Source organism: Scomber scombrus, chromosome 10 (genome assembly GCF_963691925.1).
Source record: "Scomber scombrus chromosome 10, fScoSco1.1, whole genome shotgun sequence".
NCBI lineage: Eukaryota > Metazoa > Chordata > Actinopteri > Scombriformes > Scombridae > Scomber > Scomber scombrus.
In genome coordinates, this window is record NC_084979.1 from 8787868 (window position 1) to 8932046 (window position 144179).

The following is a 144179-nucleotide window of genomic DNA, read 5'->3' on the forward strand; positions in this document are numbered from 1 at the left end:
GGTAAACATAAATGTGATTGGCAGTTTAAACTCCTAGTAAAGTGCACAAAGAGGACTATCAGGAGACCTGTTAGTTATTGAAAGAGTGAATTAACATTTAAATAATAATCTGCAGCCTTCTTTAAAATGCGCTTCTATGACAATGCTGGTTGTTTGATGAGTAATTCCGACTCTCACACATTTCACTTTCCACCTTTTATTAATTAGATTAAAATAAATAATCAATAGATTTGTTATGCTGGCTATATACACACAGTATCTAATGTGTCTCTGCCCCTTGTGTCAGTGTGTGTGTATTTCACACTGGCCGGTATCCAGGTAGAGGTCAGTCAGCAGTGGTGGAGACCAAAGCCATCAGGGTGACTCTGTAAACGTTTGTCTCATCTCCCTTTAAGGTCAGAGGCACACACATCTGCACCACTTCATAGGGCTGAAACACACACACACACACACACACACACACACAAGCATAAATGTACATACAACCAGCCAGTACAACGAACAAACACCTAATGTAACTTTAAATTGCTATTAGAGCTGCTGATATATGATATTTTGTGCCAATATTTTTACTATTTCTACACCAAACTGATGAGGATTCAGTGTTTCCCACATGATTCAGTTCCTATCAGAATGGAAACGGTTGCAAAAGCTGAAACTGACTTTAAACTCACATTTATCAAATGGTGGATTTTTATGTCTTAATTTTATGTATTTTTATTTAATTACTTTACAACATTAAAACACAATGGATACAAAACACTATCTGTTGTAAAGTACACATTTTGTCTGAAGTTATTATTTATTCATGCAAACTTTTGATCTTTTTATTGTATCTTTAGCAAAGGATGTTTTTTTTTTCCTTCAATTCAGTATCAAAAAACAAAGAGCAATCTTTGTTCGATTAATCTCCTCCTCACCTTGTATCCACTCTGTGGAGTCCATGTGAGAGTTATGGTGCATCTGTGTCCGGGCTCCAAGTTGCCTCTGCTTGGCTCCACGCTGAAGCCCTGCTGCTGCAGAGACGCCATGTTATCCCAGTGGAACTCACAAATCTGACAAAAAAATAGAGAAAAGAAGATTTGCTTATTGTTCAGTGATGGATTTGAAGCTTTGGATGCTTCATTTATTCATTTATGCCTCAACACTTTTCATTTTATAACCTATAACTAATTATTCCAATGTCAGTCTAGTTCTGCTAGTAAGACACTTTCCTTCACTGAAATATACAGTATAATATACAGTATAATGATGATATTGAATTTTGTAATATTAACCCTCTTATGATGCATCCCAGTACCCTTGATGAAACTATTTGCAGCAGTTGGTTGTGTAACACCCGTCCCTTAACACCCGTTCCCTTATGAGTGAACATCTCCTCCCTACATTTATTGCACTTGTCAACCAGATCATCTGTAAGGAAGAACTGTTACTTCTGGCTTTAAGCATTATGCATTTTGCTTTTATGGTTTCCTTGATTTCATTACTCATTTTACAATGTTTAGATATTTATTTATTTATTTTTTTACCCCTGTGGGCATGTGCAATATTTTACATATCTTCTCTATTTTGTTTTATGTAAATGATTACCTCTGTACTATGTGTTCTACAGTATTGAGGTTGATTACAGCTGTAGAAGCACAAGTCAAATTTCCCCTCCGGGACAATATAGTACATCTTATCTTATTTTATCTTAAAACCTACTAGTAAACCTACTGCTTTTCTTGTTGTGGATGTTTGCACTGATCACAGTACCTTCTTACTGGGCTGTGCGGAGCGGATGCAGCCCACCTGCAGCTCTCTGACTGCAGGTTTGATGGCTCCTGCGCTGTAGCTGGCCCGCAGAGTCACCAGCACCGGGACGCTGGGCTTTTCCATCACCTCAGATTCTAAATAGAGACAGCTGTTACTACTAATTTAACATAAAGTTGTGTTACAAATGGCAACAGACAAGAGTTTGTATTTGTGGTTGCAGAAATTTCTTCTCTTCCTTTCTTTTATTGATTAAACCCTCTCTTTCTTTTTAGTTAAGGAGCTAAAATCTGCAAAAACACACTGTTCTGACCATTTAACTACTTCCTTCTTTCGACACTCCTAATATGCAGACTTTCCCATCTTGAATTTTGCTGGGTGTTGGAGAGAGGCTTTCAGATTCACGCTAACATCTCTGTTCCTACAGGAGTCTTGTTTCTCTGACACAGTTACAGTGAGGTTCATGGTCTTATCCAGCTGCACAAACGCCTCTTTTATTTAGTCAAATTTACCTTGTCCAAGAGGTGCGCCTATTTTCACATAAAGATTTTACAGTAAAATATTATAACGTACGACCTCAGCATGCTACGATTATAAATGAATACATAACAAACCCCGGCTTTGCTCGCATAAATCATGGGACATGTCCACAAGTTATCTTTACAGCGTCTTCATTTTTTCTGCCTCATTTCCACGTCATATCGGAACCATCAGCATCTTCCAGAGTATGAACGAAGTTGAATCGATTTCCACCGATAATTTCCATAGATAACCAGTGTAGCATTGATGCGTTCCGTACCATTTAATCTAGCACAAGTACATCCTGTGCATCACATGATAGGGTGGTGATACTGAAGAGGAGAAGAAGGCAGGAAGCTACTGTACCTATAAACTGAGATTGACAGGTTATCAGTGGAGGGAGGAGGGATTCAACGGGAACAGTCAGCAGGTCTCCTCCACGCAGATACATGTTATGTGAAGAGGCTGCACCCTTCAGATCAATCACACACACTTTACTCTGTAAGAAAGAGATGGTGCAGGGTTAGAGTTGTTATATCATGCAGCCCAGAGAGAATGAAGGACAAACAAGGTGCAGTAAATACATTAAAAAAAACAGCAAGACACTGGGGGAGAATATGTTGCCTGGACCATGTGATGACTTTTATAACTAAAGATTAAGGCTGAGGTCAGACTGAGTGAAGAAATGTATCCAAAGCTTAAAGTGTGTGTGAGTCTGTGCTTGTGTGACCTTATTCCTGAGCTCTACGATGAGTCTGTCAGAATAGTTGACGGATGGGTGGTCGGGCTGAAAGGTGACAGTGATGTCCTGGCTCTGTCCTGGAGCAATGCTGCCCTCTACTGGCACCACACTGAACACACTCAGCCCACTGTGGTTCTGGGTTCCTGTACAGGATACAAAAGACACACTGCTGATACTGAAATGCTGATTATACTGATTATTTTACTGGGCTCATAAGACATTTGGACACACTATATTAATGAGGCACTCATAAATGATTTCTTTGTGTTAAAACTACTCATCTTGTCCTTCAGTGAGAGCTTGATGCTCTGGTTGAATATTATAAATCAACGCTGTCACTAAATGAGAACAAAAGATGCTCTCAGGGGAAGTTAAAGCTCAGTGGAGATGTGTTCAGACTAGAAATAAAACACATTTACAGCTAGTAAATATTTTAATGCAAGAAACAATTTTTTCCAATTGGAATCCATACATATCATTAATACTTTCTCCTCACAGCCACAGATAAAACAAATATAATAAATGAACTTTCTGCTAGCCATTTACTGGTCTGAAATGGTGACATATTCAACGTACATACATAGAAGAAGCTCTTGTTGGCTCATTCCTGCTTTTGTGTTACTAAAAAATATCTAGCTCTACTATAAAGCAATAGGAACTGAACTGAATCTACAAACACTACCTGCTATAAAATACTGGTTCTTGTTCACAGCTGACATCCCTCAAATGGCAGATATCATCCAAGAGTGTATCTTTTTTAAGTGTGTAGGTTTAATGTTTGAAACAGTAACAGCATAAACTCATTGGGCATGGCAACAAAAATGGTTGTTGATGTATATCAGTAATTTATGAAAGTAGGGCCCTTAAAGTCAATCTGCTGCTCATTACCATTATTTTATTTTATTTTCATTATTTTATTTGATGAAGCTAGAATTAGGAAACTCAGTACATTTTAATGGATTTTACTTAGATTAACCTTATCAGTGTGGTTAAGTAAGAAAAGGAGTGGCTTATGGCTAAGAGCATTATCGATACTCAGTGGATTTTACAGAATTAACCATATGTCTAACACAATTAAATAACAATTACAAAAAGTGCTGATTAGCTGATTAAAAGATGTCACTATGTTTGTAGCATCTTGTACTACAGTATGTCTTTTGGGTATGAGAAAAGCAGTAAGAGATGCTTTGTATTTTCATTGCGACAAATTTAAAGACAAAGGGGCCATCATGCTCTCCCAGAACAGCTTCAATTGTTCTTGGCAGAGAGTCTCCAAGTTTCTGAACTTTGAATTCAGCAATTCCTCGACAGAGTCCTCGTGTCCTGGAGGCATTTGCATTTGTAATAGCAGCTTTGTATCTCTTTACTTTAGGAGCTCTAGCAGTCACAGTTGTCGGGCTCCCTGGGGAATTGTGCAGTATTAATTACAGCTTACCCACAGTAGGCTGGACCCGAGAGTCTGTGTAACTGCCCAGCAGGAAATCCACCTTGTCAGCACCACCCTGAGGTCTGGAAGGAGCGACACTGGACAGCAGCACTCTGAAACCAACTGGTACAGCTGAGCTGTTCTGCAGCTGCAGGCACAACAGGCTTAAAGTCATTACCAAGACTGCCACCACAACACACCCTTTCAGTTCTGGCTTTGACTGTTTTAAGACCAGGACCTGGGTTAGACTTGTATTTTTATGGATAGCAACTTTAGCTGATAATGTTTAAAATATGAAAATGTTAATATTTCTTCAAAGCCAATATGATTGAATCTTGTTCTCCTATTTGACTGACCTTCAGGACCTGTGAGGGGCTCTCTTTCTCCAGCACGCAGCCAAAGTCAAGGAGGCCTCCAGGATGTGAGGAGGTAACATCGGGGACCAGACCCTCCCCACGCAGAGTCACCTCCAATATCATCTTGTTGCTACGCACCTCCAGTGTCTCATAGTGCTACACAACAGTAGAGGTGGTGAGGTAACACTCAATATTTGTTATGAGTTACTGAATTATCTTTCATTGTTTTCAGATTGAGAGGTAGAGTGGATTCATATGGGATGCAATGATCATTTTGGATAATTCTACCTCAGTCTGACAGATGTTGGTGATTTCATAGAGGGAGAAATGTAATTTAGCAGAAAGCTGAGCTTCATGGTAAATTCTAGTCTATTAACCCACCTTTTTCTCCAGAGTTGGACTGAAAGCCAGTATCAGAGTGTGTTTTTCTCCAGGTCTTATACATCTGAGAGCATTGAGAAGGGAAAAGGGGCCATATATGTCCAGCAATGATGACCTCAGCTTGGAAAAGGTCAAAGAAAAGCAGCGGTGAACAGTGAGATCTGAGGTCTGAGGAGTAATACGGACATTGTTGGCAGAAATATCTAAGGGTGATATCTCAAAACCTGCCCAAATGAAACCAAAACTATCTGTGAGCCTGAATACTTCTGAAGGTAAGTGAGAAAATATAGTTTTTATATTATGGGTGAACTGATCCCTTAATATTGACATTTATATATTAAGAAGGCCAACAGACTGCATGCTACTGTATAGTGTTTAGAAGAAAGCCATTTTGACTTTTACATGCTACTTAACAGCACTGCTCCAAGTTCTGAAACTATAAAGGAGAAATGTACATGCTGTATTTTATTTACTGTGAAGAACTTTGGGGAATCACTTAGACAAGTAACATTTTGCAAAGAAAGGATACGTCCAATGGTTCCTTTGAAATGTTCTGAACTGTAAGCCTTTTAATCACTTTCTCTCCTACAAATAAATAGAACACAAAACAACATAATGAATAAATATGTTCAGTCTCATACACAAAAAATGTACATCTGCAGTGTGGGATGAACCATCAAGCCACGTAAACATTTGAAATTACTCACCTACTGGCACCTGACCGAAGTTTATGACATTGTGGCCATTGTTGGATATCACCACTAGAGGGGGCTGTACAGCAGGACAATGCAGCTTCAGGTATAGTGTGTTGAAGGGACTGGAAAGAGGTGGATGCATCCTGATTATTCATCTGTCATTCCCCCACATTATACATCCAAGTTTTGGTAGTTCACAATCACTTTCATACAAATAAAACCATCATTTGAATAGACATATTAAAAATACAAAAAATACTTAAAAAGTAACTGCAAAGAAGACAATGCACTAATGATTGGTTTCAAATTTCTGGTTACCCTAAAAAGCCAAAGGTTTACCATTGAAGAGCTGAATATCAAAGAATCAAACAATGTATTTCTTTTGAAAGACTCCTACTAAAAGCAAAGTTCTATTAGATTTAGAGCCTCTTGATAAAGTTGAACCGATAATTGGAGAAAGATGCCAGGTTACTGAACTAAACTGTTATAGATCACGCTTTCAACAAAAAGTAAAAATGGCTTCCATAGATTCTAATTATTATTTCTTATATACAGTCTATGGTTTCAAATAGAAACTGATGAACCAGCTTTGGGGTTTTGTAAACTTTGGCATCCCATTTGTGATTATCAAAGATTTATTTCAACTCTTTTATATTTTCTACCATTTTCCCAGCAATTTCAGTTATCATTCAATGATGAGTCTCTGTCTTGTACAGAAGCACTGAGTCCAAAAAAAATAATATATTTTTCCATTTGTGAATGTTGTGCTTACAAGAGTGTATTCTTAAATTCTTTGGATTGTGCTCTTTATTTAAATGACCAAAATCTAATTGACACACAGCAAACCATGGGTAAGTAGTAGTGTCCTTTTCTGGGCCTTATAGAGGGTTAATGCAGACTTTGATGAGTTGCGATGTGTTGCTTATATCAACAGCAGACTGAATTTTCTGCATACATTTAAATTGTTTGTGGGCACACTATACACAACACTCTGGCAAAAGAGGCCACATATTAAAAGCTAGCTCATAGACATATATACATATACATATTAAAGACATAATATGACACTAATCTGACATGGCAGAGTGTACAGTGTGTTTTACAGAGATGTATGGAAGCAGACTCAGCGTTACCTCCATGCCGGCTGGGCCTGTCGGTTTTCCTCTGGAGGGTCTCTGTCTGACACGTAGCAGGGAACGGTGTACTCCCTGTAGCACTGGGTGAAGGAGTACAGCAGAGAGGCCTTAGCCTCCTCATACTGCTCTGACCTGTAGGAAAAGACTTTAACAAATCAACAAACTCTTCTCAGACTGAAACCCTTTTCTTTAAAGTTTTACAGCTCGGTTGAGATCAGAAGCTTAGAAGAAATTAAGATACTGATGAAATCGCCTTGTGTTGTGCTTAAGGGTCAAAAATGGTTTGACAGCAGAAAAACCCCTAAATGATCTTTTTTCAACTTGAAATTTGATGACTTTTCCAGAGTGACCCCAGTGTTAGAAAAACAGAAACATTGCCTTTGTTCATGTTTCCATGAAAGCAGCACCAGAGTACACAGATTGTTCAGCACACACATGCACGCACGCACACAAGCACGCATGCACTAGTCTGCCAAAAATGTTGAACACTCTTTGTTCCCTTTCAATTAAATGCATTCAAAACTCCTTTTTGTATATTTCTGCTACTTTCTTAGGCTATGCAAGTGCTATCTCTTGCTATAAAATTAAATTTGACACCTATGCAGTACCTTTAGCAATAATAGTGATGATAATAAACCTCTACTTTAGTAAAAAAACAAAACAATTATGAGAGGCGTGTTGTAATAAAAACAAGTGCTGTCCACTGATTTCATGCAGTCTTTCTGCACTGTTAAGAAAAAAACCCCCAAATATTCTCAAAGTTTGTGATGAATGACAGCTTGTTGTTTCATGCAAAACAGATTTGGGGTTTAAAAATCAATTAAGCTGCTATATTTTAGGGATTTATTGAAGGCGGGTCATTTTTCCCCCTTAGGACAAGGGGAGTATACAGAATATTAAGACTACACAAGCGTTATGGGAGTGGAGTGAATCTACAAGTAAAAGCTTTGAGTGTAATTTATATTTCAGTGTTGTTGGAACTCAGATGTCTGTCCAAGTTATTAATTGGGTTTAGCCTACTTTCTTACTTAGATATGCTTTCAGGGAGGATGTGGAAGAGACTTCCTACAGAATGAATAATTCTCTTTTTGCAGTGCTTCATTCTGATATTTGATAGAATATTTATTTATGAATATTTTTCCTAACTGGAATGTCAGTTCAGCAAACTGGTCATGATTACAAAGCAAGCAGCAACATTGATGATATTAAGAAAAAAACTCATACCCTGGCTGTATGTCATCAGGATCTGGGGATTCAGTTAGTTTTTCGGGTTTGGGGCTGTCTGGTACTTTGTTGTTCTTTGGAATCACAGACGCCTTCTTTCCTTTATTGGTTTCCACTGGGATCTCCTTTTTAATCTTACAACACACACAAACATAAACATGGGTTCATACTCGGGGCATATAACTGTAGTGGCTGCATTCTGTATAAATATCAGTATGGTTATAAAAAATCAGTAATCTGGTGATGTGTTTGTATTCAAAATCCTCGTGGCAGCACAGACTGACCCGCACACTGGCAGGAGATGACTGGAGTTGGTGAGAATACAGTCATACCTCCTGTTCAGCTTGTCTCTCTCTCTCCAACTCCTTCTCACGAAGCAACTTGGCTCGATGGAGGAGACGCAGCGCCTCGTCTTTGATCTCCTGGTCTGACAGTCTGGGTCTGAACATCACCTGGACCAGACATCTCTAGGTCAGAGGAAACAGACATGAAAACATGTCAGGAGTTCCTCATATGAAAAGCACATTTGAAGAGTGAAGCAGTAATACTGGTTAAAATTACATGTTGCACTGTATGGATTTTTTTAGGAGACTTTTTCACACACCCTGCCGATTCTTTAAATTTAAATTACTTTTGGGAAGTCTCCGCTTCTGGGTTTTTCTTATGCATGGACCAATTCAAATTGACTGAGGAAGATAAATCCTCTGTTATACCACCTGACCTCTGTTATACAGTTGAAAGAAAAAATTCAGCACATTTATTGTTACTATAAGCTTATAAGTATGAATCTGAAGCTGATGAAAAATAGGACTTCCAATCCAATGGTCATAACCTCCATCAGTAACTGCAATGACTTTCAAAACACTTGTACTCATATAAATAATCATTTAAAGAACACGTATAAAAATTAAATTCAAAATTACATTTATTCTGTAGCTCACATTAACATTGCTTTGAATAATGGGTAGCAGAAAATAAAAAGCAGTTAATTTCCATCAGGTGTCCAGCAGAGTGCGACATCACACTGTAAAGGCTTTTGTTGTGAGGCAACCGCAGGGATGGCTGCTATTCTGTACAATAGTAGTACGTTGAACTGAGGCTGCAGGAATTTCCTCTGAGATCAGTTGTGATCATTATGTATTTGATTTGAACTGTCATAACAAATTAAATTTACATTTAAATGTAACAAGAGCTTATGTACGCTCCTCCTGAAGTCCAATTCAAACAATTTTGATGAACATTAGAGTTAGAACAAGGATTTAGATTATGATCACATGTAAAATTGTGTCTTAAAATTTATTTAATTATGCTTTTTCTTGTAATTAATTATGGTAACTAAAATGATGTAAGACAAAGGTTTTGGCCATGCGTAAAAAAAATGAGAAACCTCCGGGGATCAGGCTCTAAAGGATTATTACTGAGACAGCAGGGAGTGAGGTGGAGTCACATTATTAGAGTTAAAGAATTCTTCAGCAGGCATTGATCACCAAGTTCTCACAGAGGACCAGATATCCTGAATTTTAGTCTACTGAATGAATATTTTCACATCCTATATTTCCCATAATGTAACCAAAAGCATGAGTGTCATAGTTCAATCAATTGATGGAGATTAAATACCATGACATGTGTTTAAAAGCTCCAGAAAAAGCCAATAAGAGGATCTTAAATCATGCCCTCAGTTTGAAATGAAGGCTTTTTATGTTTTAAATGTGTAGTTGCCATGCTGTTAATAACCCTCATGACATCCCCAGGGTTATTTCCCTCACCATGAGTAATCTGACTGTTATGTGTAAAATCGGTGGAGTGCCACTTAAACATAAGAGGTGTTTTACTCCACCTCTCCGGCCAGCAGGCGTCCTGCCGAAGGACTGATCCTGATGTCTGAATCCTCGGGTGGGGTGAAGCAGAACAGCCTGGGTGCTACCGGAGCCACGGCCTCCCTGACCCCAGGAGTGGCTGATAGTTTGGACTGGTTACTGTCAGTGTGATGGTTGATCAGGTAAAGCAGAGCAGTAGATTGGTCACCAACCGCCGTGGCCCCGAACTGGACCAGAGAATGGGAGAGCTGCAGTGGAGGACGGACACCCACTGCTCGACAAGTAAGGAGGAAAACTCTGAGGACAAAGGAAAATAAATAGTTGAGCTATGTATTCAAAAATATTCTGAGCATACAATTAATAAATCCTCATACATTATATGATCTTTAATTCACACATAATGCACATGTTAACCTGTTAATTCCAGACTTGCAGCTGAGCTGGAAATTGTAATCTTTGGCTTTGCTGGCACTGAAAATAAGATCAATCTCCAGGGTCTCTTGTGGGAGAAGAGTGCCAAACCCATCATTAGGTTGGACCTCAATAAACTGAAATGTGAGGGGAACACAAACAGCAGAAATTACTTAAATTTCCAATGTCAGGGTTGAGCAAAAATAGCACATCTAAAAAATTATGAAATGTCTCAGAGGAAAGGAAGGTGAAGCCAAATTTTCAATGGTGATAGTACTATCTTCATGACTAAATATGAGTCTCTTTCAAAACTGACATCATCAAGAGAGACAGCACAGATAAAAAAAAATATTTTCAGTGACTAATAGTTTCTGCTCTCCAGGCAACTGCAAAGCACAACGTTTAACACAGGAGAAGGTATTCACAGCATTGGAAACTAAAAACAGATAAGCTCTTGTTGCTCAGAAGATTTCTTGTACTTTGTACCTCTGGAACGCCCAAGAAGCCAAAGTCCTGAGGCAGCAGGGACATGTTGGTGAGGTGAAAACTGCTCTTGATAGACTGGTAAATGGAACAGTAGCCGAAGTCCACTTCAGTCCGGTCAAACTGAAGGTCTGAGGAGGTCACAACTGCTTGGACTGTGAAATGGACCGGCTGCACCTGAACACACCAGCATAAAACATCTTCACACTTTCATCAACATCCTCCATCCTTCATACACATTTCCCCTGCTTTCCTTTTGATGTCACCATTTTATCTAGATTCTTTTTATTTAATTCTCACATCATAATAATGTCACCATGTGTCTGTAAAATCAGCGTGGTTTGATTTATATACTACAAAATTGTTCTAGTGGCTCTTCTTAAAACTATTCCGTACTGTTATCGCTTTGAAGTCTTAAATTATATATAAAATATATATCAGTTTATATTTTAAATGATATAATTTCACATTCAGATTTAAGAGAAAAAAAACAGCAACAACATGGACATGGGAGTAGCATTGACTGATGTTTTCTAAAAATAAAATCATTTTCAAATCTGTGGTTTCCCAAAAAGTAATATATGCACTTGAAGTATCAAATTAATCAAATTCATGTTTAGGGAGCGGCCGTTTTAGTCTTCGAGCTTAAATGGAGCAATGCTTTTATGCATATAGTCATCTTTCATCATAGAGCAGCTGAGACGGAAGATGTGTGTGCGCGTGTTAGTGCATCCCAAAACAGAGTGCAGGCTCAAAATTAAATCTCTGCACCAGCCCATGTAAGTGATTATCAGTCAATCTTATGAGCATTTTTTTTTTCTTAAGATGACATCCTCTTGAGTCATGTCAGTGTGCAGCAGATGACCTTGTTTATTGGTCTCTGCCACATTGCTTTCCTGGCTGCTGTGGTGTCTGGTGACCGTACATCAGTGTGCGTGTGTGTGTGTGCATGTTTTAATGCCAGGAGCTCAGGGCCCGGGGCTGAGGGCAACAGCTTTGGTGCTCCACAGGAGCATCCTGGCCCAGTCTTTGGCTCCTTGTCAGAGCTCTGCTTCCCCTGCAATCCTCTCCTCTCCTCCCCTTGTCCTGGTAGAGACAGGCAATAAGGGCTGGACAGGGAGGGAGAGAGAGGTGACAATTTGGCAAGAAAACAGGCCAGATTTAGATACTGAGAAAGAGGACTGGCATCAACGCAACACGAATGTTTAAGCAGCTGCTCTGTATTTTTTAATGAAGGCTGCTGCTGACTAGCTGAAAGAATTCAGTTGCTGTAAGCACTTTATTTCTTTCTTCGAGGGCTTCTGGATTGACTGTTTTCATACAGAAAAATGCACACTGGACCTTGACAAGAGGATACTTTAGATTTTGACAAGAGGATACTTTAGAGAGGTATGATTTGTTTGACAATTAGTTGCATATAGTCTCATTATTAGTGTTTGTTTCACTATACACAACTAAAATAACAACACATCCATAATGCAGATATGTCTGAATTCAATAAATGTAATTCCAATATGTGCTGGTTATGTTGTGATAACCAATATAAATATATGGTAAAAATGTGTACTGTAAGAAAGTTACATTACAATGGAGTTGTAATCACAACATGGTTATAGTTACATCAAGACAACAAAGATCATTTTCAAGGGGCATTTTTATGAGAAACAACCAATCACTGAGTGTAAAATTCAGTTACATGAGTCGCTAATGAAGGTTGAGAGCTAGACATGACACCTTAAGAAAAAAACTGGTAATATGAGATGCAGCTGAAAGGAATTCACTTTCAGATTGTGGATGAATTTTGGATGAATTCAGTAACTATGGTGCCATGGTTTGTTCACAACATGAACAAAGAAGCCTTTTGAACTCGCTGCAGCTCTAATTTGCACCTCTGACTGGCCTCTTCTCCATAGCAACAGCGGCCGAGGTTCACGGGTATCATAACTTTTAGAGCCACCCCCCTTGCCAAACTGACTTGATTCTTTTTTTAAAGTTGAAATAATTAAAACTGGTGCCCATAACAGAAACGTATAGCAATCGTGAGATTATCCAGAAGACTCCTGGGTGTCTAGGTTGAGTGGAGAACATAAAAGATATTATTGAGAGAAAGATAATTAAACTATTAAGGCTATATAAGAGAGAGCATTTTGAGCTTCTGGAGATTTTCAGTTAAACAATGTGGAATAACCTTTATGCTTGGCTTATTAACGCCCATGGAGTAACTGGGCCTTGGGGGTATGAGATAATTTTAGCTTGTTACCAGCAAAATAGGTTACAACCTTCAGTGGCTCTGCTTCTATTGGGGATGAAGTAGGACACACGCCTTGTATTGCAGGATAAGTGTACTGTTTTCAGGATCACAGGGAGGTTTACTACAAACTGGAACTATACGTATGTATAGAGTGTAAAGTATGATACAAACCTGGCCTGCTACTTGTACTGTCATTGGAACATCCAGGACTCCTGTATCTGTGTCAAAAAATGCCTTGGCATCTTTGGATAAGGAGCGTCTGTACAGTGGAAGAACACACACTGTTATGCAAAGTAGCACTTTTGTCAAAAAACAAAAAACGGCTTTGTCCTCACATCACGTTCATGAACAAAGAAGAACAAAGACACCAACAAACACACGACTGAAACAGCGATTTTTGAAGGTTGTTAATTTTTTTTCTTTTTTTAAGTACATCAAATACCAACAGTCAAAAGCCACAAGCCACGTTGAGCTTTTCAGATAAAGACAAACATTCAGACCCTGAAGACCCATTACTTTACTTTAACCCACGATTGTAGGATCAGCTTGCCAGGGAAAGCAGGAGAGAGATGTAGAGTGCGCCTCCACACTACTGTAGGTTGTAGCCATGGTGATGGGAGACGTAAGTATGATTCAAAGAGGCCCAGTAGTCATGCACAGGCTTATGTAAAACTCCATTCCCGCAATATCTCCCAGTGTCAAGAGCTGCTCTCATAATAACATATATGTGTGTGTGTGTGTGTGTGTGTGTTTGTGTGTGTGTGTGTATGTGTGTATGTATGTTCATTATCATGTAAACATTGGTCAAATGTCAAATGTGCCTCCTCAAAATCCTCCACCTCTCACTTTCTCCCTCCTTCTCCAAACATCTTTCTATCTTTTTTTATTCCTCTGCTATTCCTTGCTTTTTTCCTGCTCATTCCCCTCCTATCATCTGTCTTCTCTGTCTTTCCCTCTTACGCTCTTAATGCTGGATGAAGGCTTGAGAGCTAATGCTGTAAATGTCAGTGGTTTTAAGGCTCTCCAGATGTCAGTGTGTTTTTTCAAAGTGCTAGAAGCGAGCCTCGCCTTCGACAAATCTGTCAGCTTCAGGTTCCAGGACAGGTTTGTGTTTCCCGTTTCGTGGGCCTCGTTGCCGCTCGCCACTGCTGTAAACGTGCTGTTCTACTATAACATCCTTTATGACTCAACGCTAGAGGGGTTGCTTCCTCCTATGTCAAAATTAAATTTCTGCATCTCTGCAAGAGGAGTAATAAAAATAAGTATTTTTTTTCCATCCCTTCATAGCTTCACCAATGAACGCAAAGGGTGTATTTAAGGAAGCACTCTTCTTCTGCCTGCTAATAGAATCGCTGCTGGAGAGTCACTCTTGAATTAGCTTGGCAGGGCAGAGTGGAAAAGCCTGGTGGGACGTCGCCAGGCCCATATGCTAGGGAGAAGTTTGCGGATGGATGGGGTTTCAGATTTGTCAGTGTCCTGCCCAGATTCATTTGTGTGTTCTTCCTCTCTGTAGCCAGATTATCTACAGTCTCGTCCAAAACCAATTCTCTTCCATAGTCTTCCATGTTACTTCTGAGATTAGAGGAGGACCTACACACTGAAATAGTTATTCTGAGTTTGTGGTTCTGCTGTAGAGCTGCAGTGGATATCTGTAGTGGATGTCACCTGTCATTACTGTTATAATTGGGTAGCACTTCCTCTATTTGAATAATTTTTAATTATCTGCATGTATCCCCCTAAAAAACATGTGAGCAAGTCTCCAAATACTCAAAAGAGAGAAGAAGAATTTTTAAGCAACATATCTATTAGGAAACGTGGAGAGCTTGAGTGCTACATTTTACCTGATGGGAGCAAAAATAGTACGTTTGAAATAAATACATTCCTCGTCAATATGGACTTCTGTCTGGATTTCACCATTTTAAAAAAAGTGATTATGAAAAGGATTACAAAAAGGATTAAGAGGCTTAGGGATTTTTCAGTATGGGGAAATGGATGGACAAAAATTACAGTAAATGACCACAAACGAAATCATAAAAAATAATGTTTAACCAAGCAGGTTACACTGTTCGCTTATTTCCTAGTAACTGATTGCATCATTAAAGTTGCTGACGCTGAGCAGAGCACTTTGCAGTGAAAGTATTGGTGGAGCTGTTCAGTGTAATCTGTAGCAAGTCTGCAGCAAATCATCCTCGTAATCTCCCTTTTATCAGCCGGAAGTGACAGGGTGGGATACATTGCCCCACTCCTCAGAGATTACAACTAAAACCAGTCATTCAAAGAATCCCGTTCTAATGATCTTGTCGTCAAGCAAAAAATAAGGAAACAAATTTTCATCTGGTCTTGAGAGGTTTTACTTAACCCTGGAGTTACCAAACTAAAGAATTGAATCAGTTATCATGTCCAAACTCCAGGCCCATGAGAGCCAGGTCACATGGCTCGGTAACTTAGCTCACATGCTAATTTACAGACCTTGTTTTCAGTCAAATGCAATATCCATTAAAGCTTTGAATCCAAGACAAAAACATGGTGATTTATAAGAAAACAGAAACTGTACGACAGTATTGCCTGATTCCATCACCACTCACGTCTCTGATTTGCTCAGCTATTTAAACAGATATTGTTTTAATGGCCATTTCTCTTGTTGAAGATTCTGGCCGCAAATCAGAGCATTGTAGGTAGGGTTAAAATGGGAATGTGATTTTCTTACATCTTACATCAACATAGCTACATCAATGAAAAACGGTAATAGAAAAATAGTTACAAAGTGACAGCAAGCATATATAAGACCAAAGCAAGTTTTCACGTTGTTGTAAGTTGACTTACAGCAACAACTACTCTTAAATTATATATTTCTTTGATTTTGAAAAAAAGCTTTAGCTCCGATGGACAGCCACTGCAGCTTCATTGTCAACTGAAATTGAAAATAACTCCTCCTCGCAAACATAAATGGACTAACATGAACATGATGCCAGACAGACTGTGCTGTCAGGGCCCATCTGAAGGCAAATGAGCAGCATTCCTCTTAGCTGAACAGGATCACAAACGTGAACCATTGGCCTTGCAGAGAGGGGATTATGCAGTGTGTGGAACAATACTGTGGAATTATGTGAGGGGAAAGTGTGGGTTGGATGGTGACAAATAAAACTGGAGGAAGACAGGCAGAGAGGGATGAAGGAAAGGAAAGACGGAAAAGGATGTGGGCAGGTTAAGCGCAATCCTTCAGAGCTGGAAGCAAGAATGTGCTCCCGAGGACGGGAGGCAAGAAGCAAACACCTGTGTAAAGAATAAAAGCTATGAGTCATTTTAGAAACCATATTTAATATTGTGTGTGTGTTTGTGTGGATGAGACAGTGAGTGAAAGCAATGCTGCTAATAAGGATTTGGAAATCCAATCATAGACTCTGCCTAAGAAGACTTGGCAGTGCCATTTTAAATGACACACCGCCACTGCATAAAACAAAAGCAAACCTACCAAAAATCAACAGATTGTAAGGCGCGATCCAACCATGACAGAGATGACACATGCAGGAACACAGCTTGCCGATATGCTAGAAACACTCTTATTTGCCGTTCCTAGTACGATTTACATCTCGTTTACATGGTATCACTTTTTTTCCTTATCCAGCAAGATTTTTGGTCCAGTTGGAGGATAGGCCTATTTTTTGGTGCCTCAAGGCATCTTAGAGGATAATTGTAAGCTTATTTTCCTAGCTTTGACCACCATTTCTATTAGTTATGATGACACTGTACTTATAGCCCCAGTTAGTAGGCTACTTCTCTGAAAGACAAATTACTGACCATCGTTTTAAAACACAGAAGGTTGATAATCATTGCTTACTGCTGAGGCTATTTCCATAATCCTCAATGACTTTTCTAACCATCTGGATATTCAATCCCCCTGCACAATAAAAAAGTATATATGTGTCACATGTAGTGACACCATTCTGTATTTATCAAAATTAAAATTACTTTTGTTGTGCAGCTGGAATATTTTTCATCCAAATGGTTCTTTTAGGATTCTGGAAATACAAAAACAGTGCTAAAGTTGGATTATTAGCAATGCTAGTGGTATAGCTACAGGGATAGCCTCTACCAGCAGGTCTTTTTTTTAATTTGATTGAAATATCACATGAATATCAGGTCATGATTTCTGTTTATCCAGTATTTAGGTTTATGACTAAATACCTGCCAAACTAATGACATTCTTATTAGTCTCAGCTGTACTGCTTAAAGCTAATTGGCATATGTTAGCATGCTAACACACTAAAATAGAGATATATAAAGAATATAAGAAAGAATAAAGATAATATATAAGATGATAATCATCCAAAATATCTGATAAAATATGGACACTGACTGTAATTACCACACTCAAATTGGCTATTTGTTCAATCATCACAGAAAATATTAAGTTAACTGCTCTTAGCAACTGCTAAAATTGGCATGACAGATGTGTACATCACATGCTTCTAAATGGATTGGGCAAAATAACAACTCCTCCCACCTGAAAATGGGCTAACACAAATAGAACGTCACTGAATAGTAAAGTGGAACAAAATGGCAATTCAGCTCATCAGGTTACTGCCAGACCTTTTTTTTTTTTAGCGATTCTGTTCCCAGATTTCAGCAGTTAACTTAATGCAAGATTATCATAACTAATAAAACTGATAGCCAAACCTACAGAAGAAGATCTAAGTTGTAACGATCCAGAATGATTCTTTAAGAACAACAGTGTTGTCAATGAGAGCACAGGGAACTGGGTCTGGTGTCTTAGGTTATGTAAGCAGAATCAGGGCCAGCATAGAAGCAGTGGTGAATGTCGGATGCATAGAGGGATGAGAGTTTGAGAATAACAGATAGAGACGGGATAGATGTACAATTAAAGAGGGAAGGGAAGGAGTACAGAGAAAGGGGACTGTTGAGATTGAGAAAAACAACGAAGAAGAACAGTTGAACACAGAGGTGAGAGGCCAAGAAAAAGAGAAGTATGTGTGAGAGAGTGGGAGAAGGCAGCACAAGAGTGAAAGAGAGAGGGAGAGAGATAGAGAGAGAGAGAGAGAGAGAGAGAGAGAACGTGTGATACAGAGGGAGCAGGGAGGGGGTGGAAGCTGTAGCTGTGCTAGTACTCGTCAACGCTGCACCATCTCAGCAGCAGCACGAGTAATGTTGCACTCTAATCCTTGCATTAAAACCTCTGCTGATTCACTAAAGCAGATTACTGACATTTTCCCACTTTCCCCTCCTGCCCTGCCACTGAACGATGACCAGTGTGTGCCCCTAACCTTTGTCATGTGCGAAGAAAACGTCACCCTAACCCATCAATACCTCCTCAGCTATCAATACGCAAAGCTGCTGAACTGTGAAGGTAAAAAAAGAAGGTGGGCAGAAGAATACCAGCACCCACGCTGAGTTTTTACATACTGCACGCCTCTCATATCTGCCCTAGGGGTCCCCTGTCCGCTCTCCTGGCATTCAAACCGCAGTTCAATTCCTGCCTCTCCATCTAAATATAGAGCCTGTATTGTTGTAGAAAGAATTACCATGTGCTTCAAAGTCATTAGAAACCATTATCAGAAGCCTTCATGCCCTACGCTCCGAGTGCAGGTATGTTCAAGCAACTCTTTTATACCCGCTGGCTTTTGACTGGTGACAGATGGTTACCATTTGTATCTCTGTACGACTTCACAGTTGGCTTTTATCAAAATGGAAAGCTATCATATAAACTTTTTAGTATCCTAGTAACACATTTTTCCAGCCAATACTGTCCACTTTTTAGAAATTGGATGGTTATTTGCTCACCTTTGACAATGTGGATGCATTCTGGCTAGCTAGCAAGCTACACGTTTAGCAAATGTGAGGGCTGCTACCTCAAACCCCATATTTCCAAAACTCAGCAATCAATTAGCAGAGTGCAATGTTATTATTAATACAAAAATAAGATCAAGGTTGTAATAAATTAGAATTTTCTTTAAAAGTTGGTGTTTGTTGTAATGGTGTATTGGTTTATTGTGTACTACTAGTACATGTCTACTTTCAAGAGTCCTCAAATCTGATTTTTTTTTCTGTATGAAATATATGCTATGTCACATCATATTTTGTTTGTTTTCACTTTTGTTGAATAAGCAGAGGTTAGGAAGTCACACAACTGCAAGCTTGGCCCAATATACCAGCCTCATTTGGCGGGAACTGTTTGCACTGTCATGGAAGGTTGATAGAATCTTAACAAGCTTACAGTCTAAAATAAGATTATGAATGCTCCAGTGATTCCATTGTCATTGCATCCTCTTCGTGCCCTTCCTTACCTCGGCAGGAACTTGAGTTGGACACTAAAGCTTGATTGAGCCTGGATGAAGCCTGTTTTTGGTAGGATCTCCATGTGTTTCCTCATTTCTGGGCACACCTCGAAGGTCAGCTTCAAGGCTGTGCTGGCACTGTCATGCAAGAGATATGGTTTCATTAGCATAATTTTAACACACAGAGTACATTCCTCTAAGACAGGGGTAATCCAGGACGACTTGTACAGTAATTGAAAGATAATGCACAGGCATTAACACACAGGTATTAAGGTTAGGGAAAGATTATAGTTACGGTTAATAAACTATGGTTATGTAATGGCTATGATAAGTCAAATTAAAATAGGAACACAAAATGTATCTCTGGAATTTGGATGTGCATCATGCTCATCCACCACCCTGACCTCCTTACCTGCAAGAGTAATTTCATGACCTATAATTTTGCGGTTTTAGAAAAGAACTTCTAAGCAAGGTACCTTCCCTTGTAGCTCTGTCATACAACAGAATAACTATACAGTTTATCAGGTGGCATAAAAGACACAAAGATAACAGTAGGAATCAGGTAAGTCTATTCATTTTGTATGACTGCAACAACAAAAGAAATATATAGATATTTCAGGTGCTATGTCCAATGGACATGACAGCATAGACCTTTTACTTCTCGGGGACTCAACAAGGAAAGAAAAAATACCTGAGTGACACCTACAGAAATGGCCTTGTATGGAATGATGTACCCTAAGGCCCCGATCAGACAGAGCTCTTTTTGCAGGCTGCAAAACGCAAGGCACAGACCTCCTATTTGTTGAAGCCTTTAAAAAAGAGCAATTTGCAGCGTCTTTTTTAGAATTGTTCCTAGGCAACTACCGAATCACCACCTGCCTCTCAATTCATCTGATTGGACAATAGGAAAAAAACGCAACTGACGTTGGGTGCTTTTCTGCTCTGAGTTGAAACTTGTTAAACTAGAGATGTTCAGGATTCCCCTGCAAAAATACAAGCAGCAGCAAAAAGCTTCCCTTTCATTGAATACAATTAAAAAGAGCAATGGGGTATATCAGACGATATATCCATATCATTTAGGTGACCCAATTTCTAGGAGCTCCAACAGATGGTTGTGCCTGTGGCTACAAGCCTCGGTTATAGCTGAGGCTTGAGATATAAATGGCTCTTCACCTTGGGAATTCTCAAACACATCCAATCAGAGCCCACACCTACATAAAACAATGACAGTACAAACAACTCTCTGCTTGCTGGGGGGTATATGCGAATACAGTGATGACATTCTTACATCTTCAAAGAAACAAAGGTGAACGATGAGCGAAGCATGGCCAAACAGAGTGAGGGACCCTTCATTTTTCGATCCGGCACTCAAATGAAATGACCCACTTTGAATGGTGAGGTCAACCAGATGGTTGTTACCCCGAGGCAAGGACTCCCAGGGACACTTGGGGGATATTAAGTCGCTATCTTTATTCCAGTCAAACGATAACCTTCAGATCACTCTCAGAGGAATATTCATAGATACATAATCATTTAGCACAATTAGGCATTTTAATTAACGGGGGCATTCAGCTGATCCTGTCCTTTTTTAGTTTAAGTCTATTTCTGAAACACTGTTCAATGATTTAAAGGGGGAGTTTACAGTAACTGACACTGATTATTAAAACAAATGCTGATTTCTGTCATTCAGGGAAACAACTCCTTAAATTTACAGGTGAAATAGATCACTAAGATATCCTTAGAGCTCACATTTTGTCTCTCTTAATTTACCCTGGTGTCAACTCTCATTCATCCACATGCTGTTGGTATAACTACCATTCGAAGTTTCCTGAGAAATACATTTCTATTAATTTTCAAATGTTTTGTCAAAGCAATGTTAGTAATGACACTCATTATATTGATTAAGGTTTAGTGGCAATTGTTTTAGGTCATGTTGCAGAGGTATTTTCTCATGTTCAGTCAACATGCAGAGCTCAATAACTCAAACTGCCCACAGCTACATCAGTGTATCTGCCCTTCTTTGACCAGGCCAGGTGGCTACACTTGCTTTCTCCATATGCACTCCATAGCCTCATGGGATATCAAGCCTTTATGGCAAGGGCATATAAGCAATCGTCCCTATAATGCAGCAACATTCGCTTTATATTTCAAAATAACCAGCTGGGAGAACAGATTTTTCCTTACTGGCTATATTTCTATGTTTCCCAAAATAAAAAAGAAGAACTCTAATGTCAACAACACACTTGCATTGCTTGGGCCAAAAACCACAGGACGCAGGTTGGACTAAGACAACATACAGTAGGTATATTAGAAATACAGTAAACAAAGAAATCAAGGACAGAAGGCTTTGTGAAGGGAAAAAAGCGAGCTGATTGTATTTTTGTGGCCTGAGTTTGGGCAGGAATGTTCAACTTCCCAGCAGGTGCCAGTGAAGGAAGGTTTGAAAGAAGAAAGACTGTTCCCAAGAAAAACTGCCAACTGTGCGCAGAATATTCCAATCACTGGCTCACATGCAAAAGTCAAACACTGCACATTTTAAAGCCTCTTAAAAATTCTTTCAATTAGTAGGAGTGATATTCAAATCACTGGCTTGCAGACAAGAGACATTTTCAATTATGCTTTGTGCTGTTCTCTGAAAAATCTGTCACAAAATAAGGAGGACTTGTGGGATATCTACTCATCTATTCAAAAGAAAAAGTGACAAATTGTAAGATGAAAGCAGCAGCTCTCTTATTGTTTCCTCAAAAAGCCTGCCAGGCTATTTTGTGTTCAAATTACTGTCTTGGAAGCAGAGTGACATATTGCATGGTTTGCCGGTGCAAGCATTAGCATTTTTTTTTTTTTTTAAACTTTAAAAGCCGCCGTTCACACTGATGCTGTCATCGTCATGTTGTCACATGTGCTGGTGTGCCAGCGCACCAGATGGCAGTTGTCACAAATCCCCCACCCCCACACATGCACTCCTTCCCCCACATGATGTGACACAATGACTAGATAGGTGGTGGACCACACGCCTAGAAATTTTACTGCCCCCACTGTATTCTTAACCCCCCCGTGTGCATCATAATGTATCACATCCATAATCAAAAAGGATTCACTCTTATTCTATGACACTGTATGGACCAAAGAGGATTGTGGGGAGGCGAGCTTACTGCATGGTCCCATAGATCATCCTCTGTTTAGGTATATTTATCTTCTAATACATCTCTGAATTTTTTATTATGTCACTTTTGTTGGATATCTCAATACACAGTTTGGCTGTGAGCTTAGTTCGTCGGAGAGTTTTATGTTGGGCGAGCTGAAAAGTAAGCTGGCCCTGTCAATTTTAAGGGATTTCCATGAGCCGTATTTCTGTGAAAATGCCTGTTTTGGCAAAGACTGAGTATGTGAGGGAGTTTTAGTATTGCATTCAGCAGATAAGCCAGCGTGCTACATCAGCAGTCCGTGCCACTTTCCGAACTCTATTCCAAGGATGATTTCAAGCATGACAACAAATAAAATGGAACTATGACATGCTCCACTCACTTCCGCTGTCATCTCATTGGGCTAAGGGATTTACACAGCCTCTTTAATAATAAAACACTAAGTTCATTACAATAACTTCATCAATAAATATTTATCCTATTCAAATAATGCTGTAATAATGGAAGCAATGTAGTTGATTCTAATGATTTAATAACTTCATAATGATTGTTTAAATATAGTGTATTTTTTGCAAACATTTTAAGGATCTCTTTAAAATGTGTGTATTTTATCAATTATTGATGGCTTCTTAAATGGGGGACAAAAGCTGTGAGCCCAATTGGGGAAAAATCCTGATTTCTGGGTAAGTGGTTAAGGTGAGGGTCAGGTAAGTAGAGATTATGGTTAGGGTTAGTGTAAGTCTCCAGGAAATGAATGTAAGTCTATGTGTGTGTTTGTGTGTGTGTGTGTGTGTGTGTGTGTGTGTGTGTGTGTGTGTGTGTGTGTGTGTGTGTGTGTGTGTGTGTGTGTGTGTGTGTGCGCGTGTGTGTGTTTGGACCATCTGTTCTACTGTACATGAAAACAATATTTACCTAAAACTGAGATCAGTTCCAAAATTGATCAAATAAAGTGATTCTTCTGTTGCAGAAGCATGCATGACAGAACCACGCTGTCATTGTTTACACAAATTAATCAGTTATTATGACTCATTTGAACTTAAACGCATTATTTGGTTACTAGGGTGTCTGCATTGCAAAGGCATTTTATTATACAGGTATCTAATTAACTAATATATGACCGTTATTTCTTAGGAAGTACTCTTATGCACAGCTGAGCATAAAAAAAGATTAAGCCTGCAGTGCAGAACTTTTACCTTCAGACCACTGCCAAGCTTTAAGTTTGCTTTTACCCAAACTCTATTAAACTTCTCTTCTATTATGCAACTACTTTATAATTTCCTGGTTCATTCTTAAAAACTCAAATAAATTAGGTGGCACTCACCACGGGTACCAATTCCAATTTATTCACAATCAGTACCAAATTACATAACCTTGTTCAAGAAACTTCCTATAAAGTAACAAAGACATTTTAATTCATTTTAAAGAAATTATTAGGAAACTAAGGGACGGGTAAAATAAAGGGGTACCCTTCTGTGTAAATTGGCCATTAACATATGGACACCTAATGTTTTTAATTACTATATGGCACACCACATACCATCATTTTCAATATGGTATTAAATGACTTCTCGCTTCCCTCCTGTTAAACAAGGCAGTGGGTTAGGACATGTGTTAGTGTAAACCAATTGGACAACATCAAGGGACAGAATTGATTTAATTACAAAGGCTGAGGTGCTGTTTAAATATCTCCGGCGTATTGGTGGATTGAGTTTATTGTTGATGTTTAACATGACATTGAAAATGAGCTAACAAGTTAATTGTTTGTTTGCTTCCACTAATTTACTTTGAGCTTTTGAGACTAAACAATGCATGTCTTATTTGATAAATGTGTTATTTATGAAAATACTGTCAGGATTATACAGAAAATAGGAGCAATATATTACCAGTAGTGCAACATTTGTGTGTCAGTGGCTAGAATCACTATGTTGTCATGTGGTAGCCATGACCCTGTTTCACTTTCACCTTACAGCAGGTCCCTCTCTTGCATATTAGGCTATGGGTTTTTGGTTCAGCAGGGCACAGCACAGACATACCACTCAACCTCTTGGACCCACCTGCTTTGGACCATGATACTGTCTTGATAGAGGCGGTCAAACATGCAGATCTTCAGGTCGATGCTAGGCTGAACCACCCATACAGGGAGGCTGACTGCCACACCTCTCACCATGATGGGTATCTGTTTCAACCAATATATGTTCAATCACAAACTTTTAAAAGAATTAGCTTTATGTGGTATGTATCCATGACATTCACAAGATGATAAATAAGCTGTGTCTTACTGTTTTGCTGGTGACATCGGAGAATTTTATGTAAAAGTCCAGTTTGGATTCTCCTGGAATAGTCGGAGTGAAAACAATCTCCAATTTGATGCTCTCAAAAGGTCCAACCTCTCCTTCTCTCACCTATAGATGGGTAAACATTGGATTTTTAAATATTCAATTTTATAGTTTGCATCTTTAAGAAATATTCTTAGGACAAATGTAAAATGACTAGATAAGCTTCCTGAGCTTCTGTGTTTGAATTTAGAGGGTGATTTAGTGCACACAGGCCATACAGTTCAACTGTTTTTATTCATGGAAGCAAGCCATTGATCCATGTAGGGGGAGTTGAAATCAATCAGAACTTTGAAAACCGTTAAACTATGGGGAAAGGCAGATAGGGTTGTCTGCTCAACTACAAAGCATCAAGGTTGTGTAAACAATAATAAAAAACAAAAGGAAGAAAAAAAATTAATTCAGCAACTGACTCAATACTGTGGGACCATGATAACTTGATGGATAATCCGCTATTTCAGACACCAGCCTTCAACAACACAATGTGAAAGTATCAGTCAAAATGACAATGATCGAGCTGCAGGCGTGCAGGCACATGCAATACACACAGCTGTTGCAGGCACAGAGGGAGAGGGGATGCACCATTAGCCCCCCACTAGAGAGACGTAATGAACCCTGAACAACTCCAGAACTTCACTGGGCCACAAGGCACAAACAGCATCAGTGCTAAAAAACAAGGCAGTCCTTTTACATACAGATCCTAGTCTGTCTGTTTTCAGAGACAAAGCAGTCTTTCTGCTAATCTACAATCCACAGATACATAATCTAATCCATAGATACAGATTTGACCATTTTCATACCAACACACTGCTACTAGCATGGTCAAGCATGGCAATCATCAGTCATCGATCAACATCTTGTCCTTCAGCAAGAATCTCAACAACTACTATTCATGGTTCTGGGAGGATGTTTCCTATGTGATTTTTGTGACTTCTGACATTTTGTCTAGTGCCACCATCAGGTCAAAATGTTCCACTCATGAACACTTTAATCCATATGTAATTTAAAATTGAATGGCCAGATTTGCTTTCAAGATTATGGACCCATCAATATATTTGTTCCTTTCCCAAAACTCCTATAATCTAACAGGCAGTTTACTATGAAATTTAATAAGCAGATTCATGCTAGCAAGAGGGTGAACCCTTTTGATTTCAATGAGCCCATGGAACTTTCTTAACCCTCCTGTTGTCTTTGGGTCAATTTTGACCTGAGAGGACAATCAATCAGTCAATCTTTATTTATACGGCGCCAACTCACAACAAAAGTGATCTCAAGTCACTTTACACATACAGCAGGTCTGGACTGTACTCTTTAATTTAACAAGAAAATGAGGTATAGTTTCTTTAAATGAGGCGTATTGACCATAATTTCCAAAAACTATGTGTAAAACCTGTGGTAATAAGTGAAACCGGGTGAATTTTGACCAGGCAGGACAAAAGTTGCATGGTTGATGGGAACACAACGGGAGGGTTAAGTTAAAATGTTCCTTTTTTTAAGCAAATGTGCATGAAATTTAATGAGCATACACAGTCCGGGGGCATAAACCTTTTAAGTGTAACAGCCCCATGGTTTTTCTCCACCCTTGTACTCTCCCCTTAGGACAAACTCACATATATTTTCACCCTCAAACTATTCAACACTGTTATATTGTAGGTTTAAATAATGAGCATGTTGAAATGGACATTAATGGGACAAAAATGTTAATTTCCACCCATCACAAAACAACAACTCCTAGCAGATGTGATTTAAAACATTCATGTGTAATTGTAAAAGATTCAATTAAATTGTTTATAATTAGAATAATCTAAGCTTAAGGGTTCCCCATAGACAACAATTGTCATATTATTAAGTTGTCAAACTGCACCATATGCAATGAACTTGAGGTACTCTTAAATAACCCTTAAAAAAGCCACTAACTAATGACATGTCTACATTCTGTTATGAGGATTCTTTTTTACAAGCTTCATGAATGTCTAATTCATCTTCATTTTACCGGTTAAACTGAAAGTAATGGTGTTTCTATGAGACATGACTGTGTATTTGCACCAATACTTACATTTCCTAGACTTATGTCAATGGAGACCAATAAGGTCTCATTTATCTGGGCATCCACATCGGAGAACACATAAGCCTCAGGAATCACTCCTGGACCTGTAGCTGAATCCTCTGACACTGCAAACACACACAGAGCAAAAACAGAACATAACTTTTACTGTTGTGTGGACGAGTAGTCAACCTGCCATGAGGAGATACCAAATCACCAGAAACAACACAGGGAAAACACTGTGGATCCTGTATGGGTATCCGTGACATAAAACAACAAATACTGGCACAAATATAAACTACTGTGAGCCTCAGCCCTCAAGAAAGTAACATCAGAAACCTATAAAAATAGCCAAGATCAGACAGTCTTTCCCAACAATGGAAAAAAAAGAGACAGAGCCACTTCAACACAGTATTTTCCAAAGCCAGCAGAGCAGAGGAAAAACACTGAACAGCTTATCAAAGCATCAATGGAAGAAAGTGCTGAGTGCAGCGATGAAGATTAAAGAAAAGATGCCTCCTTGTCACCGGCTGTGTGAGCAAGGTGAACCCTGGGCTTTTTGTGTGTGTGTGTGTGTGTGTGTGTGTGTGTTCATTTATTGTGTTCTCATAACGTCCTTACGTGAACAGAAAGATGAGAAAAATCCTCCACAAAGAAGAGTTTTTATCAGTCATCACTCACCTCAAACGCAACAAACCTGCACTGGCTAATTTGTTTTGTAGGTAACGTAATGCTGCTCAGATGACATTTTTATCAACATGACAGCAAACTATTGGCTGTGTCTGAAAAACTGTCAATGAATATATTTATGAATAATATATGTATGTTTCTGTTAAGGCATCTCAAAACACTGGGTTATGATTACAGAAAGATTGTGGATATTGGTTACCGTAAGTAATAAAAAGGTCACCACTTTTTTTTTCAATACTGTTTCCAATGACTTTCTGTGGTGTAAGGATGAGTCACTTGCTGTATTTGGAACACAACAGTGAAAATACCATATGTGGCAGAGAAAAATATTTGTACACAAACATATTTAGTAGGGAACAGAGTGGCTTTTAGGATGGGTATATGGGCTCAGGGTTGTTCTGCTAACGGCTTCAGGAGGCTTTGAGGCATAAAGTTTATTTTCAAATGTAATTTACACAAAAAAAGGTCTTTCTTTTTAGTTCCAACTGACTGATTTGATGCCAAGTGGGAAGAAAGAAAGAGGCAGTTCTAGGCAGGTTTTGGGATGCAAGTACATATTTGGTCAGGTTCAGGCCTATGCAGAAAAACGGAGAACAGGATTATTTTGTATGTGCCGCTGTCTGTACATGTCCAGTATATAATACCTGCTTCACATGGTGGCTCATTCTCTGATGCCTCAGAGAGCTCCTGACATTCTTGCTTTAGTTGGAGTTCTCCAGTGTCCATGGATGCAGAGCTCTTCTGGTTGTCACATGTTGTATTATTTTCACTGCTTTCCTCCTGTTAACCAAAAAAACACGCACATTAATTTGATTTATTTTTACATTAAATTTAATTCATGACTGTCTTTATGTAAAATGTGATGTAAAATGATACACTCCAGTCCATCACATGCACATATTCATTAAAATGTGTATCATGAGGTTTTATCACTTTCACCTCCATACAATAGTTATAGCACTTTTGGGTTGTGCAGAATATTAGCAGTAGAACATGCATTATTAAGTAAATAAATTCAACTATTTATGATATCAACATTTAATTTATAGCAGTAATCAAATGTACTCCCTCAGACTATCCAAGAAACAGCACCTCTTGAGGTCCATAGTCTCACCTGGCTTGTGTTGGCAGAGACCTGGGATGGCATGTGGACGTGGCTAGTCTCTGGACTGAGACACGCTGAAGTGTCCAGGCTGAAGAGGGTGGCCAGCGCACCCTTGTTGGTCAAGGTGATAGTCCGTGAAATAGTCTGGCCCACCACATGTGTGCCAAAGTCAATAAACTGAGTGTCGACCTCCAGCTAGAGTGAGGATATATTCACACACAGTAATAAGCATCAGCTGTGAAGAGCTGCCAGCTTGAGCACATAGTTTTACATACATTAACACATACATGAATTAAAGAAGATACAGAGTATAACTGGGTTAGATAGTCAGACAGTGTTGTTTTTCTGTGGTAAGATGAACAAGGTGCAGTCTGACTAATTACATTTTTAACCAATAATTATTTTCCCTATATTTATTATTACTACATTATTACCAGTCCAAAACCACAGCAACACACTATTTCCTGTAGGTTGGATACAGCACACTACTTACATCACATTTCTTTATGGTGCACCTGACAGGCACAGAGAAGGGACCCGCTGCTGATGCAAACCGGACCTCTCCCTCCAGGTCCTCATTGATCTGCAGGGATCAGATAGTGGTGTGAAAGAGTGGTGTGAAAGTGTGCAGATGGAGAGCATGGATTTTATTTTCCAGATAAGACTGAGTGATGACTTATAATTAGTAGTAACCTGTATGTACAACCTGTAGGGCTCTTGCACTTCTGAGTTAACTGTCTCTAAAGCAGTATAGGGTGATCATTTTTTTCACAAGGACATATAGGTGTAAAGTCTTTGGATTAGATTATCATCTTATTACTCTGACAGCATGCTACAGGGAATATGTCCCTCTGTGCCTCTTGTTGAGTTGCACAGTTCATAATGGCAATAAGAAGGCCAATTAGTGACATGTATGTATGCAAAAAGATATGCAAAGGCACAGAATTTCTGTAAACTGAGTTTTCCATTGCGTTGTTTTGTGAATGCCATGAGCAATGGGTCATATGAGTTGTAGACTTCTTTTAATGCACATGATGTACAACCAAATATTACATATGTTGATTTCACTTGAAATATGTTTATTGACTTTCTGGCACAGAGTTGGATGATAAGATCAATAACACTCTCATGTCTGTCTGTTACACATAAGACTACAGTTAGCTTAGCTTAACACAGAGACTGGAAAAAGAGGGAAACAAAAATCTATCAATCCAACAGAAGCAAAATCCACCTCCTAAAAAACTCTAAAATTCACTATTCAATATGTTTTATTTTGTTTGTTGAATCTACCAAAATGTTAATTGTTTTGCAGTTATTGACTATTGGACTATTCTTGGCTGGGAGTTGTTGCCTGGCAACCATCTTAGATTCCAGGAAGTTACTGCTCAGAACCAAGAAACAGACTGTGACCTAAATCGCTCCCTATTTATTGTAAAGTACCCCTTATATACCCTCTGCCATTTTTATTTGATTTATCTGTTATATAGTGTCATCAAAAAATCCTCAATGGAATGATAAGAGTAGTTTCCATGGAATGTATGCTCATTATGACTGACATAAGCTCAATTTACTGCTCATTACTGAGTAAACTACAGAGTGTATATTATATATGGAGTATTAAATGAGTGAACAAGGGTGTGATGAGCCAATATCATCCCCTGTTGTATCATGTTTTTCCTGGTGCACACGGCAGACTAAAAAGGAGTCAATGACACTAAAGTTTTTAGAAGTTCTCACAATATCTACTAACTGTAACGTGCACTGTTGACGCCTATGAGTAGGGGTATAGTTACTAACCATAGGTTGGAATACAGCTTGCATGTCACAGGACATCCCAGGTGATAAAAAACCAGGAGACTCAAAGCTGAAACACAAATCACAATCAGTCATGACAAAGATTGCATCACTCAGTGTAAAATATTTAATACAAACATTTTTGATGAGCAACATAATGTAAAGCAGTGTTTGATGGTGTGAAGATGCAAGTCTTTGCATGGTCTTACATGTACTGTATGTGTGCAGTAATAACATAAAACATGAGACTCAAAGAAAACATTTCTAAGAATGTACACATAGGCTTATTCAGTAGAAATATGCTGTTTTTAACAAAAGATGAGCAGCTTCAGATGAAATGCTGAAGTATGATAATTCTCCTGAGAGTAGAGCATGTAGATAAGCAGAGGTCAAAAGTCAACCAGCCGCTCAGTTTGCACGGCTAAGAAGACAAAGAGAATACAGGCTATTGTTTCACGCAGAAAGACTGCAGAGTGGGACAGAATGCTTGATTTCACAGTCAAATCTCATTTTGTTGTGCTACAAACCGTAGCAGAAACCAAAAGTTTATTTCCAGCCGTGAAAAGAAACGTGAAGAGTGTGAGCTATTTTAAAAGCAACATGTGTATCTCGCAGCACATGTTTACGCCAACCGTGATGCTGCCCTGAGGAGCTTGAAAAACTTCTTAGAGACACAAGAGGAAGGGCGATCAATATAAAAATAGCAGGCAGCCAGCCAGGGAAGAAAGGGGGGATTCTCAAAAGTCAATAGATAAACAAAATGTTGGAAACATACAACTCTGAGCCTAATCAGGAAACAGATCGAGAATATAGAAGGATGCCAAACTGTCATTAGGTAATGATTTCATCCTGTTACAAAGTTAGAAAAATTAAAATATGACTGCCATCATGCAGTAACTGATTTTCATGTGTAGACTGTGAGACGTATTTTGTTGACGTTTTAGGTTGAGGGTTGCAAGAGACAAAAGCTGAGTGTTCAGTTTGTTTAAGACAGTTCTTCAAACTCTGTGAAGAGTTAGAGAACGAATACTATGTTTCTACTTCTATTAATATATTATTGAGGAAAACAGTTACATAATAACTGTAAGACTGCATGCAATAATAAAAACATTTAAAGTACAGCCACAAAGTTACCACCTGTTACTATATTAATCATAATTAGCTGCAAAACATGTAATCAATAGACTAGGTTAAACTTTCATTGGATGTTTTAACTGCAGCACAACTGGGTGAGCTCTGAGAAATGTATCGTAAACTACCGAAGCTCAATATTTGTACTCACTTGAAAATAGAAAGTTCACATGGAAAATTACAACATAACTAATAATCTGTGCATACTGCCATCCACTCTAGTGAGGAATGAACCACTAGGTTTGGTTTAAGCCAGTTTTTTGAAGTTGTTGGTCCAGCTGTGAGGTGAAAAAACTTCCTTCCTGTCTGACGCTGCCTTACAGCTCACCACTGTGACCTGGACGAGCATGAAAGGATTCAACCTGGTTTGATCATTCGGGTGGTAATTATAAATGTCACATTGCACTTCGCTATTTATTTATTTATTTATTGGCTAATTCCTTTCCGTATTGGCAGTATTCGCCTTGTCCTTGCCAGAAGATAGGTAGTATGAAAAGACACGTGAAGTAAAATAGAACAGTTCACTTGGGATTAAATGCTGAGTGAGGCAATGTTGGAAAAAGCCTGCTAGAGCTCTATATAAAGTGCTGCAAATGAGGCCATACGGTACAGTATATCCACTGCAGAAGACTCAGTTGATGAAGCGGGGACCTTGCCTGTTATTACTGACTTTGCAGTGTGTTTTATCATATATTCTAGATGCTCCCCATTGGCTCCTCCTACAGTAGATCAATAAGCACTCTCAGTTCATTATTCAGCTCAACAGAGCTAAAACACCCTCACACTCATAACCTCTCTGACAGCAATTCAGACAGTGAAGCATCAAATCTCTGACAATGTGAGTGAATATTACTTGAGTAACGTTGTTCTCTTTACATCTGGTGGCTACAACATAATACTTTTAGGTTTTAGGAATGACTGTATATCTAGCGTCCCAAAGATCAGTTTATCCAAACCTTAGAGATTGTTTTTCTTGTTTGGTACTTGGTAGATAAGAATGATGGTATTCAAGCTACCAAAACCAACATTAGATTTACTGCAAATTCATGAGTTGATTGTTTCTAATTAGAAAGGAACATGAACATATCAGAGGATATAAAGCCCAGCTGCAGTTCTGACTGATGCTTATGTGAAATTATTTCTTTGGTGGACTACCAGAGAAGATAAATAAAACAACGAGCTCAGTTTAGTGCAGCATGGTTTTCAGTCATAAGAATAAACTTTCTTTTGAGAGATTCCAGGCACTCGATATAATATTAAATGCCCCTTTCCAATTTTTTGAGCTAGGTGGTCTCAGTAGGACATGACAGCAATATACTTATGGCTGTCAGGATTCTATCTATTTCACAGTCACAGAGGCTTTCCGGAAAATCAATAGGTTCATAGACCATTTCACTTAGAAAATGGGTCAAACAAGATGAAACTTCTCTTTCAGGTAACAAACTTTGGTTTGTAGACTTACAAAGATTTCTGTAAGCAGTGGTACGGAGGTATAAGAACTACAGAGATAGATTTAGATTTAGAATATAAACTAACTGATGTGGACATTTGTAGACAAGTTTTAAACTCTGTGTGTTAAAGCTGACTAGCTAATTAGCTATCTACTGACATCAGCAATCCAAGACGCTAGGAGGCTAATGTTGGTTGCGTTCAAACTCTGAGGCTCTTTTAGACGTGCTAGTGGCGTGGCTCTAGGGATGGAAATGTCAGTCTGTTGGTCTGTTGTTCCATAACTTTGGTCCAGACTGAACTATTTCAACTACAGGATGGACTGCCATGACATTCTGAACAGACATTCATAGTCTCCAGTGGGTAAATTCTGTACTGTCTCTGGTGATCACCTGACTTTTCCTCAAGCGCCACAATTGGTTGACATTTATGGTCTTGCGTGAAATGAAATTTGGTGTTTCATGTTCCCACATGATGATCTGTTATGACCTTAGAGATCTCCTGACTTGACATTTAGACCCATCATCAGATACAAATTTGAATGTCGCCAACCATCATAGTGTTAACCTCAGCACTGTGAGCATATTAGCATGCTGACACAGTACCACAAACATAGCTGTCTTGTGTTGTGTCTCAGGCTGTTGTCTGGCTGTTGGTCATTGTCACTGTCAATATAATACAATTTAGGAAACCACACAGTATATTAAAAAATAATGTAAAACACAAATGTGTTTGGGATACTTTCGCTTTTTTTCTCAAAAAGAACACAGGGTATGCAAGTTGTACAGCAGATCTTTAGAGACCCAATTCAGGCTAGATTAAAACTATCCATTCTGGTTTGGTCCTGGTAGGGACCTGTTCTATTGGGTCTCAGATCTATGCATCAACATGTCTACTAAGGGTGTGAACTGTTAAGGGTAGGAACGTTTTTGACCTATTGAAATTGAATTTATGCATGTTCAGTTTTCCATGGGTCTGTTGTGTATTGGGTACAAAACGTTTGACAACTGTTTGCTGTAGCAAGAAAAAACATCCAATATAATTTCAGTTGGACTTGAAAGCTCCTTTTTTTTAATGCTCCTCAAACTGTTTTGCACCAAATTTGCAATAACCTCCATAGTCTAGATGCACTGAGACTATGTATCTCATTCTGGCATGATTCGTACCAATTAAACAAACTGTTAGTGTGATTGCACCCTCAGATTTTGTCAAGTGCCATCATTTTTATTACAGTCCTAGGCTTTATCTCACAGCTCAGCTCAGGAGCATGCAGTTCACAGGGGGGTGTCTTCCTCTCAGCTAGTTATTTGCAATACATGCTAGGAAGTGACACTAATTGTAAAAACACAGCTTCTATATGATGGCTTTTCACCAACTCTGACAAGCATGGGATGTTGTGGTTTTTGTCCCAGTAGTGAAAAGATACAGCAGAGCCCATTCTGGCACAAATGCACCTACGCTGGGTGGGGGGTGTAGAGGGATGGGAAGCCATTTTTAGAAATTCAGGGGGCGAACAGGGAACCATGGGCAGGTGTGAAAATACCCAGTGTGTTCCTGGTTCATGTTGCTCTCTCTCTGCTGCTGTGCTAATGTTTATTGCTGGGTTAGCCATGAGGGCTCTGTAGTTGTCACGACTGATTGTAATATTGTAGGCTTTAATGTGTGAATAAGCCGCATGTTTTACACACGACAGACACCACATAGTAGATGGAGGGTGTTAGACAGGTACAATAACGTGGCCTCGCAGAAACAGGTGACTGTCAGCTTGTGTAAAAATATTTATTTTTAAAAATGTACATTTAGTGGACCCCAAACTCTATTATTCCTATACTTTTGTGTCAGTTATCCTGTTGCAGTTATGGTGGTGTTTACAGTTACAGTGTTTAAATAAGTTCAGTAGTAATAGTTGTAAACATGATATTGAATTTATTGTATCCTTATTTTAAGGCAATTATGGGATAGAAAACACAAGGAGAGAAAAGGTAGTTAAAGACAAGAATTGTCCTGTTTTATGTTGTTTTTTAAGCTGGATAAGCTAAAATAGGCCACAATTGCTTCAAATTCTACAATCCTGCTTTTTTCCCTCCTTCCTTTTTTCCTTTTAATGTATTATAACTTTTTTTCTGTATTAGTAATTTGTGTTTTTGTAACTTTTCACATTATTTTCTCTCTAAAAATGATTGCCTACCATCAGGTGAGTTTTGTATTTTGGGAGATAGTCATTCAGCAGCATGTGAAGTAGTATTTTGATCAGGACTAGCCTCAAAAAGCTACTCGTCATACATAAATCCTCTTATTCTGTTGAGGGACTGTGGATGTATCTAGTGATGTAGTATTAATCAATTAAATGAAGGCAACTAACAGAAGGCAGATTTATTCTCTTCATCATTTGGGTCTATTTTAAAATATGCATACATGCAAATAAAATATATATAATCATGAAAAATCTAATGAGATATCGGCTGTGCTGTTGTGACTAACAATCATGAAAGGGGGACACAAGAGAGTGAGTGGGTATAATGTACAGTATACAGTATGTGTGAATTCAAGCGTTTGGTATTAAAGTTCGTGTTTGCTACATGCGAGTTAAGAATAGAGTATTGGAAGGTGATATGTTCAGACAAGTGGTCCAGCACCGAGGCTCCAGAACAGCGCCAGTGGTTTCTGGCGGACTACGCTGTAGCCTGGAAGACTTCGCTCAGTCAGGCAGAAAGAAGCGAAACCAAGAAACCACATCAAGTCACGGGGGAGCTGATGGGAAAGTGATACACAGCGAGTGACCTGGAGAACAATGCATCTCTGCTCGGCCTGTGGGCTGCTGGCAGGCTGAGAGAAAGGAGATAGCAGAAACGTAGACTGACTCACTGAGCTGAGTCTCATAAGAGGAGCTGTGAGCGTGGTGATCCAAGCTGCCGTCCATATGTGGGAGGACAGGCTTTGCTTTCAGGTCCACTCCATCGTCTTTTAAAATGACAAGAAGTGGTTGTATTGAATTCCTGAGTGGTGATAGATGAGCAGATGTGACCACTGTGCTTAGCCAATTTTCTCACGTGACGCTAATCAGCCATCAAATCCGTGCATTCTGACATGCGGAGAGACTCAACTGTCAGTGAGATACACACGGAGAAAAGAATTAATATGTGTTGAGATGTTTTGTTATAAAGTTATTAGATGTGAAATTAAGTTTATGGTTTTGGTTTAAAAGAAAAAAGGGATTATTTTTTATTTTTCTGAAACTAAGCACTATATTTAAGAAGCACAATCAAAAGCTTTCTGTAATGCACTTTATTTTAAAATGGCATCTTTATTTGATATAAGAAAATTATTTTATTTATTTTATTATTTATTTGAATCCCACAAGTTCAGTGTAAATACTAATAAATGAATTCTACTGTATTTATTTGACAGTCTACAATCTACCCACTAGACACAGGTGCTGATGTAACTACAATGCTACTTCAAGGAACTGAAAAATAACACGGACATTATGATGTTCTGGATCTTCACTTAAGGACATTTTCACAAACTGGACCTCAGTGAATTTTAATAGCATACCCCTGCTATAGCTGGTAAAAATGAGATGGAATACTTGGTTTTAATAACCTATGGTACTTGTGTTATATATAAAGCAATCTAGCATTCTATCATACACATTTGATTTGACAAAAAACATTGTAACAAAAGATCTACTTTCTGGCTTTTCCTGATTTTTCATGTTCCACAACTGATGAAAGCTGTCACAACTTTACATCACTTCTTTACACTTCAGATGTTGCATATCCTCACTATGGTATGTTTTAACTGTGGTTCGGCCCCATGTGCAATACACCATAGTCACTACTGTCACCTGTTATTTGACAAACTGCTGACAGAGTAAAAAATCTTACTTGATGGAGATAAAGTCCTTCAGCTGAGCGGAGACCCCGATGAGCTTGCAGTTGTTAGTGGTGTAGCTGATGTTGGTCAGGGTTATTTTCTTCTTATATGTTTTCCCCACTTCAAAGTCCTAAAACAGACCATTTTATGTCAGTCTGTTGCTACGATCAACTGTTGATTAGATTTACATAGCTTGAAACAAGGAAAACACACATTACACTTCATACGTTTTTTAACAGAATCAGTAGAGTAATACCTTGAAATGAATGACTTCAGGTTTACTGATGAAGGGAGGCCCTTTAAACTCTTTTCCACAAACTCTTTTAGATGGTATGTTGGACCTTCTGCTGGCTTCTGCATGTTCCTCCTTATTTACTTCAGTCTGCGTCAACATAGTCTTCTCACTCAGGGGCATCTATAACCACACAGGAAACAACAGCTGGTAAAAATGATTAGAAATAATCACTAAAAGATTGCACAATTGCGTCACTGTAGTATAACACTCTCAAAAATTCACTGACAGATCAATGCTTCTTTATATAGAACAGAGCATTACGTAGAGGAAAGGAGCAGGAAGTATTAGATATTGAATATGAAAACGTAGGATTATGAAATAAATTTAAGATTAAATTGATGCACATCCTAAAGGCTTAGTCTGCTGTAGTTTAAAAAAGGAGACTTTTATTAATCTTAGTATTAACATCTTTTTCTACAAAAGCTTTTATTCTTTTAATAAAAAAGGCCAAAGTTCTAAAATGTTAAATGTAGTCTAAACAAAAGCAGCCACACAAGCACTCTTCCCAAATCTAATACATCTTATCACAATTCAATACCAGCTTTCACTACTTGACAGTTTTGATGAAGGGTGCTACTTCAGACAGCACCAAAATAGCACAGAGGTTCGATATATGGTGGCAGTCGGAACAAGCCGTCACAGAATACATGCGATGCAGTCAGACAGTGTGGAATGAGATCATTTTTCCAACCTTAAAGCTACTAAAGGATAAACAAAAGAGGTCAACTGCATGATAAAAGGTTAAAAAGTGTCTTTCGGGGAGCAGTTTTACATTTGATAGCTTTGTCTTTTTCATGTCTGCTGTGTTTCATTCTCTACTGTAAAGCAATTATTACATTTGTGGAGTGACACTGACATTCCTCCTCCTCTTGGAATCGTCTCATTAAGTTTGTTACATTGCTGTGCTTCATCTATCGTACCAGCCATTAACTGTGCTGAGAAGTAGCCTTTGATAATGGCAGTCTGATCTGTATGTTAGGGGAAGAGGGATCACTTTCACTTGACTTGCCACTTGCTCGGAGCTCTGTCTGTAACGCTGCGCTCGCTCTGAGGCCTCAAAGGCACCAGCACAATGAGAAGTGATGCCTGTCGTCCCACATTTTGTGAGTACAGGGGGGCCGAATGAGACAGAGAGCCAATTTACCTCCACTCCTGCCTCTAGCAACCACTAAGCAAGGCCCTTTATCCATCATTTAAGGTCGAGACACTATAGTCGAACTCTGATGTGATCAATATGATGGTGTTGGATTGATTACATATTGATCATAGAACTGATCAAGACTACACTTGCTGGCTGTGAGAATCACTTAAAGTGATGGGATGATGATGGGAGAGAGATTTATTTGTTTATTTTTTTGTGCTTTTGTCACTGGTTTGAAGTGGGCAGGGCTCATTTGGAAAAGGGTGATGTCACTTACTTGAGTACACCAATCACAGTTTAGAGACATTTGAATTAGAATCTGATGGCAGTTTGTTATTTGGTTGCTGTAAGTCAGATCTGATCAAACCACACCCATACAGTCCTGATGAAGCACATTAATCTTGATAAATAGCACCTAAAGATTTTGTCTTTTACTCTGTTGCTTACTAAGTCACACATATTTAATATACAGCTTTGAGTTTTTTGGGCTTTTGACTACACCACAAATTTAAACAATTAAATATGTGAAGAGAACTGAAAAAAGAGGTCTCCAATGTTCTCAGACTACACCAGACAGTCACTGCTACAGGCACACTAATGTGTATCACATAGAGAGATACAATATAATAACCGGTAAACTCTTTGTAACTAGATTCTTACCTTTAAAATCTGGTTTGATCTGAACTTATATCTGCAGCATGGTGATGATGATGATGAATTGTTGTTGTATCATCATGATATTCATCATTGTTATTATCAGTTGTTAGTAGGTGTATTATTGTTATCCTCATAATAAAGAGTTTTAATAAATGGATTATTTTAGGAAATTATCATTTTGCAGCAGATGAAATGTAAAAGTAGCAGCAGCTGCAGTTAAATGCTTAACTAAACAGATGCAGGTTGTTGTTTTTTTGCTTTTTTTTGGTGGAAAACCACTTGCACTATGCTAACTATAAAAGTCCAGCAGCTGGAAATACAAATAATATCCCACTGCTTAAACTCAATCCAAAAATATAAATCCCAACCTCCAAAACTTGTATTACTCAAGCTCTCCCAAATTCCCTACATCCTGACCTGGGGAGGGTTTAGACAGACATGCTACCTCTCTGATGCACCGTCGTCTCTCTTTACACCTGCCAGTGCTGAGCATCACTGTGAGGATGTGGAGGTTCATGCTACAAACCCTCCAGATACCACCCACCCTACATGCACATGCCCCCACCAACTAGTAGGAATCTCTAGTGCAGGTTTATTGTTTATTATAATACACCAACAAGCCAAAGGTACTACTGCTGGGAATTGAACCTGTGTTTTTTCTCCACTCATGCAACCTCAAACCCCCAACTTTCAACCAGCCTGATTAAATCAGTGAAAGAAAACCCAGATGGATCAGCTTTTGTGCTTACATGAAACCTGTTACGCAACTATTTCAAATCAATGACATATGGACTTTCAGTGGAATTATTCAGAGAACATACTTCAGTGTGCAGGTGGAGAAATCTATTGAAAAATGTGCACTAAGCACATCCATAGAAAAATGATGTTCCTAGTGTGAATGGGACATGATTTATGAGGGTTTAAATTTAGCAGCTTGAAGGGATTTGCTTTTGGCTGGCAGTGATGTTGTTTTAGTGCACCTTGTTGCTCTGGTCCCACAGCCCAGAGAACTCAGGCTCAGCCAGGCTGTCATCCAGGCCTTGGTGGTCCACTTCCTGTTGGATGTTTTCCTCCAGGTCCTCAAGGTCAGAGGAAGCTGACGATGAGCTGCTGATGTCGCTGAACTCTCTTAACTGCTGGACATATGCACACACACACACACATCGGGTCATAATTGCTGAAAATGCACTCAATCTCTTCATAGTCATTTCGCAAATGGCTTCTCAGATGTTATGACCCACTCACAATTGTGGCTCTCTCCTCTGTGGCTGATGGGGGGTTGGGATCCAGGTAGTACAAGAGCTTCTCTCTCGCCCTCCTCTGAGATGAGATCTTGTCAGTAGCTGAGGGTTTAGGCAGCAGTGCCTGCTGCTTAGCTCTCCTCTTTACCAGCTGTTCCTCCTTTAGGATTTTGTCTACAATCTCCACTCTCTTTGACTTCTGCTTCTGCTCAAATTCCCTGAGAAGGGCAAATCAACAACACTGCATTACTGAAATGGGGTCATGTATTCCTCGGCACACAGCGAGAAAAAACACCCACACACTGCTGCATGGAGTGGGAGTGGAGGACATGCATGTGGGAGAGGAGAGGAGAGGAGAGGAGAGGAGAGGAGAGGAGAGGAGAGGAGAGGAGAGGAGAGGAGAGGAGAGGAGAGGAGAGGACGTACTCTTGTTTTCGTTTTATCTCCTCTAGTTGTTTCTGTTGGTACATGTGGCGGATACTGTTGATTCCTTGGGCCTGCAGGGATTCTCTTAGTTGTCTCAGCTGCTGCTCTTTCTTCTGGGTGTTTGCTTTGGCTCTGCTTTGTTGGATCCGTAAGTTCTCCTAAAGAAGCAACACCAGAATGATGAGGCTATATTTGACAACATGCAGCCTTATGAAGAACTGATCACTTGAAGTAGGGGAAATGGATTTTACAGAGCTATTTTCTCCTAAACTTCAGACTATTAATCGCATAGTGTTATCCTCCTAAAACATGCTATGCTTAAAATCTGAATGCACATATACAGTAATAATTTATTACAGTACTTATAATAATGACAATATATCAGCACTAATAACGCATGTTACTGATTCTGACCCACTGAGCATACATGGTTCTTTAATAAAATCTTAATGTATTATTTATATCCTCTAATTGATCATTACAAATAAATGATGACAATGTTCACAACAATGAGGATCATTTTATTCAGTTTCATACATGCCTCTTACTGTACTGTTACACATGTGTATGTTGGTTATGTGCTCACAATGTGCTTATATTGCTTTTATGATGCCTGAGCGCAAATCAAATAAGGCAGCGTTGTATCACTATGTCTTTAAAGCTTTATGAGTATATAATGCATGAATAAATATAGATTCTACATAAAAGGTTGGGCATACTACCGAATGATCATATAATGCACTTGTAGACGTGGGAGCTATAGAAAATGTTAATAATACATGGAGCAAAGGCCTGTGCATCTCATCGTTGCTAAAACAACCATTATTCTGAAGCATCAGTATGGGAGGGGGCTTTGTCTTACTTGGGTGGCTGCAATGTTAGATTTCAGTGATTTGACAGCCTGTATCCTCTTTTCCAGTAACTCCCTGTTCTGCTGCTCCTTCTCAGCTTCTAGCTGATGCATCCTGAATGAAAGGGGGGCAATCATGAAGGGTGTGACTGCTCAAATATAACACAGTGAGAAAAACAGATATGTTAGTAATTCCTGGGATTTTTGCTTTGCTATAATACAGAAAGTTCCAAGGTTAGCAGTGTGCTGAGCAGTGTTCAGGTTAATGACTGTAAGTCAACGTTAACCTTCCGATTAGTCTCTTTCTACAAGAAAATTCACTTTGCCTTTTAGGTGGTAGATGCTGCATGCATTCTGATGTTTAGGTACCAGTGTACAGTTCCAGTCAGATGTTTGAACATATTTTCTCATTGAAAACAATGGGAAGGTGTGTCCGATGTGAGATTGACTAAAACTAAACTATAATGCAGTTCCCACAGTCATCATAATGAAGGAACATGTCACCCTGAGCTACATTGTTGCTTATTGATGTGTTTTTAATTGTCTAACATAGAATGTTTATAGAACAGAAGAATGAACTTTGTCGGACGTTGGGATACACAGACAGTACGTGTTGCATCAGTTATGAATGATTTTGTTTTATTCACGAGGTTTTGAAGTGGACCACATGGTAACTATATTACATTTCTAAAACTCTAGATAGCTAGTGATTTTGAGGAAATATCACAACTAACTTCAATCCCTTCTTTACTGCTCTGTTTTGATCAGCTATTCACTGTCTAGAACAGAACATTGCTTTATGAATTTGAGCTCCTTCAAGTTTCATATCTAGCATGCTTAAAACATTTTTGCCAGTATGAGTGAATGATCAATAGGATGTGTCAACTCTCAAGTGAGTCCTGTGAGATACTCCACATTATTGTACCACTCTCAGCCCTGTTTATTGGCTTAGAAGCTGATTACCTTCTAATGGTCTTTTTCATGTACTTGGCAGCTATCTTGCGATGCGCTGGGCTCTCATCAGTTTTCCTCTGACTTTCAGTTTCCTCTGTCTTCAGCATGGCTGCCTGTTTACTATTAAAACACAATCACATCCATTTATACAAACACAACATATCCCCCTTTACATGGCTACTGATTTCCTTTACAGGCTTCTCATAAGAAGAATAAGTACAATAAAAACCTGCAAATAATACTTTTATAAGGCATTATGTTGCTTCATCACTTCAGTGACGTGTATGATAGTAGAATTTCACTTAAATAAGATGTTACAACTTCTCTTAATTTGTTTATATGCTGAGATTATTAATTCTCAATTTCGTATGCTTAAAAGAGGATTACTGGTCACACAAAACAATTCAGTGTGAATGGATAAGATCCCTACTTCCTGAGATGCTGCTGCTTGAGCTGCAGGTTCTGGCTGGCTTTCCTCTCCTGCTGAAGCCTCGTCGTCGCCTTCTGGGCCTTAAGGATCTGGAAGACCTGCTCCTCCTCGTGCACCTCCTGCCGGAGTGAGGAGAACCTGCCAAGCTCCACTTCCACCTCACTCAGCTCCAGTCTGAGGAGCGAGATAGATGAAATAAGACGCACGTATGAACAAGACTGAGAGTGTGTGTACATAAAACAGTATTCAGACTATTAGGAGAAATCATTTTCCTTTAGATAAACTGGCAATTCCTCAAAGCAGAATGAGGGAGGATTTCTTGCACCTCAGCACACTGAAATGATTTTTCTGATATAAAAAAGTCTAACATAAGAAAAAGAGTTTTTCTTTCATATCTAAATCCTGGACTGGTTGGCTGAGCATTATTTCAACCAACTAAAACCTGAATTTAAAAAAACAGAAACACAAGATAATGCATCACTGAAAGAGAGTAGCAGTTGTTGCTAACAGTTGTTTAGAGATGTTAGCATGCCATTAATGCAAACTCAACATTTTCTGCAGTTGCTTGCTTGGCAGTAAAAGTCCCCTAGTGAAGACAACAGTGTTTATTACTACCACTAAAAACAGCACTGTGTAAAAAAACCCACTTTGCATTACAGCAAAAGCTCAGCCAGGTTCAGAGCCCTTTGTGTTTGCACCTCCACTGTGTCAATTCTACTATCCCATTGAAATAAATGAGGGGGCTTCGAATTTTCACAAAGTGCTACTCCCCTGTCTCCAGACTCACTCTTGTTGCTTCAGCTCGGTGTTGATGTGGGCCTCCATCTCCTCATCGCTCCGCAGCTCCTGACAAAGCCTCTTATGCTGGGCTCGCAAACGAATCACTGCCACACTGACAAATAAAATACACAAAGAGTGGAAACATGTAGGTTGGGCAAAGCAGTAGAAACATCTAATGTTTAGGTATAAAGCACAGAGCAGGCAGCGTTCATTTTAAACTCACCTGTTGTCTGCTGCTTTCTGTCGCTCTATCTCTGTCTCTAAGTTATCTCTCATCTCCAACAAACTTTCAATGTGCTGACGAACAAGTTTAAGCTCTTCTCTGGAAATAAGAAACACCAGAGAAAAGAGACAAGTCAAGTGTCGACACAGAAACATCCAGGATCAAAGCCAATCACAGGGAACATTTTCGAGGCCGTTAAAGTGCAGTGTGCTCAGAACATCAGGCTAATGGATTTCCTTGTGGCCATTGCAACAAAAGGGAGGTAATTCTGTCAGCTAACAAGGCAATCTAATGAAGATATTGGAGTGCTGAGAGTGGACACACACACACCTCAACAACTCTAAATTGTCCAATGTTCTTTTTGCAGTCTAATGGCGTGCAACACAACAATCTGTGACTGGGATAAGAGAGTGTCATGAAAAAGAAAATGATGACACATGGCATGTGACAAAAGCTGCAGATTGGTTAAAAGACTGGTGTGCTAAGGTTCCATTAAACTTATATTTGACGAGAGCGCAGTACAGCTCCACGCTGACCTTTGATGTCTTGTGCTAAAGGAAAATGACAGACACTTTTGCTCGGGACTGCATCACAGTTCATCGGGTGCTTAATGGCTCGTAGTGCAGACAAATAAAAAGAGGGAAGAAAAGTGGAGAGAGAGGACATTATGGGAAATGTTCTCTCTTCGGTTGAAATGATTTCCAGCAAATTGCTGAATCAATTGGTACAGAAATGATTGTCCCTGCGGGAGGAGGGCAAGAGGGGAAAGACCTGTGAAAGTGGAATGATGTTGGGAAAAAAATATTCCCAGAAACTGATAGATTGTAGAAATTACATATTTTCTTAGTAATGTAAAAAAAAACTGTTACTATAAAAAAGCAAAAATACTATTTTTCCACTGTGTCATGTGTTCAGGGTTCAGTGAAGTCTAGAAGGGCACGGGGACCTCTATTTAGGTTAAGGAGCTACTGTAGGTCTTGGGGTCTGTTGTCTGTTGGCTGCAGGGTCCAGACCTGGCTTTCAGCACGTCGTGCTCCTTCTGTTGATAAAAGGAGTCCAGCTGGTCCAGGTTTCGTCTCAGCTTGAACATCCGTGCTGTCTCGGCATAGCTCCTCTTCTTAGCATGGTCGTCCGCAACCGCAAGGTCATCATCACCATCATCATCATCATCATCGTCCTCTCTTGGGCCAGATGCAAAAGACATTTACATTAAACAGACAGTAAAGTTTAATGTATTATGATCTGTGTGTACATACATAAAAAAAATACCATTAGTAGCATAGAGGTGTTTGTACTGAGGTTTATTGTGTAGGAAATATAATGAATTCACTTTGGAAAATATACAGAAAACTGAGCTTTATTATTTCCTATTAAAACCTCATATTCAGAAACACATTTAGTCACACTGATGTGATGTTTTAGATACTGAGAGGGAAATAACATAATTAAGGATTAATACATAGGCATTTTTATTTTGTTGTCCAAGTGGATGTTATTCACAGAAAAGCAAGAAATACTTACTCATACAACTCATCTATCCACTCCAAATCAGGAGGAAGGGCTGATTCTTCATCTTCAGAGTCATTGAAGGATCTACATTCTGTTAAAACTAAGATCAAATAGACAACATGGTGAAATAAACTGAAGAAGGTAGTGTCAGTAGCACTTTGAAAACAAAGGCAGCATCACGATGTATCACTCACCCTCCATGTCCTCATCTGTCCTGGTGTCGACATCAATCTGTCCACACCTGTGTGACGTCACATCAGGTGCACTCCCCCTGTCCTCTGGGTCCATTTCACCTTATTTATAAATAACACAGGTAAATAGTATGAGAAGGCATGACATCTTCTTTAAAAGTTTGAAGCCACTCCTTTAATTCGGCAGACGTGGGGATTCGTTAACAGTACTGAATCTTAACATAACTAATATTTTGACAACAGTTTAATGTTTGTCACACATTGAGGAATTAACTGCCGGTCTCATTTAACAGGTTAAAATTTAATTTTAAAATATTACTTGGTAATTTATATGTATGCCGATTTGAGGAATGGTTGTCAGTGAATTGTAGAACACGTTTAGTCATATTTCTGAGGCGTGTGACTCTAGCAGTAAGCAAGGTAACATTCATTTGGTGGATTTCTTAATGGAGTCTAGCGTCTCGTTTTCTCCACAGCACCTAGATATGCTAAACTAGGGAAGCTACAAGAAGCTAATGCACATTTAAAATGATAACTTCTTTTAACAAACATTATGCCATTACCTCACTCAGCTCAGCTTTACTTCTCTTGGCAAGAAATCTTCTCAAATGTACTTTTCCCCCCCTCACAGGCACAGCCAAAGTTAGTCCGCCATGTTTGTTAGTGTTTCCAAGGAGACGGGACGCAAGGGGCGAAACATGACGTCACTGAGACGTTCAGGGAACACCCAACATACAAGGTACATTAGATAAGAAACATAAGATAAGAGGGATAACTTAACTTATATAAAATAAACATAATAACGTAAATAATAATCGAACATAAAATAAAGTTAAAAAAACAAACATATTCATGATAAATAACAAATCCACTTTTCTATAGTTGCTCTAGAGGTCATCAGATATTTTCAGGGCTTCATAAGGTCTGAGGAGAGACTTTGCGTATTTTTTTTCATTAGTCTGGCACAGAGATGATGATCTTCAATGTCCCTTTTAAAAACTGAAAAAAGAGGATTTAATTTTCCTCCATTTAGATGCATGGATGAGTACCAGGTTGTTCAATATCAAGACCTTCTTGATGTCCTTCATGTTAATACCAAGCACAATATTTACTCTTGTGAGAGGAACAAGTAGTTGGATTTTGTTTGGCAGCCAGTTACATCCTCAAAGGATGTCCCAGAGTATATACAATGGAAACAACAGATGATCTATATTTTCAGTTTCAGTATCACAAAATCTGCAGTGACTATGATTTATATTACATCTTAGCAATTCATTGGATGGATAAATATTATGATTTATTTTGTCTTGGGGCTTACAGGATGAGTCCAGAACAGTACGCAAAGCTATTATTTTTAATTGCTGCACTGATTAAAGGAAAAAAAAGCATTTCACAGTTTTTTATGTTTGTTTGCTTTTTCTTATTTAGTTAAACAGATCTTGTGACATTTCCAGCTTTTGTTACCTTTCAACGTTGCTATAATTTCCTCCCCCAACACGGGTTTATTTCTTTGATCTGCTATCTGTCAAACCAAACTCAGCAGAAAATGTCTCAATTGGTTCAGAAACAATGATAAATCTGTGAGTTATGCAAAATCTATTGTCATGCATGCCTGATACTGTATCTGATTTACACTGGAAAAAGACATTAATTTCTAGTTGATCAGTATTGCACAGTGGGGTTTTTGCTGGAAAGCTTCTCTTTTATTTAGCATAATAAAGCTCTCTTTCAATTCACTGTAATGACGAAGATTAATTTAGGGGAGGAGAGATGAGAGAAGTGAATGAGTTCTATAACATTGAAATCTTGTGATACGGGAATGTTCACTGTAGTATCTCCATGGGAGACTGAATAAATAAATAGTTTGATTGTGTGTGTGTGCGTGTGTGCATGTGTGCGTGTGTGTGTGTGTGTGTGTGTGTGTGTGTGTGTGTGTTGCCGGAGATAAAAAGGCAAATGGAGAGAAGCAAAGGAAACAAATCCAGCAGCTGATATAAAGAATAAATCATCAGGAGAAAAAAAGCAAGATGGAGAAAGAGAATACACAAGGGTGAGAGGAAAAGAAGGAATAAGAAATAGTTTATGTTAGAGACACACAGAGAATACAATCACATGCAGTGCATTGCAGCGTGTACAGTAGCCTGGTATCTTCATGTCACTAGAACTCGCAGTATAAATCCAAGTGGAAGGTCCGGTGGGAGGCAGAGACTCTGGGACGATGTCCGCTCCCCAGGGTGAGGCAGTAGAAAGCAGGGCAGGTTCACTGAACTACTCCCCCGCTACAGCGCCAAACACTTAAAAAGGGAAATAATAAAAAAGCCTGCACATTGTGACCGAATGAAGAATACATTTCTTGTTCTTAATTCTATATATGATTGTTTAATCAGACTGAGAGGAGATTAAAATCCTCACTGAGATTACCCTGTGGATCCATATAATTCTTCTAGAATAAATCCCTTGAAAATTCATAGAATAATTCCCACGGAGATCTTAATATTACTGAAATATATTTATAAACACAGCATGAAATGTGGGGTCACAGTAAAGTGAATACAGTCAGTCAGCTGACAATCAACACAGCATGAGGCAGAAATCAGGTGCACTGCTCAGATTGGATATTTCAAGAGAGAAACATGATGAAAATCCACCATAGAACAAACACAGACAACTGCACTGGCAAACAGCAGTGTTAGAGTTTAGAATTACGTTTAGAATTATGTTAATATAAATAGGTGACCGACTTATTGATGTTTTCTGTACTTAATTAAAATTTTGATTTAGTTCAAAAATGCCCACTTTGTCCACAGTATGGGGATTACATACTGTAGCCTATTTTCCTCAACCTTAATGGGCACTGATGACGTAATCTAAGCCTACGTTTCAAATGGGGGGATGTGAAATTTGACAGGGAGTGTCTAATGGAAGACACTATTTAATTCACTATGGGGACTGTAGCATCCAGTGTATTTGGGGCTTGACCCATATAAGTTCTAAAAGTCAGAATATCTCTATCAGCTGAATCACTTCTGACAATTCTTATGTAAATCTTTCTCTCCAATGACTGTCAGAAAGATACTGAAACACTTGAATATCCCTTTAATCACTTTTGTCATTGGTTTACTGTATATATCTTGTAGTAATGTCCATGGTTCTCAACATGCAATATCTTCCAGTCTTATTATAAGGTAAATGTAAGAATGTTCCTACAATCTCTGGATTTAGTGTGTCTGTGACGCTGAATATAGATTTCAAGTATATCATGGTTTATGTCCCACTGGTATACAGATCCTGTGTGGCATTTAGCTGATTGTTTTTATCTGGTATCAACAATCTTCTTTAATATGACCTAGTGGCCTTACTGTAATTTGTGATATTTTAGTTTATTTCTACTGGGATTCATGTAGAGACTCAATCGCTTTGGTCCCTGACGTAAAGAGCTGCTTGATAACCTCAGTAGGCCACTAACCTGGATGTTAAACATCTGTGCTTTAAAACACAACACAAGTCCATGTGGAGGTGTGGAGCTGACAGTGAAATCACTGATGAGAGTTAGCTGTTAAACTGGGGCAGTCAGCTGTTCCCAGAGGAATGCTTTCATTTTTACTAGGTTTTATCTCACCACCAGTGATCCATAATACTCTAGTCTAACAGTGCTACAGTGTTCTTTTTTTAAATGGGGAAAGCCCCCCCTGCAGACCAACTGGAGGACCTCCTCTGTATACACTTTGGGGCCCCCCACTGCACGGGCCCCTGCTTTTACCACCAGATTGAAAAACAACTTTGAGACATCTAATTACCTAATGGAGATGATTGATGTGTCAAACATTACATAATATGCTCAAGTCCTATGTTCGTGACATGCCTTCCTATCGTCCGCCCAGCCTTCACGTGGCCAGATTGAATCTGAGAGGCCGAGCAACGGAAGGATCGACAGATTAGTCTCTCTCTCTCTCTCTCTCTCTCTCTCTCTCTCTCTCTCTCTCTCTCTCTCTCTCTCTCTCTCTCTCTCTCTCTCTCTCTCTCTCTCCCCTCATCCCTCTCTCTGCTCTGTTGCTGGAGGACAGGCTGCAGCGGCGGTGGATCGACTCGTTGTTGCTTTTACGGACCGGGGAGTTTTCCTTTTTTCCTCGGCGCGCACTCACCTCTCGTGCGCTCTTGGACGCAAATTGGGAAAATTGGGGGAGCCAATCATGGGGTCATCATCACCGCCATCACCATCATCTTCAACAGCATCAGCACCACACTTTAATTTCTTCTCCGCAGCGCCGGATCACGAGGAGAGCGCACTAAAATAAAACTGTGGCTTTGTCGTCGATTTACACTCCGGGGAAACTTTTCTGAAGAAAAATATCGATCATAAAACGGGTGGAATGGAGATCCCAACTTTCCTGCTGTCGAGTCTTGCTCTGCTCTTTTTCGCAGGGGATATTTTCACCAGGTGAGATCAGCCTTGATTTGACTTCTTGCAGGTGTTTTTATAACCATGTGGCTTCATGTAGTGCAAAGCGCTCAAAAATCAAAAGATGTAGCCTATATTAAAAAAAAAAGTTGGATAAGCCAGAAACTCAATGTCAGTGATGAGAAAAGGCAAACAACCACCGGAAATTACAATGTGAGCACAGCATTATGATATCTATAAGCTCTCTATGGATGGTAAATCATGAAGCAGTCAACATTATCACCAAAAATATCTTACTTTTCAAAAACAGACACTTATAAATAACCCTTTTCTTACTAAAATATGAGTCTTTCCTTGCTCTAAATCGCCTCCCACGACTTAACCTTATAATTATGAATGTTTTGTAGGCCTACTGTATGCCTGGAGATGAGTATAAATTGAATTTCCAACACTTCCAAGTCTGCTTTCTCCTCTGTTTTACCTCTGGGCACATGGACTTGATGACATTATTTGCATAATGCATATGCATAGAAGGACGAATGCCAGGTGAGGTGAGTTGGCTTCTCTTCGTGTGGCAGATAATGTCACCTACCTCCAGGCCTGTTCGATAGGGGTCAGATGGTAAAAGACCAGGCCTCTCAGGTCCAGCATTAGCAAGACCGGAACATTTATACAGAGCAGCTAATGAGGAAACCCAGCTTAGAGAGTTTTAGAAAATGTAAATCATCATATTTTATCTTCATTTGGGGAAATTAGTCTTAAAATTCATATTTAACTTAGGACCTAAAGTGATGAAACTGACTTGAAATGATTTTCAAGTTATAACAACACTGCTCCTCTCCAGTGCCATTTAAAGTGATTGTCACTGAAATGTATTCTCTGTGACCTCTGATTGTCAGTATTCTCTGGACTCTAAATGACCTTCTTACACAGATTCCTTTAATACAATACAGCATGCTTCTGTCAGCTGGGTAAACCAGGAATGGCTAAACCAGATGTTAAGTATTAGTGCTTCAACCTTTAATGTGTTTATTTTCTATATAGGCCTGTATGCAGTAGGAATGGCATAATGGTCTTGTCACAAGCATGGAATTGTTAGAATAACCAGCGTCTACTACTGAGTCCCAAACTCCCAGAGCCCCCATGTGCTGGCAAGTGCCACCACTGAAAAGGGCAATGGGTGAAGCTACTTAAGCTTTGGGTTTGAATTTGGGCAAATCACTTCTATTGTCCCTCTTGGCTGTTCACCAGTAGAGGGAGTAATAGCTATTGTAATTGGATTCTTCTGCCTCAAGTCACTGCTGTTATTATTATTTTGTTGTCAGTACAATGCAGAGTGTAGGCTTTTTCTTGCACCTCATTATGTGTCATATCTCTAACTCTCTCTCTCTCTCTCTCTTGCACACACAATCATACATGCACGCACACACACATACATCACTGTGTTGCCTTTGTTGGTAGAAAGTTGCAAACTTCTTCCTTTCCCTCCCCAGAAGAGAACTACTCTGGTTCTCCTTTTAGCTCCTCGTTTATCCACTTCACAAAAGTTTTCATGCCTCGCCACCTTTGGTGTTATGTGAATTTCACAGCTTTTCTTTGCAGGTGAAGTATCACTTACCTTTCACTTCACCAAACAAAATCTGCATGTAAAAGATGGTGTTGGGGCTATTATATCCATTATATATGCAATAAACACTGTAGAAGAGGACAGCAGGACCTCTTAACACTTCAGCTTTTGTTAAGAATAAAGGAACATATCAACACATGATAGATGGATGTGATTATTGCAAATGAAAGCAAAGAATCTCATTGGATGTTTTAACAGTAGTCATAATATGTAATGTACAATGTATAAAAGGCTTAATCAGCAGCAAAGAGGACACAATTTCTGCTCAATTTGGCCATGATGAAAACATACAGTAGATATTAAAGAATTAGGCTATCATGTATTCGTCTAATTGTCACAAAATACCGAAACAGCAATGAATTGATCTAACACGCATTGTTTATTACTGCTTATTCTTCTGTGCCATAGACCTCCATTCTTGTCCAAAAAGTATTTCTACATGCGCCATCCTGATGCCGTAACTACTCACTTACAGCACCAAATGTTCATCCACAGGTGAAAATAGTCCCTAAGAAACGCACTATTTTTTTATTTTTGAGTAGTTTTTGCGAAACACTGGCTGTTGTAGGAAACGACTTGGCCTTACACCTATTTTTATAGATTTATGTCTTCAACGGGAACCAGTGGGCTTAGAGCTGAGCACCACAGACAGAATAAGGATGTGGGAAAGTATTGAGGGTCAGACAAATGCATTTTGAGTGATTTCAGACACAGCCCTGGTCTTTTCATGGGATTTGTTTACAAGTGGAAAAACACAGAATAACACCAACACTAACCCTTTAAACGTCCATGGAGCTTTTCACACAGCAGACAGACACAGGTGTAACTAATGACATTAACAATGTTCCATTTAGGTGCAGTCATTAATGTTATTAATTACACCTGTGTCTTTCCTGCTGTTACATGTCAAAATGTCTGCTGTGGAAAAGGTCTATCTGCTGTACACATCAGGCTGAGCATATGTAGATCTGAACTTTTTTTTGCATAACCAGGTCACTTGTGGCTACATCTTGCGGCCACACTAAATGACAAACACGTTCATATGTAGCTCAGTTGTCATGGAATGAGTTAACAGTTTGATGGTAATCTTGTTGACAACATAAACACTTTCCGCAGCTGCATAAAAATAGAAGTCTGCCGCTGGTTTGCTGGTGCTGAGACTTGAATTGTAGAGCAGTTGCATTAACATATTGACAATATATTTACGGTTGATTTAGTTCTTATCTTTGGTAGATCAGTTGTCAGTGAGGCTGCTTGTCTGGTTAACAAAGGTAAGAACAAGTACACAGGTTTAAATAAAACCTCCGATCAGCATACACACCCACGATATGCAGGTGCTACCAGAGAAAGCTGAACATACTGAGGCTTTTAAAAACAGTGAATTCTGTCTGGTTATGTCACCATGTTTAACATCACCTCAGCATGATGCAGATACAGCCTGCATGATGATGGAGACAGAGAGGATTTGACCTTCTGTGCAGTCTCGTGGTCCAGAGTGGTAGAAGATATTATCACAGGCATCTCGTCTTATCTTATCTTATCTTATAATGTGTAGCATCTCTAAAGCTGAATATGGTGAGATGACACTAAAGAAATCTGGATTAAATGTCACTAAACTAAATGATTAGAATTACGAACAAATGACAAATGGCATTGAAATACTAAATAACCCAATAAGTTGAGTATTTAACATTATAAATTGACAGATCCCATAATGCTCAGTCTTACGCCAAGTATCAAACACTCACAGGAGCAAAAATGGATTACAAACACAGCAAATGCCCCAACAGACCCTTAAAACTTAAATCTACGGGGAATGCTCCAATGTGAATGTTAAAAGTTTGCAATTACAGAAGTTTATGGTAATTTGACTGATTGTAAATGTGTTTGTGAATATGCAGAGATAGATTATGGTGCATATTTCAAAGTAAATTTGCATTTTAACAAATTACGTTGGTTTGTTATTGTGACTTCTTCGTAAAATGTAATAATATACAATACAAAATATAAATGTATTATAGTCTGCTGAGGATAGGATGCAGGATACATTTATTATATAAGGCACAGAGAGTGGGAGGAATGGAGGGTAAGTTGAGAAACTCAGCTTAGTTTTACTGTGCAGCCACCTGGCAGGTTAATCAGGCCCCACATGGGAGTGTTTGAATACTAACAATTTTATCATATTTTACTGTCCAGTCCAGTTATAGAAACTGATTTATCTAACAATATGGACAAAAAAGCTCAGTATGTGTTTCAGATTTTCAGAAAGGCTGATAAAGAGGAAAACTACACGCTGAGGCTTAACAAGAATCTGGGACTTTAGCTCTGTAGACATTTTGTTTATATGTGGGAAGATTATAGTTAAGCAAGATGTGAAACTGTGCCACAGCATTATTTTAATCCCAGTATTTCATGATCTTTCTGGTCTGTCACACTTGTCCCTAAAACCTGCTTCTAAGGTGACACATATCTCCTGGCTAATCTGTGTAAGAGGCTGAGTCAGCAGATAAATCCCTCCTACTGTCCACGTTCCCCAATAACACGGTGATGTGATCATGATCATGGCACTAAAGCCTGCATCCTGCTCTGGCTGCATGGTGAGGGGGGGCAGGCACACTTCAGTGCCTTCACTAAAAGCCTCTGACAATGTATTGAATTTAAGGTGATGCACTGCATGTAAACAGTAAAAGGAGATTATTCCAATCAGATTATTTCTTCTCTGTTAAATGAGCCTACAAACATTTAAATACTGATGATACCATTAAAAGTTGGGCTCACTGTCTTATTGAAGTGAATGGGAAAGTGTGTCTAGACTTTAGACTGGTACTGTGTACAGTAATTGATTCAAACAAGGAGTATAGGTTTTGACCAAAATACAAATAATAGTAGATTTAGGTAAAATATGTATTTACATGACCAGATACCTTAATTATGAAGCACAGCTAATCTTATTAATTGCAGTTTAGGATGATGTAGTTGTTTTTCCGACTTTTTACTGGCTTATTATTACTAACTAAATGTTTTGAAGTTGTTTATCCCCCCTTAAACTATAGTTTGGGCCTTTTTCGGGAGGGAGGGAGGGAGATAGGGGGGAGGTTAGCTGGTTCTGCAGTTTGGCGTGTGGCAACATGACGCTCATACTGTACTTCCAGTGAGAAAAGCTGTTCAAGGACAAATGTCTCTTTATTCAAATTCGGAGAAGCTCTGTTTCTTCAGGCTGTTTTTAAATAACGGAGGTTATTCACTGACCTGAACACAAGCCCCGCAGCATTTTCCACTCTGATAAGGAGAAACCTGCTCGTACAGCTTCTTGACAAGGGGCTCTTTCCTGCGCAGGGTAGAATCCAAGGGTAAAACAATACAGTCATTAAAATCACTAAACAATAAACAAGTTAATAGAGAATGCCTTCTTTTAGAGTCTGAGTCGAATAATCTTCCAGGAAGGACAGGACAGGGTCTCAGGTTTTGTAAAACAAGAAAAGAAAAAAGTGTAAGATGTCCAATAGGCATGAATTCCAGAGTTGAAAAAAAAAAAAAACAGCACCATGCAGAGCAGAATACTGTGTTCATCCCAGCTCTAAAACATAGGCATAAACACAAACAGAGATAGTGAAAAAAAAGAGCCTATAACGCAGACCTATATGAGTAGATAACATCCCGGCCCCTCAGTGGAAGCCATAAAGCGAGCCTGTGAGGCGACAGACTACAAAACAGAGATAGAGGTGGTGTAAGGCAATAAAGGGAGGAAGAGTCTGTTTTGTGTGCTCCTGGTGCACACATCAGGGAGTCATAACAAGGCAGTACTGGTCAGATGAGCTCCAGGCTGTCATTTCTCTCTTTCGCCTTTACTCTGCCTCCAGATCTGTTTCCTCCCTAATGCTGTTGTCCACTCCAACTAGCTCCACCGTAAACCTGGCTGCTGCTGCAAGGCCCACAGAGGCAATAACACAAAAACATGCACTCGTGTGCAAAAACACACACACACACACACACACACACACACACACACACACACACACACACACACATGACACACACACACACACACACACACACACACACACACACACACACACACACACACACACACACACACACACACATACTATCCTGCACGTAAAACATGAACATGAAAAATGCTTCAGGGCCTGTAGCTCTGTGAATGGATTTACAGTGACGTTAAAGTTCCTCTTCATGGACCACTGAAACACACTTCTCCCTAGCTGGGGAGCAGAAGTCTCCTAGAAATTCGGTTTTGCAGCATCCAGTATGTTTTGAGAGAAATGTAACATTTGAAAATGAACACAAAGGCTTAGTTTACATATTGTATCTGAAAAGTCATTACATCGTATTTGCTTGTACCAGCTAAATCATGATACCTGTATTTACATTTGGGCAACTCAAAGCACTTAGTCAATGTTAGAAATACATTGTTAAATTGATTAAATATTAAAAAAGTGAATACTGACTAGAGAGATGGTATATGATGGTATATCCCATCTCACAATCCTGTTGACGCTTTCACACTATTCACCTGATGTGCGGTAATGCGCTAAGAAACAGCAATACACCAAGGAGACTGCTAGCAAACATAAATGTAAACTATTTGTATATTTTAAAGCCTTCTACAAGTTCAGTTTACCATTTTTCTTGAAGTAAAAATTTTACGAGGAGGTACAATCATCTAATTATCAATTGTTTGAACACTAATGATCAGGCCTTGAGCATGCACATAATGTGTTTTGGTTTTAAACAGTCCATGTAAACATAACTTATTTTGTTTACAAAAATACTCCATAGGGTACCTTTAACCTTTCACCTTTATATACCCACAATCCACCACAATATCACCTCCCTATGACCTCTCTGTGGTACCAGAAGTAGCTCTTTCCAGACTGGAACTTCTTTTTTCCCCCACCAGAGAACAGAATCAATACAGCAGGTAATATAATTCAAACCTTAACAACTCAAATTAGTAGTATATAAATGTAATTCCTAGGGGTATAGTGTAGATTTAATCAGAGACCATTCATTCAAACAGCTTGTCTTTATTCAGTTGGTGTTATGTTAGTTAACGTAGATATCTTTATTCAAACTGCCTTTTAATAGAGAGAATTCAGGAGTCCAAGCAGCCACAAATACACATTTTGATATTTTTACTCTTTTTCCTTTTGACCACATAGCACACTGATCATTTATCCATTTCTCATTTCCCCATGCAGTATCCTCTATCTTTCTATTTTACCCTCGTTTTCCAATTGTACTTGTTGCTTTAATGCAATGCTTTAATGAAAATGAGGTTGTGGGTAAGATGGGAAAGCCAGCAGAAGATAAATATGACAGTGAATTTAAAATCCATTTGCAGTTCATTGTCATTCATATCAAGTCACTGGATGTAATGATTAGCAGACAACTATTTGTGAAATATGCTGCTTCTGGGACTCCGTATTTAAGTGTCTAGTGTCAAACATTAGAATACTAATGTAGTCAATAAAAAAAGATCTGTTTGCTGAATGAAGAGCAACCTATTATTCATAATTACTATAAAACAGCACACACACACACACACACACACACACACACACACACACACACACACACACACACACACACACACACACACACACACACACACACACACACACACACACACACACACACACACACACACACACACACACACACAGAATCATACAGGAGTAGCTGCTCACTGATATGTACTCCTTATTTATGTTTTATTATGATTTATCCAATTTTTTTCATTGCTTGTAATGCTGCTCAACCCACATCGATGGCAATAAAACAAATTAAATGGTGAGTCACCCATTGAGGATCAGGGGACTGGCGCTCTATTCATGTTCAGGTAACTAGGAGTGTCACTATATAAAACTAATTAGGCTTGTTAGTGTGTTCACAAAAAGATGCCATACATTTTGAGAGGGGCTAGCGCTCTTTGTCTTTCCAATCCTCCGTCTCCTCTCCCCATCTGTTTAATGTTAGCTCATAAACAGACGGGAGCAGATCCAGGCCTCGGGAAAGACGTTTAACGCAGTGAAATATAGAAGGAAGAAGACGAGCGGCTGGAAATAAACACTCTGAACTGTTTGTCATGGATGGAGGAGTGAGAAAATTGAGGGGTGCAAATGTTTAGTCAATCTCTCTGGAGAGCAATCACATTTTTCAACCCTGTACACGTCTTTTAAACAGCGTACAGTAATATTTCCTATTCCTGTGAGAGCTGCGCGTGAGTTGCTTTTTGGTTTGTTTTTTTTTGCCCGGATTTCTGTGGTCATAAAAATGCTAATTCAAGTCAGGAAATCAACAAATAAACACTTTTACACTTGGCTCAAACAACATCAACTCACAACGGCAGAGAAAATCATTCTCTACAAAGCGGATCTGCTCTTTAGAGAACAGCATGTAATTAAAGCTGTAATCTGTCATATTTTAAATAAATGCCCAATTGCCAGTTGGTTTCAATTCTTAATTTAAAAAAAATCATGTATACAAGGTTTATTCAGTTAATAAAATCATTCACATTACATTTTCACATTCCTCTCCTTGGTCTGTCGGATTAAAAGTGATCATTTTCTCGTGTGTTTAGAATAAATAGAAGACAAGCTGTGCATGAGCAGCAGTAGCCACCAACAGATAAACAGATCGCCTCTATAGAAAGTCAAAGTTCATCAACATACAGTACCACCCACAATGTGACATTAAGGAGATAAAATGTTACTAAAATCTGTAACTTTTCTGTGTATTTCTGTATATTTCGCTCACACCGGAATTACATTTATAATCTTGGCATTGATTTGTGGAAAAGTGCACAGAATTAAAAGTAAGGGATTAGAATACTAAGCATGAAAAATACTATAACGTCACTATAGACCCTTTAATCCAATCACCACAGACGTACAAAACAGGAATCTCCTATAAAATTCTAATTAAATGACAGTTAAATGAAAAGTATGGAGGAACTCGCAGATTTCTCTGTCCCGTCCCTCCGTGTGAGCAGCCCTGTTTGACCTTGGTGTGTTGAAGGAAAAGCTCTTTATTTCCAGATTTAGAAACTGCCAATTAGCGAAGAAATCCAGGAGTCACATAGTGATTAATTAATTCAGTCAGTGCTCCCATTTATTTCAGACATGACAGTGATTGCAGGACTAAAAATACATCTGCGGCTACAAAATGGATTCGCAGAGGAAATGTTAGTGACATGGCAGAAATACATTACTTTGTTGCCACTTGCATAGACAAGCAGTGATCGCAGATATTTATTTGCTGCACGTTATTTCGTTGTGGAAGACAGTTTTCCACCTCTAATGCTTTGCTCTCTAGGAGGAAGATTTTCTTGAAATGTCAGACTTCTTTCAAAGGTCACTGAATTTATTGCTGGTCAATAAAAATGACTTTGATCAAATCTTCATGCGGGCCATTTCCCTGTCAATGCCACCACCAGCCCGTGTGACTGTGAATGTCAGTGAAACCTTTAATTTTATTCTGTTTATTCATCGCACATCAGTCTGCTCTTCCAGCACCGCTTGACAACATTGCCTTTAAAATTGAAACTCCATATCACACTGTGTGTCTGAGATTATGTGTGGAAAAAGCTCTCTTTATTGAACATATTATTGGACATTTTCCTCTCCTGACAGAGCGTAAGAGACTTTTTGTCAGCCTCAAACACATACAGATCCAGACTGCACTGTGTATCTGCAGTGGATGTTGTGTATGTTTATAGGCTCACTGTTTTGGAATGCAAAACTGCCATCTGGTGGTATCTGAGCTGCGCTGCTCTTATTAAATCCTGCTGCACCGAGGCAGGGGCTGTCAGTGTGAGCTCCAGACCCTGCAGCAGTCCCTGATGGTTCCTTGGTATGAATGGTAGTCCCTTTATACCAAGGAATAGTTTTCATTTCACGGTCGTTCTCCTCTCGAGAGGTTAGCAGAAGAGAGAAAGCAAAATGATTGTTTGAATCGAGGTGTCACTCTCACAAAGTGGGGACAGCAAAGGTGCTAAGTTGTTTCAAAAAGAACTCTCATTAGATGAGGATTTGTAATCTAATGGGAGCTTATTTTCACTCATGAAAAGGTTTGGAGGCTAGTGGACTGAGAGACAGCATGACGGGCACTGTGTGTGGTGAAATCTGAAGCTATACTGGTGGATCAACCCGAGACATTGAGGGGAGTGATAAAGTGTCCTATTGGTATTTGTCAACCTGGAAATGAGCAGGGTTGGTTAGATTTGAACCTGCTGTCTGCCTCCTCACCTCACATGCTGTGCAAACATGACTGAAGACAAATATGCAGAAGGGTTTACCAAATCTGTTTTTTTATCACTGATATAGTGTTTTTTGAATGTTACAGCTGATGACGTATGCTGTATTATAGATTAAAATTAATAATAATAATAGCGTGCGATTTATATAGCGCCTTTCACATACCCAAGGACACTTAAAATTGAGTATCTTACCATTTTCATGCATAAAATCCCCAACCAGAAGTATGATTTCTTCTATCTACACATGCTTACATATACATACTGTACTCAGTTATTAAATAAATAAATCAGGTACTAATGATAAGGGAGACGGTTCAAATACATCTTTTATATCTCTCTGAATACTTCATGAACATTTTAAATTATATGCATGTATTATTTTTTATTACTCATACAACAAGCTTGAGAAACTCAATTGATTTTTCAAATTGAATAACGAATCATTTCCAATATAATTTATAATGTAGTACAATTTCAAACTTGTAATCCAAAATTAGTAAATTATTAATAACTTAGATTTTCTTGTTCTTTTTTTTCATGGTATAAAATAATTTTGCAACTATATTCAATTATTTGCCTAATGTTAACAATAATCTTCAAGTTCCCTCCAGAGTGATATTGTGTGTGAACACACATACTATAAATGTTTTCTTGTGTCCACTTCACACTCAGTGAAGTATAACATCTGCATGTCCACCCAAACATATGTCATTTGTAATATATGTATATTTCTATGTATTTTTCTGTGTAGATGTCCTCAGTTTGTTGGTTGTGTCCATAGGCAACTGTTCACTAATATGTTACAACATTAAAATGTGATAATATGTTGTGTTTACAGCTGCTTCTGCTGCCCCCAAGTGAACAAAAAAGGAAGAGAAAGAACAATGATGCAGCTTTAAATGACAACTTGAAAACTGTTTCACAAAAGTTTTGGAACATAACGACTAGGTCATGCAGGGTCATGAGTGACATTGTTTATGATTTAACTTTAACCAACATTAGCTAACATTTAGAGGTTTGTGTTTATCTGTGAATGTTCCTGACTGTATTTGAGGCTCTCGCAGATTTTTCTGTGGACGCTTGGTGTGGCTGGACGATGCTGAAGGCTGCTGTGTTTGCTGTTTGTCTCCTTTAGGGCCATGCTGAGTGACATTGGGGACTATGTAGGTACAGACATTGAAATATCCTGGTTACCTAATCTGGATGAGTTAATGAAAGGCTATGCCAGAAATTTTCGCCCTGGGATAGGAGGTGAGTATGAGATCTACTGCTCGTGGCATTGGGTTGCATTTCACCCTCTCACATTTACAGCCATCCTTAGCATAACACAGCACGAGTTACAGCAACACAGCTGTTGACATTTCATTTTCCAATTCCATTAGAACAAAGATGTATTTACCTTACGTAAATACCTGCTTTGACTCTACTGTAAGGTGAATGGTTTGTTAAGGACACACACAAAAAAACACCAAAGTCGTGAGAAGCTTTGCCAAAGAGATTATTGAGGATGATGCTCGTCAAGGACAAGAGGTAGATGGGTGGTGCAAACAATGAGCACCGCTCAGGAGACTTTGCTAAGAATGGCTGCAAGATGTGAAACATCCAATGACCACAGCGATAGATTTCTCAATCTCACAGCTTAACTCAGCTGAGCAAAAGGTGAAAATGTGGGACAAGAGCGACGCTGTCACTACAAACACTGTCCTTTGCATTACACACCAACACAGACCATCATAATGCTGCATCATGTGGTCACTGCATTCCTATTGATGTAAGATGTAAATGTGCTGAGAAAGAAAAAGCTCAAATGTAGGGCTATTATGACCATTGGGGAATCATGTCTGTTATTTGTGTTAATTTCCCTCATTCAACTCACATCCCATAAAGTCAAGTCAATTTTTGTGTATAGTCTAATATCACAAATTTGCCTCAGGGGGCTTTACAGTCTGTACAGTAATATCCTCTATCTTTAGACCCTCCAATCAGATAAGAAAAAACTCCAGGACAGATAGACGAGCAATAGATGTGTGTACAGACTAGAACACAAATGACAAATGACAGCATTGAACAGGAGAACAAAATTGATGAAAACGACAACAAGCAGCTTCCTGGTGCCACCAGAACAGAATAGGACATGAGCCACGCGACCTCCATCAACATGGAGACCTGGCAGGACAGACTACACATGCACAAAGGAGAGACATTCACATACACTGGAGAAGAGACTAGAAAATAGATTATTCACAGAGGAGAGAGAGACAAGGATAAAGACATCATTCACAGAGAGAGACATGAGAGGAGGCTGAACTCCTGCAGGATGGGGAACCAGATCCAAAACCTCAGGAAATGGCACTGACAGCCAGGGAAGCAGAGCAGTTCCAGGACGCGTGCTGGTCCAGCAAGAGATGCCTGAGAGACAAGAGAGGACAGGAGGAGAGAATAGAGAGAGAGAGAGAGGGAGAAGAGAGAGGGTCACACAGCTTGAATGCTCATGTGCTTGTGGAGCAAGAAACAGAAGGGTTAGGAAGATTAAATGATCATCAGAAAAGTTGAATAATAATAATCTTGTCGGCAGGACGGTGCATAGTAAATTCATTGAGACAGATATTGACCCACCGTGCAGTTCAAGGTCATGAAGTACTCAGTTAAAGTCAATCAATTGTAGTTTAAAGGCAAAAATATGAATTTTAAGCTCAACAGACTGATTGTCTGAAAATTAAAATGAAATAATATTTACAAATACTCAAAGTCAACATGTTATAAAAACCTTGTTGATAACCAGTTATTTTGATTTGGAAAATACAAACAATATCATATGTCTTCTTTTCTCTTGGACGATATAAGGAATATATCAACTGTGTGGATCTCTTTTTGCTTTTCTTGCTGAGGGAAACATCTCCAAAATCCATAAATGCACACAATTTGATTTTTGCAATTTCAAAAGAGAAAACTATATTTGAGAACCAAATTGTTTGTTCTGTACAGAGAGTATTTGTGAATCCTATAGTATTTTGAAAAAACAACAACAACAACAACGTTACATTTATTTGCATCCAAAGCAACTTACAACTAGTGTGTTCAACCTCCATCGCACAAGAGCAAAACATTTAAAACAACTAAGAGCATGTTCAACTACAGTGAAGGTGCTTAGTTTGTTTTTTCCTTAAAGGAATGAAAAATCTGTGGTGGACAAAAGAGCTCAACAGACTGTAAATGAAGAAAACACAAATACACAAATAGACAAAACAAAAGCAAATGAAGAAAACCTACCAAAAAAATGACTACATTTTAGCTCTCTTGACCACCGTATACTGTGTGTCAGTAAGTTCTGGCATGATCTATAGAGTGAGAAACATATTTGTGAATGTATTTGTGTAATATTGATGTTATTTGTTTGAAGTTTTATGATACAAAAATAATGCCATACATTAACATTACAGTATGGGTATTGCAAGACTGGCCAATATACAATGTTTTATTATTATAATAACTAGTGAACATACATTCATAAATAATGTATATATTATAAATTCATCATTCATTTGAGCACCTCCACTGGAGAATGTAATACATGCTTGTTATTGCATCAAGTGAGGAGCCTCTAAACCCTCCTCTGCTGACCTTGGTGTGCCGTAAACATGCCAAAGTAAATCATATCACAGTATACGTCCCGTGTATGGCCAATTGTATATGATTTGCCATAAACGATTATGGGAAGGTGTTGAATGGTGGGGGAATGTTAATTTGTGATTCCTTAATGTTCAGTATAAATAGCCTTTCTGTTCTGCATCAGCGAGCTCCCCTGTAGTTGCTGCCCTCTAGCATCTGATCACACAGACACACTCCATGCTAATCATATGGCAAACTGTTGAGTGAGAACGCTACCGTGTGTGTGTGTGTGCGTGTGAGTGAGTGAGTGAGTGTGTGTGTGTGTGTGTGTGTGTGTGTGTGTGTGTGTGTGTGAATATTGGCAGAAGCTCTCTCTGTGCGAGTCCATGAAAGCCCAGTGCTGTTTATGAATGCCCACAGTGTGATGTGCCACTTAGCATGGTTAAACTGGATAATGCTTAATCTCTATGCACTGTAGGAGTGTTTGAGTCGTGGGAGGATAGTGGGTGGGAGGGAAACAGATGGTTGTTGGAGTGAGGGGAGGGACTGATAGATTCGGAGTGAGCAGAGAAGGTGTGTGTGTGTGTGTGTATGTGCGTGTATGTGAAGGATGGGGGGGGGTTTGAATCTGGGTAGGGGTCAGGTTTGCTTTCTTTTCTCACTTCTCCCCCTGCAGGTCCGCCAGTGAATGTGGCCATGGCTATTGAAGTCGCCAGCATCGACCACATCTCTGAAGCCAACATGGTAAAGAAACCAGTCACCTTTCTCCTTTCCTTCTACAGCGAGCTTCTCTATCATCCCCTAACTTCACTATTGCGGCAAAGATCAAAGATTTGCTATTTGCATAATCCTGATTTATCCCACTTGAGGGTTTGAAAGTACTCAGTGTGAACATGTGTGACACATTGGCTGAGTTGTTAGATAATTTGATACTTTCATGGGTTTTGAATTGTAAGAAATAAATCTGGTGGGAAGATTCACATTATGTTAAAAAATATTTTCCTTCCTTTACATGAGAAAATCCACCTACATGCCACCACTTCAGTCAAGTTTATTTATCACAAATTGGTGACTAATAGTTTGAGATACAAATGTGCAGTAGATATGACACCAGATTTAGCTTTATGTCAGTGTTTGTGTAACAGTTATGAAACACGTCTCCATATGGATGCTGAATACTATGAGTGGGAACAGCTTCAGGATTATTTCAGACAGTATCAGGAGAGAATCTGCCTGTTGAGCAGAATGTCCGTTGTCTGTGTTGACCAAACTAGTACATCTTTTTATTCATAGCAGCAGTAAAGTCTGTTAGAGCTGTAGAAAGAAATACATAATTTGATAAAAGCTCTGCTTGCTGTACTAAAGATTTTCTATGTAGGATTTTTTTTTACTTTTCAGTGAATCTATTTTAAATTATTACATATGTAACCCTCAAAAGAGAGCTAAAATAAACTAAATCTGATCCACCTTGGTCACTAATGACATATTTTAGGATCCTGCACTTCCCATACTGCAACTTAAAAAAACCAAAACATTTTATAACAGTTGACAAATCTCCTTCAGAACTGTTTTCACAGGCTGAGTAATACTCTCCATGACTAGTAAACTGATCTACATGTGTTACATTGATGGACTTTCCCTTTAAGTGATATTTTTATTTGGTTCCATAATAACAGGGCTACAGCCTATTATTCAAATGTTCATGCGTTTTGCTTTCATTTAATTTGTTAACCCTTCTTTTTCCCTTTCTGTGTAATTGCCACTAGTAAATAAGTATGTGGATACAGCTGAAATACTGAGAAAAACCTCCACTATTACCCATCAATTCAAGTAATTAGTTGTAGTTGAGACAGCTTTAGGTCGGTATTAACTCAAATATAATTGTGTATATTCCAGGAAAGTAGGCAACCAGTTCTTAGATAGACCTCCTCTATTACTCATCAATTCAAATTACAATTGTAGTTATCTAATGTTTATGTTGGTAACAGCTCAAGTTTATGTATTTACTATCTACAAATTTAGATAGTACTATAAATGACTTTTTTATAGTTATTGTTCATGGCTAGACCCATTTATAAGGAGTTTATTGCATTTACCTTCATTTAAGCTGAACAATTACATCAATACTTACCTGGTAACTATGTCCACAGGAACAGTTTTCCTCTACTGTCATGTTCCATCATAAATACTGGGAATGCTCCTGCAGATGTTTTTATAATTTATCCAGTAATCAAGCTGAAACTGTGCTGTAAAATTAAGCCTAGTTTGTTTCCATGGTATTACGAGGCTCTTACAGTATCTTTTGTAACTGGTTATTTATGCTATATGGTTTATGCAATAAACACAAACTTTTACCACGTATGGTCTCCAATGTTAATAAGTAAGACATTATAATTTACAGAGTAGGTAAACTGAAACTGAACTGTAAAAAAAAAACAACCTCTTCCTCTTTTTTCTTCATACAGTTTGGGACTGATGTTCATTTTCTTTAAATAGTTTGCCCATGCCCGTGATCCAACCTTTATGTTTCTCTCTCCCTCTCTCTCTCTCTCTGCGTGTGTGTGTGTGTTGCTCCTGGCAGGACTACACCATGACCGTATTCCTGCGGCAGAGCTGGCATGATGACCGCCTGTCCTACAACCACACCAACAAGACTCTGGGATTGGACAGTCGCTTTGTGGACAAGCTGTGGGTGCCTGACACCTTCATCGTTAATGCCAAATCCGCTTGGTTCCACGATGTCACCGTGGAGAACAAGCTGATCCGCCTGCAGCCCAACGGAGTCATTCTATACAGCAGCCGGTATGAGCAAACATGTCTTCTCTCAGACAGTGTAACCAGTGTGGCTTTTTTACTCCTACACTGTATCTGGGTGCCGTGATGTTGACTTCTTTCTTCTATGTGTTTGAGTTCTTGGTAGTTTCAAATCTGTGATTTTTCTATGAGCACATGCAGTTCAGAAACCTCAGAAATTTGAGTGCACAGACTTCTTTGACTTTGCATATGAAAATCCCTCATGATCCATACCATGATCTGAGAGCAAACAGTTTTTTTCTATGGTAACTTCTGAAGCTTAAAAAAAATCTCACATGGTTTGACTTGTTTGTACATGGCCGATCAAGAGAGATAGGGAGGTTTGGGAATATTGTAAGGTAAAGGTAAAGGGGATCAGGATGAGTTATCTGACACCACCTTCAACAGGATGACATTGTTAGAAGTTATGAAACCATGAATGACAAATGACAAAAAATGATTAAGGTTGGTTGAAGTTTGGTTAAGTTATGAGATCATAACTTGATTTTTAGTTGTAATCTCTGTTGTTTTATACACCTTACACTGTTCAGTCCTCTCTGTCCTTCTGTTAGTACAGATAGGCTCAGTGACTTATCCATGGACTGGTTCTCTTTCTGGCTGTTATGTTTACCTGTGATAGTCTAGATCAGGGGTTTTCAAAGTCTGAGAGTGTGGGCCTTCCCTCAGACAAAGCCTGGAAAAAGGTGCTCAGTTTTGCTCAATTCGTGGATATCTATGGGATCATGATTATGTTATTTGATCCCATAGACACTCAGCTGAGCCAAGATAGCCTGATATTGCTGTTTGACATAACACACTGCTTTAAATACATAAAAAGGTCTGTCTGAAAGCATTTATTAGTTTCTTACTCTGGGGAAGTTGGAAAAGCGGTAAAAAATAAATAAACTCTGAACTATCTCTTTAACCAAATGACTCATATTTAGGCTCTTCTATGTGATGTAATCTCCTTTTGATAACTAATGTAATAACTTATGGAATATTTTTTTAACCATTCACTGAGCCTCCTCTAAAACAGTTTGGAGCCCCCCTGGGGAAGCAGGCTTTGAAAACCACTGGTCTAGGGCTTATGGGAAATGGTGTTTGTTAAAGGCCGCTAAAACAGTAACATTGAGTAAACACTGAGATTGTTTTTTTTGTTTGTTTGTTTTTAAAGTTACCATCCTTGTCTAAATATAAAGAGTGAACCACATGATTTTTTCCTGTTAATGAGGTTTTGAGTGAGGTGTTTGTATGGATGAAAATATGGTGTGTAGAATATGGTAAATAAAGTATGGATTAATATTTAACATTTAATATATAACAGTGGATGAATAAAATGACAATGTGCAATGTGAAAGAGGTTGCTCATAGTGACAAGCCCACAGACAATTATGGTAAATGGTAAATGGGCTGTATTTATATAGTGCCTTTCTAGTCTTCCAACCACTCAAAGTGCATTATGTCAATATTCACCCATTCACACACACATTCAGATGCTGATGGCAGAGGCTGCCATCCAATGTGCCAACCTGCTTATCTGGATCTAATCTAATACACATTCACACACACACACACACACACACACACACACACACACACACACACACACACACACACACACACACACACACACACACACACACACACACACACACACACACACACACACACACACACACACACACACACTAACACACCACTGGCGCAGCCATGGGAGCAAATTGGGGTTCATTATCTTGCCCACGGAGATTTCAACATGCAGACTGGAGGAACTGGGGATAGAAACCACCAGTCTTCTGATTAGTGGACGACATGCTCTATCTCCTGAACTACCCAACTCTGCAATTCTTAACTTCACAAACCTTTTTAGCTTCTTTCAACAACAATGTTTTACTTTGCGGCCACCATCTGTACTGACTAGATGCAGCAGGATGTTTTGGATACTCGTGATATGTACCCAGCACCAAACAGTACACAGACACAATTACTTTGTGGTTATTATAATGGCGGAAACTTACCAACTTAGGAGCCAAAAAATGTTTCACAGGAGGAGATGGAGGGTGAATATTGGACTTATGTTTGTCATCTAGACTAGAAACAGTTTGCTCAAAAATGAGCCATTTAGCTTAACATGGAGATACTATGTCAATGTTGTGTTTACAGCTTATTTCCTTTGGCCCCAAATTCCCCAAAAATCTATTACAAAAAATCAATTCATGCAGACCAAAGTTTTTTTGGGGGTCTTTGTGCATCTTTCATCTGCTGCTCCAATAAACTACAAAGCTCTTTTTCATCACAGCTGAGGCAACTCTCAGCAAATAATACAGGACTTTGGTTTCACTGCAAGGATGGTTTTTAGAAACATGTGTGTCAGTTGAGTTTCTATAAATAGCCTAAGTAAAGGTTAAGAAGCAGCCATATCAGACTATATCAAGTTTTAATTTACTGGGCTGTTGTGTTCCCAGAATCACTTCGACGGTGGCGTGTGACATGGACTTGACCAAGTATCCCATGGATGAGCAGGAGTGTATGCTGGACCTGGAGAGCTGTAAGTTATGATGCATCTTTAATGTTCAGTTTTTCTTTCTCCACAGATCATCAGGGAAATTTGTTGACCAGATTAACTGCTAACATTTTCTTTCCTTAGCACTAAGATAAAAATACTATGAGCTTGACAACTCTCGAATGACTGCATCTTTGTGGGTTCATTGACTGTTAAAATATCTGGTTCTTTGTCTGCATTTGCTTTTTAAATTTATTTTCATAGACGGTTACTCTTCCGAGGATATTGTGTATCACTGGTCAGAGAGTCAGAGACACATCCACGGCCTGGACAAACTGGAACTCTCTCAGTTCACCATCACAGACTATCGGTTTGTCACTGAGATGATGAATTTCAAATCTGGTGAGTATCCAACTTGTGTTCCACTTTTTGTTTCACTTGTCAAAGTTTCACACCAGCACAGTCAACTTGAAAGCCCCTTGTAAGTTTCTTGACTGTCATGCATTATGTACTATTTTGAGTTTTTGGACTTGGCTTGCCTCTTGTGTTGGAAAACATGATTCCTTTTGAAGCAAGATATATATATATATTAACTCCACACACTTCTGTGGTTATATTCTATGTACTGAAGGAATGGATGAAGTCTGGCTTGCTGCTAAGCCAGGCAGGAGGTTTAGGAGATGATAGGAGTTGCTGCCAGCAAGATGCAGTCTGCAACACTACTTTATGCCCTACATCTTAAAGCTTGCGGAGCACAAGCAAGCAGACAACATTCCCAAGCGTCAGCATTTTTGAAGAACAATTGGATTTTAATTCACAAGATATTTTCATAATGGATAATTACCTTCATCAAGAAAGCAATTAAACACTGTCTGTTTTTTGCTTCCCAGCGGGAAGATTTCCAAGGCTCAGCCTTCGCTTCGAGCTGAGACGTAACCGAGGTGTCTACATCATCCAGTCATACATGCCTTCGATATTACTGGTTGCCATGTCCTGGGTGTCCTTTTGGATCAGCCAAACCGCCGTCCCTGCTCGTGTATCCTTAGGTTGGTAGTAATTTGATGAGGTCTGTTTGAAAAAAGGGAAATCAAAATTTGTGTTTGATCATCTATAGTGTAGTAAAAACATGTAATCCATTGCAATCAGGCAGTCAGATAATGAGAGATGTAGTGTACAAAGTTGACATTTTGGACTAAGGGTGGTGCTACAATACTACCCCCTTCCAGTATTATGAATGTAATGAAGTTTACTCTTAAACTATGAAGGTGGTGACAATGATTACAATATAGTAGTTATCAGTTCAGTTTCAGACCTTTATCCTTGCAAGAATAAGAACAGAACATGCCAGATAAATGCTGAATTACTTATATTTGAACACAACACATTGAACATTCCACAGAACATATTGACAATCAGTCCACAAATTGTGCTGTTTATTAAGAAGACTGAGTGTATACCCTTAATAGCTCTCCTTTGTGAAGCTGTACTTTGAGCTAACACCAATGTGCTAACATACTCACAATAAAAATGCTAACATGCTGACATTTAGCAGGTGTAATGTTTACCATACTCACCACCTTACTTTAAGATGTCAGCATGCTAACAATTATGAATTAGCACTAAACACAAGGTACAGCTGAGGCATCAACTGAGTTGATGGGAATATCATCATTTTTTTATAGTCATAAAACAAAGCATTGGACAAACAATCATCTTAAATGTAACTAGCATCACTAAAAACCCAATGAACCCCTATCTGTAGTTTGTGCCTGTTTCCTTTCACAGGTATCACGACTGTTCTCACCATGACCACACTGATGGTTAGTGCCCGCTCCTCCCTGCCACGAGCATCAGCGATCAAGGCATTAGACGTCTACTTCTGGATCTGTTACGTGTTTGTTTTTGCTGCGCTCATTGAATACGCCTTCGCTCATTACAACGCTGACTACAGACTCAAAGAGAAGGCCAAGGTGAAAGCCAACAAGCTCAGCTCTGAGGTGAGGAAATCATTCCCATCATGTGCTCTCATCAGCAAATAACAATGTGGTGCTTCAGGGGGGGGCTGTTGTTGTTGTAATGAGCATTCCTTTTAAACAGAGACCTGGGCTGGGTTTCAAACCCCTGAGTTGACAAGCTTCCATCCCACTGACCTTCAACAAGACAATGTAATTCTGCAGAGCATAATGGAAAAACTGAAGATTTCCCTATAGGGAGTAATATGGATCTGTCATACTGTCTCTTTCCTTTGCTGTTGATGTAAATCTTACTGAGGTATACTTTCAAAACAAGTTTGTGAGGAAAATGTCATTAAAACTGATCCATTGACCACAGCAACAGATATAATAAACTGTAGTGTTCCCTTAATACTCCTATAATAATTTCATCTAATCTGCTGTGTTTTGGTGCAGCTCTCTGTAGGTCTGGCCTGCAATCTATCATTATTAGGTGCCCAGTACGATGTGTTTTTATTGCAAAATTGAAGACAGAAAACACTACAAACTGTCAAGATTTAAAAAAAGCACAAATAAAAGTATGGTAAAGTCCAAAAATGCAAAAAGTAGAAAGTATTTCACTCGTAATCTATATCTGCTGAGGTTTTTAATGAAGACGATTGGAAAAGTAATTTTTGCATGGTAAACAAATCTATATAGGATATATCCTAAACTTGAAACAGTGAAATGATTGCTCCCTCTCTTTTTGTCTTTTGCTCTCCCCCTGGTAAAGCTGTAGAAAGTGCTTACATGCCCGCCTCTGTCTCCCTACAGTCTATTGTGAAGAACGGCAAACAAGCTATGGTTCTATTTTCCCTGTCTGTCACCGGCATGAACCAGGGAGTAATGATTTCCAACCGCCATGGCCGGACCCAGCGCTCCAGTAGTGAAATCCCTGGGGAGGGCGGCTCCGAGGAGGCCCAGACGAGGAGGAGAAGGTCCAAGCAGCCGGATGAGAGCGAGGAGGAGAAGAAGTGCTGTTCCAAGTGCGTCTGCAAGCCAATCGATGCGGACACCATTGACATCTACGCAAGGGCCGTGTTCCCCTTCACTTTTGCTGTGGTGAATGTGATATACTGGGTGGCGTATACCATGTAAGGAGGAGGCAGCAGGTCTGTGCGAATGGCTGCCATCCAGCACTGTATATAAGAAACTGCTGGAGTTACGCCACTAAAATGCTGGCAGACTGGTGCAGCTGAAAATACTGCAGGCCTCAGTAAAAAAAAAAAAAAAACTTCAGAGGAAATGAAGTGTTACAGCCTGTGAATATGGAAATATGGTAATTAATGGAAGTAGAGTTTAAGAAGTGTTAACAGGACTATTTCTTCAAATACAAATACAGAAATGCGTTGTGTAAAGGCAAAGGACTGTGTTGCCTGTTGGAGGTTCACATACTCAGCAATCCAGATTTCCACATGTCATCCTGTTACTATATGAATGAACTCAACACAGGACATAACAACTGCTTGAACACTACTGACCACAGGCTAATATCCTGCAAACACAAATAAGCATAGTTCGCTTAACTTAACTTAAAGCCACAATCTGGTGTGAACCGTCTGTTATCTTGAAAAGTAATAGTGCCGCCCAAACAAGAAGATAACAAGATGAGCTGTACTACTATTCTGCATGGCTGATAATTCACTCACCCTCTTTCCCCGCCATCGCTGCCCCCTCCCTTCCTCTTCTTTCCATCGGTCCTCCACCCATTTTTTTTCAATTCATTTTTCGTTTAGGACACCAGCTAGGAGTGTCTTATCTCCTTCTTCCAGTTCTGCCTGTTTCCTCAACATTAAAGGACTTCTTCCACTACCTGTGTTTGTGTGTGTGTGTGCATCTCTACTGGCTTCAAATGGTCACTTGAACCTAAAATCCAAGCAAACAGAAAACACTGAAATCCCTTCTGGGACTGAGGAGATTGTCTGTTTCAGTGTTGTTTGAGATGTGAAATGGTGAATGCCTGATCTCCTAAAACAAAAATATTAGCTGCAGTGAATAGAAGCAGGCTGTAATTTGAGGTATTATAAATAACTTAAGTATATGCCCAGCTGAGGTCAAGAATTGTGCTACATTAATAATTTCAGACTCTCAAAGGGGAAATTAATTAAATGCAATTTAGGGATGAGAAAGCACCACTGCTCCCCTGACAAATAATTACATAGATTTCTTACTAGATTCAACATCACAGCACTGCCTTTATGATAGTTACAGCATTCTCAAATGTCTTGTCTTACTGCATTTTACTGTAGGTGAGACCTAATTCAATATTTAAGTTCAAGAAAAATATTTTTAGAAATGTACAGTCACATATTGTGTAAACAAATTTTAACGTTCTAAAGCTACTTCTATCATTAGAGGACTCTACCTTTAGTGCATTAGAGAAATGCTCATAAAGCACAAAATGTAAAGGGTTGATCCTCTGGGGAGCATGAAAGTGCTTGATAAATTTCATGTAAATCCACCCATTAGATTGTGATGTTTCCTATGTACTAGTAAAAATGTCTTCCTGATGGAGAAGAAGGTAAGAAAAGGTGAGAGAATCATCAAAATATTAGAATTCATTCTCAGGGGGCAAGGAATATCAAAACAAGAGCTTGGTCAATTGCTGGTAGATAACAAGAAATTGCAGTACGGAGATGTCAAAGACATGTTTGTGTTAAAAACAAAGTGTATCACCAGAGGAGCACTGCCTGGTTTATTTTCCAACTTTTAAACTGTATCTTGGTCACACTTTTAGTAAGCTAGCTTTCACATCGGTCCGACATGGTGGACTGTGTTTCCCGAGTGTGAAAGGCATCACCCCCCACTCCTTACTTGGAAGGTCCTGGCTCCAAATGGAAAAGATGGCAGCGATCATAAGCGGCAACTCCAGGCTTCAAACTGCCTCCAATGCAAACCAATGGGTGATGTCACATTTCCCTACGTCCATCTTTATGTACAGTCTATGGGTTATGGTTAAGGTTTGGCAACTAAAACACTTGGTTGAGGTTAGCGAAAGATGGTTGGGATATAATCATTGCAAATACTGTTTCAGAAACAAAGCTCAGATAGACCCACTGTACTCTTCTTGTCCACTATGTGAAGCAGCATGAACGAGCATTTAGCAGCTAAATAGCCTAATATTTTTCTCAGAGGAGTTGGTGGAGACTAAAACAAAGCTAAAAGGAGAGTGAATATTGCACTTACACACATCAGCTGGACAGACACACTACTCCATTAAATACCAATGTTTCTCCAGGTCTGCTGGACATGAAAGTTCTAATATATTTGTGTGTCTACAATTCATTTTTGCTAAGGCCTGTTTAAGGCCTTAATAATATGTTAATTTCATAAGGACATTTAGGAACAATATAATCTCTATTCAGATGAATTCCTGACCAGTGTTTATGAATTTTACACACTGACCAAACACACACAAAAAACATCTTGTCAGTCATCTGTCTTTGCTCCCCTTTTGCTATTTAGTAAATTGACATTCTTGGACAGCATCAACCGGCGCAGCATCCTCATTCTGATGCAATAGCAGTAACATACCCAAACACTCCTGTAGTGATTGCTCAGGGGGCCATCAGCATCCTCTTTCTCTCTTTTTAGTTCATGTTTTTGTGTGTGCAGAGACCATGGAGCGAGGCTGTTATCAGGGCCAGCAGTGCAGAAGCAAAGCAGGCATGGGTGGGAGCAGGGCAGATTTGGGCGCTCTCTGAACAGGGAGCGCGGCAGGCTGGCTTCTCCCAGGGAGATAACTTTGTTCTGGGCCAGGAGAGATGACATCATGACGGATGACAATGAAGATGTAGGCGCTCGGGGCAGGAAACGTTATCTGCTACAATGGCACCAAGGGGACGGAGACACGCACACATACACTTCGGAACACACTACTGCACACTGACACTCTACTCCAGTGAACAGTAGTTACTCCCCATTGAACACATGCACAAACACACACACACACACACGCACACACACTCTGCTGACATGCCTACTAACCCAGTGGGTCTAGGAGGTGGCTGTCATTTAAAAGGCAAAATCAGACAGATAGAGGCCAGGTCACTGTGTGTGACTACTGCTGTATTGTAACTTTCTACAGCACAGCTTCAGAGAACTTTTGGGAAATACACTGACGAGACTGATCTCAACCAATCTCAGCGAGGAGCCCAGCTTGTACTGGGGGTTTGTACTGCATGCTCAATACATATTGCATGAATTCTGTTCAAGGCATATTGGCATTCACAATAACAGCAACACAAGACTCACTGTTTTTGTGACAGAAAATAACAGTTATAGAGAGACATGAGTTGAATTCATGTCTAATTTCAAAACTACTGTTTATATGTATGGAACTAATTGCTTTATTATTGGTTGCCAGGTTGTGAAAATGTGCTTTTTAGCTCTTCACTTCATAAGGAATCAATTATTTACTGTAAACCTTTGTTGAAGATTTATCAACATTTAAAATTGGCAGAGCTCCGCTTAACATTTTGCAGTTTTATAAAGTGGTACCAACATTCCTAGCCAACTCTTGATCAAGTCATCACAATAATCCACAGAGATCAGGAGATCAGATTAAAGCAACTCATGCAAAGCCCCCCTGAAGTCCTTAAATATTGACTGCAGATCCATTTCTCTAACTTTTGCTTTCTAATCACTGCTTGCTTTGAGTTCCCCCAAAGCTCAAAAGCTTTAATCCTGCTCACTAATTGACAGAGAGGACTGTTTGTGCACTGATATCATGCAATAATAATTGATAATGAAAGCTGAACTGGGGATGTGGTGTATAATGTTGAAGGGGCTTACATAAGTTTTCACACATTTTTCATCTTTGGTTTTTGGCAGCCTGATGCAGACCAATATTTTTGAGTTTATTCCTTAAGTTTATTACAAAATGTAATCAAACCGAAGAGGCCTTTGGCACTAGTCCGTTCTTTATTGCAGGAACCCTTTACTGTTGGGCATTAAGTTTATTGCAGAAAGACAATAGTAAAACTAAATTAGATTCAAAACATCATAAAGCACTTTATTGTTACAACTTTTGAACCATTGTTCACAAAAGTTTCAAGTTTCAAGTAGTTTTTTACTTATTTGCTCTACCTGTCCCTCTCTTGACAATCTTTATAATCAGCTTCATCATCCATCACTTTTCCTGACTTTATATATACTGTCAGCCTTTCTTTGGCTATTTCTTTGTGTACTGTATTTGCTTTTTGCCAAATGCTGAATCAGCCTCAACTTTCATCAACCTTGGAAGAACAATCTGTTAAAAAACTAATATGGCACACAAAAAGGACATTTCATATTAATTGGTAAATGGCTGCAATATATCTATATATATGTATAGGGCTTTAATCCAAAGTGCTTTACAATGTTTTAGCTGCTCATTCACCCATTCACACATAAACACACATCAGGTGGGGTTAAGTATCTTGCCCAAGGACACTTCAACATGCCAACAGGAGGAGCCGGGGATTGAACCATCAACCTTCTGATTAGTGGACGACCCGCTGTACCTCCTGAGCCACCAACACCCAAACATTATGTGCTGCAATCTGTTACACTGTAAATCTACATCTGTAAACATCTGTGGTCCAGTCATTATCAAACAAGACCAAAAACCATTAATGATTTACTTTTAATTTTGCGAAAGCGTAAGATCCAGAGATATATCGATTGGTAAACCCAACTTAATTCAGTTTATAGCCTTTTTATCTGAAGAAGAAAGTTTCAAAAGTTAAAACTGGGAATTCTACTTAAATATTAAAATCAGATTTAGCTCTTGGTTACCATCAATATGTTAAGTCTGGGGTTGCTCTATCCATGCATAACTGTAATTGTGTGCACCCAAGCTGTATATTTTTTAATATTTTTCTAATACATATTTAATTAACTCTGTTCTCTTTCACTTTATATTTTAGTGCCGTTATTTAGCAAACCCTTCTAACGATGTAATCCATATTTAGTTAAACTTTCATTTTTGGTTACTCACTATTTAAAGTCCTGTGTTGCTATCACTCCAACTACAAAATTTACATCCTTCACAGTAAATTACAGTCATTCTCATGGATCACAATCAGACATAAGAAAACAATCTCCCTTACAGGTATTCTGTGACGCATGATGTGCTGTCTCCTGAACATCCTGCTGGCTTTGCTGAGTCGCTTCCTGTTTGCCGTCCACGGGGTGGTGACAGTGTGGCGCGTGGTGGCCGTTAAAGGAGAGCCGCTCTATTGGCTGCTGCTGATGGGCGTGGCTCTTCTAGGCGTGGAAATGGCCGTCACGTTGAAGTGCACCCGCAACGCAGAGTGGAAATGGTAACCTTTAATAGGTCAAAACACAAAAGTTTGCAATAAATTGGTGAAGTACCCCTTTGAAATGTTACACAAGAAACACAATTTAATTTATTTAAAAGTGATGTGATGTGATGGACATCTATGTGGGGTAACTTAGCTTAACTTCTGCTCTTTTTAAAAGGGTGACATGAGGATTGAGTCGTAGCCAGACTTTGAAAACCTGTTTTAAGCGGGGAGTAAATAACTCATGAACTTGTAACTGCGTGAACACTTTACAGCCCATCTGCCCAGGGCGTTGAGAGGCATCTTGTGTAAGGCCTGTAATATTCTCTTCCACTAAATTCTCTGTTATCCTTTGCAGCTCCTTCTCTCCTTCACTGTCTATCAAAAACAAATCTATTCCTCTGCAGTGTTATTGCTCCGTCTTTCACTGAGCCTACTATCATGTCTCTGTCACAGCCTCTCCTATCCTGTCTTGGAGAAAATTTATCCTGCTGGCTCGAGTAGTTGCTGACCAGCTAGCTTTCTTCCTTTAAAAAAAATAAAAAAATTGGCTTGAGTAAACACAAGTTCAACCTTTATTATGCAAGCCTCTAAAGGATATGAGCATTTAGTGTCACACTTCAGTCAACACCAAGCTGTGACTCATTCAAAAGCTGTAGCTCTCCAGCACATACATCCTCAGACGCACGATTTCTTCAGGCCTCTCTCTTTCTCACTGAATCTTACTTTGAAGTTCTGTCCTCATGGAGAAGGCTTTGCACTGTCAAGTGGGATTTGCATATATGATGAGAATAATTGCCTGTCTGAAATTCGATGCTTCTTTTGGGGGAAAAAAGGGGGTCTCTTTCTTCTTTATTGGGTGGCAAATAAAAAAGAAAAAAGTGTGTCACTAAAAATAACCTACCCACCCCTCCCTCCCTCTCCATTGGTGGTCCTCTTTTAGGTTCTCCCCCATGGTTTTCCTCTACCTCAGTACTGTCATCCCTTCCATTTGGTTTCTGGAGCTGAGCCTGCTGCAATCCAAGCTTCCCGTCAACAACTCCTCAGGCCCTGAACTTCATTTGCTGGCTCACATCCCTATCACAGCGGTAGGTGTCCCACCACAAAACTGCCCTCCCCACCACAACCTCCATGCTGCCACATTAAAGCAACACCTGATATCAGATAAGATTTTAATCTAGCAAAGGGGGTGGATAAACTATTAGTTGCAGGAAATGTGTAATAGACACATTGAGATGAAGTCCAGATAGGCTTCTGCTTGAAAAACTCTCAGATCTTTCCCTTCTGGGGCGATTTTAGTGCAGTTTCTTTCATGTAGGATTTGGGAGCTTTCTTGCCCCATGGCTGTGCTTGAGGCTGGGTTGCAGCTTTTAAAAGTTGAAGATGTAGTGTTTTGGGAAACATTGTGAATGTCAAGGGGTGCTGTCAGGATAAACTCAGTGAACCCTGACACAATAAGGGGTTGACTCACAAGTCATCAGAATTATATAGAGAATAGAGAGGAAATACCCTATTTGCCAATGTATCTTGTTTGTACATTTCACTTTTTCACATATCAAGCTATCACATTGCTATACCTTCATGGTACAAACAAACTGATATAGTAGGAAAACACAACAATGGGAAACCAAAGGAAATTCTCTGCTCTATAACAAATTGTGAAAAATGTGTTTTTCAATGTTATGGTGCTGTTTCGTTTACCCAGGGCATCGTGGAGCTGGACCCTGAGAACTGGGTGGCTGGTCTGGAGCAGACTATGCTCATTGTGTTGGTTCTTGGTCGCTGGCTGATGCCTAAGGGGGACATGTCCAGGGACCAGCTCTCCCAGCTCCTCATGGTCTATGTGGGACTGGGTGCTGACATCCTGGACATCTTCGATACCTTCAGGGAACCTGAAGTCAAAACTAACCAAGTGGTTGTCATCATTGGCTTGTCTATATTCTCTTGGGCGCTCATGCAGTTTCCTCTGGTGCTTACTCAGACGCGACCCCCAAAGGGTGGTCCCCTCTGCTGCCCTGCCTCTCCATCTTCATTCATCTCCTGCTGTTCCAGTGAGGTGTGGAGCTTACTGCTCACAGTGGGACTCCAAGATGGGCCGTTCCTGCTTTACCGGCTTTACCTCATGGTGCAAGAGCAGGTACTCAACCAGCTGATGATATTCTTCACCTGCAAAAACATCCTCATCGTCCTGTTGGAGCTTTATCGAATCTTTGTGGTGCAGTGCAAGCAGCAGGCCGAGGAATCGGGGTTGGAGAGGTGTGCTGCTTGGGTGCTCCGGTGTCCAATCCAGGGCTGCAGCAGGGTGGAAGAGAAACAGGAGGAAGTGGGTAGAGAGGAGTGTTATGGAGAGCAGAGCTGTCATACAGACATGGGTCGGGGGTCTGAGAGGGTGGAAGATCAGAGAGGTGTCCAGGTAGAGAAAGGTTTAAAATGCCGCGAGGCATGACTTTGGCCGACAGGGGTGGGGGGACTGGATTTCACACGCCAAGAGAAAAGTCTAACCCATCTGCCATCTCTTGCATTGTAGCTTGGTTCACAGACAGTCTGGGCTCTCTGGAGGTTCAGTGACCATAAATAGACCACGAGAGAAGAGAATAAGTCCCCAGTGAAAAGATCAGAGATGAATTTATGCAACTCCTTTGACAAAACCTTTCAAAAAAGTGATATTTCAGTCAGAGGAGTTTCCTCCACTGATGAAAATCAGTTCAACAAGTTTAACAGGAACTGTCAATCTCTTTAAAATACTATGTGCGAAATACCAAGGTAGCGGAAACCATATGAACATAGCTTTATGCTTTAAAGTACAACATATTTTGTTTTAATGAGAGACAGCTTGCGATTGATTGATTTCATTATATTTTTAATAAAAATGCCAGTCCTCTTTGTGTTATGATGATCATGATGGAAATGATGATGACTTCGACAGGAGACAACATCATATTGAATTGTATTAGCATGGCAGTTTAAGATGGCGATAACATGTCTTGCTTAATTAATAAACCTTTCATAATGAAGATGTTCCAGCAAAGTATAATGCTGTTTTGTTACTCTGATCACCATGAGATGGCAGTGTTGCCAAGTCAACCAAAGCACCACACGTACAGTCTGAAATGTGACTGGAACATGTATGCCAGTTACAAAGAGCAAAAAAACACAGTGAGACAGCAACACAGCAGCAGAGCGGCAATGCCGAGCTTTTTTTGCTATTCAATATTTCTAAATCTATACTTCAAGTATTTTTGTAAAACCTGAGTATACTTTGAGAAAGAAGGAATCCATGTGGTGAATGAATTTAAAAAAATGTTTCACCTTGAGGTTCTGTAATCAATAGTCTGATGTACTCAATCTAGAGACACCTCACACAGTTACAAGTTGGAAGAGAGTGAGGGGGTTTGCTTAATTTTTAAAGGTTCCTTTTACTCTTGAGCACAATCAGCCAATGGAAGCCTGTTTGAGAGCTTGGTGCATTTTTATTATGTCTCAAAAAGCACACTCGTGATTATGTGGGAGTCGTTCAAGTTCGACATGATCTGCTCTCTCTTTCTGTCTTTTGAGAGATGGAAGGTGTTTTTCAGATATTCCTCTGCAGCACATAAAAGTGAGAGAGTCTTTGAGAGACCACAAGGACAGAGAAGTGTTTGAGTTGAATTCCAGGGTCTCAAGGTTTCGAGCCACTTCATGGTGGGGAGAAATGGTCATAGCAAAATACACCCCTCCCCACCCCCCCACCCTGTTGATCCAGACAATACCTCTCCTGTCAAATGAGGGCTGGGATGCAGCCCTCCTGCATTTATGGATGACCCTCTCTGTCCATGTCTCTTACACTCTATTGGGCAGGCTGGGAATGAAGAGCAGCAAAAGAAACGAGTGGCAATTCAATCAGAAGCCTTTCTTGTGCTGGCCTGTATCTGTGTCCATCAAATTGCTACAATTCACCTGGCCTGCAAGATAATAATAGAAACTGAGGCTCTGAATGAGGTGGGACTCTTTGTTTCCAATAAGCTCTCAATGGAAGAAAGACATAAAAAGAGGAGACTAAAAGAACATTTATGTGTTTTCTTCCCTTTGTTGAGCATGCTTCATTATAAAAATGCATAGAATATGAGAAAGATTTCCTAAATCGACGACTAAGCTAGCTCCAGAGGATGTGCTGAAGAGCACAACTGTACTTCCTCTGTTTCATCTTCGTGGCGGCACTTTGGTCTAAATTATTGATGGTGTAGCCAACTTTTAAGAGAAAGAAGAGAAACATTAATGGAGAGTTCCCACAGAGATGTTAATTCCTCTAGCAACACAATGCTGCCTATGCTCCTAGAGTGCTAGATATAGTGCCAAATTTACAAAGTCACTCCCAGGAAAATTGCATCGCACGGAGCCAGTATGGAGGGCGCATCTTCTTCTCTAAGCACCTGAGTTTTGGGAGAATCCGATATTCGTGTGACAACCTGATGTGGGCAATACAATAGGGTGATGAAAGAGGCGCTTGCTTGTGAAGAGAGTCCTTTTCCTCTTCAGATTAACTGCATGCTTTAACAAGATTGTGTGGGCATGTGGGAGGATGGGGATGTCAGCTGATCCACGGGCTGCCCTACATAGATAGAGTGAGAGGAAGAGAGCGTGGAAACTCAAAGCCTGAAACTCCAGTGCACACAGAACCAAAAAAAAAAGAAATTCAAAAATTCAAACCTCACGAGCCTTTTACTGTAAGAGATCTGTTCACATGAAAAGAATGATGCTGCCTTCAGGTTCTCCTTAAAATTATGTGCATCTTTGATTACATCAATTAATTAAGCCCCACAGAAAGCCATGTCGCCCACTTTCAAATGCTTATAGGATCATGTTTCTGAAGACAATGTGGAATGACTGATAACCAACAACATATAATTTGTTTGGACTGATGAGGGTATTAGTCATACTGAAAGTACTCGACTTACAGCTTTTGTATTCTTGGTTATGCAGCTCAAACTGATTTTTTGCTTGATTTCTGCTCTCCAAAACCATAGATACAACTTGTTGCACATTTGGGTGTGTTTTCTTTGGAAATACAATAAAATGCATCTCCTGTGGTGGCAAGGATAGGTTAAATCATTCATCCTCTCTCTTTGCTGTGTGTTTCCTGTTGCTACCTTAAACAAACTATCAGACAGAGTGCACACAGCACACTTCAAACGGCGGCTTCGTCATGTTTTGCCCTCAGCATCCAGAATCCAACCAGGATTGCTGAGTGCCATTTTGAGAGTGTTAATTTTAATTAATTAAATACAGATTTATGTAGAATATATGCATCATGTAGGCACAATATCAAGTGAATAAGCTGTAAAAATACAGGTGTTAAAACTAGATTTGGAGCTCTACATTTGGTTCATAATCCCTTCCAAAATATGAAATTTGACAAAAGAAATCTTACCTCAAGGTTATATAATGACAAGTGATGAACTATTTCTTTGACAACCGAGAAAGCTTTGTCTGCTGAGTAGACAGAAAGAAGTATTTGAAAGAAAGAGCTAGTAAGTTGACATTAAGTTTTGTTTTCACTGCTGTCCCCAGTTTGTAATCCAGTCTTGTGTGGTAGATGCACATTTTATTATAAAAAAAATTAAAAGGCACAAATAACTTGAAATGTGATGAATATTATAAAAATCTACTTGTGGGTTTGTGTCATGTCATATACCTTAGATAATAATACCATATATAATAAATAATAAGTTATACTTCAATCTTCGAATTAGCTGTCAAGAATAATAGAATATTCATATTTAGACTTATTTACTACTTTGTTTTTCATGCATGGTAAACTTGATATTGATATTTCCAAAAGAACCTGAAAGCTGCAGTTACAATGAAGCCAGAGAGAGAGAGAAAGAGAAAGGCAGAGAGAGAGAAATTCACTCAACCTGAGCAGGTGCTCTCCCATGACAGCGTGGAGCGTTTTCACCACATGTCACAATTTTCCTATTTTGTGTCAACTAATCAGGAAGTCCAAACACACCCAGGTGTGCCTCATCAGCCTCCAGTCCTACAGATAAACCTGTCAACATGGCACTGAAATGTTACAGCACGAAAAGAAGAGTGAAAACAAAGGCAAACTTCGATTGAACTCCACAACTTTCTGACAGGCGGCTGAGGATCCGGCGTGTTACATCACGGATGGCAAAATAATGAGCTTGACTTCACTGGTTCTGGATCACGGCTGGTACACGGCCTTGTTTTCACACAATATACAATTCTCAGATAGGCAACATTGTGATACAGAGGTGCCTAATTTCATGCAAATCACAGTGTATTTGCAGACAAAACTTATAACCTGTATTTTATGAGCCAGAATTCTCTGGACAAAATATTATTATTTGTTAGTTTCACACCAGCTGAGGCCAACATGTGCTTGGTCTGCTGTGTGATCTCCTCCCAGTCAGTGGCACCCTGTGCATATCCAAAACGAGGCACCCAGGGGTCAGTCCTTTCATCCCATGCTGAGCTGTTTGGGTACTCTGAATGATAAAATCATTTTATCCCTTTTATCTAAAGACACATGAATGCCTCGAAAGCAACTGAGGAGTTGAGGTATCAGGTTTAATGGGGGTGTTGAGTCCATCATCGGACCAAGGTAACCCTCTTCCTGTAGAAGATTGTTAACTCATTTGGACGCTGATGTCACACTCATGCATACCGCCCCAATGCACATCAGAGATCTTGCAGTCTACAGATATACGACCCTAGAGTCCTCAAACTGCACACGGTTGGCTGTGCATTGATATTGTATCACAAAGTAACTGTTGTGGGTTACCATCACACCATGGTAAAAAGGACTGGCATCAAGCCAACACCTGTTGGATCAGGGAAGATCAGGATGGTAGATCAAGGCAGCTTAAAAATGGAAACTGGTTTTAAACTGTGGCACAGCAGCTCCCCAGGAGGGAAAGAACCTGAGCTGGTATGGTAGATCCAACACATCCTGCCAGCTAAATGACAAAATAGGTTCTTTGTCATTTGCTTCCAAACTGCCTCATATGGTGCCCAGATTTATTCTGGTATCTGTCCATCAATAATTTACTGTAAGGTTTAGTCACGTGTTCCATTATGTTATCCCTGTGGTAAGTTCAAAGTCAGGAATCAGCTTCTTCAGTTCAGAGTTGGAGGCTGTGAGAATCAGTAAATACCTCCAAACTGTAGGCTGGCTGCTTGTTGAACCACGCCGTCTCCTTTTCTATATTTACATGTGTTTAACACTGAAGATGGAACATGTGGGTGTGGAGGCTTTGAAGTACTTTAGAAAGCATCTTTGACAGAGGTGGAGTGAGTAAGAAAAGTAAAATTACTTTTAAAGTTGAGTGATTAGAAAAGTATTGGGATGACTTTTTTTTTTTTTTTTTAAATAGTAATATAGAATGTGTAAATTGTTGTTCCCAACCTGGAAAGGTTTTGTCAGTGTCTTCAAAAACAGCCACAGATAACAGTTTATGATCATTTTATGACCTGCCACCTCTATGGGCTGAGCTTATTCCTCGTTCAGACAAATAAAACTACCTGATTCACAGTTCTACAGTTGAAAGCACCAACATTTACAGACTACAAACTGCAGCTTCCCATGTCAAAGTCATATGCTTTATCAATCCAACTCCCCTCCTCAAGCTCCTCATTAGCCATTATTTACACCATAACAAGATGTCCTTGAGAGGTAAGTAGAAATAAAGGTCTTTGTACATGTTTGAACAGATTAACAATGCTTTTTTTTTTCTTGTGAGGCCATGAAAACAGGGGATCTGAATAGCTTTCCAGTAAATGAGTCAAACATTCAGTGTTTGCCATACATATACTGTGCATTAGATGTTCATGATGTAACCCTGCTGTAACGTTTGCCATTTTCATAAAGTAACAATCTTCTAAATTTACATATAAACCACTCTGTAAGGAATAGACACAACGAGCGTGCATTTCTTCAAATACATACAAATTTAAGATAGTTTAGATAGTTTTCCTGACAAAGCTGAAAAAGACTATTAACTCCACAGGTGTCTGATAACTTTGACTTTTTGTCTCACAGCCTCATTTCTATTCATTTCATTTTTCTCCAGTGTTAATTGCTTCCGTAACCAATTTTACGCAGAATGCAAAAGTGAGTAATAAATATGAAATCCCTTCCTAAACAGAGCATTTAGAATTCCTACCCACATGGCAGTTTTAGAGATAACTGCTCTGACAGCTAGCAGTTTAGTCAGTCAATCTCAGGCCACAGAGGATGTATTGTTGAAATATTAATTGGCTGCCTCCTTTGCCATCCCCCAGTTTCTCCAAGCTGGGAGAGCTGCCACTTTACCCATTTTCAATCTACAACATGGCCTCTGGTCATAGGGGCCATGGCCACGTCGGGACACCAGTTCTAATGAGGAAATACAGTCGGCTGTCTGACTGGACGAAATAATTAGGACAGTTGAGGGCACTCGATGAACAAACACATTCTTGAATTTAGCTTGTGATGTTTGAGCCATATGCCTAGTGATTTTCAAACAGTGAGATGCTGATGGCCCAATTCTGTCCCCCTCAAATGGAACCGGCTACTCCTGACTTTTTACCAATGCAGCCTACAAGTGATTGTTGGTGAAAGACTGAAGAATTTTCAACGCTGTAAATGCTCTCTGTATGGGATTTTAAGACTGAAGAACATGGAGGTGGCACTTTTAAGAGCTTCTGGAGATATTTTGAAGAGTGCATATGGTTTTGCCACTTACAGAAAATCTACAATTTGTGAAAAATCTGCAATTAGTGTAGGCAACTGGGCTGCAACCAGCATGGCTCACTATGACAGGCTAAGAGACCTGTCAACCACACCCCCAAATGCAATCTAATTTCGACATTAAAGCCCCCATGTATGCATTTTTTGTAATTATAGCATATCTGTTTATGTTATCTGATTTTTTTAATGGGAAATCTCCCTGACCAGTCAATAATATATAATAATATACTTTATTTAAACAGAACTTTTCTTAACAAAGTCACAAAGTGCCTAACAGAAAGAAGACAAAAACAAATAGAGATCATAAAACAAAGGGGAATCAAATGCAGTTACACACAAAAACATAATCTGTCAGAAGTGGGATAACAAAACACAGCAACATATCAAACATTCATAAAAGCTCTCCGATAACAGAATGTTTTAAGAAAAGATTTGAAAAATACTAAAGAAGTTGCCTGTCTGATCTCCATAGGCAGACTGCTCCACAGTTTGAGGCATTCTCACAGCAAAGACCCAGTCACTTTTGGTCACTAGTTGAAACTTAGGAATGACAACCAGAGCCCCATCCACTGATTTAAGTGAAAAACAGGCACATAGGGGGTCCGCGATGTAATTTTAGCCATTTAATGCTTTGATGGTGATAAGAAAAGTAATATGTTCATGTCTCTTAGTGCCAGTTAAAATCCAGGCAGCAGCATTCTGCATCAGTTGGAGTTGGTGAAGGGAGCTCTGTGCACTGCAGTAGTCGAGGCAAGAGAAAATGAATGCATGTATGACTTTATGTAAAATCGGCAGGAGACAGGAAGAGTTGAAAAAAACATGACTGGACAACATTTTTCACTTCAGCATCAAAACAGTGATCTGCATCAAACATAAATACAAGACTTCTAGCACATGGTTTTGGTTTAGGAAGCAAGTTTACTGTGAAGCAGGCTGGTAGAATTTGTGGGACCAATGACTTTGACCTCAGACATAGTTGTTGAATTTTAAAATGTTTTGGGACAGACAATAGTGGATATTACTGAGGTAAGCAAACTGATTATCAAGGGTGAGATACTATGGTTTTGAATGATCTGGCTGAGAGGAATGATGTATATTGAAACAGCTGTGAGCCAAGGATAGAGCTGTGAGGAAAACCATCATTTAAATGGGCAACAGTTAAAAATAGACGAGAAACCTTCATGAGGGCTGTTTCTATTCTGTGGTGAGCTCTAAAACCTGACTGATATGTATTAAAAGTATATTATCAATATTTTTTATTGTTGTTGATGTTATTATAATTAAGTAATAGGGATTCCAAATTAAGTTTTTTCAGTAGTAGTTAAATGACTGCATGTTTAACACATTAAAAGAATAAAATGACCTACAGAGATATCTCTTTTAAAAACTTAGTTGGGATAATATCCAAACTACAGGCAGAGGATTTCATTTGAGAAATTATTTTATCTAGTGCTAAGATGTTAATGGTTTGAAATGTTCTGTCCCGTCAGTGACCTTTTCAGCCAAAGTGAAGGAATATTCTGATTTACGTAAGTGTTGTTATATCTTGTTATATCTATAATTGACCTACCACACGTTGTGAAGCTGCGGTGATGTCATCCACTGTTTATGCCAATATTTATCATGAATGTGGTTGGGTAGCTATCTAGCTATGTTCTTAATCCTACCCACAAACCTCTGATTGACTCATTTTCCAACTGCAGGAAAACAGCCATCAATAAGCACAACACTAGTTCTATTTGTCAGTGAATGAATCACAGATATGAGAAAAAATTAGGCCAGTGTCTTATAAATTATTCAAATAATTTTGGGTTGTAGAAAATTAAACAATCCTCTTAGAGTGGCTTATTTAATACTACTACATACAAGGGGTCGCTATAGTAATATGCGGCTACATACACACTAATATGTTTTCATTTACAACGCATAACTTTTGCTACCTTTACGCCTTACCTTCACACTACTCTGGCGTTTCCGAATCCTTTAAAGGAGACTTCTCAAAACCCCTGTTTAAGTTAGAAAACTCCAGGATTGTGTTATAGTCTGGAATGGTGGAAAAAGAGAAACAGAGTCATATCAGTCCTTCATATGTTCAGTAACAGCTCTACCTCATCGTAAGCCCAAGCAAAGTAACTTCTGGTCTCACTTTTCTTCACTGCTGTTCTTCCTCCGTAGTATTTTCTGCAACTAAACAACCAACCACATGTATGGTCATGTGATATGCGTTTTTGTTAGTATGTGTGGAGACAGTGAAACAGTGCTAAAAATGCTTGTGTGGAGGGAGATTGTTTTCATTTTAAAACACCATCTACAAAAAACAAAAAATGTATTAGTGTGGAGGTAGTCATAGTTACATGATGGGTCTGTAAAGGAGGTGAGGCTCTGACATGATCTGTTATTTGAACATGTAATGTGTCAAAAAGAGGACTCAATAGTGCGAAAATGCCCTTCACTTCACTTTACGTGAGTCTTCATTGACTTGACAGGCTTAGCTGAGGAAAATGCCCCTGGCTTTATTGTCACCAATGGGCTATGATGTTGTGGTTCTAGGTGTGTGTTCATGCTAGTGTGTGTGGCTGATGTCGCCTAATATGTCTAACAACAAGAGAAGGTAAATGAGTTTTGCACCCACTTGCAGATTGAACCACGCTGTAATGGCACAAGTTGTCCCCCAAGTGAGTCAATATAATCAATGGCCCCATCACAGATGGAAAGAGAAGAGCTTGTTCCTTTTAATGGCTGGACCAATGAGCTGTGTTACAGACATGCTGCAATATAGATAAGACATGCAAAGCTGTTCTTCCACTCCACTACTGTTTCTTTCTCTCTGCTCTGTTCTTCTCAGCATCCCGCATCCTCTTCCCACATTTAGATCATCTATCTAAAATAGACCGTAAAATGAGTGACGTGTTCTATGAAACATGTATGTGACAACTGTACTGTGTGTCCTGCAACATGCAGAGCATTAGGGGCATACATGTAAAGGCTATGTGTGTGTGTGTGTGTGTGTGTGTGTGTATGTGTGTGAGTGAGAGAATCTTATGGCAGCAGTCAATGCCTACCACATAATGATGAGCAAAGCTTTTAAGGGGCATTTCATGACGACTGAAGCACCAAGTGGTTTTGTTGAACGGACAGAAAATAGCTGTTGTCATTTTGGTCTCAAGAAAGCAATCTTCTGTCAGAGAAGACACAGTTGAGGGTTCTCTAACATGGTCCGCTCAGCACCTAAAGAACCCTTGATTCCTTTTACCTATAAAACCACACTTAGATCAATATTAAACAAAACACTCATGGTGACGATGGGCTATAAAACACTCTTTTATCCCCGGGACAAGAGCAGCAGCATAACTTGTGGTATGCTTCAGTGCATTCATGTGCATTTATAGCTCTCTCAATGATTATCTGCCATTGATTGCGTGGTAGATTGTGTGGTGTGCGGGTTCTTTCTCTTGGTTTGGTTTACATAATTACATTATGTAGGACATGGGCAGCCAGAAGCGCTTTTTCTCTTTGGAACACTTCAGAGAGTGAATGGAGCAGATCTATTTCAGGAAGTGGGTTAGTGGTGAGGGGAAGAGGCTTGATTCAGAGAATAAACACATATTTTACACATTAGGATATTTGTTATTGCACCATGCAGCCCCTGGTGTTCCTGAGTCTGTAGATGGTGAGATTAGCCATATCAGGCATATCAGGCATATCTCGGCTTGGATAAGAGATTGCTGTATGTTTGCTGCTGTAATGTATGTGCCATACATTGTATTGTGACTCATTTGGTGGACAGTTTAGCAGCTATCTTGTAATCACTTATACTTGCTTTAACAATAACATGATTAAGAAATACAGGGTAGGCTCATTTAGAAAATGAAGAAATTGAAAGAAAAAAACACTTTCTTTTGCAAGATTAAGATGAGTAGCTTGAATGTTAATCTCATGCCTTTGCGTAAAGTGTAGAGCTGGGATCAGGACATGACTAGCTTAGCTTAGCATAAAACCAGATAAACTGACTCTGTTCAGTGTCCAGTGTGGAAAAAATGCAGCTTCTAGCACCTCTGAATATCATTACATTATCTAACATTTTGTATTTCATATGTTTAAAACCAACATAAACATGTAAAGCTCACAATTTGTATGTTTTTTTGGAATTTTGAACTTTTTTAATGCACAACTGTTTGGGGCATTAACTGTACACAGCATGTAGAAGTCTTTTAAAAATACACATTTCTATACTGGTTAAACAAATAAGAAGTTGTTAGGTGTTTTTTGTTTTTACTTGAACACAGGACCAGGCTAGCCGTTTCCCTGTTTTCCAGCCTTTATGCTAAGCTAGGCTAACGGTATCCAGACTACAGCTCCGTACAGACCTGAGAGTGTTACCATCTCACTTTTGGAATGAAAAGTAAATAAAAGTATTTCACTATACTCAGTATGACTCCTTATATTTAAGTAAAAACTTGCAGTGTAGTTTAATCAAGCCCAGTTACCATCAAAGTGAACTAAAATTAGGTTGAGATTGAAGTCCTCATGATGTGAAACCCAAATAATCTGTCCACATTAATTCAGTCATTGCATTCTTAATGTGCCGCTGAAGTATTATTGGACTTGTCCTTGAAACCCACTTACTGTGAATTGATAAAGTGTGTTCTTTTTTATTCCCACTCAAAAAACCTCCTGTGCAGTTGTATTGTTGGCTAAGACCTGATTTCCATTTCTATCGCCTGATAACAGCCTCACCTCACTCTTACCCAGCGACAGAACGGGATAAAAGCAAAATCAAAGCCAGTCAAACACAATCTGACAAGCTAATGGATTTGAGAGATTCGTGTTCTGTGCTCAGATTTCTTTAACATGACATCACGATCAAGTGTACACAAATCCACAGTTAACCATTTGGGCAGCGGTGTTGTGTTCTGTAGCTGTTAACGCAAATTCAAATGTGTTACTTAAATTATCATTGATAGACCCACTTTGATGTACTGAGTTGCAGGTACATATTTTTTTTTAAATCCTTTGAAGGTAGATTCTCCAACATTCCCCCAGCGTGCTTGCCAGGAGTGGAGAGCGGTGGGGGGGTAGCGGTAGCTACAGTACAGACTCAGTAATGTGGTTCACCTCCCATCTACCCACCCCTGCTCCGGCTGTGGCTCTCCACAAATCCACTAGGCCTCATATGTCACTGTCAATGCTGCCCCACATGAATCTAATGTATGTACAGCAATGAGAGACTTTGTTCAAACAGATTATTTGGCACTGGATAACAAGCAAAGAGACTCAGATAGCAGGTGTATCACTGCTCTTCTATGTGGGGAATAAACCTGCACAGGACAATGTATCCAAAGGAATATACATTCTGCATGAACAAGAAGCAGCAAAGCATCCTCTAAGCTTTACATACAAACTGAATCATTTCCTTATAGGACATGCAGCGACATGTGCCCCACAGCAAACTAAAAGGTTGCCTAATCCGGAACAGAATCCTTTTTGCTGATCGTTAGTTTTTTTAACAAATAATTGTATTTGCCTACTTAACGCCTCAGGGGTATTAGGAAGATAGAGAAGAGGGAGAGCCACATCAATATAATTGGTACTATAAAAGTATATAGCAAAATCATTGGTATTACTAGTTTAGTCCTGATCAGACATTCAATCAGTGACACACAGGTACGGATAGACAATGAGCAGGGATTAATATGAACATTTTCATTAACTGGATCTTGTTCTAATCAGTGACCTCCACTGAACCTCAAGTAATATGAAACTCAACTCAAAGTTCAATATCTACACTGCAGTCTGTATTAAGGCAGTGATGCTGGCTGTATGTTGTTTTTATTGTTTTGGCTCAGCACATGGATTTAAAATGGAACAGCTATGACCCCTCACCTTAAGGGTTTAACAGAGATCACATCTGTGAGTGAAAAGTGCAGGAAAGTCAGTACTTTAATCTCATCATCATTTTTTCATGTCAAATGTGCTGGAGTACACAAAACTCTTCTAATAGTTAAGGACAGCAACTCCAGGTGGGCATGTAGGTGTTCAAACAGTCTGGATATATGGAAAATCTTGACATTTTATTGGATTAAAACTTTGTCACATCCTTGTATTTTGCCATCGTCGCTGTATCAAATTTTCGGAGCCTGCATCCTCTGAAGTTTGATTTTGTCAGCATGTATAGTATTTTACCCATAAATGGAAGTTATATGGACATATTCTCATTAACCTGGTGCACTAGTTGCCACTGTAAACTTGGTTGTCATCAAATTTGAATATGAATATTTTTCATGTTTGTTGTTTTGTGGTATTTTTTTTTAGCATTTCCTGGAAAATTTCTGATTCCTGTCACAAACTCAGAAATCATTCACTGGGAAGCTGATCAGGAACACCTGAAAGTGCCATAGTTTCTGTCTCTGTGAGGCTAGGTATAGGTATAGGTATGTTGTTTGAGAGGACGCACAGGCTTGGTGTGGCTTTCAGATACTCTGTAGGACCCACCGTCATGGGCCGTTGGCTTTTGGGGGAAATCAAGCTTTTGATTACAGTGCAGTAAATGTCTTGAAGAACTTTTTTTCTTTGCCTCTCTTTTGACTAATTTGGACATTAGGCATGCTGCTGATTACTTGCTTGCTGTCCTATAGGCGCTACTAATTGGAAACCTGCACAGCTGCTGCTAATTGCATGACCAGGTGCAACAGTTCCCTGCAGTTTAGTCTTCACTGGTTGCAGACTGCTGTTCAGTTCAGTTCAATTTACTTCAATTAAGTTAAATTCATTTTATTTATATAACACCAAATCACAGCAGAAGTTATCTCAAAGCACTCTTCACATAGAGCAGGTCTAGACCGTGCTGTTTAATTTAAAGAGACCTAATATTACCACATGAGCGGCACTTGGCAACAGCGGCAAGGAAAAAAACCTCAAGCAGAACTGGGTTCTAGGTGGGCGGCCATCTGCCTTGACCAGTTGGGGTTGAGAGAGAAAGGAGAGCAAGTGAGTGAGAGAGAGAGGGAGAGGGAGAGACACACAGAGGCACAATAACAATGATAGTGATAACAGAAGTCTGAATAATAATAATAATAATAGTAGGCACGTGTGTCAGGTACAGTCATTGGTGTCCCCGCAGCCACAGTTGAAGCCAGCATCCAACTAGGCAGTCCAGGTGGACTGGGTGTCTAGAGGGTCTTGGGAATTGCAGGAACCTGTAAGTTAGTAACATGCATTAAAGGTACATGACTGTGTACAAATAGAGAGGGGAGGAGGAGAGAGGAGCTCAGTGCGTCATAGTAAGTCCCCTTGCAGTCTAACCCTAACCCTAGCAGCATAACTAAGGGCTAGTCCAAGACAAGCCTGGCTGGCCCTAACTATAAGCTTTATCTAAAAGGAATGTTTTAAGGCTGAAGGAAGCTGCCCATTCTACTTTTAGAGACTCTAGGAACCACAAGTAGGCCTCTATTTTGTGGGGTAATAGGGTACTATGAGCTCTTTTAGATATGATGTTGCCTGACTGTTCAAGGCTTGTGGGTGAAGAGAAGAATTTTAAATTCTATTCTGGTTTTAACAGTGAGCCAGTGCAGCCAAACAAAAATGGGGAGAAATAGGTAGTTTTTGTCAGAACACATGCAGCTGGAGAGTCTTTAGAGACTTGTTAGGGCAGTCTGATAATAAGAAATTACAATAATCTAGCCTAGAAGAAACAAATGTGTGGACATTTGAAAGGAATACTGTTCCTTTACTTTATTGTTGAGCGGTTTCTTTGTGAATAGAAAACCTTTTAGACAACAATCTGACAATAAACTTTCATGGCTCGAGAGAACACTTGAGAATGTACTTCATTGTTAATGTTGAGCTCACAGCAGAAATATCATACACATATGGTTAATAGTGGACAAGGTCTTTTAGTTTGTCTTCAAATCTTTATGCCATTGTTGTTTGTACACTGTAGACAACTTCACTACCCCTCTGATTCATATTTGCATTTTGCAGATGTGCAGCATTAATTTTTGAGGACTTGCACAACAAAAGCTTCAAACAACTGTGTTGTCACCACCTGGCTCAACGTTTCATGAAATAAGTTAATTTTACTGAACTAAAAGAGGAATTTAAACTAAAGACAAACCTAGACTTAAAAAAAGTAAAAGGAGGGCAGGGGGGAGAGAGAGGGACCGGCTGATTGCCACAAGCTTATAGAGGATAAGCGGCTAGTCAGACCAGGTGAGCTGAATGTCCCTGATGACTTGACACCACCCTCCAGGCTGCTGCAGGAAAAGGCCAAGGAGACGTGCCCAGGGAGGGTCGTGAGGAGCTTGTGCAGTTAAAAGCAGCTATTTCAGCATTCTAACACTACATGAGCATCGGTCTCATGTGGCAACCATGGTGGGGAGTTGATTGGCAGCCTATCAAAATCTAAGTGCTGGAGTTAATGCAGCCAAAAGAGGAAAAATACAAGTGGCACACAGGTCTAAGTGCACTATCAAGCATCTTAAAGATTCATGTATTTACTTTGTTGGGTTCTTTGTTTGCTAATTTAGCCTCTGTATCTTAAATGTTACTGTCAAGTCACTGAAAATATGAGTTTAAGGTAAGGATTCTTGCTCCAATTTGTGCTAAAAAAAAGTGAGTTTTGAAGCTATAGACCTCAGCTCCTAGTTAAGTAACTCCAGAGCCATTTGAAAGTGAGTCATCCACAACCTTTTCAACCCCATACTAATATATTACAACCATTTTGTGTCATGGGACTGTAAATTCATACTTATCGCCCCCTTTTAAAATAAAAATACCAATTAAATCTGTAATGTGAAACCAGCAGCATTACAGCATCAATGTATGATGGACAGCAAATATTACCTCAGTAGTGCAACGCTTAAGAGGCAATAAGGATTTTCCAAGGCGGGTCACACGACAGAGGAGAAATGTTTTTTTTCTTTTTTCTTTTGTCAAGTAGAAGTACATCAAAGTTTGATGAGAGATTTGTTTCCGATACACTTCTCACAGCTCCCAGTTTTGCTCTGCTCCGGTGCACATGGTGGGAGCTCCCTCAGTAGATGATCTAGTGTAACACTTAAAAGTCGGCCGACTGGCTTTATAACCACATTAATCATTGTGGCTCTCGTACGCTCGGCTAGCACCCTCAGCCACTTGTAGAAGGGAAGAGCTTAGCGGGGCTTTTCATGAATTAAGACCCAAGCAGGCCAGAGGCCAATTGATAGCACATCACACTGTCTCGCATGATTTCCCTCTGTCACCTTGCTATAAAGTTTTGCCTTGCAGTCTGACATGAGATTGTCTAACCATCCCTCATGTTAAGTGCACAAAGGTTGTTTAAGTTATTATTGTACTTGCTGGGATTTTGCTAGAGTTAAAACTAGATGTCAAGAAAAAAAAAGGCACACAGGTTGAGGTAATCTTTGATCACCATCAGTCCATTTCTGTCTATAGAGGCCTTTCTTTCTAGTTAATATTTAAACTGCTACCATGTTTATTGAGGACAGAGCAGAGAAATGGAAGAATCTCTGGAGAAATGTCAGTGTCTTGGAGACTTGTTGACTTTTTGTGTGCCATGATGACATCAAACTAAAGGGCAACACATCCCATCATCTGTCTGTCCATGTGGCACATCCAGCATGTGTTATACGCGTCAACCGATACTTGTCAAATGATGCAATGCTATGTAATGTGACTCGACTGAATGGATTCAGACAACATTTGAAGATGTAAATGACAGCATCTCAAGCATTTTCAAAAGTATACTCATTGGCCCCGAGGTGCATTGCATCCTTTGTGTAGGACATGTAGTGACTACAGTATAGTTATTGCTATGATCTTTTTCTCTGAATTCCAACAGTCCCTATTCACTTCTCCTTTTATCTGCTTCCCTGTTTTGCAGCCCTCTCACCCTGAAAATAACCAGACACCCTCAAATCCCTCCCTGCAACGACTGTGAGTGCTTCTGTTTGTTGCTCCCACAATGCATTGAGTGAGAAGTGAATCCCCCTGCCTGCCTCCAACAAGATTTCACCATAACCAAACAGCAGACAGAGGTACTTATTGTGTTCTGTGTGGAGTCAAAACCCCCAACTGTCTGATTGGCACCTCATTTATTCAGTCTAATGGAAGGAGGTGGGCCCTTGGGTGAAGGGAGCCACGCAGATGCACCGAGTGAGTGACAGGCCCGCTACATTGTTAGAGACTTTCCCCTAGCCTTGACTTTGTTGTACCCCAGACGCCTGCTCAAACAAGGTGGAATTAAAAAGAATTGGAAGAAGCAGCCTCTTAGTCGGGCGGAGTTACTTTATATGAGGTGTCATGTTTCCCTTCTTTTGTATTCAGTACTAAGCTCTTTGAAAGTGGGCCAAAGAGTAGGTTAAATGAAGCAAATCTACTGGGAGTTGTTAAAGATGTGAGCTAAAATGTTTAAAAAGTGTACAGCATTCATCCTCACATCAAATTGGGGGAAAAGGAAAATTTCAAATATTGTATGTAAGCTTCGAGTATTACAAAAATAATTCTTACAGAAGGAAAAAACATTCAATTATTTACTTTGGGTTTCTTCAGCATCACTGAAATTACCGGACAACCTAATAATGTAATTCACTATTAATGTTGATTTTTGTAACACCTACAGCTGTGCTTTAATGAAACAAATGATTAAGGTTTTAATATAACTTCACATTACAATGAAAATTGCAATGACACTTTCATATCCCATAACACAATGAGTGCACTCAGAGGATCATTCTCTTTATTACAACTGGTGTCTTGTTTTAGTAGCAATAACGTTGTGCTCACGTAAATTGCTGAGACTGGCAACTCAAGACGTCCACTAGGTTAAGAAACATGAGCAAGTGGCTTATATTATAGTAGTATATTTGAAGTTAACCAAGTTAGCCAAACTGAACTCTAAAATTATTACCTTCTATTCACTAAAGCTTACAGACTGATTTGGTTTACATAATCTGGTTGAACATGTCTGATCGCCTGATGTTTTCAGGCTGTTAAGGCTATACTTGGTGAGAACGTTATCAAAACATAGAGACAATGACCAAAGTTATAAAATGAATACCCATGTTGTAATAAATTGGAAGAACAACGCCTGAGAGCAAGTTTTTTTTCTTCCTCCACATTTAAAAGTACCTTTAACCCTTACACACTGTTCATATTCTGACTCTGATAATTAGTCTCTACACCAATTCACATTCATAAATTCCCCCTCAGCCATTAATAAAGAGTGTATTCTATTCATTTATGGAAAAAAAGACATTTAAAATCATTATTTTATGATCCAGGAGAACTTTTGATAGAATATAAAGAATACAGCAACATTTTTAAATGATGATTTTTGTCAAAAAATGTTTAAGTCAAATTTGTGTTAATACACAAAAATGTGTATCATCTACACAAAAATGTATTTTTTATCTCCATTTTTGTATATTCAGGGTCCCATTAGGAAAAGTCCACCTGGAGAAAATAAGTATTGGGTGTTTTTACAGCTCTTAAACAAATAGAAATAGGTCAAATTTGACACTGAACAGTATGTAAGGTTTAAAATATCTGATTATTCTCAGTTCGTGAAAATGACTTCCTTCTTCATGAGTGGACCATCATGTGTAATGCATGACCTGAACAGTGTTGTATATTTTATGAATGTGCCATTGAGATACTTAATAGTCTTCTACAGCCAGTCTGTGGTTTGTATTGATGTTGGAGGTAATGCGTTTTTTATTGATCATGGGTTTCACTGATCCCATAGATAGCACTACTAGCAATGTTTTATATATGATAGTAATCATGGGGGAAGTGCAGAAATTGATCACTTCTGTCAAGTTTCAGCACATCACTTCCAAGAACACACCTGTAAGTCAAAAACTTGTCAAATAGTAATCAGGACTTTGAAGTCTTGGTGTATGATTTTCTCCCACTGAATTTTTAGCTTCTGTAGTTTCTCAGAATCAGACTTATTACACACATCTTTCCCTTTTCCAACGTTGTGGCTTTCACTGCTAATGCTACTAATAATAACGGAATCCAGTTAACTGGGAAAGTACAATGCAAACTGCTACATCCGTCTCAGGAACATCTGCATGCCCTCCACCTCTAATTTAATACGTCCTTAACCTGCTGCCAATCCCTGAGCGGCTCTTTCCCTCTCTTCGTGTGTGTGTGTGTGTGTGATTGTGATTGTCTGCAGGTGTGCTGGAGTCACAGCAAAGCCACACCAGCTGCACCTTATCTCAGTAATCAAGACCTCTACAAATATTAAGCCCTCCCACTTCCACTCGTTCAGATCATAGTCTCCGCCATTAGTTACAGTTGATTCGAGTCTTTGTTCTTGACAAATTAGAACTTTTGAGTCTGCTTGTTTCATGACCTTTGTTTCCTCTCCCCTGCAGTCTCGCCTGCTCTGCCTCCGGCCCCTGTTTCCGGCCCCTGTTTCCTGCCCCTTGTCTGGTCAAGTCCTGCTGTTCTGCCTTCAGTCCTGGGCAATTTAGTCGTCCTGGATCTCCACTCTAGAGCTACTTCCTATCTGCCCCTTTCCCATCCTCAGCTCCTGGCTCCCGGCTACCAGCACAAACTCTTCCGTGCTCTGCAATAAATGTTTTACTTGATTCTAGTGTCCTCATCTGTGTTCACTTGTTCTGCAGTAACACTTACATCAAAGCCAAAAATCTGATATCAGTTGCTCCTTTCCTGATCACCATATCAAATGACACTGATAAAAACATTTAAACAGAATAGTAAACTCCTTATCTCATTTGGGTTATCTTTAGTCTTTATCATATTCGCTTTACTTGTGTGTGTGTGTGTGTGTGGAAACTGAAAGGGGAAAGTCATCACAACACAATTTATTTCCTTTTTGAAATAGAAAAAAAACCTTCACTTTGAGTTTGTTATCATATAGGAAACTTTGACCCGCAGACAGAGAGAACAGACTTCCTTCTTAGACAAAGTTGAACTACCAATTAGTGAGGGAAAGTTGCCATGAAGAAGCAAACACAGCTATTTGCTGTAGAGCTAAATGACTTCAACAAAACGCATCAACGCACACGTACACTGACACGGAAATGGATGGGTATTTACACACACATACACACAAAGCAGTTTTCCGGTTGGAAGCGGGGAAACAGCAGCTCTTGTTACCTTGATCTTTGACAGAGTTCATATTTGTGGACAGGAGTGCTGTTAAGTTTAGCCTTTAGTGGAGCTGCTTCATCATTTTGGATGACCTCTGCCTTTTTAAATAAATAAATCTGTCTGAGGTGCAAATGCTGGTCGCTTGCACTACTGGAATTGAACATTTTCTTTTGGCAAAAGGCTCTTTTTTTAAATCCTAAAATTCTCTGAAATACTGCTCTTTGAATCCTGAAACTCGAAACTGAAATTGGTTTTGAACTTATTTTCTCATTTACATACTGCTATTGTAGCAAATTATCTGGTATGCTGCTCTTAATGTGGTTCTTAACATGCTATCAAATATCATTTATGAAGTTGTCACAGCAAACCACCGAACTCTGGAGTTTGTTTGTGGTTCTTTCTGTCATGATAGGCTGGATCTGTCATTTCACTAAAGCTCTGCCTAAACAGGCTGCGCTGCTGAGAAGCTAAAAAGCTTTTCTGATAGTTCCTGCTTTATGTTAAAATTACCTCTCGCTTTCATCCCCCTGTGTAATTTCAATTCTGTGGCTTCCTTGCTTGCATGCTGCACAAACACACACAGACACACACAATTTATGTATTTATTCACTTCTGCCTCAGCTTGTTCAAAGCGATGTACACATCACCCTCTCAACGTGTGAAGCTCAGGTTTTTAATTATTCATTCCGCAATATCTAAAGCAGATATAATCCACCACTTTTCTGCTGACAACCTGGGTTTAAAACTAAGTAAAACGGAGGACAATTTGAGAGAGCAAACAACTCCTACATGGTAATGACATCATTTCAGCAGCCTGGTTTCTTCACCCATAATCAAGATTTTCAGCTCACTTTGACGTGGTGGAACAATGTCACTTTGCTACAAGATAAACTCACTTTGACTGACAGAATATCCCACATGCAGCAATCTTTTGTGGGTGATAACTTTGTTTTACGCAAGACACTGTAAGATACGCCTCCACAGCCCTCTGTGTATTTGATAACCACTTTAATGGCTCAATGTGAATGTGTACATGTGAACAAGCTACAATGTATCAGCATTCAGGAACTGAGGTCAAAGTTTTCCCCAGGCTGACTTGCAACTGAGCGGCAACACTTTAATGCCTCTTTGGTCACTAATGGCTTGGAGCCTTTAAGTTCACAGCCATTACTTTGGATTTGCCTGCAGTTCTTCAGCATGCACTGATAACACAAGACACGTTTTTAGCAACAGGGCTGCTTTTTTTTCTCCGATGTGACTGACACTTTTTGTGTATTATGCAAGTGACACACAGGGAAACTTAGGACAACTGCCTTGAGCTCACAAAGGGACCCTGTGAAAAATGTCATTTGTATTTAAATGAATGCACCCCCAAATATTCATGCACAAATTTGCCCCCTGAGTGATTCTTTTGTTAGCGACAATGAAACCCCCCATGGGGTCAGCCAACAGTGATAATATTCCATTTTACTACTTGTGAGGGTCAGTCCAGGGAAACTATGTTGTATTTCATCGAGCTTTTTGTAACAATTACATGATTGGGCCAAGACTCAACTTCCTGCCAGTGGCCCCTACAGGTTGCCATGTTCACTACACCTCAAAAATATGAACATATTAGACACAACAATGTATTTTAATAGTGGACCTAAAAATGTAATTTATGTTTCTTTTGTAATGTGCTTGATGAAAAAGAATGCATTCTTTAAAGTGGCTTCAGTTTATTTTTGGCCACTTTAAGGACAGATGAACAAGTTCTAGTAACAACCCTGACATTACCGCCTTTATACAGTTGATATGGTGAACTTGTTAACACACAGTTGTGTATTTACACACCCATTAGACATTGAACAACATTATTATTCATTGAGAGTCCTGGTTTGGACCATCTGATGAAATCTAAATCCAGTATTCACTCAATTTTTAGTTAGGATTAGGGTTGTGGTTAGTTCTCCACCATCTACTCAAAGTTGGCTCTTGGCTTTTTAGCAGCAAAATACTCCACTTTGTTCACCAGTCAGTGGCTAGAATTGTCAGACATTTGTTACTGGGCAGGTAGTGTGAAGTCAGTATATCAGTGCTATTTCACTGAACAGTTGCCACCGTTCTCAATTGCATAATTTTCTGATGATGGATGTTAACAGTAGACAGTTTGGCTTGATGGTGGTGCTGGTGGTGCCCAACATGGCAAGGATTTATCCCTTTTTTGAAGAGTATGAATGTGCACAGTAAATAAAAAGTAAAGCACCAGAGGAAATGTTATAGTGTCACCAAAAAACTCCTATTTTACCGTCCAAATTTTATGGAAATCTGACATGACTTTTCTAGATCTAAGAAGCGGTGATCAAGCCTGATTGTCGCACTTGAAGATGAGAGGGTCATCATAATCAGATAGCAACCAATCTCCTAGAACAAGTATTTATACCACATTTTATATCAATCTGGTGAGCCTGTATATGTTATGTATATGTGCAGCTTTCAACCAAAGTGTTGGCCAAAACAACAGACCAAATAACACAAGACAGACTGCTGAGCACTGAAGGGGCAGAAATACAGAATACATCAAGAAGCAAACTGGTAAACTTGCAGCATTTTCTTTTTGAGTCAAAGTGCTGCAAAAGAACATCCTGATGTTGACACAAGAAATGTTATTTCCTGCATAAACAATAAGGTTGTTTGCTGGTTGTTGCTGTTGTTGTTAATGGTAATAATGATGTGGCAACCCTCTCTTTTCCTACTGATGCTTGTGATGGTGACAAAGACTCTGTTCTCACCTGGCATTAAGATGCATCTTGGCTGACATGATAAGTGGACAGCTCTGAGTGCAGGTGTGAATGTGCACAAGATGCATTGAGGACACTGAGATCCGATTGCTCAGACTATATTCGGAGGTGGTCTGGGGTGCATATGGCCACATTCTTTTAGCAGTGTGTACGCAAATGTGTCCTGGGCCACACTGAAGGACCGCCAACTCAACTGATGTCTTGAAGTGTGTGTGTGTGTGTGTGTGTGTGTGTGTGTGTGTGTGTGTGTGTGTGTGTGTGTGTGTGTGTGTGTGTGTGTGTGTGTGTGTGTGTGTGTGTGTGTGTGTGTGTGTGTGTGTGTGTGTGTGTGTGTGTGTGTGTGTGTGTGTGTGTGTGTGTGTGTGTGTGTGTGTGTGTGTGTGTGTGTGTGTGTGTGTGTGTGTGTGTGTGTGTGTGTGTGTGTGTGTGTGTGTGTGTGTGTGTGTGTGTGTGTGTGTGTGTGTGTGTGTGTGTGTGTGTGTGTGTGTGTGTGTGTGTGTGTGTGTGTGTGTGTGTGTGTGTGTGTGTGTGTGTGTGTGTGTGTGTGTGTGTGTGTGTGTGTGTGTGTGTGTGTGTGTGTGTGTGTGTGTGTGTGTGTGTGTGTGTGTGTGTGTGTGTGTGTGTGTGTGTGTGTGTGTGTGTGTGTGTGTGTGTGTGTGTGTGTGTGTGTGTGTGTGTGTGTGTGTGTGTGTGTGTGTGTGTGTGTGTGTGTGTGTGTGTGTGTGTGTGTGTGTGTGTGTGTGTGTGTGTGTGTGTGTGTGTGTGTGTGTGTGTGTGTGTGTGTGTGTGTGTGTGTGTGTGTGTGTGTGTGTGTGTGTGTGTGTGTGTGTGTGTGTGTGTGTGTGTGTGTGTGTGTGTGTGTGTGTGTGTGTGTGTGTGTGTGTGTGTGTGTGTGTGTGTGTGTGTGTGTGTGTGTGTGTGTGTGTGTGTGTGTGTGTGTGTGTGTGTGTGTGTGTGTGTGTGTGTGTGTGTGTGTGTGTGTGTGTGTGTGTGTGTGTGTGTGTGTGTGTGTGTGTGTGTGTGTGTGTGTGTGTGTGTGTGTGTGTGTGTGTGTGTGTGTGTGTGTGTGTGTGTGTGTGTGTGTGTGTGTGTGTGTGTGTGTGTGTGTGTGTGTGTGTGTGTGTGTGTGTGTGTGTGTGTGTGTGTGTGTGTGTGTGTGTGTGTGTGTGTGTGTGTGTGTGTGTGTGTGTGTGTGTGTGTGTGTGTGTGTGTGTGTGTGTGTGTGTGTGTGTGTGTGTGTGTGTGTGTGTGTGTGTGTGTGTGTGTGTGTGTGTGTGTGTGTGTGTGTGTGTGTGTGTGTGTGTGTGTGTGAGGGGCCATTTGTCAGTGAATAAATGCTACAACTCCTCAATACCCAAGCCAAGTTCCCATATCTCACTTGTCACATGCTGATTTAAAATGAAGGGGATTAGCACTGAAGTTATAGTGTCAATGGGTTAGCCTAACCTCACCAGGTTAAGGTGGACCAGCTTTTTCATTTTAGTGACCATCTCAGCTGCTCTTAACAGAGGAATGTCTGGCTGCTGAGTCATTCCGAGTTTTGCTGTCCTCTGTACCACATTTGGTCTTTGAAAACAGAAATAATGTATATATTTTGTGTTTATTTGCATATAGAGTGTGGGAGTGAGATCTGATCACAAGTGGTCACTGGAGACGCATTCTAATGCCAGGTTTGAACTGATGTACTCATAGATGTCTGGCTGTGATCGGTTCACCCATGTGATTGCCAGGTGTGAACAGGGCCAAAGTGATGAAGTCAGGAAAGTTGAAGTTAAACAAGATAAATACTTGCATCCATTGCATTTAAATGACAGTGAAAACAGGCTTCATTATGCTGTTTTTTAACAGAGAACACATTTCTTTTCTCACAGATAACAGTCAGGATAAATTATTGAAACTTTTCACTGTGCTTTGCAGCATCACAGAGCTTGCTGAAAACTTGTAATGAAAGAAGTTCTGAAAATGAAGAGTGAGAATACAGGGTAAGGAGGGTCTCTAGTATGTATTTGCCTTAGGCCCCCAAAACAATGTGTTTGCCTCTGCCTGTGCTGCATTTCATATTCCTCCACTTTAGGTACCTTGCATTTTGGAAGAGTGCCTTAAGCACCCAGAGTTGTAACAAATTTGGCTCATTGTTTTTGTTTGTGTTTTCTCTGTTAACCAGTTGTATTAATGCAGAGAGGGGCCTATGTAAAATAGTAATGTCTTTTTTTTTCTCTGCACTTTTAACAAAAATGCAGTGTTGATTGCTGTGTTGTACCACCTTCAGTTTGTACAAGGTGTGTCTGGATCTTAATGCAGCTGCTCTGTTTACACTGTAACTGTCACTGGGAGATGTGGCTACATCTTGGACAATTAATTACACTGGAATTCACCAGACCCTTAGTGATTATTTTTAATGGTAATGAGGTTTAATCACTATAATACCGTCATTATTAAATTATAAAGAGAGTTCTTATTAGTTAAACATGAATACATTACATGCTATTATTCACTTCATCTGCTGTACAATACTCTATTGTTTTGTTGAATTCATTAATGTGTTCTTAAGACAGCTTAGAGCCATATCCAATGTGTAGTGATTGCATACATTGTCTATTTTTAGTAGTCTTCATACAAATCAATCTTATTTTATCTTAGCTGTAGATTATAAAATGTGTAATTAGAAGTATTAGGTACTTAATCCATAAACTGAAGCATAAAATATTACATGGAGTTGACATGAAATATATTGGTAGTCATCTGTTTCAATTGCCATGCAAAGCTGGATTATAACTCTCCAGAATATATACGTTTGGCAAATGTGCACAGGGGTTGCTCGGAGATCTTTGCATGTCCAATTTCTGCTATTTTTTATGTAGCATGTTTATGTTTGCTTCCAGAAATTGAGTCCAGCAACTGGCTTGCTTGATGTGCAAATCCACACACCATAACATCCTTTTGATCTTTTCTAAATGGTGTTAAGTCATCCAGCCACATCTTAATGGTTGGGACATAAGTTTTACCCCAATGTGTAAGGATTTTTTTTCTGTTATAAGGGTACAAAACATATTCCTGGGCTGAAGTGAGATTCATCATTGATTCAGATGAGCCGAGGAGGACATTTAAAGGATCTGGTTCTTTATCTTCATTGAACCATTCTGGTTTGAGTCACTTTGGGCAGAATTGTGCTTGTGGGGTAAAAATTGAGCCCATGTATCCATATTCTGTCAATCTAATTAAATTCACATGCCAGCAAAAAGTAATTGAATTACATACACATTTTGTTAAGAGGTATTCAGTAGTATTATTAAGTAGATATTATGTTAAGAGTGCAAAATTGACAAGGTTTTTTATTTTCATAAATCTTTCCAGTTCATAGTCTGTTGTGTTCTTGAGTCAATTACGCCATTATTATTATTATGCAACTATTATTAGACAATCCAGCTTCAATGAATAGGTTGCAGCTACAGACTCATCTGGCCTGAAATGCAGGACCAGAATCAAGATTCTGCTGATCACATAGATCAGGACTCTAATATCATCTGATCAGAACTTACAGTATCCCTTAAGTTAAGACTGTTAAGTGATTACACATCCAAAGCTGAAAACCCAAATCATTTCCTCAGAGGGTTAAAATGAGAGAGATTTTTGGTTTTGTATGTGGAAAGAAACATGACTCCAAATTAATGCTAATGCTGCTATGTGTCCACTGGATGATAAAATAGTAACTAATCAGTCATCAGTTATCCATAGCAGCTATACACACCTTTGGAAATGGTTGTGGCTTGTGTTATGACCTGGCTCAAGTGGCCACGACAAAAGGGAGACACACCACGGCAAACATTTAACAGAATAAGTTTATAAGCCAAAAAGGATCAAATTAAAAGTTGTGCATTATTAAAGGATGAGGTATCGACATCAGTGGCATCAGTAGTGTAAGGGAATGTGTGTGAGTGTGTGAAGGTGTTGTAATGTGCAGAAAACAAGGTAACTCAAACTGTAGCGCATATCCAGAAACCAAATCAAGAATGGTGCCTGTGGGGAGAAGCAGAGGGGAGACAGTCAGCAGGGAGGTCTGAGCCACAGCCTCTACAAGAATGAGAAAGAGGAGTACAAATAAACTAGAGGGCCCTGAGTTACTGCAATCAATCCCAGCTCTTCACCTGCAAGGGAGAGAGAAATTAGTCATGCCCACACATGACCCCACAGGGGCATCACTCTTGTATTGTATGTCAGCTTGTTTGGATGCCCCCTAGTGGCAAAAGATTAATTAATACAGCTTTAAGGGTTTAAAAAACGTAAAAGACGTTTTAACTTGGAAAAAACAAGCACAAGCTCACTTAGCAGTAGTGGTTCACTTTCCACTTAAAGAGCTAATTTATTTCTTAAAATATAGCGACAGAAAAGATGGACTACAATTCCCCTTTTGCTGTTTAACCCATTTTTACAGTAAAAACACATTCAATCATCTTCCATCTTCCATTTTTGTTTCTGTCTTCCATCTTACATTCCTGAAATTTCTCCTTCCTTTCAAAACAGTGCACCCCAGTGACCCACCCCCCCAAACTCAAACACATTGTTTTGCAGCTTGAGGAACAGATGTGGAGAAATTATGAATCTACTATGATTGCTCTGAGGATGAACAAAACAAAATGGTGCTGGGAGAAGTCAGCATTTCTTCAACATATTGTGCCCCAGAGCAAAAGAAACTGAGCACCACACAAGACTGCACATTGTATCCATTATTTTTATGACTCAAACACATTTAGAAGGATGTACACATTTAGAGTCATTCAACACTGAGAGGATTATATTGTCCCTCACTGCCAACGGCTGAGCAACAGTGAGCCCTGCAGCAATCAGTTCAGGATGCCTTTGCATCGCCTTCCCAAAACTCAAAGACGTCTTGGACTTTTTTCGCTGGTGTCACACAGTGTAAACACATCAGACCTGCCTGTGCAGTGATGGTAATCCTTCAGGGATTTATGGAAGGTGTGTCACACACTTCCTGCGGCCTTCAGTTTTATCCTCTGTCTGAGATTGGCTGAGACTGTTATTTTTTTAATAAAAAGCCATCATCGATCATTCAAGCAAGCACTTAAAACAACCAATGTTTACATTTTAGTGTGCAAATAATATCACAAAACCACGTTTTCTTTGAACCATGATCACACTTTTCCAACCTTAATCTAATAGTTTTATTTAATCAGCTCTTATTCATAAAGGTGGCACTCTAGACAACAGTTTGGAGTCTTTTTTTAATAAAGAGCTCAGCAATCTTAGTTCACCAAAGTGGTTTGGTATTTTTATCCTGGCAGCCACACGTGAGTTTCTTGATGGTGTTTGGTCTGGGCAGAAAATCGACATGCGATTGCCAGGATGTCTTCCTCCAATGCAGGGAAACACTGTTACTGTGGAAACACAAGGAGGGAATTTCTTACTAAAATGTAACTTTGGAAGATTCACACTTGATTTTTAAAACTACCTGCTGAAAATTAGCTCCAGCTGTACTTTGGAATGCATTTTTGCATAGAATAAACCCTTATTTTCTTTACAGTGTAGACATGCTATGAAGGAAACGCATCAGCCAATATAAACACCTGGAATGATTTCAGTGACCAGTAACTCTATCAATGTACACATGGCATTATACTGTAGTGCTGTATTTGTTGTGTTAGGAAGATGTCACACATGACAGATTTGAGTTACTAGTTGCATTTATTTTGAATTGGTCTTTTGTTTTGTATGTATTTTGAATTATCTTCTGATTATGTAGTTTACTTTGCATGTTTGTTGAATCTCGTTGTCATAATCCCCAGCAACACCTGCGTACAGTACTGCCAAACTAACCAGTCCCTGCAGATCCTAGTGAGCACAAAAGAAGGAGAGAGAAAGCAGAGGGGGCAACAGACACAGTAGACAGGAGGGGAACGGCAGCTTTTAGCCCCGACTGGTGTAAGGACCAGGTGGGTCAATTCAAGTCATGTATGACTCAGCACTTCTTTCTCCCTTGGTGCATCTAGGACATACTGTGGAGGAACCACAGGGGAAGGGGGAGAGATAGAGGAAAGGTCCAGAGATTGCCCCACAATGGTGACCAGGAACCACGGGCAGGGTGATGCTCACCAGCCTCCCCAGAGAGTCATTCCCCTCTGGTCATGATCGAAGAGGACATGGCATGGAACCACAAAGGGACAGACAGAAGTTCAAGGCATCCTCTACTGAACCCATGGACCAGAAGACAAGCCACCACAGGAGCCTCAAGTAATGCAACCCGTGTCTGTTTGTGGGAATACTTCAGCCTGGACTGGCAGCATGTCATTACCACCCAGGAAAACTGAGTTGCTATCACCATTGTTTTGGAGGGCTGGCTGTGGAGCCAGGCAGGGGGTGGCAAATCTGAGCTTTTGTGTCTGCTGGATGCTGGTGGTTGTTGTCTATTTCCCCAGGATGAGTAGAGGACTGGAGAGAGACACGAGGAGCTGGCAACTGTGTGGAAAGAGGAATGAACCACAAAGTATGTTTGCAGCTGCTGGCATGTTGGACTGGTGGAGCGACACTAACAGTAAAGTACTTGTAGGAGGACTAGTTGTTTATTTAGAGGAAGGTTTAAGATTATTAGACATATTGCATTTTAATTTTTAAAGTTTGGTTATAAATTATTCTTGTACTTACCTTTTAGTGTCCGGCTCCTTGGTTGTCTATGCAGTGTTGCTCTCTACTCGCTCTACAGAACCCTTAAAATCCAATTCTCCTTCCTCCTTCACTTTACAAAGACTTCGCCTTTAATATGTAAAAGAGGACTTTTGTCATATCAGTTTCTTTTTTCTCTTTAGTCCAAACTGTATCCAAATCCATGCCAAATGTAATACTTATTATACATGCCTTGTACAGCTATTATTATCAATTAAACACCATTATACTTGCTTTGATTATTAAATTCAGAAACGTCTGTGCTGAGAGTCACTGGGGACATTGAGGTCTAGAGGAAACAAAAAAGCTGTTACAGCTAAAGACAGCATGAGAAAAACAAAAGACAATTATAAATATGATCCTTTCATGTGGACAACACAGCAAAATGGTTTGAGGACATCATTATTCATATGTTAATTCATATATTAAACATGCTCCAATGTAAAAACAGTGATTGAAAGAGTTCAAACTGCAGAATTTAGCAGAATTTTGGCTGTGAGAGAGCAAAGTTTGTTCAAGGATGCCTCAATTTTTGGTATTCAATGACCAAAGTCACATGAACTTTTCACACCGTTGATGATTGGTTTATTGTTTGTCTTCAAAGTTTGGTTTTCAAAAAAAATCTCAAGAATGCAATGCTTTCATGCACCACCAAGGATATTCAAATTTGTTGGAAACTGCACCGGAAAACAGTGACAAACTAAGAGTGGACAGCCTTGCTAGTGGCTCTTTGATGCTATACAGGCATTCAGGGGTGCCACCAGGGTTTTTGGGCCCCATGAAAACGTATTTCATGAGCAAGGAACACACCACCAATCATATACGTTTGACATATTTATTGAACAAGATTGAATGAATGAATGAATGAATGAATGAATGTTGTTCTCTTGATGCGGTGTGGGGAGGCCGGATGAGGGATCTGCCGCAGCGCCCAGGCAGTGATGAACCCCCAAAAACCTCCATTTATTTGAGACGTGCTTGTGCAGATCTTAGGTCATTGAGGTCTGAGCAGATGTAGCGGTGATATGTTAACGAGGCCCAACGACCCATGATTTGAATAGTGTTCGGGTACGCCATTGCGGGGAGCCGAAGTAGCGGCACCGATCCTAAAGGAGTGCCCGGAGTAGTGAGCAGGCAATAAACCGGATAATGAGAGTATTTGACGTAAGTGATGGTGAAACCAGGACCGAGTGGTGATTTGACCGGATTCGGAGAGGAAGAGGGGGTGAGATAGTGGCGTGCCATTGGATTTTCGGAGGAGATAGTTAGTGAGGATGATGAATGGATCCAGGGGAGACTGGTTTTTAAAGTAGAAAACTGGTGTAGGATGGCCGAATTGATTGGTTTTGGTTTTCTTCAGGTGGAATACTATGGTGTTTTATGTTCATAACCGAACGAGGGGAGACTGGTTTTTAAAGTAGAAAACTGGTGTAGGATGGCCGAATTGATTGGTTTAGGTTTTCTTCAGGTGGAATACTATGGTGTCTTATGTTCATAACCGAATGAGCGTAAGTGATGTAACGGATGACGGTGGTGAGATCGAATGAGGGGAAAGTTATGTTATGTCGGTCGTGGAAGTGATGGAAATTGTTCCAAGCTGACCAGTAGGAGGAGAGAGTAGAGGGTGATAAGCTGTTAATGATGTAATTTTGGGATTCGACGATCAGGGGTACTAATGATGAATTCACAGATTGAAAGTCAGTGCACAATATGGAGGAACTGGAGTCGGCAGCGGTTCGGCGTGCGGAGCCAAGTTTCTGAACTTCTGGAACATTAAACGAGAGAGAGAGTCAGCGATGGTATTAGTGTGACCAGGGACATGAGCGGTGCGGAGAATATATTGGTTGGTGACGGAGTGCCAGGTGAGGCGGCGCATGAATGGCATGATGGAAGGGGAGTTGGAGCGACCTTTGTTAATGATGTCAACTACTGCGAGATTATCAGATGTATGAGCATGGAGTGACGAGACCATTCGTGCCCCCATAGGACCGCAGCGGCTACTATGGGGTAGAAGAGGGAAGAGGAAGCTACCTGGCAATTGTTTATGAGCTCTGGGGGCCATTCTGATGCGAACCATCTCCCGTTGTAGAAACCCCCAAAGCCGGCAGAGGGAACGGCATCAGTGTAGAGCTGGATGAATGACCCCCCCTTGGGGGATGATGCGTAGAGCGAAGTTAAGGTGGTCGAGAAGGGAGAGGAGTTGACGTTTGCAGGTTCCTCGGGAAGAAGCCCTCGAAATGCCGCGTCCTCTTTTGGCTGGTGGAGGAGGTGTACCGGAAGAGGTGGAGGAATCGTCAGATGAACTGTAGTTTTGTAAGTTGAGGAGAGAAGACCCGGGCGGGATGGTGACCATGGAGGACACAGAGCCTGCAGGGACCGGCCGCTTTCTTGGCTGGTGTAGGGGCAAAGATGGTGAGGTCTCCGGCACCGAGAGTACTGGGGATATGGCGGCTTCTTCAGACGGTTGAAGACCTTGGCGTTGGGTGTGTGGTGTATCTCCGAAGATCTCATCATCGGAGGGAGAAAGGGAGATGAAGTCCATGGCTGGTACAGGTGAGTCGCTGGTTGAGTAATTCGTCGTTCTTGAAAAACAGACTAAATAGCTGTTTCTCTGTTGAAACTCGAATACGAGAGCGAAAAGCGGGAACTCGAATACGAGAGCGAAAGAGGGGGCAGAGGGTTAGGTCTGTTTATATAGGAGCCGGAAGGGGTGTAATTGGTGTGTTTTCCCGCTCCTGAAACTGCGCTTATCAAGCTTCGACACATTGGGCCACACCACCACACAGAGGCAACACCAACCACAATTGCTGTAACCACACCTCTACCTGCGAAGGCTTCTTGTAGTCCAATACTAACTGTGCAATATCTACTGACATTGAGCTGTGAAAATAGGAGACAGGACTGAACCATTTCATGTAAATAGAAAGGTTGTATGGGCAATACAGAGGCTTTGGATGGTAAATTGTTTGCCAGAAAAATAAAGTGTTAGTTTAATGATCACATTCTTATTAATGTATATTGATGATTATAAGTTTATTTAAAAAAAAAAACACTCATGTTATAATATTTTTAGGGTCCCTGTCAGTCCTGTACTAGCCTGCTACATTTGCTAATTAGCATTAAACACTGAGTATAGCTGACACTGATGTCATTGGTTTCTCAGGTATTTAGTCACAAAGTAAAATACATTTTAATTCTGACCAGATGCTAGTGTTAGATTACAAGTCAGAGGATCATCAAAGTTAGTAGGATTCAGCCTCTTGGGACCATAACTGTCTCTACAAAATTGAATGACAATCCTGCAGTTGTAGGGATATTACAGTCTTGACCAAAGTGGTGGACCAACTAATAGACTGACATTGTCATCCACAGAGCAATCAAGTTTCAAGTGTTTTCCATTAAATGAATTAAAAAACAATGGCAGTTTGTAATGTAAAGGGGAAACATAATAATAAAGGTAAATCCAAGGATGCATTCATCCAGATAATAACAGGTAATGTGAACTGCGGAGCACACAATTAAAAATGTATTTCCATTATGCTTCTCATTTAAAAGAGGAGAGAAATCACAAGCTATTACAGTCATGATGTGCCAGTAGTGTAGCGGGTATAACCTGGTTCCAAAGCATCTGATTGCTTTCAATGATTCACATACATCTGGCGTTGCATTGTGCTCAGTGACAGCTGAGTCAACAAGAATGCACCAGAGCCCGAAAAATGACATGAACATTTAACTTTTTGAAGCAGATGTCCACAAAATCAATTTGACTTCTGTTTCAGTCAAATTTCAACAAAGTGCAATAAGTGGAAGAGGACATTTCAGTCATTGTTTTACTCCTTAACAAGGTTGCTCTTAATGAGTAAGACACACTTGCTTCCATCAGCTGGCACAAGTGTTTTTAGCCCGATCAATCTTGATCAATTGGGGACTGTAACGGACAAATTAATCTCAGGTAATGAAGACACTTAACAATGTTTTTCTGACGTTGAAGCGCCCCCAGAAGCGCTCGGAAAATACTGCTTGTCTGGTAACTTATCTAATTGCCACAGGGCATCACCTCTGCGTTAGATTTCCTTTATTAGTTTTCCGTACCCAAATGAGGCTCATTAGCTGGCTTGCTCTAATTAGAGGACATATATCAGAGCACTCTAGGGTTTCCCACACTGCATGTTTGGAAAAATGAAATGCCATTAATCAATCTGGCCTCCTGTTTAATGTTCTGGACAGTGGAAACAAACAAAATGCTGATTGAGTCAGTGAAGCAGAAATAAAGTTGGCTCAATGCACAAAAAATAAGTGTTGAAACCAGTGAAGCGTTGCAGACATGCTTATGTAGAAAGTTCTCAAAGGTCTTCTAAAGCTAGGCATATTTTAGAGATTTTTTTTTACACATTTCAAGTTAATTAGCCAGCGGAATGCAGTTTATATGTATATCCTGATATGTAGAACATTCCCAAGAAACAAATGTTTCAGGCAATTAAGGGGGCATATTTCTTTATTGCTCCGTTTTAATTGCTTGAGTTGGGAGAAGGCTCATTTTATATGCAGGTAAGACAAATACAGTTGTCAGGAACCTGGAGAGATTCCAGTTCAATCAATACAGCAGGAAGACCTCAGCAGCGTAACTAACCCATTGTGTGCTATTAAATATATTACGACATTTAGTACAGCACGTATGTGGAGCTCCTTTAGTCTCACCCAGCGTTTGAGACATTCATGAGTTATAACAGCTTTCATGTCGTTTTCTAAAGTGGTTCTATTACCCCGAGGAATATTTTGTGATTTTTAGTCTGTTGCAATAAAACTTTAATACAGATGGCTAAAAAGGCTCAAAACAGCCCCTCATATGTTTTCATTGAAAGGCTGATTTCTTTGTACAAAATATTTCTCACTTCTAATTTATTAATTTCTTACTTTTACATCAAGTGTTCACTTCATTTTACCACAGGGAGTCAATGTGTCAGTTGTCATTCATGACCAGCTTGCATGTATAGAAGTTTCAAAAAGGCAATGATTGATACAGCTTTCCACATGACGACACTTTTATGAACAGAAAATGTCTCCATGCATCTCAGGATCTTTGTTATTCAGTCTATGTTAAGAAACAGACAGGACATAACAGCAGCATGTATTCAAGAAAAATGCACATAAATTATGTTTCTATTGACCGGACAAAAGAAGAAGAAATACAAGACACAGGTTCTTGATTTAGACCCAGGATGTTTTGTGGTACATTAAAATCTTATTTGGTTCTTTCTGATTTACAAGCTCAAAGGCGAAACCAGTATCTATCCCAAAAGTAGTGTAAACTGCAGTGTGTTGGACCAGTTTCATTTGCCCGTTCACTGCCTCTTTCTTTTAGTTTTAGCACTGATGTTTTAATGAATTGGCCATGACAACCAGGTGGTGTAGTTTACCCCCTTTATTTAGTGCTAGACTTGTGATTAACACAAATTGAGAGTAAGATAAATGATGAAGACATATGACTTGGGACAGTATAAATGGGAGCGGCAAAGAGGAACAGACAGTAACCCATGACAACAATAACATGAAAAAAACAACTACTATTTAAATACAAATTTAAATTGATAAATAAAAGTTTTGGCTTAATAATATATATACTTGTAAGGATATGGAGGGAAGGAAACAAAAGAAATAAACACTAAGAGAAAACAAGCAAATGTAGAAAACATAGATATTGAAGAACTAGCCACCTGAAAAAACTTGGTATATCCATTTTGTCTAATATTGCATTATGTAATTTCGTGTGTGTACAACAGTAACAGAATACAATAGTGAGTATTCTTTATTTTTATGGAGATTTGATTGGGAATGGGGATTAACTCCTTCACTGGCCACAGACAAGGATGGTTTGGTTTTCTTATCTGCTGTCTGATCCACTACATGGAGACAGTCTCAGATGGTTCTCATAGAAAAGTTTAGAGGCTGTGCGCTGCTCTTTTTCAATGGTGGACAAGTTACACAGATGCACTTTTGCAAAACCCAGCAAGTTAGTCCTCATCCTTAAAAGTCTTTACTTTAAAAAAAATACTGTTTGAAAAAAGCAAGGTCAGATGTATGCTTTGTCAGAAGTGTTTTCAATGAGGTCACACTCTGACAGACTCAGACAAGCCACACAAAGATAAGCTTTATGCTGTCTGAGAAGTGTTTTGAGACAGTGTTTTTAAACTTTTACAGCAGAAAAATATGAGGATTTAAGAATGAGGACTATAAGTTTCGCAAATATATATTTGATTAACTCTCCCACCTCTGTGGGAAAGAGCAGTGCACAACCAATTTCCTAAGCTTTTCAATGAGAACCCTGTGGGACCACCTCCTAGCAGTGGATCAGACAGTCCTGAACGGGGCTGTGAACTCATGTAACTACTGAAAGGAAAGTCTTTCATATACCAATGAAATGTTGAATTTATGATCAATAACACACACCCATCAACTACATGCAGGGGTTTTGTGCTACAGTCTAACTTGGTTGAGTTCTATTGGCAAACCTAGATGCTATATGTCAATGGTTTTGTCAGAAGAGTAAAACACACTGCACCATTTTAGGAGATATGGTTGTTATTGTTCATTTCACTCTCTGAATTTGTTTGTAAATTAAATTGATTATTTAAAAAAGAAACTGAAGAGAAGGGTGGGAAATTTAGGGAAATTCAATATGGCAACACATGTAAACACCCTTGTGGCAAGAGAGACTACTGTGTAAAAAAAAAAAAGACTTGCCCTTCATTCACTGATCTTTTATTTATAAAGCAAAAAACTAAAAAAAATCAATAAAAATAGGGTTTCAAATGTTCAGGAGACAAAATATGTTGTCAGATTAACATGCAACACCAGTAAGTTCAAAGTAGACTATTGCTTTTGTTCAGTTCAGTATTTCCAACACTGCACCTCCTAAATGGAATACGATTCAATGGGTAAAAACACAGTGTTGGTAGCTTTGAATGACAGCTACAAACACACTGTGCAGTGAACAACAGTCTAGGTTGGGGCAAAGAGCAGGAACAATATCAAGACAAGCACTGGTATTTTCTTCTGACGACAAACAAACCACCCATAAAGGACTAAAAGATTTTCACTGCACTGAATCCTTTGTGAATCCTTCTCTGTTTGATAAGTAAGATAGACCACATGTTGCTCTTTTGATCAACACTGCTTTGTAAGATACAACACAAAGAATCAGTAGTATGGTAAACAATTATCTCACAAATTGGAACTCGTTCAAATGATTAAATGTCTGTTCAGGCATTTCCAATTGTGCATCCACCTGTCATCCACGCATCAACTCCTCTATTTTCAGTGAAACACAGGAGCCCTCGTCTGTGTCACTGGTCACTGGTTAGAGCTGAGAGAGGGGAGAAAGCCCTCTAAGCCCATCCTGCAACCTCTAATGCACTGAAGCTATTGAACAGGCAAGAGGGGCTGTATTGACTTTGATCTGAATTGAGCGACTTTCATGGTCAATTTTACACGGGCTGCTAGCTCTGCACCGCAATTTACCCCGAGCCTTTTGGCCAAGAGGAAATGAGATTCTTTCTTCACTTGAGGATCTACTGCAGTGTGAAGACCAGATACACGCTCTCTCACTGTCATGTGACATGATATTGTCTGGTTAAGACACAGACACACGCTTATGCAACATACAGTTGACCTTGTATTCCGATATTTGTGAATACCTTCAGTTGAATTACAGCCATATTCTTACGATTACCATTTACGCTAAAGAATTTCCAAGAATTTTACATTCCACTCATAACATTCTCTCTCATAACATTTTGTGAAATGTGAGTGGAATTTGAAAGATGAATAAAAAGATGAACATTACATTTATTCACTAGAGACTGGATTCACTAGAAGCCTTGATTTGCATGACTTTTACAGCTGTTTCTTATGTGTCAAGGTTACTTTTTTCCTTTTCTAAACACAAGGTTAAAGCAAGCAGAGAAACTTTGCCTTAAATTATGTATTAGGGCAATGAATAACTTAGTCATGAGTAGACTAAAAACAGGTCAGTGGTTTAAATGCACAAATGCCAGATAAAAAACACAGTAAACACAGGTGAACACAGATCCCTCTTTTTATTGTAACATTTCAGATGTGAGGCAAATTAATATTTCCCAAGCAAGATTAATGCCTCTATATTCCAATGGTATAAACCATCATGAATGGACGTTTGAAGGCAGAATATTCACAAAGCATCCACATTGGGATAGCTACAGCGCAGCGGTGTGTGCAAAATACAAAGTTCTGGTACGTGACCACTTATGACAGGCTTCTTGCAGAAAACAAACCCCTTCATCTAGAAAACACATTAATACATATGACTAATGTGCAGGAAATGTAATGCAGCCCAATTGAATTTTGCTTATTAATGTTCTGGCAAGTCATAAAATGTTGGTTGTAAACATATCATTGAAATTTTCACAATGCATTTCCCTTTGTTTTCTGCCAAAATATATGATCTTGTAATACAATACAGCTTCGAGCAACTACGGCAACTTTTCTTTTCTTAACTCTTTAACTTCACACTTTTGTTTGGTTATGTTCAATCATTTGCTTGTGCTACACACACAAATTGCTTCCAATAGAAAAATAAGTTTATTAAACTAATTAGTAAAAATAGGATAAGGAAGGAGTCAGTGGTGTTAAGCATGTCTTGATGAGTGGAGGTATGGATGTAGTATACAAAGTGCAAACCTAAAAGAAGTGCAGCAGTGTGGACACCATGTGGAGGTTGAGGCTGCTTGGAAAGAGAGCGTTACCTGGGACAGCAGGCCTTTATACCCTTTAGCCACTCCCACATGTCAGGTGAAGCCAGTTATTTTGATGAACCACGCATGAAAGAGTCAGCAATGATCTCCACCTGCATCTTTTCAGTGAATGTTGAAATGTTAACGCATTTAATAAAGAATTATTTGCCAAAGACCCGTCACGCTTGGTTAAGATTTAATACTGAAAAAGTGTGTGCAAGATACAGTGTATTGACTAACATTTAATTGAACTACACAATTCTCTGATCTTATCAATTTTTCAAGCTGAAATAAATGTTTCCATGGGTCAAAAAGAAACCATCAAATCTAATATTGGTGCAGACTGTGCTGTGTTTCATGGCCTAGTGACAGCTAGGAGCCATTACACATTACACATTGTACAGCTCGTACAGGAAAACCAAATTGTGGAGCCATGCTGGTGGTTATATGATGGGAAAACTCAGCACAAACTATAAAGTCCAGATGGACTGTGTGGACATACCTTTGAAGATGAGATCCCTGCAGCTGGAAAGAATGTAAAAGTAAACTTTAGATTTTTTCCCCCCGAAAAGTTGGCATAGGCAATACTACAGTTTGTGACCAATTCACAGAGTAACATATGGAGTGCTGAGGTTTCAAATGGGAACACCTGGAAGGAGGGAAATGAATCTGAAAAGTTTTGGCACATGCTTGGGAAAATGATCCAAAATTTTTGAACTCAGATAGCTCGAGATGTGGCGCTGCCAAAAAATAGACCACAATGACGAGAAAAGGAAGCACAATATTTACTCTGTGGAAAATATAAGTGTCTCTCAGTTAGCAAATAAACAGAGCTGAGCTTCAGTAGCAAAGCAATAATTTGGCTTTGGAAATGGCTAAATACAAAACCCCTTTTTCTTCGTTCAAAATTGTATGTGTTCCACATTATGTTGTGAAAAGTTATTTTTTAAATCTAATTTTAGAACAGGCCATTTTATAATTAAAAACATTTTTTTTTAATTTGAATTCCTTTTTGTTTAAGTCCAATCGAGATCACATTAAGTCATCCCTTTTGCAGTTAAAATGACATTTAAAAACAACCCATTTTGACCAAAGTGCTGTACAGACCAGAGCAGGTAATTAAACTCACAAATACAAGAAACACTGACATAAACAACAAGGCACAGAGCTCATAGGCACAAATAGACAACACATTGGCATAGGCACAAGGCTGAAATCAGCAACATCTGGAGGATTCAAACAATAAAAGTATGCTTTGAGCCTGGACTTAAGAGTTGATGGAGGGCAGATCTGATAGGGAGGTGAACAGTGTTCCAAAGTCTAGCGACTGCAACTGTAAAAGTCACCCCTGAGTTTCAGTTTAATTCACTTGACAGCCAGGAGCCCCAAATCAGCCGACCTGAGGGACCTAGAGGTAGAATAAGGGGTTAGAGGATCTGCAATAGCTGGCAGGCTGAGTGTCACTCTTAAGGCCAATAAGGCTTTCTTAGCATTATTTTACAAAGTGCTGAATGCTGTTGAGAAGTTCCTGTATGTTACAGAACAACAAGAAAAACAGTAAAAAAAGGGGGGGTGTGTGCGAAAGCTTAATGAGAGCATGAAAACAGTGCATACACACAATGGACGAGACAGGCTTTCCTGTTTGCTTTTCCGTCACATGCACAGTTGGCACGCTAACAGGTTGTAAAGTCTGTGCAGTCTCATATTTTGTTCTGTGCATGACAATGCAATCTGGATGCATCTTGGACCACTGAACACACTGGCTTGTGGGTGACGTGGTGGGTGACATCCAGCTGTTGGGCAGTGCCTGGTCTTTGCAGTTTTCAACATGGCAGCCACAGCTAATGGTTGTGAAAACATTTGAGGCATAAAAAAGGCAATGCAGTCACACAATCTTGATTCATATTTGATCCGCACTGCCTCGTTTGATAGTTTGATCTGAGTGTCGTGACTCAGCTGCATTGCCCCGGTTGGACCTTATTTGCATGAAGCTGAGGTTGAGTCATAATTATGCATATTCCGATACAGTGGTTGGTCCGTCAACTCACCGTGCCGTGTCCATCATGCGGCTGGACTCCTGCTCCCCAAAGAAAATGAACAGGACCTGTCCACTTGACATCCATCAACGGCTCTCGTGAGTCTGCACCATAACCCTAACCATGACCCACAGGGAGTGAGAGACAAAGCAGACAAACTTGAACTGTAGCTTACACGCCATGTGCATACAATGTGTGTGTTGCAGTGGTATTACAGAACAAGGACCACACCAGCTTCTAAACAGACTGCAGTGACAATTTCAGGTATGATAACATGCTGTTTAATGTTCTGCACATGCTAAGCATCTAATTATCTATCTAGCCTGCATACTGATTTTAGAAGCACACTTTTCCCAGTGACTGTTCGGTGGCTCGTTCAAGAAGCTACGGAGGAATTAATGCAAAACTGCAGGGTGCCATCCCGAAACGAGAAAATATATTGCATGAATTTCTCCCTTTTGGTTTCAGATTCTCAGAGAAAACAAGTAATTTTCAGAGAAGATAAGTATGGAGCAGATAAAAAAAAGGATTTAATTTCAGTTGGATGGTTTTAGTAAGGTCACTCAAACATCCTCTTGTCATTTTTTAAATTTTCTGTTACTCATTCAAGACATTTTGGTCACACGCAGATGACCACTAAATAAAATGCACACACACACACCACTGTCTGGTTCAAGTTAAAAGGGGCTGTGTCATCTTGCAGCTTTTTCAGGAGCCATATGATGCTGCGTATCTCTCCCAGTGGTTCTCTAGCTAAAGAGCTTTGGCAACTGGGAGATGCAGCGGGCGTGAAGTGTAAGGATGAAATTAATTAAAAATGCAAGAGAACATCAGCAGACTCTTTTCTCAAAGCAGGCGCTCTCACGCTCTCTCCTGGTATGTGTCATATAAAGTGCATTTTCAAATATATCACTGCTGTACTCATTTGGCATTACAAGCTGACCGCACTCACTGTCGTCTGTTCTGTCCGACATAGGAGTGAGGGGCTGAAGAGGAGGAACATCTTTAAAACTTCAGCAGAGTACTTTTTTTTCATGTAGGATTGCCAAATAACTTTATGGTAGTCCTTCGGTGTGCTCTGGGCTCTATGGTGGATTACCCAATCGTCACCCTGAGGAATGGAAAATTCAAGAGACATAACTGAGCTTCTTTCAACATCAGTGTGATCTTTTATGTATTTTAAACTTCTTAAATCAAGAGCCTGAGAAATAACCTTTCTCTTGACTCATAATCTTACCTTTTTTTCTCACTCCCATGGCTTTGTTGGTTTTTTTCAGTTCTAGGAATACCAGCATGGTCCAAAAATAACCTTATTGACTTACAAATGAAATTGTCTGTGGTTAAACTCAGTCTTAAAGAGACAGAACAAACCTTATTGTTCTGTTATCAATATATGCATATCAACTCCCCCTCCACCTTTTGTATTTGGATTAATTCAGTCCAATGTAATTTATGGCAAAACAGGACAGGTGGGAAATAAGGTTAGAAGGAGTTTGATTTGAATGCTGAAAAGCATGTGTCATTATGAACCTTAACTCTGTGCTACTAAAATCTGAGGATTGATTGATGGATAGATGTCATAATATTATTGGTTGAAATTGGTTGATTCAAAGCTACATAAGCACACATCATATTTTGATTTACAGAAGAACAACATGATTGGATTTTGATGTAAGAACACAAAGACATATATAGTTTCTGGTACTTTTTGGCACATATCAAACAGATGCACAATAGGATTGGGAATGTGATCTAAAAGGGTTAAAAAGGCATTTTTCATTTAATATTGACTTTAAACTGCAATTCATGTCATTAGTTTATGGTTTTCACTAGCTGTTTTGTTTCACTCAGATACTCAGATATATATCACATTTTAGAAGCTAAATGAATCCTTTTTTCTGACTATTTAGGGGCAGAAGAATTCCCAAATCAAATGATAGGTACACAGACCTTATGTGGCCTTAATGTTGTAATGGCAAATATGTTGGCAAACAATTGCCTGAAGTTGAGATTGTGCCCACCGTAGTAATATAAGTTCAATACTGAATCTTCTTTCAGCTTCTTTGGTCTCAACTTCAGAGAAAAATATCTGGCTCTTTGCCTGTTGAATGCTCTGCAATGAGGTTTTTTTTGTGTGTTTTTTATGTTGTGGGAAACTGCTTCCTGCAGCCAGCTACATGACTGAACCAAACATTTAATGTGCTGCAAAACCAAAACAATTGGCTAAAAAAGGCCACAAAGCTCCATAGAGCTGCAGTGTTGATAATTACATGTTGGTTCATCACTGGGAGTAGCCTTTTTACATTCATGCAGTCATTTTGATTCATTGTTGATAAAACTAAAAGTGTTAGGTCACATTTATTTAACCTAGCCACACGGCAAGTTATGTGGGTTGTTGTTAAGAGTGTGTGGCTCTTCTGTTCTGTAGCAGGATGCTATCAGGCTCGGTGTGACCAAATCACTTTGCTTATGATTGAATACCATGTTATCACTTTACCCAAGATTTGATTTACTCAAAATAAGGTCTCCATCCACGTGGACGGATTACAGAAAGCTATTCCATTGAATTCATATATAACAAGTGAAAACTATCATAAAATCAAATAATTTTAAATATAATTTTCTTGGTTTTTATTGTTTTTTTCCTCAAAGGAGAACACAGCACAAGTGATTTACAGATTAGATGTGTAAACTGTTGTGGACAAAAAAAGGTAAACTTAATTTCAGTTGGACTATAAGGAAAGATAGTGGTTTGGATAAAAACTACCTGGGTAATGTTAGGGAATCTTTACCATCATGATTAATGAAAAAATACCTTTAACAACATCAGGAAAGGTCTGCCTTCACCTTTGAGACACAAAAGCAATAATTTGCACAGCCACAAGAGGTCCTTATCAGGTAAATGTAAACATAGATCATGTAAGGCATGATGTTTTTCTGGTGGGGACAGTATTGCGGACTCTGATAGTTTCCTTTTCAAGTAGTTTGAGTATATAGCAGCACTACTAATCAACAATCCAATGAATCACACATTCAGCTGTTATATTGTTAACAATGGCACCATGAAAATTTTAACATCCACCCAGATGATGTGGGAAATGAAATCCTTGTGGTGATATAATAGACAGAGCAGTGCCCTCCTCTCTTTTCACTGAAGCACTGAAGAATTCAATCACTGTAAATTTGATTAACAACAAACCCTGTGTTGGTCTCAGAGATTAAGTTTTGTTTTATATTTAATCAACTCTGTCAAAAGATGGTGAGGGCAGTACTGCTTATAGAGCTGGATCAATGAGCGATGTGTCACTCGCTGAGAATTAAGCTTCCAGTATGGTCATGCAGCATTGTTTGCAGTGCTCTTTGTATTGTCAATATTCGAAGACCAGCAGACCAATATTATTCACATAAACATGCAAAAACAGAGTAAGAGCCTGGCTGTTACAGTACTCTAAATCTAATCCTGATGGATTTTTTCCTTTTCTTTCGTATGTAAGCCTCACAGACCATAAAATCAGAGACTTCATTGCTAGGCAACTAGTCTCTGCACAGAGATGGGGAGGGTGTTCAGTGTTTACTGTCAGAGATCTGCTGCTAGTGGGAGTGCAGCCTCTCCAAAAGAGAATAGATAAAAAATAGATAAAACAGAAACCAGTCATTTGTGCAGACTTAAAACAATTCCAAGTAATTGCTGAATCCCACAGGTACATGTATGACTTGTTCATATTAGAGGTTCGTCCTGACTCGTGTCGTTCAGCGCCCGCTCCAAACGCTGCATATTAAAGTCTCAGGGCGAGAGACGTACTTTGGATTACCGTGCTGTAAATTTACTGGGCAGAGTACAGAGGGAGAGGGAGCTCTCTGGAGAATGGGAATGATGAGGTAATCATTCACCCTGATCTGAATTAATAAGGCCTCATTAGGCAGTCAGAGACACACTGCAGCGCTGATAAGAACCACAGTGTGGATTCACCCCATCATCTCCTCCAGTCGGATTTGGCTTCTGCAGCCCGCCGGCGCGCACCGTGTTTGTTAGAGAACTCCATGTCTCATTCGTACTTGTGCATTAGACTGATCTGATATGCATGGGAATTGTAATGTACGTCGACTGCAGGAACAATCTTGTGTAACATGCTCGAGCTTTGTCACAACATAATATTTGAGGTAACGGCTCGCCTTTCAAGGGAGCTGAGGATGTGAGATAATTTGACTCAATTTACTATGTTACTTGTTGATTTTGTTGCTGATTTCATGACATTTCCCAGCATATTCCTCTGTACTTGAATGCTCTACCTTGTGAATAAGTCTTTATTTTGAGTCTGCCAATGCACATGGCGTGTTCTGGGTCAGCGTGAGAAGGCCTAAAGCACCAAAATACCTGAAAGGCAACTTGTGACTACTCTCATTTCCTTCAACTGTCAGCAGCCTTCCTGGGTTTGCACCCCTGTGTAGTGAACCTAAATGTGCGGACAGCCCCACACAAAATCACTCAGGATTGATTAAATGGCCAAAGACCTCGCCACAATCTAGATTTCATTACCCAGAATAAACACGTTGCATCAGGGCCTGAGCTTTTGTCTCCCTGCCAGTCTGTTTTGAAATTCGATAGATTGTAGTGGCAGATCTCTGAGGAGTGGCAGAGAGAATTGTTTCATGGAGTGGAAGCCTGTGGTTTTGGTTTTATTCCCAGGGAGTACTTGCCCGAGCAGACTGAAGGGCACTTTGGTTCAGAAAGCACCCCACCTCGCCTTAGTCTAAGTGGATGTGACAGGTAGTCATGAAAAAAACAAAAAAACAAAAAACTGAAACGCACCAAAGACACAACAGTGAAATTACTGACATGAAAACCTCTGCTTATCCCAGCTTTTTTTTTTTTTTGTCCCTCTCTGCTGTATATGGCGTTGCATTTGGAGCACAACCAACCAGAAACACAAAGTAATGGAACAGTTCCAGTTTGATGCATCTTGTTTATTTCCATTTACCTCAACCTTCAGAATCAAATTGGAGTTAGGTAACAGTATTAAAGATTGAGTAAGAGAAGTGAAATTAAATGTGGCAATTCCAATGCAACATACATGTTGGAAATAGATCTGTCTCATCAGTATCATTTGTCAGTTTTTTGAAAGGTTTGGCGAACAAATGGAAAGAAACTTTGGGGTATATTATTGATGAATTAGTCATTAACCTACTTCCGCTGTTTAGACAAAATTAGGCTCATCTAAGAATAAAGCAAGAATTAAGGCCAGACACTTGGAGACATGACCGAAGCAAGTGCATTGTGATACGATTCAAACTTGTAAATTGCTCTGTAAGCTTTGAAAGGTGCTGAAAAGCCAACGGGGAGGCGAGCGTCCACATACAAGCTGATAATATGATCTCTGTTCCCTATGCAATACCTCATTGCAGGCTTCTTTTACGACATGAAAACACTAATGTGCTTGGATCTTTTAAGTCCTTACTAGGGCAGATCTACTGCTGTGAAAAGAAGACAGAATTCCCAGAGGAGAGGTCATTAATAGGACAGAGCCACAATGTCTGTCAGAGCAAGGTTTGCATTGCACAACACAGACGGAACGAATGAAAGGAGAGTCGTAGAGAGGCCAAGTGAATCTTTGTAAAAGCCAGCGCCATCTCTGCTGGTGCAAAGAATGGAGACAGAAAGAGTGGCTAGCTAGATATGTCACTTACAATCAATCACTTTTGTCATTTCGAACTGTAATCATGTTACTTTTCTTGTATTGGAGTAAAGATATTAGTGTTTCAATGGAAGTAATCACATATCTATCCATAAGATTGTATGCTATGCAGAGTCCTTTAGCCTCAAAACCTTTTCCTTAGTGTAATTTCTATTGATTGCTTTCATTTTTTCTCCCAGCCTTCATGTCAAGTGTATAATTGAAAATAGGAGTAGACTGCAAACCTACAAATGACCTTGTTTATTTGAAAAAACCTTAAATAAAGGCTTGTAAATGGACTGTACTTATATAGCGCCTTTCTAGTCTTTTCAACCACTCAAAGCGCTTTACACTACAACTCATTCACCCCATTCACACACATTCATACACTGATGGCAGGCAGCTACCACACAGGGTGCCAACGTGCACATCAGGAGAAGCTAACCATTCACTCGCAATCATACACCGTTGGCACAGCAAGGGGAGCAATTAGGGGTTAAATGTCTTGCCCAAGGACACATCGACATGTGGACTGGAGGAGCCGGGAATCGAACCGCCAATCTTCCAATTGGAGGACCGCTCTACCTGCTGAGCCACAGCCGCCCCCCCTTGTGTCTACCATGATTTAGATACTACCCATTTGACATGCTGGTGGTGTTAGAAAAAAGGTCAGGGGTCGCCAATGTCTGTATAGAATTCCATTGCCAATCCACCAATTAGTTGTTCCCATATCACCATCAAAGTAGCATAGCAAACATTTCTATTGCTCATTGATGGGACTGTGGTACAGTAATGGCTTGAATGAATGACTTTGTGAATTTTTTTTTTTGTAATTTCAAAATTAATTTACCAGACATGTCCTGTGCACATTTTTGGATGTTGCTACATTATTTTGTAGAAAAAGTTGAGATTAGTTCTAGCCTAGTTTTTTTTTTATCAGAGCCCTCTGCGTTGGCACCACTGTATCACGCAGTGGTTTCATTCAGATGAATGAGTGGGCTGTGTTTTTAATGTACTGTAGGGCTAATGTTGCTCTGAAAGCAGCTCTATGCAGGTAAACAAACCATTACAGCTGTCAAGAAGTGATGTGATAAAACCATAGATGTATTCTTAAAAAAAAAAAAAAACCTTTACTTTCTTCAATATTCCTTTACTTAAAAAAGAAGGCCTGATTCACTGGATGAAGTCAGATGCAGGAAAGATAATAAAAAATACAGGAAATGTGAGTATGACTCAGGTACACTAATGGTTGATGGTTGATATAGGACTGCTGTCATTGATCAGTCTCTGGTATCACCCTTAGCAGAGACTCTAAGTATCCTCTCTCTCCTTCTGTCTACATGTATGCACCCTTACATGCATGCTTTCCATTTCTCTCTGTCTTTCATTCAGACAGACCGTTGGCGTGGGCGCATCACTGTATCCTTGTGAACCGGGCATTCAACACATTCAACTTCAAAACAAGAACGATCCGCGAAGTGAGCAGCACCTGCACGGTCAGGTTCAGCTTGAGCCACCGATAATGCCGAACATTTCTTTCAAACCCTCCCACAGAAGAACTATCAATGCTGCACCTTCAGTAACCATGGTTAAGTATGCATGATGCACCAGCAGCCATGGCATACAGCATTAACACCGAAAGGTCAGAGAGAGACAAGGCATGTGGATGTGCATCGATATAGAGCCATTAGTCAGGTCTCTCTTGAGAATTCTCACTTAAATATAAAGCTCCCTATATGACAAGCAACCTCAATAGCATGAACTCCCCCTTTTAAAGCAGACTTGTCTCTTGTGATACACGACACCCACAGCCTCTCCACAGACTGTGGGGAAGCAGCAAGCCCTATTGGTTCCTGCAATTTGCCCTAATGGTTTTACATACCTCATTCAGTGAAACAGTCACTTTGATTTACCTGAGCAATGCAGGCAGCTGGGAGGACATTGAGATTCCGGTGGATGGGTGCCGTGTACAACAGCGATAAATAATCCAGAGGGTGTGTTTAACAGATAAATGGCTTTTTGCTTGAGTGCCGTCCCTGCTGTGTAGACTTTGTAGGCCTGGAGGGGCTGCCATGGTGTCGTCCTACTCTGCACACTGTTTATTCTCACCGCCTGCAGCTTTAATGCTCAGATGTTTCGCTTACTTATTCCTTTCATGAGACGGTTCAAGTACATACTAAGAAAGTGTGACCTACCAACACAACGCACTGAGTTAATAAAAGTTTCTACACTTACTGTTCCAAACACTTGGTTTTTAATAAGTGCTTCACAGTGTTTACACAAAATTTCTTTTACCCAAAACTGCTCCTCCCTCGGGTTGTTTTCTCAGTTTCACGCCAGGCAAGAAAATGACATCAGTGAATGTTTTTATTTTCTTATTGATGAATGTTTAAATAGCACTTCTTGAATACAAATAAAGAAATAAGTCACTGAATCTCTGTAGTCGTGTCTTCATGAGCAGAAATAACACTTTTTAGTTTTAGTTATTGTGTGTATTATTTGAATTCATAAATCATTAAGTATTCAAGGATGATTGAATAAACTTAACTTCAAGTGTTCAGCTCTACCACAAACACTTATGGTTATTTTTTTCTAATTATATGTACAGATGGCGACACCTCCAGCCCTTAAGTAAATGCTGTACCCAAAGTTTTTCTTTTCTCTTCTATTTGGAAGTTGTCAGACTACTTGTCATTTATCAAGAACAATTTCCAACACAGTAATCACCTCAGGAGATACAAACTTTCAACACTGGAAAAAAGTGCTGTGATATAAATCTTAAGAAGTTATTAAAGCTGTTCAGAGTTCAGAGTTAAACCAATACTGAATTTGTGAGGCTGATTGAATATCAGTTCAATCAGGAGGGAAAAGTAAAGGGAGAAAATATTATGTCTATTATAAGAAAGATAGTAATGATAGTTGTAAAAAGTGAGGTTTGGCAGTTGGACTCCACAGGGACATCATCACTGAGCAGCCGCAAGATAGATCCCCCATGGAGTCCAGACACTGGTGGTGGTTTTCTGATGAGATTGACGGGTGAAGTGATGAGACTGATGATCGTGTGGAGATGGGGAGGAAGAGGGGCACGCAAAACATCTGCATGCCGGAATAATGTAGATAAAGAGAGACATATTTTTTTTAAAACAGCACCCAGATGACAATGACAGTGTTTTGCTGTGCTATTGGATAGATGTGACCAGCTGATACTCAATCTAAGTCCCCAGGCAATGACAGCAAGGAAATGGATTGAGTATGTGTGAGATGAGAATGACAGGATGGTATATGCATGCACAATATGTACTTTACTGACTACAATATGCAAGAAACAAGATTTTTTACAGTTCAGAGTGAGTCTGAAGCCATGCTAGCAGCTCTGTGAGGCTAAACTAGACTTAAATGCTAATATCAACATATAAAATGCTCACAAGCTGATATTTAGCAGGTACAATCATCAACATGATCAACATCTTTGTGTTAACATGTTAACATTTGCTAATGAGCACTAAACAAAGTACAGCTGAGGCTGATGGGATTGTCTAGTGTAGTTTGGCATGTATTTGGTGATAAACCAAAGTATTGAATTAATTAAAATTTTGATCTGATAATTGCACTACAGAAAAAAGTCAGGTGATCACAGTGCTTGCACACAATCACATGCACAATGGAAGGAATTACATCCATCCTGAGGGGGACAAGAATCCAGTTATCACACCACTCAAAACCAAAAATGGTGGCACAAAAAGAAAAGTCAGGGGATTACCAATGTCAGGTTGGATTCATCCTTTGGGGAACATAAATGCCCATAAAAAACTTTCACAACAACTGAAATATCTCAACAAGTATTGGATAATTGTTAAGGTATTTCAGTCTGGACAAAAGTGGTGGGCCGACAGACTGACACTGCCATGTTTCGAGCAGTATCAGTAGCGTGGCTAAAAATAAACGTGTCAGTGCTCTCTTGTGGTCGAACGACATAACGATGACACCGTTTCTAAAGTGCCTCAAACATTTCTCTCCTGCAATTTCTTGACACTATTCCCGCTGACATATACAGATACTGATATATCTGTGATATGCTAAAATCAGTCAGGCTCTGGTTCAGAGTTGGGATCAGAGTTGCAATTTAGTTCACTCATGTCACGCTACTATAGAGAGAAGGGCAATGAAGCCTGCCACATTTTCAAACATTGCACATCAAGCCATCATGCATGTTAAACATTCAGCAATAAAACGTGGGAGCAGATCTCAAGCTCTACCTCTGAAGACACCAAAGGCATGCCCTCTCTATTATTTATGGAGTTTTGGGGTTTTACCAAACTGTGAAGCAGTTTATACAATCAAAGGTTCCACATGCAAATTTCATACATCTATTCACAGAAGTCTGACAGTGTTTGAGCTGGCTTGGATTCACCAGTATGACATACTGTTCATGCTTGATTTTTGTTCACCTGCATGCCGCTGTTTCCTTTTATACTGCCACTGACTAAAGAGTGTAGGTACAGTATGAACATAGTTATTTTAAGTATAGGCTTGGATCCAAAGTGTTCCTCCTCAAATAAGTATAGAGAGGAGGCCAAAATGTTTTTGTTGCTCTCCTCCTCTCCGTGGTGCAATATGTGATTCAGTTCCGCCGGACAGCTGCTGGATAACAGCTTAGACTTTTGCTCTCGTCTCCCAAATCCTGTGTCACTAAATGGTCTGCCATCACAGTACAGTGCTGAGGTGCAGACAGCAGATAGGGCCAATCAGTGTGTGGACGGACAACCGGTTTTATGGTACTTTTCTATTGCTGAAATCCCCCCATTCAAAGTGCACAAATGCTCAGTGACTAAGGATTTGTGGGTTTTCAGAGAGTGACATCCTTTTGACTCCAAATCCTGAAGGTGTGAAGCAACATGTATATTTTTCTATGGCTGATTGACAATTATCCCATATACAGTGTAATCTGACTGATGATATTACTGACATAAAATTTACTGCATATTAGCTTAGTTTGTGCCTGCCTTCCCTGCTTTGTGACACCAACAATGTAACTACAGCGGCTCCAAGGACAAACAAATCTCAAGAGTGAAAGAACAAACATGAAGGAAAATGTGCTCTAAATCTAGAAATACTGCCAATATAAACAGTTAAAGTGCAAGAAATGATAAGGCTTGTCTTTCCATATACACTTTATTATATTAGATTATACTATATTCAGTAAACAGCTGGTCACATCAGCAAACTTTACTAATAAACCATGCGTTTGTTTGGGACTATATTCAGCCGTGGATTTATACACATTTAGTGCACTACTCAATATTAATGGTTGCAGGATTGTGTATGTGGGATTGACTTCAAATATCTGTTAAATGTAGCATACTCCAAATATTATTTGCGCTTTCACTCTAAAAGTGTGATTGTCACTGGGGGGCCACTGAAAGCAGCTGCTTCTGAAATAACAATCGGCCTCATTCAAGGACACTTTCCTACAAGTCCTTCAAACTAAATAATAACATATTTTACACTGTTAATCCATTTCCTCCAGAGTGCCACACATACATATTTTCTGATCTGATGCTGTTATCGACAGGATGACATTGCAGTTTGAAAAATTCAATTATTTTCTGACAATACTAAAGTTGAGGTTTAGACACAGAAACAACTTCAGGGGTCAGGGAAAATCCTGAAATACTACTTTTCTAAGGTTATCTACTGTACGTCATCGTGTACGTAAAGTAGATCACATAAATAAGACATTTAGATATTAAAGTTGTTGGATGGTCAATCTTTTAATATGTGGTTCTTTTGTACCAAGCTAGGCTAAACACCTTCAACCCTAAACAAATGTACATTCCATTATGTTCCATTTAAAAGGCTGATCTACTTTTCTGATCCAAATATACACCGTTAAATATAATCGGAGGTCCTCCTTTGCTATTAGCTTATTCTTATTCCGTCTTCCAAGTTTCACCTTCATATTTTTATCAACGATGAAACAATGCTCAGTGAACCTGCATATTAAAAGTCTCCCAGTCATTAATTACTATGCAAGGGCAATCAATCCTAACTTCAGTCACAGTTTAATGAGCGATTGTTGGTTGGCCTGTTCTAATGAATTTATTTTGGAATGACCTCGACAGCCACTTATTTACAAGTGCCTGTTGTTTTCATACAGGAGTGCTTGACCTTCTTAAGTGCTCAGGGAGATGCGAAGGGGATTGAGGGTAATTGTGTTTCATTCACTCAAATCATGCATTCATCTGTGCATTCATCATGTACTCATTCACCTGCTAATATCAAAGCTCTACTGTATTAGTGCAGCGCTGTAAGAGCTTTGGATGCTCTCTGAACAAAATATTGAGTTTGTGGATGTAAGAGCTGCAGTTACAACATCACTGAGATACAGTGAGAGGTGTCAAATTGATCAAATTGACCTCTTATGTCCCTGTGGAATTCAGAGGCCAGTGGTAACAAGAGTCCTGCATTTTATTACCCATTTATATTTATACGAGACGATTGGAGATCTGCCGAAGTCTGGGGATTTCTAAATGCTTAAACGATGGTGCCAACAACCAACTGCAAATGATGTTCTCCCCCCATTCTCCTCCATAGTGATCTGTATGCCCCAGTCCAAATATGAAGGTCCTACCCTAAAGACTTTGGATTATCTGTGCAATGCTTAAATTGTTTAAAAACTCTAATTGTTTCCTCACAGTTTTAACAAGAAAACCTGCATGATCGTCCTCAGTGTCTATGAATGAAGCATTTGGAGACTGACCTGTGAGTCTAGATTTAAAACTCACCTCATACCGATCCATTTATTTAGGTTATTCACACCCCGTCTGTTCAGTCAGTAATGAAAATAAAAGGTCCTGCAGCACTGTAGCAATGAGTATGAATAGAAAAAGAACGAAAAGGTAACTGCACCAATGGGAGCACCACAGGATCATTCTAAGGAAGAGGCATAATGGGCCTATTTTCTCAGCTGGATGAGTTGCCTGTAAAAAACAAAATCAACCCAGTTTGCCAGTGCAGCTCCAGGTTTGTGTTATGTCCAGCTGCATGCAGATGTTTGATTGCTGTTTTATTTCATTTTTTGCAGTAGTTAACAGCTAATAAGTTGAACACCAATCTTTCTGAGCAACAACTATTTTAGAAAAGGAGAGGACCCCCCCCCCACCAAAAAAACAACAACAACAACAACCAAACAAACCAACAAACCATTTGAAGAGGCCAAACACACTAATGGAGAAGGAAAGTTTCTCTCAAGAGCAGCTTTATTAATATGTAAAGCTCATATAAATGCAGGATCTGTCACTTGTCACTTGAGGGGGCGCAAGAGCGTCAGCAGAGTGACTTTTTGCCTCTACTGGAGCTCCTCTCTTTCTGTTGAGGCTTTAGTTGGAGGAAGTGAGACAGACAGAACTTTTCTGCTATCAGCTGACAGTGATATTATTTATTCCCCTCATTTAATTCCCTCCCACTCACTGTGAAAAGGATAAGACCCACGCATATCGAGCACAAATGGGTACATACCAAACTTAATATAAAATTGAGCAATTTGTGGTGAAATTGTTGATTTATTTTACACTAAATCTTTTTTCTAATGTGCACTAAGGTATTTCCCTCTTGGTTATGCAACAGATGAACAGAACACTCCTGCTGCAGTCACATGGATTCATGTAGACGGCAGACGAACAACACCTTCTGGATGTCACGGGAAAAACACAAACAGTCTGACGGAATGGAAGGACGGCAAACGAAACATGCATGATAATATGTTGCTATGATGATATTGTACTTTTTTTTACTAAAGAAAAAAAATATATCCTTATATGTATCCTTTAAAATGATTCAATTATGATTCAATTATTCTCTGCCAGCTTCAGTTTATTTTACTATCCACCAGTAAAATTATATGTGGTTTGCCGTCTACCGTCTGCCTGAATCCATGCAATCACAGCGTCAATCTTCCATCCAAAGCCTCCAGCTGCAGATTAGGATTTAGCAAGCAGCATCGGTGCAAACCAAGCACCAATTGTAGGGAACACTGACACTCAGAGCATCAGTTGTTTTTTTCCAGCTTTGTTACCCAAACAGCACTTATCATTACATAACACCTAGCTGGATAGATATTACCCAGTCCCTTGGTATGGTGTTGCTTTTCCTCATTATGAGACCAGGACTGAGCTGTTAATTTTCAGCAACTTTATCTGAGGTGGTACATCAGTTTGTGGCTGTATAATTAAGTCCTATAGGAGATGATAGAGAGAGAGAGTGGACCCATCTCACAGGTCCTTCAGTCTGCCATGACTTTGTCAATTTGTTCCTAATAACTTCATATCATTGTCTGCTGTTCTGTTTTAATGAGTGCTTCTTAAAAATACCAATGTACTGGGGTCCTAAGGGATCCTTATCAAGAGCACCAAATTCTGCCTATGTAATTTTAATAGATGGAATTATTAAAAAATGTGTTGAGTACATGTTTATGTTTGCCATGGGTCCAAGGGGGTAGGAGCTGTCTGATGACATTGATTACATAACTTATTTCTCTTCAAAACATTATTATTTAATATTTTGCTATGACGGTTATTGTAGTCTATTCTTGAGGTCCCCAGGGACCCCAATTGGAAGTCCTTGGAATCATTTAGTTCGGTTCAGGTTCAAACATCACACATTACAGTTCAGAATCATATAATATCTATACACACACCAGTAAGCAATCACATGGTCTGTACAAAGTTCAGTCAAGTTGCTTATACAAACTGTTGCTCTCGTGTTGCACCCTATATGCTCTTAACATACTGTTTGTCACAGCTCAGCTGAATAATTGCTCTTTCAGTCACAAGTCAGGGGAGCTCCGCCGCTAAAAGCTACTGATATAAGCAGTGAAAATGATGACGCAGTATCACCAAGTTCAGCTTAAAGATTTGTTTGTATGTGACGAAAACTGTGTTACTACTCTCTCCTCTAAACACACCGCGGCAATACCCTCCTATCCCACTCCTGGTAAGACAACAAATGAGCCAAACCCAAAACTATAAAAAGTAATGGAGTGTTACTGGAATAAGTAACTATACATAATTTTAAACCTGTGATTCATTACATTACTCTGAATTATCACATAACTAAGTAATTCCTCACCCAGTGATGTGTTAATGACTAACGCTGATTGCAGCAAGGACAAACCATTAAGAAAAACAAGTTAATACTGCTCCTTATAAAGCTAGTTTGTTATTTCCTTGCAGGTTATGGTAGATGGACTGGACCTCACACAACCAATCCTCTATCGAACACCCACACAGAAACAGCATGACAAGGTTAAACTGAGACTGTCGGACTTAAACCCCAGGAGGGCGGACATTAATTAAAGCAAGCACTGGTGGAGTAGTAGGACAATTTATGTTTTGTTTTCCTCCAACTGTGGTGTCAGGCACATGGGCAAGCCTCAAGGCTGTTTCCTTCCTTTCACAGACTGAGTTGAGCTGTTACAGGCATTATATATTTAACTTTACCCCAAGAGGTTTCAAATTTGAATACACCCACAGTTTTCCAAGTCCGCTGTGCATGATAATTAAGCTTATGTTTTTTCTCTGCCGTACACTTGAAAAAGAATTTCCAGCACTGAAGTAGAGTGGTGTGGAAAGTTTTCAAATGTATCATTTTATCATACTCAGAAAGGCTGATTACAAGCCTCTGAGTGGACTTTAAATTCGACTATGAATCGCTTAATGATTTGAAAGACTTTAAAGGTAAAATGGATATCGTTCTCAGGAGAAGTCTTGATCCCATTAGAAGTTGCACAAAATCATGGCTGAATGGCTCTGCTCTTTCATAATGTCAGTTTCATTCTTGAGAGGAGGTTTGCCGAGTCATTTTCAGATCTTAACAACATAATGGTCATGGTGAGAAATGGATTGTTAAATACAGATTACAGAGGCACTGTGATAAATCCTGAGCCACAATTCAGCTGGGAAACTTTCACCTCTATGTAACCTGCACCTAAGTGGGGAACATTGATTTGCTATTAAAGGGATCACATACTCTCTCTGATTCTTTTTTTTTCCTGCTGACCAGACTGCAACATGTGTAAGAGATTCTTTTTTCAGGTTCACTGGACATTCACGGATGTCTGGCGGAGTCAGTATGATTCCCTTTTCTGAGAGGACAGAGAGAAAGTCCTTGTGTAGGTGCCTTTTATCCATTTATAGCTCTGGTTGTGTCAGGGTCTGAGGATTGGGAAGTCAGTTTGTTGTTGACATTTTGACATCTGCTGGACAAGACTGTCTTGAATCTTTAGTATAGATATTAATGGTCACCACAGGATGATTCCTGACCTTCCACCTAGCACCGCCATATTTGCTATTTCGATCTATTGAAAGTGATCTTGCAAATTAAAGGCCTGATTTCAATAATCATGGTCCATAGAAGATGAATCCATAATGTAGTGACCCTCTTTCCCCACCTACAGGTCAAAATATGAACTTGCACACAAAATTATCAATACCTAGGGAGCAAATTGCAATTCATTCATTCATACTCTCCAGAGGATGAATCTTTCTCAATTAATCCACATTATTTCCCTTTCGGTGCCACTATCACACCCAAAGCGCCACTGTACGGCAAATATTACACACTAGTATTACACACATTAGAAAGGAGATTATGCTGAGCACATTCATGCCTCCCAGAGTATGAATCCTTTAGATTTTAATGACTCCATGTTGTCTCCTCTGGTGCTATTTGAAGGTCAACTTTACATTATTAGCCCACTACTGGTAAGACTTTGTAGACATTAGACTCCATCTGGGTATCAGACTGTATACGTGGATGTACATTTCATCCACGTTTCTCAGCCAGTCTCAGCCCTCTGATGTACATGAACTAATACTACTCCATCTTAACATTCAACTGGCTACACCGGCCATGAAAGGGCTTCTGCTTTCCTTACGATTTGGAGTCTGTTAGTAGTGTCACATGCTTGTGAGTCCACAGCAGTAACTAAGTATCCAGTGTGGACACTTAAGCAGCTGATGTGCTGCTTTTGCATGGCAGACGCAAACATCTCAGTGCCCTGAAATCAAGACATCAGCTACAGTTACATAAGTAAAGTGTACACTTGTCAGACCTAAAGTCTTATTGGCTGATAATGGAGGAAGTGGTGATCAGATTGACTTAGAGCGATTCTGAAGACTCTTGGATTTCAGGCTGAAGTTTGAATTCATGGTTTTGTGAGAGCCAAGAAAAATCCCCTCCAGTTATCCTATCTGGTGGCAACATCATAATAATGAAGGAAAAATCTACAACATCTAAATTGGGAAAATGAGACCCTCTCAGTTTCATTTTCACTTAGCCTCAGGAGCTTCCTTGATAAAATTAGCATTAATGGAAGAAATGAATTTCCAAAGCACAAATGTGAAAGTGTTTTGTTTCAATATGAAGGATGAAAATATGAACATTTTAGCACCCCCCCCTCCCTCCTCCAGAAAAGTTCTTTGAATACTCAATAGATCAAAAGCATTTTAAGTTGCACTGATGGATTAATAGTTGAAATGTCTAGACAATGCATACATCAAGTATGCATTTGTGGATTGGACACATCTAGAGAAGCTCTGTTTCCGCTCCAGATTTCCTACTTATTGTATGCAATCAAATTTAACTATTTAATTGCATCTTAAATAATGAAGTTAAACTGCAGCCCACTCCTGTGCCAGCTAACAAATCCTCCACTGTGGATAAAATGATGTGTTCAATTCTTGATGAGCGATGGGAGCGAAAGCAGAGACTGCTGGAGACTATAGGCTTATGATGAATGAAATAAGCTGAATGCATTTCCATTTAGAGCAGACGGAGATTCAAACAGACAATTCAATAAAACTGACCCGCAGAGACTGGCCTCAATAAAAATGGAGACACCATTAATAGAACAGGTTAACTTTCTTGAAGCAATTATAAGGAAACACAATTGCAACGGTCATACCTGAGCATCATTATGCGATAAGGAGATGTGGAATATGCTGATATGATGGAAAATGCGTTTTCAAGGTTACAGGAGAACATTAGGCAAAAGCCACAGTGGAGAATGAAAGGAAAATGTAGTGGACTTCAAAGGAATCAAAGATTATCAAGGTGAGTCCTTCTGCAGGGAGCGTGATATAATTGCTTGTCATTAAAATATGCATTACAGCAAAGAAATAAGCAAGCGCTGTTGATAAGTGAACTCCATTTGTGCGGCCCTGTTTAATGGATCTAGTGGCACTGATAAAAATGTGTGCTGTTCAAGAAGAATTAATTACCACCCACAGCTGAGATGGCCATGTTCTGAAAAAAAAGCTACAAAACAACTGTGTCTTTTGTTGGTAGGAGAGTGTTTATAGGGCTTTTAAAAGAGTTGCGCGTTCAACAGCGGCTGCCCTTATCAAGAGTTTGTCACTTCATTAACAACCGCCCTCAACACAGGAACAGAAAGGTTTCTCAAGGGTGCTTCGGTTATGGCACTGATCTAAACTCAGCAGCAATAATTTCAGAAATGTGACAATTTATATAAAGTACCCTTGTGGTTTTCTTAAAGATATCCTTTAAAAAAAAAATCATTCCACTGGAAACCTATCTTTTGAATATCAAATACTTGCAAGTTTGCAGCTTGTTCCGTGGCAGAAGACGGGACCTGCCTTCAGCTTGTTTCGGAGTCATAGCAGAAATCTGTCAAAGCTTTCATAGAAACTGCAACATCATCTACTTTTCCACAGGGAGGGCCTGCACAGAGTCCTGATTATGGTAAATGGGGCGCTCCCACACCTAACTGAGGAAACCATCTCTTTATGCACCTGTGCCTTCTTAAACTGATACCACAAAGTTGAAAGTGCTCGTCTAAAATATAATTAGATTTTGTATTAAGATTCCCTTGATTGGAATTAAAGGGATCTGTGTGGAGCTCCATTGTAACTCAGTGTATCTGAATTGAATCCAAACTGACTACAGGTACTGTCTTCTAAAAATGAGTCATCTACAAACAGTTTGTGCGACCTTTCAAGCTTCAAGAGCTTCATTAGATTTCTGGTGAAGTATTTCTTTAATACTAATAGATATTTGATGCATTCCAATGTCTATTTCCCAAATCATTAAACATTTAAATATCATACAGAGCAGTGCGGAGTTGTACAGTTTGTTATAAAACATTTAACAGGATACATAAATAGAGCTACAGCGAATAAGCCTGTGGACCAACATTTGCTTAGATTTGTGTATGATAAGGTTTCAGTAGCTGATATAATGAATTGTGAAACTGAGCAATAGTAGTGTTTATGCATTCTAAGCTTTTATTTCCACTGAATTAACAGTTGTGCTGTGGCAATCTATTGCAAATCCTAGGACCCCACTGTGAAAATCACTGAATAACTATTTTTGTTCCATACTATTATTGCAATTCATTCATAATTCAATACACCCACAAAATGTCCAATATATTTTCATGTCCTTGCAATAGTTTTCCTGTGTTTTATACATTTGGTGATTAAAAATGAGAAGAAATATAATAGTAATTTCATGTATGTACACATATACGTACAAATACACACAAGTATTTATAATTAATAACATGCATTTTTTACATGCATACAATGTGTGTGTATGTGTGTGCACTGAACATGTCTAAACATGTATTCTTTTGTTTCAAAGATCTGCCTCTGTCCTTTTTTAAATTCTTTTGTTCATCTGAATTTATGTAATTTTAGTAGTTAATTGGTGCTCTCCTATCTTATCTACTTCATTCCACAACATGTTTTATACTCTCCTCATTTCTAACTGTGTATGCTATTCTCTCCATTTCTGAGATTCCCTGTATTGTTATGTTGCATCTTTGAACTGATGAACTTGAAAGTTTGACCCAGTTTCAAGTTATTTGCTTCAGGGATGTATTTCTGTGTAATCTACATAGGTACTGATCAATTTCCTGCATTAGCTCTGATGGTGATTTTACAAAAATAATATCAATTGGGTTAATTATTGTTTTATATTGAGAATAACCACGGCACCCACTATGACTGAATGCCAATCTATTTTAGTGGAGAGCCGATGATGATGTCAATGTTTTATTTTGCCCCAATTTACACACAGCTGAACTGGACCGTGATGTATAGTACATGATGTACACTGCAATCGAGTCAAGCAGAGAGACAGGCACCAGAGCAGCTGAAAACAAGGACGCCACAATACAGAGGGCGAATTCCTCCACAGTTGGCTCTTCCGTGGCTCGGGGCTCAGGCAAACATCTGTTGAATGTATTAAGATCTAAAACTGAGCCAATTACCAGAGAGAAACACAGCCCCTGGTCAGTCTGTCCTCAGCCCATTTCTGGTCAGCTGTTGATGACTGCGGCTTGCTTCAATCTTCCTCCCTCCTGCAGGCGTGATTGGCTGAGTCTGGTCCAAGGACGGGGATGTGGAGAGCTACAGCAGCAATAAAAGCCAACCTGACTGACTCATGTTGTTTATAAAGGAATCCATGCGGGAGTGGGTGTGAGGAGGTGGACCTCTTTGTTTATGTGTGTGTGTGTGTGTGTGTGTGTGTGTGTGTGTGTGTGTGTGTGTGTGTGTGTGTGTGTGTGTGTGTGTGTGTGTGTGTGTGTGAGAATGTGTGTGTGTGTGTGCGTGCTTTGTGTTCAATCTCTGGCAGCTATTTAACATCAGTATATTCATATTCATATATGTGCTTCCAACCGCTGGGGTGTTTTAAGGCTCTTCTCTCTGTATAGGTGGCTTGATCTGGAAGGAGGAGGCAATTATTTTTGATTGGACACAGATAAAAGGCTTAGCTAAACGGGTATGTGGCAGGTCTGCTCTGCTATGTAGCCGGTGGTTCAGTGGCATTAACACTGGATTAAAATGACAGCAGAACTTTAGATAACAGACTAGTTATACAGACGATAAACATGTAAATATCATACACGTGACCTGTTTCAATCAAGAGTTACTATGGCTCAGAGTAGAAGCAAATATATGGTAGTAATCTATTCAGATGCAGTTCTGAGTTTGCCCGTTTGACAAGTGTTCCGGCCTATCATATTCAGCTGTGATGGTTGCATATTGCTCGTCTCACTTTAGCTTCAAACAAACTTTCCCTGCTCAACACAACTTCAGGTTTTCTAGCTCCATTAAATGTCATTTTGGTGCTTAATGGAGCAAATTAATGGTTAACATGAATGAATTTGTGTCCACATTTTTAGCCAAATGTCTATTGCAGTGGTAGGTAAACAGCAGCCCATGGCTGAAATCCAGCCTTCCAGCAAAAATGTTTGGCCCCCTGAGACATTGGTTTAATCCCACAACAGATTTGCTAAACACAAATAAGTTGCAGTCTAACGGAAATGGTATGTTGATGCCATTTTTTCTAGGGTAACAAAAACAACAGTACTTTCAGTCAACCACAAATGAACTGCTTATCATGTGTGAATAACAGAGTACGTCTCTAGTCTTGAAGTGCAACAGAGTACATGAGTCACTTGAGTATTGCAAAATGTAAAGGATAATGCCCTTTACAAAGAGACATACAGTAATATTGGTAAAATCTACCAACCTTGTTTTTGGGGTTAGTGAAGTCTAACCAGCACCATATCAAGACTACTACTACTACTACTACAGTACTGCTACTTGTGGCCAGATCGCCATAAAATGTGCTCTGTATATGCACAGAGGAAAATTCCTAATGAGATGATGACTTGCTGACATTTTATCTCGTTCAACTCGCAGGTCAATGCGACCTTTAGTCCAATCGTTCGACCCTTTCCTTTGGTGCCACCATCACGGCAAGTTTACCATTTGTACCATACGTTTTTAAATCTAAAATGTAGATTGTGATGAAATTAATGGAGCACATTTAGGCTCCCCAACGGGTGTACCCTGTCAATTCTGGACACTCTGTGAGCTTTTCTGTCCCATTCTCAGGTCAAAAAGTCAAATCACACATAGAAGATATCCTAACATTGCAATTAAACTGAGTATAGTTATGCAGTAAAGAGGACGAATGAGACTGTCCTTGAATTGGTTTAAATGTCTAAAATGAACTGTTTAAATTTACCTGGCTGTACAAATTATGACTTTTTGTCTCTCAAAAGCAAAGGCAAAAGTTTCTATGATCTCATTATACTGCCTTCAAACCCCCTAGGAATGAGGGTGTAGTGGATGGCTGAGCAACAGTGGGACTTTGACCTGTTTGCATCTTGTTTTCTACTGAAAGCATTGATTTCTTTTAACTGCTACCATTTTCCCCAAGTAGTTTTTGTGCTTAAACCTGAACAAATCTTAACAACAGTGGTGGCCGATCAGACAACAGTCATTATAGTTTTGGAAGGCACTGACAAACAATGTTGTCCTGATCACTGCTGTTAAGGCTCTGAAAATCATAAGGTATCTTTCCAGTAATTTTATATTGTGTGTTGTAATGGCAGCCTGCATGGCCCACTAATAGAGCTTCAAGTCTTTGGTTGTAGGGATTTTAAAAGGCATGAATGCTTAAAAAAATCAATTCCATTGTGAAAAACACACACAAAATAAGCCCTGTGAAGAAGTACTCTGGTGTTACACTATATCTCTCTACACCAAGTGTTATTTAGAGGTGTCAAAGGATGTACAGGCTTGTAAATGTAACCTACATTTGGCCACCTGGACTGGGTGTTTGATTAGCGGCACAGTGTTTTCTCTTCTAGTTAGTGTTGTGATATGCAATCGTTCTCATCATACTAGCCAAGCAGACCTCCAGGTGGCTTCCCTCAACGCCTTGCTCTATTTCAGACTCCACAGGCTACTCCATTATTCTGACAGTGAAAATCTATGCTAACACCACCATGGGGATACACTGCCTCAATTTCTGTTTCTGATATGACAACATTGTTTCAATATTGCGCATTAAAAATTGAAAAAAGTAAAAATGAAATACAGCATGAGCTTCACTTGCCTACTATTGCGAACGTGACAGATGTACTTGTAGTCATTTGAAGTACATGACTCGGCGCATGTTGCTCTTTTGGCTTTTCATTTCTTTACACAAGCTTCACAAGGCTACATTTTCAAATCATAGAGCATCAGGCTGAACTTATAGTGGCTTGAAACTGATCAACGAGAACAAAGTCACCTCTTCACGTCTGCGGTTTAGACTGAAGTAAGCTTTGAAAAGCAGAAATATCAGCAACTGGTGCTAAAACAATATTTAAGGTAAATCTTACATCTACTCATGAAAGCTTTCAGTAAACACTGTTTTCCCAAAAGCAGGAGATTTTACTCCTTTTTCTGTTGCTATTGAGCAGCAATGTGATTTTGTATTCTCTGAGAAGACTAAGCCCTGTCAAGCAAGTGTTCAACTTATTCAGTACTATAGGTCAAGCACCTCCCATAAACCAGGGAATATAAAATGACATGCTTACAGCAGCAGCAATTCAAGTCAAGCCTGATTTATGTACAGCTCAGTACATGAACAGCAAAGGTCAACAAATGGCCTTTTCACCTGTATTCACTGCTAACAAAAGATGGCCGTATTTAGACATCTGACTGATGAAAGGCCAGAAGCCTCGGATATCTACAAGTTACACTGACACAAATGAATCAGGGCAACCTTTCTTATCTCATGCAGCAGTTAGACACGCTATTGTGCACAAAAGGTGAACATGCAATCGTATGAGTATTTATGACCGTGCATATGGGCTGCTTAGTCTGGTCAATTACCTACACATGTAAAGGGTCACTTGAGGCTGTGACCCCCCATCTGGGAGAAGAACATTCTCCCAATATCCCCATAGTGCTGCTGTTGGAATCCATTGACATTTCTTTGTTTATGTTGGGCGGACGCTGCTATCAAACAATGCACAACTTTCATGGGGGTGTCTGTCAACCATATAAAACTCAATTATTCCCAGTGAAGTCAGATACTTATGCCTCCACCAAAAAAGTAATTTCACACCAATTAAAAGCTGCAACAACAAAATCTGCAATTCGGTATTGCAGACCCCTTCAATCCTGCCTGCAGCTCTGACAATGTGATACAATGAGGTCAGTCGCGAGCTGAGCATGATGATCATTATGACTCTGTCTATTTTTTTTCTCCACCAGATAAAAAGTAACATAACAGGAAGGACAGATATTAAGAAAATCCACACTACATGACATTGGGGAGTCTATAGGGAAAAGACAGATGAAAGAGAGGGGGGGGGGGGATTCAGGAGAATAGAGAGCTTTCATTTAAAGTGTAACTGCACCCCAAGGCCTGAGCCTAACTCCACCCACTGCATAGTTTTGAAAAATGCTAAAGTGGGCAAAGGGTTGTGAGGGAGGGCAGGGAGGGGAGCAATGTTTGGAGGGGGGCTGGTATGGTTGTGTGAGGCAGGATGGCAGGAGTTGCTCAGTATGACATCCCTTGGCAAGAGAAAAATGATTATAATAATGAGAGGAATGCAAACGGTGCAACGACATTTTAACGAGCCAGAAGTCATTTTGAATAAACCTGTCTACGTGTGACGTGCTTTATTTTCACATGAAGACAGTTTTAACAGCGGCGCTGACCTGCTGGAGGAGATCTGTCTGTGACTGTCTGCGTGAGGAAGAACAGCCGGAAGCCAAAACAACAGAAATCCTCTTCACATTTGCTCCTGTGGCTCTTTACCTCTGCGGCTGCCTGTTCCTGCAGTTATCAGCTGGTAAAATCTTGTTTTAGAATGTTAAATCGCAGTGAAAATGGAGCTGTTACTGGACCCGTTCAACCACAGCTCTGCTCCACGGTGGACTGATTCAGTTTCGGTGGAGCTGTTCTCGCAGTAGATAAGTTCCACCCTGATTAACATTTTAAAACAAGATTTTACCAGCAGGGAGAGATTCAAGGATGATTTCTGTTGTTTTTGTGGCTGATTTTCCTCTAGATTTCCTCCAGCAGGCCTGCACTATTGTTAGCTGCTGTTAGATCCTGTAGGTAAGGCTGCACTGTTTCACAGACTCTCACACTCAAGGGTGGAGACTTGGGGAGGTGGGCATTATTAACCTACCATTTATATACATTTCATGACATAGAGAACTCCCAGACGGTAGACTCTACATCACCATCGGCCCTGCCTTTTCAGTGGTGATTTTAAACAGCAGATGACAGGTCGAGCCATACTCAACCCATGAAATGCAGAGTTTTTATAAACTGTG

General features: G+C 39.5%; 3 protein-coding genes across 3 annotated transcripts; 2 read left to right on the forward strand and 1 right to left on the reverse strand.

The window, feature by feature from the left end:
- Window positions 1-325: 325 nt before the first annotated feature.
- Window positions 326-45845, reverse strand: cfap74 (cilia and flagella associated protein 74). The gene is made up of 39 exons (XM_062426611.1): window positions 45752-45845; window positions 45576-45657; window positions 45062-45229; window positions 44049-44147; window positions 43833-43937; window positions 43046-43219; window positions 42625-42735; window positions 41674-41776; window positions 40812-40969; window positions 40390-40603; window positions 40125-40280; window positions 37308-37466; window positions 37063-37181; window positions 30599-30665; window positions 29295-29384; window positions 28811-28996; window positions 28350-28473; window positions 27019-27134; window positions 24909-25031; window positions 24684-24805; window positions 19496-19624; window positions 13365-13452; window positions 10946-11119; window positions 10463-10596; window positions 10069-10345; window positions 8564-8698; window positions 8232-8365; window positions 7005-7139; window positions 5884-5993; window positions 5706-5761; window positions 5177-5296; window positions 4796-4951; window positions 4449-4587; window positions 3002-3156; window positions 2638-2770; window positions 1756-1889; window positions 1374-1382; window positions 921-1046; window positions 326-430 (listed from the first exon to the last, which is right to left on the reverse strand). Exons 1-39 carry the CDS (start codon window positions 45843-45845, stop codon window positions 326-328), a joined length of 5019 nt encoding a protein of 1672 aa, XP_062282595.1.
- A 4273-nt stretch (window positions 45846-50118) lies between these two features.
- gabrd (gamma-aminobutyric acid type A receptor subunit delta) lies at window positions 50119-72049 on the forward strand. Its single transcript, XM_062426858.1, has 9 exons — window positions 50119-50186; window positions 61191-61306; window positions 64341-64408; window positions 66246-66466; window positions 68923-69005; window positions 69225-69362; window positions 69851-70006; window positions 70746-70957; window positions 71726-72049. Exons 1-9 carry the CDS (start codon window positions 50119-50121, stop codon window positions 72047-72049), a joined length of 1386 nt encoding a protein of 461 aa, XP_062282842.1.
- Window positions 72050-77059: 5010 nt separating this feature from the next.
- On the forward strand, window positions 77060-79684 carry LOC133987300 (transmembrane protein 26). Its single transcript, XM_062426612.1, has 3 exons — window positions 77060-77256; window positions 78182-78326; window positions 78944-79684. Exons 1-3 carry the CDS (start codon window positions 77060-77062, stop codon window positions 79682-79684), a joined length of 1083 nt encoding a protein of 360 aa, XP_062282596.1.
- Window positions 79685-144179: the final 64495 nt, after the last annotated feature.

Coding starts and splice junctions, on each gene's coding strand:
- cfap74 (XM_062426611.1), bottom strand. CDS start 45,845: ATGGACCCAGAGGACAGGGGGAGTGCACCTGATGTGACGTCACACAGG. Junction 8,366..8,563: donor AGAGACAAGCTGAACAGGAG/GTATGACTGTAT, acceptor GTGTGTTGTAAG/ATTAAAAAGGAGATCCCAGT. Junction 3,157..4,448: donor TCGGGTCCAGCCTACTGTGG/GTAAGCTGTAAT, acceptor TATCCTGTACAG/GAACCCAGAACCACAGTGGG.
- gabrd (XM_062426858.1), top strand. CDS start 50,119: ATGGAGATCCCAACTTTCCTGCTGTCGAGTCTTGCTCTGCTCTTTTTC. Junction 66,467..68,922: donor GTCATTCTATACAGCAGCCG/GTATGAGCAAAC, acceptor TTGTGTTCCCAG/AATCACTTCGACGGTGGCGT. Junction 69,006..69,224: donor TATGCTGGACCTGGAGAGCT/GTAAGTTATGAT, acceptor TTATTTTCATAG/ACGGTTACTCTTCCGAGGAT.
- LOC133987300 (XM_062426612.1), top strand. CDS start 77,060: ATGATGTGCTGTCTCCTGAACATCCTGCTGGCTTTGCTGAGTCGCTTC. Junction 77,257..78,181: donor CGCAACGCAGAGTGGAAATG/GTAACCTTTAAT, acceptor GTCCTCTTTTAG/GTTCTCCCCCATGGTTTTCC. Junction 78,327..78,943: donor CTCACATCCCTATCACAGCG/GTAGGTGTCCCA, acceptor TCGTTTACCCAG/GGCATCGTGGAGCTGGACCC.